This window comes from Bufo bufo, chromosome 1 (genome assembly GCF_905171765.1).
Source record: "Bufo bufo chromosome 1, aBufBuf1.1, whole genome shotgun sequence".
Lineage (NCBI taxonomy): Eukaryota > Metazoa > Chordata > Amphibia > Anura > Bufonidae > Bufo > Bufo bufo.
The window spans coordinates 168,152,217-168,296,395 of NC_053389.1; the positions used below are offsets into that span (position 1 = coordinate 168,152,217).

General features: G+C 45.3%; 1 long non-coding RNA gene across 2 annotated transcripts; it reads right to left on the bottom strand.

Annotated features, from left to right (window-relative positions):
- Window positions 1-48,735: 48,735 nt before the first annotated feature.
- On the bottom strand, window positions 48,736-100,424 carry LOC121000962. Of its 2 annotated transcripts, none has more exons than XR_005778943.1 (3): window positions 100,364-100,424; window positions 100,138-100,220; window positions 48,736-48,868 (listed from the first exon to the last, which is right to left on the bottom strand). It is a non-coding gene; the product is annotated as an uncharacterized LOC121000962 (long non-coding RNA). The 2 variants fall into 2 exon arrangements; XR_005778939.1 differs by having other exon boundaries at window positions 100,358-100,424.
- Window positions 100,425-144,179: the final 43,755 nt, after the last annotated feature.

Here is a 144,179-nt window from a genome sequence, read left to right on the forward strand (position 1 = left end):
GTGGAATATGGCGATGAACCGCACAACAGTTGTGTATAGAGGACAATCCCTAAGCAGACACAACGGGTTTATAGATACAACTCAGGTCATAGAACGGCTGCGTCCTGAGAACCAATCTATAGTCTGTCTACAGGGTCTCCCCAGACAATAATCTGAAAATTATTCTTCGCCATTAGCTCGTCCCTATCATAGCCCATAGTCATGCTGAATAGAGTTAAAGTGACGCACCCACAGAAAGAAATAAAAGGATGAAAGATCCCTCAGTGACGAGTCCAACAATGGCGCACACACAAACTGAGCGGGAAAGAATCTATTCTTGTTCCATGTCCCAGGGCGGTGGGGTCTGTGCCCCCTCCTATGACAGGCGCACAATGCATCCCACCCAGACACAGATCACAGACACCCCACCAGGCTGAGAGAAAAGGCTCCTCTCTGCCCAGACAATTAGACCAGTTGAAAGGACGTTTGTTAGCGCCCTCACCAGCCAGCACGTGCCTCCCCAACAGCTCTTGCCGAAGTTAATTAAATAACATGCTTGGCCTAATTACACCCCCCTCCCCCTTCCCCGTGTCAAACACAGCATTTATCGCACTTTGTGAAGGCCTGGCTCCTAGGAAACTACAAGGATCCCCAGAGACAGATAAAACCCTGTCCGCCTGATAAAAGTGGCTGTGCACATGACACATCACATCATGGCGCACTAGTGGCTATAGTGTGGCATGCGCCATTCTTCAAGAGGATTTGGACCGAGCTAGGCCAGGAGGTTCTGCTTTCTGCACAAAAAAGTTCTATATCGCAAACTCTGCTAAATATCATCCCAGAAATTGTGAAAATTAATGGACCATAAAAAAGGAAGGGCTTGACAGACATGGTGTTCAGAAAATGGTCTAAAAGACTTAAGTAGGGGAAACTACACTGCCGAACAAACTACATAAAACACTATCCAATAAAATTCAAGGGTTCTGGGGTTCCTAATCTGCAAATTCTATGCAAACAAAAGGCATATGCTGGAACTGCGTCACCAAGCAAGCCTCCAGTGTGAACAGATCCCTGGGCAGGAACACACAGAATTGGGGTTGCTGACCAATAGAATATCAATTTCCTGTTCAGGTCTCATTAGCCTTGGATCTCGTCAGGTAATAGGGTGACTAATCAGACATAATGAATACAAAGTAATGAATTTCAGGATGGCCTCATGCACACGACAGTTGTTTTTTGCGTCCGCAAATTGTGTGTCCGCTAAAAAAACGGATGCGGCATCCGTTTTTTTTTGGAGGATCCGTTTTTTCCCCACAGATCCCTTGTAATAAATGCCTATCCTTGTCCGCAAATGTGAAAAAAGTAGGACATGCACTATTTTTTTTGCTGAAGGGAAACACGGACAACAGACGCGGAGCACAAACGGATGAACTATCAGCATTTTTTTGCTGACCCCTTGAAATGAATGGGTCCCCATCCTATCCGCAAAAAAAAAAACGGAACGGAGGCCGAGAAAAACAACTGTCGTGTGCATGAGGCCGATGTGATTAGGAAAACAACTGACATCTCACTGGTACCCACAGAAGGCTTATGGAGCCCGAGAATCCCACAGATAATGGCTAAAAAGCATTTAATAAAACTCTTGGTGACGATTATTTTACGGTGTAAATGTATTTACCTTGTGCGTCAGGACGTATCCGTCTTGCTCCGGACCACATCGCAGACAGAAATACGTTGCTTGCAGCATTATTCTGTCCACGATGGGAGCGCAACCAAACGGAACGGAATGCTTTCTGGTGCACTCGGTTTCGTTCAGTTTTGTCCCCATTCACAATGAATAGGGACAAAACTGAAGCGTTTTTATCCACTATTGAGATCCTATGACGGATCTCAATAGCGGAAAGGGAAAGCGCAAGTGTGAAAGTAGCTTAGCATTGCCAAGACGGATCCGTCATGAATTCCATTGAAAGTCAATGGGGGACGGATCCGTTTTCTATTATGTCCGTTTTCTGCATCCCACATCACACGCTGCGGTTTGTTCTCCGGTATGAGGATGCAACCAAACGGAACGGAATGAATTTTGGAGCATTCCGTTCTGTTCAGTTACGTTTTGTCCCCATTTACAATGAATGGGGACAAAACGAAAACTTTTTTTTTTCCGGTATTGAGACTCTATGACGGATCTCAATACGGGAAAACACTAGTGTGAAAGTAGCCTTAGTGATGCTGCGTCTGGTTATGTGATTTAGATCTTTTTACTAATTTCCATTTTTATGCTGTGCTCCCACAAATTGGCAGTAAAATGCATTGAGCGGACACCTGAGTTAAGGCTACATGCACAAGAATAGGACATGTTCTATTATTTTTGCGGGGCTACGGACATACTGATGCGGACAGCACACTGTGTGCTGTCCGCATTTTTTGCGGACCCATTGAAATGAATGGGTCCACATCCTATCCGCAAAAAAAACTGAACGGAGACGGAAACAAACAACGTTCGTGTGCATGAGGCCTAAAGAAGAGTCCTCTCAATGCATTTTACTGGTGGTTTGTGGGAGCATGGTGTCAGAACGCAAGGGAGTATAAAGATAAAAATCACATAAGCAGACTCAGCATCACTTACACTATTCACCGCTTAGGCTACTTTCACACTGGCGTTTTGGCTTTCCGTTTGTGAGATCCATTCAGGTATCTCACAAGCGGTCCAAAACGGATCAGTTTTGCCCTAATGCATTCTGAATGGAAAAGGATCCACTCAGAATGTATCAGTTTGTATCCGTTCAGTCTCGATTCTGCTTTGGAGGCGGACACCGAAACCCTGCTTGGAGAGTTTTGGTGTCCGTCTTGACGAAACTGAGCCAAACGGATCCGTTCTGACACACAATGTAAGTCAATGGGGACAAATCCGTTTTTTATGTCACAATAGAAAACGGAACCGTCCTCCATTGACTTTCAATAGTGTTCAAGACGGATCCGTCTTGGCTATGTTAAAGATAATACAAACTGATCTGTTCTGAACAGATGCAGACATTTGTATTATCTGAACCGATCCGTCTGTATTATCTGACGGATCTGCACGAAACGCGAGTGTGAAAGTAGCTTTACTCTAGTTTGGGGGGGGGGTTCGGAGCTGACAGATTGGCTTTAAGGCCCCCTGCATCGCACATAAGAGCTAGTGTAGATTTATGTGCATTTCTGCAGCAATTTCACAATTTATAACTGCAGATTTTGGTGCAGATTAGATGCAGTTTTGTCGCAGATCTCTCCCTTCATCGGAAAACAGTGAAATCCGCAGCTAAAGCCACAAACATAATTGACTTGCTGAGGATTTGGAATTCTACACTGCAGGTCAATTTCTGCATGGAAAACATCCACAAAATATACATAAGATTTGTGTCATCTCATAAACTTTGCTGTGCTGCAGTTTTTCCACATGGGAATCCGCACAAAAAAAAATCCACAACGTTCGCAGGTAGCCTAAAGTGTTTTCCAGTTTGCATAATGAAAGCGACGGAATGAGGCGCAGCCATAATGGAGTGCGGATTGACTTAGGGGGAAGACCGTAGGACAGTAAAGGGTTAATGTTTGTTGGGGTAGGGGTTGGTCTAAGGGAGGAAGGGGAGGACGTGCAGTTTGGCGGGCAGTATATGTAGGTTGGAGGAGGGGCGTCAGTCAGTGGCTAGTATAGTGGAAGCGCGTTTGCAGTGTCAAGATGTCGTCGCTGGAAGATTTATTGGAGGCGGTTAGGGCGGCTGTACAGGTACATGGTGCGGCACGTTTACAAGAAACCATGCAGTCAGTCTGCGACTGTTGAGGCGGTGCGTCCCGGCCGGGCTAGGCGCTCTGTTCCCCCTGAACGCCTGAGCCCTGAGACAACTCCGAGATTGCGTCGGCGAATGTGGAGCCCTATCAGGAACCCTCCGCTGCAGCCTGCGATGCCTGTGGCTGACCCGGCTCGCAGGCGCAGCGGGAGGACGGCGAGGAGAGATGGCAGGCCGGCGGGAAAGGGATGGTCTGGTGCGGGTCCCGTCTCCCGGCCTATGAGAGGAAGAAGGCAGGCGCGCGCGGCTGTCTCCCCGCGGGAGGCTTTGCGGGAGGGACGAGTCGGGTCTGTCTTACCTGCGGGCGGCGGCGGTGTTGCTGCGGCCGGGTCGCTTCACGGCCTGGGCCTCCTGGACGACGGTGTGAGGAGTTTGCCTGCGTTGCGGTCAGTCTCTTCTAATCGGCGACGTCATCATGGTGGGCCTGAGGCGCGGAGCGATGGTGCTGGAAGGGGAAGTGCGTCGCGACCCCTGGCGGTGGGTCGGCGACATGGCGCCTTATCAGGAGCTGCGGTGGTGGATGAGCCCCCTGAACTGCTGCATGAGACCACGGCTCACAGTGCCGGTGCTGTGGAGCCTGCTCTACTGGGAGTCGCCGGGATGAGAGGTGTGCGGCCAGGTGTGAGGGCCTCTTCTTCACAAGGGGCTGCGGATGTTGGCCCTTTGCAACCGGAGTCAGAAGAGGAGTTGTTGCAGTTGGAGGAAGGCGAAGTGGATCCAGGAGAAGAGTCTGCGGCTGGCGGTATGGACGACGCTGGGCCATCTGGAAGTGACGTCTCGTTTGTGGTACCAGAAGGGAGGTCTGCGGCTGCCGGCGACATCGTCCGGGGACGGCCAGGTGAGAGATCGGCGTGTCAAATGCCTGTTGGGGGGGTTGGGAATTCAGTGTTACATAGTGGGGGGGGGGGGTTCTGAGGCTTTGGTGAGGGATGTATTGTCGGGTATGCTCGCTTTGTTATCACGGTTGGGCCCGGGTACTGTGGGGAATCCGGCGGCTGTGTGGTCTCCTGCTACGGATTTGGCGCTGGTTCCAGGGGCGGCGCAGGGTTTACTGAGAGAGAGAGTGGGGTTGCGGTGGCCGGTGGCCAGGCCTGTGGTTCTGGGCGGGGAGCTGGAGAAAAAGGTGATGTGGTGGATGGTGTTAGGTTGGCGGATTCAGCAAAGGGTGAGATTTACGTATGTTTTGAGGGGCCGCTGGGGGCTCATTTGAAGCAGGAGGTCAGGGAGAAGATATGGAAAGATGAATATGTGGAGATCTTCTCGTTGCTACCTTTGGAAAAATTTAATTTGGATAGGGGTAAGCTGGATGAAAGTAAGAAGGAGGAGGAAGAAAGGAGGAGGTTTAGGTTGATTCCGCGCACTTTTCAGAATTGGTTGCAGGCCTTTGCAATTTTTGCCAGCGTCATTGGGGAAAAGACTCCAGAGCACTGCTCGGCTCTTTTCTGTTATATGGATGCTATTGGGGAGGCTCATCGGACATATGGGGGTGTGGCTTGGCTAAGGTACGATGAGCAGTTCCGGCAGCGGAAGGCGGTCAGGCCTAGCATTCGTTGGGGCCATAAGGATATTGGTCTGTGGATGCGGTTGATGGCGGCACCTCGAGGTGGGGGGTCTCAGCCCTTTCGTGGAGCGGCCGGGGGTGTCTCGGCTGCAGAGGCTCAGGTTGGGGGCAGAAAGGGTTATTCAATGAAGGACATTGCCGGTTCTTGTCCGACTGCAGGTTTAAGCATGAGTGCTCCGGTTGCGGAGGTTCCCATAGCCTGTCCCGGTGCTTCCGGAGGGGGAAGGGTAAGGGATCCGAGGTTATGCAAAAGAGGGGTGACACCGGTGAGGGTGGAAGAGATGGAGCCGTATTTAAGGATGTACCCAAATAGGGAGGCGGCTCGGTTGTTGTTGGAGGGGTTTAACGCGGGGTTTGTTATCCCGTGTAGTTTGGTTGGGACGCGGGTTGCTTCCCGGAATTTGACTTCAGCTTTGCGCTACCCTGATGTGGTAAGGGATAAAATTGTGAAGGAGGTTGCGGCTGGCAGAGTTGTAGGCCCCTTTTCAGAGTGTCCTTTGCCGGATTTATGGGTATCTCCATTGGGTTTGGTTCCTAAGAAGGAGCCCAATAAGTTCAGGCTCATTCATCATTTGTCTTATCCGCTTGGTGGGTCTGTGAATGATGGGATAGCGGACGAGTTATGCTCAGTGTCATACACGTCTTTTGATGAGGCAATGCGTTGGGTACGGCGTTTCGGGCAGGGCGCTCTGCTGGCTAAGACTGATATTGAGGCTGCGTTTCGATTGTTGCCCATTCACCCTGACAGTTTGCATTTGCTTGGTTTTCAGTGGGAGGGTTGTTTTTATGTTGATTGTTGTTTGCCTATGGGGTGCGCAATCTCGTGCTCTTTGTTTGAGTCGTTTAGTTGTTTTTTAGAATGGGTGGTGAAACAGGAGGCGGGGTGGAGCTCGGTCTTGCACTACCTGGATGATTTTTTGTTTCTTGGTCCTGCTGGATCTAGGGTGTGCGCGGTGTTGCTGCATACGATGGAAAGGGTTGCGGCGCGTTTTGGAATACCGTTGGCGGCGGACAAGACGGAAGGCCCGGCCACGGTCATTAAGTTTTTAGGTATTGAGATTGACAGTTTTTTCTATGGCTGTCGTTTGCCCGAGGATAAGGTGCTTGATCTCTTGCAGGAGGTTGTATTTTTAAGGAAGGATAGGAAGGTGCAACTTAAGCGGGTTCAATCGGTTTTGGGAAAATTGAATTTTGCTTGTCGCATCTTGCCAATGGGGCGGGTTTTTTGCCGTCGCTTGGCTTTAGCCACTGCTGGCATTACTGCGCCTTTTCATTATTTACGGTTGCCGGGGGCTGTGAAGGATGATTTGGTGGTGTGGGAGAATTTTTTGTTGGATTATAATGGTAGGTCGGTGTGGATGGAAGCGGTGGTTAGTAATGTGGACTTGGAGTTGTTTTCGGATGCGTCTGGTTCGTGTGGATATGGTGTTTTTTGTAGGGGTCAATGGAGTGCAGGGGGTTGGCCGGCTGAATGGAGGCAGGCTGGTTTCCTTTCAAACTTGGTGTTGTTGGAACTTTTTCCTATTGTTTTGGCCACTGAGTTGTGGGGGGACTGGCTGAGGAATCGGCGGGTGCGTTTTTACTGCGATAACATGGGAGTTGTGCAAGCAATTAACAGTCAGTCGGCTAATTCACCGCCTGTGTTGAATTTGCTGAGGTACTTGGTGCTGAGGGGTTTGCGATTGAATGCTTGTTTTGTTGCGGAGCATGTCCCGGGAGTGGATAACTCATTGGCCGATTCCCTTTCTCGTTTTCAGTGGGAGCGTTTCCGCGGCTTGGCGCCGGGTCCCGAAATTCGGGGGTTGCCCTGTCCTCAGTGGCTCTGGAGCGTGGCCTTGGGGTGTCAGCGGGCCTGATTAGGCGGTCACTTAGTAACGGTACGTGGGCTGCTTACTCTTCTGTGTGGTCTTTGTGGGAGGAATTGATTGAGCAAGTGGGGGGTTGTAGCTCGCTGGAGGATTTTCGAACGTTATTGGTCTTTTGGTTAGGAACGTTTTATGCTGCAGGTTTATCTTTTTCAGTGGCGTCAAAGAGGTTAGCGGCTGTCGCCTTTTGGTTGCGGTTGCGAGGCATGGCCGATGTGTCTAAGTGTTTTATGGTACGGCAGGCGTTGAAGGGATACCGCCGTTGCGGGGTACGGAGGGACAATCGCAGGCCGGTTTCATTTGCGGTGTTGCAGAAGTTATGGGCAGAGGCGGGATCGGTGTGTATGTCGGCATTTGAAGTGTGTTTGTTTAGGGCGGCTTTTTCTCTGGCATTTTTTGGAGTGTTTCGCATCTCAGAGTTGGTGGCAGCGAGTCGCACGAGCACTGGGGGGTTGTTATGGGAAGATGTTGGTTTGGTGGATGGTGTTTTGCGGTGTTGCATTCGCAGGTCAAAGACGGACCAGGAGGGTAAAGGGGTTGTTTTATGGTTGAGGCCGTTGGGAGGGTCAGTGCTTTGTCCTGTGCGTTGCGTGGAGGATTTCTTGGAGGTGCGGCCGAGTGGGAAGGGGACGTTGTTGATTCATCAGGATGGGTCGCGGTTGTCTCGTTTCCAATTTGTCGCTGTTTTCAGGAAGTGCTTATTGGCTGCTGGTTTGCCCGCTATGGAATACGCATCCCACTCTTTTCGGATAGGGGCCGCGACAGAGGCGGCTAGGTGGGGCCTAGGTGAGGAGGTCATTCGGCGTATAGGACGCTGGGAGTCGGATTGTTTTCGGTCATATATCCGGCCCCATTTGTTGTGAATGTCTGGTTAAGGGCTTTGAAGGGGTGGGATGTTGCTAAAGTATCTGACAATTTTGGATGTGGTTTTAATTGTGTTTGTTTTGTTGCAGGGTCGGCGCCTTGTTTGGCTTGGATTTTCGGGCACTCGTATGTTCATTGGGGGGCCTTGCGTGTGGACGTCAGGCGGAACGGACGCCAGTTGGGTTTTTCGGCGGAAGACATGCGGATTAGGTGGATTGGTTTGCGGGGGCTTCTTTGGGGGGAGAGTTTTGCCGGAGATTTATTTGAATGTTCAGTTGGATCGTCCGCCGGACGTGTTGGTTCTTCATGTCGGCGGAAATGATTTGGGGGTCCGTCGGTCCCGGGATGTGATACGGGATATTAAGCTGGATGTGTTGCGTTTGCTGGCGGATTTTCCTGAAATTTTGCTGGTTTGGTCGGAGGTGGTGGCGAGGAGTAGTTGGAGGTTTGCCAGGTCTGTGGAGCGGATTAACAAGGCGCGGGCGAAATTTAATAAGGAGGTGGGGCGCTTTGTTCGCAGGCAAGGTGGGATAGTGGTGCGCCATCGGGAATTGGAGGCGGCGTCGCCTCAGTTCTTGAGAGATGATGGAGTGCACCTTAATGATGTTGGTATTGACATGTGGGCTTTGAGCATTCAGGAGGGTTTGGAGACGGCCCTGAGGGTTTGGCGGGACGCCCACAGGTGAGGTGTCACCGGTGGTCTTCTCGTGGCTGATTGTTATGGGATCCTGGGGGAGCGATTCAATGGTTAAGAGATGCGGGACATGTTGGAGCCTGCATCTCATGTGGTTTCTGAATGCCGAGGATGGGGGCTCCTGTTTGGGCTAAAAGGCCTACAGGAGGAGATACTTGGTTACTTCAAGCAGTTGGTGCTCTTGGGTCGGTGAGTGCGGCCGAGGGTAAGCTTGAAGTACAAGGTGAGACGGTTAAGGAAGATGGCGCTGGTTTGGGTTGCCCTCCAGGATCCTTTTGTTACTGTGCAGTGGGTCATAACGTTGAAGGTTGTGTTAATGTGTCGGTTGTTATTATTATTGTTATTATTTATTATTATTATATGTGGATAATAAAGTTCGGCCATCACGGTCAATTTCTCCAAAACAAGACGGTGTCGGTGTGGTTTATTGAAGGGGCAGGTTAGTGGTACAGACGGAGGAGATTCTTCCATCCTATTAAGTCAACATCATTTACAATAGTCATTTATAAAGGTAACTGTAATATATTTCTATTACCTTTATTGCTCCTATCTACTGTTATGGGCTGTGGTCACATGACCTGATGTTATGTCCATGGGCGTGTCAATGTTAGGGGAGTGTCTATATAAATAGCTGGGTGCTAAGCATGTATTAGACAGGCAGATCAGCAAGCGCTAGCTAGTTAGGGGAGGAGACCGCTCAGGCATGAGATTCAGCCGGTTGTTAAAATTACAGCCGGATCGGAGAACCGTGTTCCTGGCTGAATCCCGATCCGGTGCTCTGGCGGCAGGGCAGCGGGAGAAAGTGCTCATCTCCCCACATTAATCTGTATCGCTGTCTTCAGGACAGCGATACAGTTGAACGCTGCAGCAGGGCAAGGGAGAGGTGTCTCCCTTCCCTTTTCCTCTGATAGGCTGCAGGCACTAGGCCTGCAGCCTATCAGAGGCCGGGGCAAGCGGCGTGTCCACCTGAGACAGGCATTGTACTGTGCGGGGCACAGGCCGGAAGAGGCCTACATCGCTGCCAGCGTGGAGCTAAGTATAACTGTTTTTATTCTTTTCTGTGGCGCACTATGGGGGCATCAACTGAGGGCATTACTGGCACATCATGGGGGACACTATGGGGGCATCTACTAGGGCCCATTACTGGTACATCATGGGGGACACTAGCCAAATATTAAGGAAAAGAGTCAGTATGCAGGGAAAGTCACAGCCAGGATTTCCTGAGACGTTGAGACTCATTATTTTCCATGATGTGAACTTGCACTAAAGATTTGATAAAATACTTTGTACCCCATTAGTGGACATGACCATCACTGTAATAACATGAAGCTATAGGAAGTTATTGATTATGTCTGTGAGGACACTTAGTGTATAAGCACGGAGCACGGCTCATCTCCAGAGACCCCAAGATTTATACCAGGGCTTTCAGACTAATGGAGTCCTGGCCTACTGGATATAATGTATGTCAATATAATGTAAAACACAAACATTGTAACTGCCTAAGAAGATTACCAGATGATGTCATCATGCACAACAGGAGTGACATCACTGCCCAGGTCATCCTCACTTGAAACAAAATACACCCACTTAAAACCATATTCAATAGGTGTCTACTTCTTTGTCGCCTTCTGCCATTCTCTTCTGTATTTCATCACATGCACAACACAAGCTACAACATCTCAGTACTTAAATTTGTCTGCATCATCAGTGACTTTACAGAGGATTGGGGGGGGGGGGGGGCATAGAAAAATGAGGCGCTTTCAGGGTTTGAAAAATATTCATGATGTGCACCAGTACTAGGCATAGTGTTGTGGGTAATCTGATGACTTTTTGGCAGTGATGCCCTCCGTGATGTGGCATGCATTGACATACTCAGTAGTGGTGTGGCCTACACTTACACATGGGTCAGCAGGCACAAAATAACGGCAACTGGCTGCCAAGCGGCGCTGTGTGTGTGATGCTCGATGAGACTCCCTCAATGTGAACTGCAACCCGCCAAGAATCACGATTTTTACATTCCTGGGGAACTGAGCCAGGATCTTGTCTAAAGTAAAGCGCGGAGGCTGCTGTCTGAGGTGTGACAGCTGCTCCTGTGCAGGTATTTCTAGCTTCATACTTGAGGTTCTTCATCAATATTAATACAGATCCCTCCACTGGAGCAACAACAAAAATGTCTGCACGGTGGTGGCCAAGAGGAACGTCCAAACACTCCAGAACACAGATTATGTCTGATGACAGCTGAGGGGGTGCTACACTTACACAGCAGTTAGAAATAAGGAAGGGTGATGGGCAAGGATCATTTGTATGACTGATCGATATACACGCCTGCTCATATCTAATCTGTATGGGCAGCTTCAGGCCATCCTACTACTACTCCTGCTCCCACCCGCAGTATATAAAATATGATATAATGTCATTTATCTAACATATCCAGAGAAGACACAGTCGGCACTCCGTGTGTCAGAGATGCGGTGCGCACGTCCAGGGTAAAACCTCACGTACTTGCACAAAAAGGACCGGCATTCGCTGAAGTAGAATAATTATTCAAAATTGAATGGTCACATACAGAAGGCAAGTGACGCGTTTCAGCTACTATGAGCTTTTTTTTTTATTTTAAAAGGCTGATAGTAGCCGAAACGCGTCACTTGCCTTCTGTATGTGACCATTCAATTTTGAATAATCATTCTACTTCAGCGAGTGCCGGTCCTTTATGTGCATTTATCTAACATATGTCTGGACGCTCTATGTTCTTACATCCACCCATATAAGTTATATTTTTAGGGTTTCTAGTTCAGGGATGGATCTATAACATCATACTAAAGTGTTGTCATTGTCACGTTGCCCCCACTTAGGATGGGTTCGCACTTGCATTAGGGCATTCCTTTATAGGTTCCGTTTGTGACGGACTATAACAGAATTCCCGGACAGAATGCAAGAGGACTTTGTTTTCCGTCCGGCATAACGGAAACCCCTGTGCTGCCCATAGACTTCTATTATGACGGATCAAAACTGAATGCCTCTTAAAGGCTTCCTTTTGCATTCCGTCTGGCAATGCAGTTATATTCCGTTACAAATGGAACCTATAACGGAATGCCCTAATGCAAGTGCGAACCCACCCTTACTGGTAAAGGCTGCAACCACTTCACATGTAACAAACAAAAAAAAGACAAGTTAGGGTGGGTTCAGTAACTTTTTGTTGCCGTTTCCTGCACTTTTTCACTATAAGTGCATTTTTTGTAGTAAAAACACCAGCTTCTTATGTTAGATGAAGGTCTATGTGTAATATAAAGCGCAGGACACACAAGCGTTTTTTTTCCCCACAGTTTTTGCTCATTAGGTGAATTTTTTTGTCTTTCTTGCCCCTTATTAAAGGCGCAGCATGCTGGAGATCTGGGCGTTTTTTGGGGGTTTGATTTTTTTTATTCTGACATCTCCTTTTTTACAGGGGGAAACACAAGGAAAACACTATTGGGAAAATATACTGTTTACAAAAAATGCCCCAAAAATGCAGGTGGGCAAAGAAAAACACATGAGGTTATTCTTGTGTCTTTAAAGCCCTAAAAAAAAGGCCAGACAAAATTTGTGTGTAGGGGCCCTTACAGCAAAGGGCCCTTAACACTGCCTGATGATCGATGATCTGCCTATGTATAGTTGCCACCGATTACCCACAACGCCCATTCATTGGGTAATTGGATCTTTTATGTGATCCCCTAAATCATAATTTGTTGGCAGCAGATCGTGCTCTCTAAGGGGCCATTCACACGTCCGTGAATGTCTCCACACCCGTTCCGCAATCCTGCGGAAGGGGTGCGGACCCATTCATTCTCTATGGGGCCGGAAAAGATGCGGACAGCACACAGTGTGCTATCCGCATTTCCGGAGCGCGCCCCCGATCTTCTGGTCTGCGGCTCCGGAATAAAATAGAACATGTCCTATTCTTATCCGCAGTTGCGGACAAGAATAGGCAGTTCTATGGGGGTGCCAGCCGGGTGTATTGCGGATCCACAATACACTACGGACTTGTGACTGGACCCTAAACAGCACCCTGCAGCCAGTAAACAATGATTCAGCATGGGGACGAGTGATGGCATTAGTGATCGCTCCTCCCCATAGTTTGGAGGACATCGCTGCATGTAATAGCAATGGCCTCCTCCACTGACAAGCAAGAGATTGTCGGGAAGGAATGCTTCTTTCCCGAAAATCGCTTGCTACATCAGGCCATGTAAAAGGGCCTTAACAAAGTATCAGATGAGATGGAGAGGACTTCCAATAGTGCCCCCCACACACCCCACCCCCGCTGACAGATGGGAGTTCGTGTTACAATTTTCTTTACAGAATATGTGGGCAGTAATAAGATAAATGAATGTCACAGTGAAAGCTTCACCCAGTTCCAGTCTTATCAGACCCCTGATACTAACTACTCCCTAGTATAGCTTGTTTCTAGATTCTGGGGAAAAAAAACAGGATAAAACGTAGTTGCATTGGTATATGGTATATGCGAGATCTGTAACAGAGGAATGGAACAGTGGCGTAGGGATCACCATAGCAACCATAGCAGTGGCTATGGGGCCCTACGCCACTGGGGGCCCGTCCATTCATTTTTTTTTTAACACAGACACTACACACAGGCAGCCAGGAGGTGGCGTAACTACCGGGGAAGCAGCTGCTTCGGGGCCCGACAGTTTATTTTCAAGTTAGTTAAATATCGATGTCATAATGTTCAGGGCCCCCTTCACAGCAGCGGTCTTAATGTTCAGGCCCCCTCGCTAATGTGATCTAATCTTACTGTATTCTAAAGTCTCCTGATGTGTCTGGGATTCAAACCCACAACCTCCAATGTATCAGTGTATCAGAGGCAAAGCATTTACCCTCACAACCATAAAGGAGGCAGTGCAACTGATTGAAAAAATTTGACACTTCTACTGTTATAGCTGGCTAAGTGTACATCTATACACATGACTGCTGCCCCAACACACCCAGCACTGCTATATCTCTATATGACAGCTATCCCAGCACACTCAGCTCTGCTATATCTCTATATATGAGCAGCTGTCATGTGTATAGATGTACACTTAGCCAGCTATAACAGTAGAAGTCTCATAATTTTTCAGTCAGCAGCAAGGCAGCTTTTATGGTCTAGTGGTTAGATGCTTTGCCTCTAAAACAAAAGGTCGTGGGTTCGAATCCCAGCAGAAACCTTGTCTGAAATACAAGCACTGACTCCATATATGGACATACAGGGCGGGACACAGGAAGAGGCTGCATCGCATCGCTGACATGGAGGTAAGTAGAAGTGTTTATTATTATTTTTTTAATACCCGACTGTTACTGCCATGGGGGGAGCGGGGGGTACTTGATACTGGCACATGGGGGGAGGGGGGTTGGTACCTGACCTGATACTGGCACATGGGGGGGGGGGGGGGGTTGGCACCTGATACTGACTGGCACATGGGGGGGGGGAGGCACCAGATACTGTGGATGGCACTGTTTAGGGGAGGGGGATCTGTGTATGGCACTATTTAGGGGAGGGGGAATCTGTTGATGGCACTATTTAGGGGAGGGGTATCTGTGGATGGCACTGTTTAGGGGAGGGGGGATCTGTGGATGGCACTGTTTAGGGGAGGGGGATCTGTGGATGGCACTGTTTAGGGGAGAGGGATCTGTGGATGGCACTGTTTAGGGGAGAGGGATCTGTGGATGGCACTATTTAGGGGAGGGGGATCTGTGGATGGCACTATTTAGGGGAGGGGGATCTGTGGATGGCACTGTTTAGGGGAGAGGGATCTGTGGATGGCACTATTTAGGGGAGGGGGATCTGTGGATGGCACTATTTAGAGGAGAGGGATCTGTGGATGGCACTATTTAGGGGAGGGGGATCTGTGGATGGCACTATTTAGGGGAGGGGGATCTGTGGACGGCACTATTTAGGGGAGGGGGATCTGTGGACGGCACTATTTAGGGGAGGGGGATCTGTGGACGGCACTGTTTAGGGGAGGGGGATCTGTGGATGGCACTGTTTAGGGGAGGGGGATCTGTGGATGGCACTGTTTAGGGGAGGGGGATCTGTGGATGGCACTGTTTAGGGGAGGGGGGATCTGTGGATGGCACTGTTTAGGGGAGAGGGATCTGTGGATGGCACTATTTAGGGGAGGGGGATCTGTGGATGGCACTATTTAGGGGAGGGGGATCTGTGGATGGCACTATTTAGGGGAGAGGGATCTGTGGATGGCACTATTTAGGGGAGGGGGATCTGTGGATGGCACTATTTAGGGGAGGGGGATCTGTGGATGGCACTATTTAGGGGAGGGGGATCTGTGGATGGCACTATTTAGGGGAGGGGGATCTGGGGACGGCACTGTTTAGGGGAGAGGGATCTGTGGATGGCACTGTTTAGGGGAGGGGGATCTGTGTATGGCACTGTTTAGGGGAGGGGGGATCTGTTGATGGCACTGTTTAGGGGAGGAGGATCTGTGGATGGCACTGTTTAGGGGAGAGGGATCTGTGGATGGCACTATTTAGGGGAGGGGATCTGTGGATGGCACTATTTAGGGGAGGGGGATCTGTGGATGGCACTATTTAGGGGAGGGGGATCTGTGGATGGCACTATTTAGGGGAGGGGGATCTGTGGATGGCACTATTTAGGGGAGGGGGATCTGTGGATGGCACGGGGGGGGGGGGGGGCCCATACATTTTTTTTGCTATGGGGCCATGCATTTCTAGCTACGCCCCTGGAATGGAAGATGCACCATATAGCTTTATGGGTGATTACAGCTCATGTATAGAACCTCTCTAACTTGATGTAAGGCATAGATGCAGCTCCAAATAGACGAGAGGCTGTCTCCTGGTGATCCTGCCGACCACTGCCACTATTTAAATTGGTCCTCGTAATGCAGCTGAATGGCTTTTACATGGAAATTCTAATATTCTCTTTATTGCATTTATCCCTCCATCTCTTTAATGCTGTCGTCATGGAAATAATGTGCTTGCTCTGTGATTTGCATGGTAGCATCAACACGCTTAGGCCTCAAGCACACGACCGTTGTTTTATTCCGTGTCCGTTGTTCCGTTTTTCGTGATTTTCTGTGGACCCATTGACTTATAATGGGTCCGTTGAAAACTCGGCTAATGCACCGTTTGTCATCCGCGTCCGTGATCCGTGGTTCCAGTCCGTCAAAAAAATATAACCTGTCCTATTTTTTTCACGGAAAACGGTTCGCGGACCCATTCAAGTCAATGGGACCGTGAAAAAACGTGGAGGCACACAAGATTGTCATCCGCGTCCGTTTTTTTCCTATCATTTGCATGGCAAACTTGACTTAGATTTTTTTTTACTTTCCTTCATGTCTGGTGATCCTCCAAAAATAAAGGAAGGCACACGGAAACAAAAACGGAAACGGATCACGGAACAACGGAACCCCATTTTGCGGAACGGAACACAACAACGGTCGTGTGCATGAGGCCTAAGGCTGCAGTGTTCATACAGATTAGATAGTTGTCAGCCAAATGCTTAATTCACCAACTGCTATCACTCCCGACCCTACCATACACATGCATGCTCGGCTAGACTGAGCATGCATTGTGTCCTGAATGCGGAGAGGAGTAAGTGTAGTGCCCTGGAGCAAGGGTACTTTGGAGTCTGCACATTTGTGGTCATTTGCACCTATTGCTGATGCTGTTACGCAAAGCCATCAGCTCAGTACTTTGCTGCACTTTAAAGGGTTAACTTGCACTGTCATTTATGCCATTGTTTGCACTGTTGAATTGCATTGTGTATGATATATCCTGTTCATTTCCCCTGTTATTGCATTGTATTTGCACTGAATTGTGGAAAGGGTTAATGCACAGCCATGTCACACTAAGAGACTTTGGGAATTTCCAGCATGTGCACTGAGAAGCTAGTCATTTTCCACTGCTATGATAAGAGACTAAGCCAAATTGAGTTTTGGAGGAAAAGCCATTCACAGTCAACTTCTTTTAAATTATTTTATTTTGATGGAGAATTTTATGTTTAAAGGGATCCTGTCATGTGGATATTTGATTATAATCTAACTAATTATATACAATTATTAACTACTAAAAAGTACCTTAGATGTATTCACTTACTGGTGTGACAGATGGTTACCTCATAATATACACACAAAGATGCCACATGCCGCATGCTAATGAGCTGATTGGAGTGCGGCGTGATGTCATTGAGTCCAGCGTATATTTAATTCAGAGATATAGCCAATCCCCTGCCCACCTGCTGCTGATTCATATGGAAAATAACTGTCATTCAGCAGCAGGTGGGCGGAGAGAGTCAGGAGCTCATGAATATTCAGGACTCATCATTATCAGCTGGAGCTTTTCAATACAAGATGTTGGCAGATTGACTGGGTCAATTAAAGAAAGTGACCCAGCATTTTGCTAAGAGAATCAGTCACTTATTTATGTTGCCTTTAGTTAGGACACCATAAAACTGGTGACAGGTTCCCTTTAACACAGAAACAGCAATAATAGTCCACTGTATAGTGGTACAATTTAGAGATTATCTATAGATATTACAGACATTAAGGCCCCTTGCAGACGAGCGAGTATTCCGCGCAGGTGCAATGCGTGATGCGAGCGCATTGCGCCCGCACAGAATCTGGACCTATTCATTTCAATGGGTCTGTGTACATGAACATTGGTTTAGACGCATCACTTGTGCGCTGCGTGAAAATCGCAGCATGTTCTATGTACTGCGTTTTTCACCCATAGAAGTGAACGTGCGGATGCAATGCGATTTTCACTGATGGTTGCTAAGAGATGTTGTTTGTAAACATTCAGTTTTTTATCACGCGCGTTCAAAACGCATTAAATTGCATTGCACCCGCGCAATAAAAACTGAACAACTGAACGCGATCACTGAACTGAATGAACTTGCTTGCGAAATCACGCGTTTTTCACTGAACGCATCCGCAGCGCATCCAGACCTAATCCGCTCACGCTCGTCTGCAAGGGGCCTAAGGGTTAGGGAAGAAGCGAAAGGAAAAAGGAAGGAAGGGGAAGCAGAATAGTTAGGCATCAGAGATCACAGTGAACTTCTGATCATCTAGTTTAGCATTGTCAGACTGTTGTTTACAAATGAAAACTGCAACATTGTCTCTGTTAGGCTGTGCTTCTTCAGCTTCAACCCTCACACTAGATGTAGAGCAGTCAGAGCCAATGTTCCCCCTAAGCCTTGGCAGCTGCTGAGCAGGGTCGGCTCAGAGCTGGGCACAGCACCATCAAAGGTGGGCGATAGGAAAACCTAAGATAATTGTCACATTAAAGAGCATACAGTTTAACCCCTGCACCATCTCGTACAATACAGTATAATCCCTGCACCATGCTGTGTAATATATAGTATAATCCCTACACCATGCTGAACAGAATACATTATAATCCCTGCACCATGCCGTACAATATATAGTATAGTTCATACACCATGCTATACAATATACAGTATAACCCCTACACCATGCTGTGTAATGTACATTATCATCCCTGCACCATGCTGTGTAATATACAGTATAATCCCTACACCATGCTGTACAGAATACATTATAATCCCTGCACCATGCCGTACAATATATAGTATAGTTCATACACCATGCTATACATTATAATCCCTGCACTATGCCGTACAGTATACATTATAATCTATACACCATGCCGTACAATATATAACATAACCCCACAGTGTAGGTGTTATACTGTATATTGAACGGCATGGTATATAGATTACAATGTATATTGTATAGCATGGTGCAGGGATTATAATGTATACTGTACAACAAATGTATGGAGGCTACACCATGCCGGACAATATAACCCCTGTGAGATAGATAGATAGATAGATAGATAGATAGATAGATAGATTATACTCCAGAGCTGCACTCACTGTTCATCCCCTGGTTATTCAGTGTCTGCACAGTTTGCTCTTGTGATTTGCATTTTGAGAACAGTTTATATAGTATGTTGATGTGGAGAAAACTGACTACTCCCTCTGTCTAAGAAGAGGAACATAGGTGGACATAGACTTTAACTTACAGGTATGTTACAGTAATCCTTTACTCAGCGACACAGGGTCGCCTATCAATGAAGCTTTGTTAAGGAAGTGTCAGGAAAGTGTCGCGTTGTTACATTGTTGCTTTGCACCTTATTTCTACGACTCTTGGGACGTACAAAATTAGAAACTAAATTGCAGGAATAATACCAATAAACAGCTGGTAAAATAATGTTCTCGCTCATTTCTACCATTCAGAGCCTCGAAGCCATAGATTATTAGTACAAGATTATAACTGTCATAAATCTGGGCCTGACAGTGCCCCTCTGGGGTTAAAAGGGTTAAACCCCCATGGGTCATGCACACATTTCCCACAGTTTATATAACCCCGTTCCCAGCTCCCCCCTCGCACCCTGTTCCAAAGAGGAATCTGCCCTAGCGACCGTGAGGCGGAAACTAAAAATATCTCTTGGTTTATAAACACATCTTAATGAGAGCAGAGACGGCCAAGCTGGGGAGAGGCAGAAGGCTGCGCTCCACCGATAAGATCACGCTCATACTGCAGAGGGGTGAGGGGTCTCTGCCTCTGATACCAGGCCAGGACCTAAATGAACATGGGCTACATGAGGAGAGGAGGTCCATGCATCAGGCAGTGACTCCCACTGTGCTCCATTAAACCTAAAGAAACACCAGGAGACCATAAACCACACTCTGGCCCCATGGAATTCTACTATAAAACTCTGCTTTATGTTCTGTGAAAAAAGACCCCCCCCCCCCTCTCTATTTTATTTCAGGATCTGTAGACTTCCCACTATCATAACCTCGGCCCCCATGAACGGCGCCGACAATAGGATGTAATGACACAGCCAGGTCCTGGGGTTCTGTGTTTTCTCTCCTGGGAAGATCTCTAGCATTTTGGATCTACTCCGAAAGCTGATACGTGGGGAAGGGGCTTTTCAAAATGTGGCATTGATTTTAGGGTGAGCAGCAGATACCATATGGTATGTTCTGCATTCCATACCCTATAAAGGGTTAAGGGCTATCTCATTTGGAGATTTTCTTAGGCCCTTGCCTGGGAAATTTGATGGTAGAGGTGGCAAACCGTACTGCATGTTATGGAATATGGGCAGCATGGTGGCTCAGCAGCCAGAGGCCACATCCATATGGAATGTGCATGAACTCCCTGTAATCGGACGGGTTTCCATCTACACTCTGTAGACAGTACTGTTTCGGTGTTACCGGCCCTCATCAGTACAGAGTAGGGTACTGGTTGGCTGGGTAAGAGGTCGGACATGCAGTTCGGGAGAAAAGAGGGGGAGAACTGTACTCATCAAAGAGACAGTATGGAAAGTTATTTTACAGGAAATAAAGGTATGCTTATGTACTGCTGATGAAAGGCAAGGACCCCGAAACAGTAGGTGATATCAGAGGACCTGGGGGGGGGGGGGAATAAGAGGAATGCACTACAATCTCCAACATGTCCAGGTAGGTGTTATGGGATATCAGAAGATATTTCAGGGAGGGGGTATGAGGAGAGAACTACAACTCCCAGCATGTCCAGGCTGTTATTATGAGATATTACAGGACAATTCAAAGAGGGAGTATAAGAGGAAAGGACTACAACTTCCAGTATTTCCAGGCAGTTACAATGTGATATGAGAGGACAATTCAGAGGGGGAATATACACTCACCTAAAGAATTATTAGGAACACCATACTAATACGGTGTTGGACCCCCTTTTGCCTTCAGAACTGCCTTAATTCTACGTGGCATTGATTCAACAAGATGCTGATAGCATTCTTTAGAAATGTTGGCCCATATTGATAGGATAGCATCTTGCAGTTGATGGAGATTTGAGGGATGCACATCCAGGGCACGAACCTCCCGTTCCACCACATCCCAAAGATGCTCTATTGGGTTGAGATCTGGTGACTGTGGGGGGCATTTTAGTACAGTGAACTCATTGTCATGTTCAAGAAACCAATTTGAAATGATTCGAGCTTTGTGACATGGTGCATTATCCTGCTGGAAGTAGCCATCAGAGGATGGATACATGTTCTCATTCTGTTTACGCCAAATTCGGACTCTACCATTTGAATGTCTCAACAGAAATCGAGACTCATGAGACCAAGCAACTTTTTTCCAGTCTTCAACAGTCCAATTTTGGTGAGCTTGTGCAAATTGTAGCCTCTTTTTCCTATTTGTAGTGGAGATGAGTGGTACCCGGTGGGGTCTTCTGCTGGTGTAGCCCATCCGCCTCAAGGTTGTGCGTGTTGTGGCTTCACAAATGCTTTGCTGCATACCTCGGTTGTAACGAGTGGTTATTTCAATCAACGTTGCTCTTCTATCAGCTTGAATCAGTCGGCCCATTCTCCTCTGACCTCTAGCATCCACAAGGCATTTTTGCCCACAGGACTGCCGCATACTGGATGTTTCTCCCTTTTCACACCATTCTTTGTAAACCCTAGAAATGGTTGTTCGTGAAAATCCCAGTAACTGAGCAGATTGTGAAATACTCAGACCGGCCCGTCTGGCACCAACAACCATGCCACGCTCAAAATTGCTTAAATCACCTTTCTTTCCCATTCTGACATTCAGTTTGGAGTTCAGGAGATTACCTTGACCAGGACCACACCCCTAAATGCATTGAAGCAACTGCCATGTGATTGGTTGACTAGATAATTGCATTAATGAGAAATAGAACAGGTGTTCCTAAAAATTCTTTAGGTGAGTGTAGGTTTCTCAGGCTCACCATTTCTCCACTGATGAACTCCACCCCGCCTGTCACCTGACAGTGACGTCATCACAGGTCCTTACCACTTCTCCTCTGCACTGCTGAACTCCACACCTGCCTGCACTGATCACATGACAGTGACATCATCACAGGTCCTCACCACTTCTCCTCTCCACTGCTAAATTCCGGCCCCTCCTGCATTGATCACATGATAGTCACATCATAACAGGTCCTTCAGCTCCTGCACTGTAGCAGATTATGGACATAGGGTCATCCTAACATATTGCTGAGTTTTCCTGTAGGCTGTTCAGCCATTTTGGGTTATCATAGGCAGGATCGCACCATTACCATCTATTGTAAAGCAGTGTAGTGTCTACTGAGGTCTCGCCCCTTCATCCCCCTAGACTGCTCTGCAAGTTAAGACAACCATTCCTGCTCACATTATAAGGCAGGTTGCTTGCAGCCATTTGAAATCATCCCCAGAGAACCCCTTTAAAATGAGTATTTTAGGAGTCCAGCTACGGAGTTAGAGAGCTGAAGAGCCTGGTGATTTCAGGAGGTAATCTGCGCCTATTAAGATCTTAATTGACAAGCACCTTTAAGTGTAGCTCTTCCCCTGCTGCTGCTGAAATCTCACATTGATCAGTACAATCTGCAGTCTCTGCAGCAAAAGAATATAGTAGATGACTTAGAACCTGTAATTTCACAGTGAACCTGCCTTGCTCTCTGTCACTCCACAGAGTCAGGGAGACTGCAGCTTCTACTAAGCAGTGTGAAATTTCAGCAGCAGGTGAGAAGGTACACTGAAAGGTGCTTGCCAATTACGTTCTAGGTGAGTGGAGATTAAAGGGGTATTCCAGTTTTTACTTTTAAAATGTATTTGTTCAATAGGAAATCATACGTTTTTTTTAATATACATTTATTAAAAATTCTGCATACATACCTTTATTATATCAGGCAGTTGACCCCTTCATACAGTAGAATGGTATAGCCCATGCATCAATCCTGTGTAATCCTGTACTGGCCAAACTGGTGGAATCATGATTTTTATTGTGGTTATTACAGTAACTAAATTAGTGTGTATATTTACATGACTGCCTGTCTGTAGGTGATTTGTAAAAATGGTTGCCTGTCTCTAGGTGATGTAGTCATGTTGTTAATAAAGTTTTGTGTAAAAAAAACACACAGACAAGCATGAACACACTGACAAGCATGATAAGATACTGCTACAGGTAGTAATACTGTACATGTTCTGCTCCTCAATACACTGTTATTCACTTGTTAGATACCTGGGCAGTTAACTGAAAGCCAGGTCACATAATGGCTCACATGACTGATGCTATATTTAGTCCTATCCAGCCGTAGCCATACCATTATTTTTTATTTTTTTTTGTGGGGGGGGAGAGGCTACTGTATGGATATAAGAAAGACAGGCCTGCAAGCAACATTTTAAATGGATGTATATTAGAAAATTGTTCAATATCCCGTTCTCTAAAAAAATAAATGTAATCATTCAAACCAGAATATTTTAATATTAGACGGGAAAACTTTCACAAATGAATATACAGCCACTCTGATGTGGATTTTCAAAGCAAGTACACCAGTCTCATCAGGGTTGAGAGATCTACTAAATAATGTGTAACATCCCAGAGTTATGTTACTAAACTCTTTTACCCCGCTACAACCTGTTAAGTGTATCTGCATTGTCATCCTGTGTAATTTAACATCACATTCTCACAAATGTGCATTTTCTAAGCCTGTTACATGTATTTGCTGTAATTTTCATGTTCACCAGCAGGTGGCAGCAATGTGTTAGCAGGGCCTTAGAACAGTTTAGCATTTCTAGACTGGAATAGTTTATTCTAGTTTAGCTCCCCCCTCTTTGAGCAGAGTGGGCTCGCCCATGTCCTGCCTCGTGGGGAGGAAAGGAAGCTAGAGTGTGTGTGCCAGCCACCCCGGCTAGGGGAAGGCTGTGCTGGTAGGAGCTCCCAGTTCTAGGGATCCCAGACCAGAATCGTGTCTCGGCTGAGACCAAAGATCTTCATCCCCAGTCTGAGCCTTCAGCCTCAGCTGGTTGACAAGCAAGCAGCCATCTCCAGAACTCCAGGACGAACCATTCCCTGTGAGCATAACTGTGAGTAACATCCAGAGACCAGGAGAAACCAAATTCCTCCTCAGCTAGTCAGTCCCATACACAGCAGAAGATAGACAGAGCAGAAGATATAGATTCCTGCCATATTCTCCAGGCACATGATAGGAGCAGAAGAGATATTGATCCCTGCCATACATTGCCAATACCTGCTGGGACAAAAGACTATTGCTGTATCTCATATGGATTAATGCTGCCTCCAGTAAAGAAAAGTTGAATTATATTCCAAGTCTGGATCTCATTTACTGCTACCAAGTTCCTCAATTACTCCTACTAGCAACACACTCATGTATTGCAAGTGAGCCAGGATCCAGGAGTCCAACCGTACCAAGGTAGGAGACACCGTTGACACTACACCTACTACTACACAGAGACATTACCCCACTCTGGCATTCTAACCTGGTATGTGAGTTGCAACACCTTAGAGGGCCCTGAGACTGTACCCTGCGCACGCTGCAATTGGCGTCACAAACAAAAAACATAGACTGTTATACCCATATCCGGACGCAGTGCATATTTTGGCGTCCGCCTAACCATACCACGCCCCGGCTCATTGCAAATGCATGCAGTTTGTATTGGAAAATTTGGTCACAAACCTGCTTTAAAGGGGTTGGCCCATTTCATATCTTGGTGGCATATCGCTAGGATATGCCAACAATGTCCGGTATATGCGGGTTCCATAGGTCGGACCTGCACCTATCTCTAGAATGGGAACTCCCCAAAGCGAATGAGAGCATGCGCAACATGCTCTCCATTCACTTCTATGGAAGTTCTGAAAAGAGCCGTGTGAGCACATTCATCTATTTCCTGAACTCCCATAGAAGTGAATGGAGAGGGCACTGCGCAAGCGCGCCCACCTATCTATTCACCTCCATGGAAATTTGGGAAATAGTTGAGCCAGCGCTCCCACAGAAATGTATGAAGGCCGCGGTAGGTGCAATAGGCGATATGCCACCAAAGTGCAAGACGAACCAACCCCTTTAAAGTCACCAGGCATCAGACCAAAAATTCCAGTTTCTGATGTCTTAAAGGTGCAATGTGTCCTATCCAGGCAGAGCAGTTGGCCTGGCAGGGAAGGAGTTAGGCCGAAGGTCTGTGTGTTTACATTGTGTGTAATAGCAGAGCTGGGTTTTGGCAGGCCGATGTGTGAGTGGAGCGCGCACAGCTGCTCCTACATTGTACCTGTTATGAATGGGAGATGCTGCAGAGCTCAGGGCGTGTGATCTTGTCATGTTACTCTATAGACTGTTAGCAACAGACACATCATTTTCCAGTCATAAAGACCTAGGATTGTGTCAGGCAGTCAGGGGGAGGCTCGTCTATGAGAGATAGTGAGGGAGCTGGAAGAAAACAGGTAGAAAGAGGAAATATACATCAAAACAAGCAGCACACAGGAGAAAAGTCATGGAGCAGTATCTGGGCGCTTCTACTATATGATACGATCCATATGGCATACATCTTTACTCATTTGGGTTCTCGTCATTCTATGACTTTCTGCTAATTCAAAACATACATCTGCTGAAATACTCTGCTGCTCTGGGCCCTGCTCTTTTCACTGATTCCATGACATTCACCCAGGCTGTACATATTCTGCAAAATCACATATTAATTAATCATAAAATGTTCCGAGATCCCTAATCCTTCGCTGCGGTTTCGGAGCCGCACCTGCAGATGTTTTATCCTGTCTCAGGATCATAGTGAGCGGGATCTGCTATTACAGATTGGTCATGTTATAGCCGTGTTCGAGCTCTGTAGGAGTGAATTGGTAGCCTCCAGAACATGCCTCAGTATCCCAGGGTCCGTGCTGCTCTGGGGTCACAGCTGATAAAACACTGTCCTATGAAGAAGCAGCTGACACCACAATCACTATTATTGCTGTGTGTTTATAAAGCACCCACATACTTCCATACAATACAGCAAGACGCTGGGGGGGGGATCACAGGGTGGGATGTGATCATTTTTAATATTCAACTTGCGTGATATGGATCTTCTCTGCTGTGAGGTTTCTGGGGTTGCAATGGGGGATACAGGCAGTCACAGGGTAGTGACATTTCTTCTGTTTGTTTCATACATGGGAAGAACTGTAACATGACAGACGACATCTGGACGCCCCCGTTGGCTGCCCAGCGGCTGTAGAGTTAACACTCCCGGGAGCAGTGGCAGTACACGGGCTCTCTGGCTTGTTTCAGCAAGGGAAGTGTGTGCAGGGCTGATTAGAGGGAAGGCTTCCTCCTTTCCCATAACCTCCAGACCCCCAGTGGCCTGAGTATTTAAAACCGGCTGCCATTTTTTTCCCTTTTTTTTTATGCTGTTTATTTTTGGGGAGGGGAGGAGACAATAGCTGGACGCCGCTCCTCTCCCACTTACTCCATGAAGCTGATTCTCTTCAGTCATGGATCCTTCAGATATTCATGCATGAAGTGTCGGACCAGGATAATTCGCTCAATGTCCACCTGCACTCCTGTGCCCCCTCTGGCCTCACTCATGTTCTACTCCAAACCCAATAAACACAATGGAGGTCATTTACAAAGACCAGCGCATTACACCAGTTTTTTGATTCCCCCCTACGCTGCCAGAGAATGTTCATAAATTATTAGGAGGCTTACGCCTGGAGTGAAAATCTACTATATATACTACTATATAATGTGAGATATTCGGCATCTTTTACCCGTAAAACTGTCTCGAAGTAGCAAGAACAGCGTAAAAACGGTATAAAAACAGGGTCTTGTGGCTTTTTTATGTCAGTTTTATGTTAATAAATGACCCCCAATCTTTCTCCCATATTCTGACATTCCAAAAGTACAATTTGTTTATACAGAAGTAAGCGGGAAGGAGTAGCTAATGAAACCATTTTAAGGTACATATAATGTATAATTTCTATAATTTTTTGGAGGGGGTGTCGTGGAAAAAACTGCAGAAATGAAGCCATAGTTTTTTGGGCTTTGTTTTTACAGCGTTCATAGTTTTTGGGCAGCATAGCATGAAGACAGGCTCACTCTGATATCAGTAAAAACAAGTTTTCCAAAATTTGCACAGGGCAGGGAGTGGCTGGTATGGAGTCGAGCATAGCTGGACCCTGCACACTCATTACAATCTATGCCAGGTAACTGATGTAGGTTACTTATACCTGAAATGTACACCATCTCCAATGATGCCATAGATTTCAGTTCTGGCATATAGACCTGCACAGATGTGGCACAATTATTAATAGGGGTGGGCTAGTGGGGCATCAATTAAGACTGGCATGTAAAGTGCCAATCAGGTGCGTTGCTAGGTTAAAACATTCGAGGCCTGGGCCCCTGATTTTTTGTCCCAGGCCCCGAATATCCTGCCTGCCAGCTAGATACAACTGTATTGCCATCCTCTAGACGGCAATACAATTCAATCTAATGCACTGGAAGAGCTGAAGGACCTGTTATGACATCACAGGTAATGTGACCAGTAAAAAAGGCAGTGGTTAGGAAGGACCTGCAATGATGTCACCATCATGTGACCAGTGCTGGAGAGGATGGCAGTAAAGAGGAGACGAAGCTGTGGTGATGTCTGCTACATGGGGAGAGGTAAGTGAAGGGAGAGGCAGAGCAATGCTGGGAGTTGTGGTTATTTAACTGGGACTGTATGTTAGGGCTGAAGGGAGGGATGTTATTTACATGGAACTTTGTGTTGGGGGTGGCTGGGGGAGTGAGTGATGTTATTTACATGGACTGTATGTTGATGGCAGCTGTGGGAGGGAGTGATGTTATTTAGATTGGACTGAATGTTGGAGGGGCCTGGGTGATGTTATTTACATGGGACTGTATGATGAAGGCAATTGTGGGAGGGGATTATGTTATTTAGGCGGGTTCACATCACCGTTATGGATTCCGTTTTTGTTTCCTGTTATAACATGGTTATAACGGAAAATAATGGAATCCCTAGGACGGAAGTCAAAACGGAAGCCTTTAAGAGGCATTCCGTTTTGCTTTCCGTCATAATAGAAGTCTATGGGAATCATAACGGATCCGTCTGGTTTCTGTTATGCAGAACGGAAAAAAAGTCCTGTCGACCTGTTTTCCATCTTGCATAGCGGGAATCAGACGGATCCATTATGATTCCCATAGACTTCTATTAAGACGGAAAGCAAAATGGAATGCCTCTTAAAGGCTTCCGTTTTGACTTCCGTCTTAGGGATTCCATTATTTTCCGTTATAACCATGTTATAACGGAAAACAAAAACGGAATCCATAACGGTGATGTGAACCCGCCCTTACATGGGGCTGTATGTTGGAGGCGGCTGTGGGAGGGAGCGATGTTATTTTCATGGGACTGTATGTCTGAGGGGGCTGGGGGAGGTATTGATGTTATTTACATGGGTCTGGTTGATGACTGCTGTGGGCGTGAGTGATGTTATTTACATGGGACTGAATGTTGAGGAAGCAATGTTATTTACATGGGACTGTATGTTGAAGGTGGCTGGTGGGGGGAATGATGTTATTTACATGGGATTGAATGTTGAGGGGTGATGTTTACATGGGATTGCATTTTGGAGGCAGCTGGGGAGGGGGTGGTATTATTTACTTGGGACTGTATGTTAAAGGCGGCTGGGGAGGAGGTGATGTTATTTACATAGGATTGTATTTTGGAGGGGGCTGTAGATAGAGAGAGATGTTATTTACATGGGACTGTATATTGGAGGGGACTGGAGAGATGGTGTGATGTTATTTACATAAGACTCTATGGCGTAGTGAGGGAAATAGTGTTATTTACATCATGGGACTATATATTGGAGGGGCTGCGGGGAGCGGAGTGATGTTATTTACATAGGACTGTATGGTGGAGGGAGGAATATAACAACAGGGGGCACTATAAATACTGGGGGCACTGTAGGGGTATTAAAAATCCAGCGGACATTATAGGCAGAGAGGTCTATAGATAACTTTATTACCACTGGAGAAACAATAAAGGCCTTATTTCTAGGGGGGGGGGGGGGGGCGGGGCCTCTGTGAGGGCATTATTAATACCAGAGGGCTCTTCTGTGAATGGGGGCACTCTTGGGGAGCATTATCATGGTAGGGGGCACAGTAGGGGGCAGTATTACTAATGGGGGCATTCCTGGGGAGCATTATCACTGTTGGGGGCACTGTAGGGGGCAGTATTACTAATGAAGGCATTCTAGAAGGGAATTACTATTGGTGGGACTATGAGGAGCACTATTACTATGGGCGCACTCATATTTCTTCAGGATAGTATTTGGGGGTATTGGGGAGCACAGCGAGCAGCAGGATAACACTGTGGGGACTCCAGGTTGGGGGATGACGATAGAAATGTGAGGACACTAAGATGTCTGTGTGTCACACTCTGCAGACACGAGGCGGCTGAAAGAAGTTATACGGACCGAATGGAGAAGATGATGACAGAGAAGATCTACATCGGAGGAGACGCCACCTGGGAGGCCCCGGATGTGAGAGGTATGTGCTGCTGTATAGCAAGTACAGCAAAATGCGGTGTGTGTGTGTGTGAGGGTGCAACTTGGAGAACTGGGCCCCATTCATTGGGGCTTGGGCCCCGGATCTTTTGAGACCCTAGCAATGCCCCTTGTGCCAATCTTAATAAATGTCGTCTACAGTCTATCAAAAAGCTTCAGCTTCAGCTCTCATTATAAAGTAGATAAGCTTTATGTACATAGATAAACTGCAGAGGCTGAATTCAGTACTGAAAGTGGGATTCTTCCTTATGTGTCCATCTACAATTTTAATACTTTGCTTCCATGAAGAGCTTCATATACATATCTCAGCAGAGAATTAACAAGGCTCAGGACCTTGCCCGATGATATTCCATGTCAATGCTATATGGAAGGTAAATTCTTCAACAATAAGAGGTGGCTGAGGAGAAGCATATGGACGCCTTCCAGACAGGTGTCAAAGACTGAACATAAGTTGGTCAGAAGCTTCTCACCTTCTCACGTATCATGCAGTTATACATTATTTTGATAAAAATGCAGTTTTAATTTAGGAGACCATAGGAATGACCATTGGTTCATTATCTCCTTCCCATTCTACTTCTGTTATGATGAACTCAACAATCACCAGTTGGGACTCATCACGATAGCTGGCTGCACCCTAGATCATAGTGCCTGGTGCATAATTATACTAGTCTGGCACATTTGACTCGAGTGCATCAATGATTCGATCTCTGGATGTCACTTTATGCCATTCCCAGTTTATGATTCCCAACTGCTGTATAAGATAAGAAGACGTTGAAGTTCAGCTTCAGCTTGTCTACAACCTGCAACTGAAAAACAGAGAAGGGGTCAATTCCCTCAATTTTTGTAGTCTATTGTGTGGCCCTGTGCCTGAGTGATAGCTGTCAAGGTCGGACTGGCCAACCAGAGTACCAGAGGATCCTCTGGTGGGCCCAGGTTTTGATACCATAGTGGGTCCCAAAGGTTCAGTAGATAATCACTTGCCACTAAGGTCAGACTTTATTAATGATATAGGGGTTGAGCCTCAAGAATATTTTCCTCTGGTTGCCCAAGGAACTCCAGTCAGACATTGACAGCTATGCCTGTATCTATGTGATCAGTGCTGACCAATTCCCCACATCACAACCTGCCACATCTTCAGACGTATCTTCAGCTCCACATCTGTTATATGGCAGATCTGAACTTTAAGTGAACATCTCTGTTGGGCTGAAACTTCTCCTCTCTACAGGCACATTCTACAGCTCCACTATCAAACCATCAACAATATCCCCCAGTTATGATCCATAACCGAACCTGTGTGTGACCCAAAGATACACTCGGGTATAATGGACTCAATCTCACCTTATGATACATGTACACCCCCACAGATACAAATATAATGTATTTATAGCCACTATTTGTCAACTGCTCCTCCATATCTTGGTGACCTCTAACATCACCCTAAAGCTATCAGCATCTCCTGGACTGGTCTTCTAGATGGCCCCATCTCTGGGAGTCGGATCATGTTCTCAGCCCTTCACACATAGACTTGTAAGTTTTCTCCCAAGCTCCTTCACATCACTTTTTTTCCCACCAGCAACCCCCACTCCTGTTCTCCTATTCTCCTCACAGCTGCACTGCTCCCAGATGAAGCCTTTAATGGAGCCTGAAGCCTGCGTCACTTCTAAACACGGCACATCTGGAGAGGGGGCTCAAGCTGAAATGAATGGGCTGCGTGTAGTGTCATCCCAATGGCTGGGAAAAGTCAGTGAGAAAGGAGTGGAGGTGGGGAGAATAAGATCCTTCTACATCAATTTACTCCACTAGCGCTCAAAGGGTCACAGAAAACGAGCTGCACATAAAAATGATTCTGCAGAGGTTTATACAATTCTTAATCGGCTTAGAACGAACAGGAAAATACCTAAGAAATGACATGTAACCGCAGCTGGACGTGGAGAACACAGGCCTGGGCTATGGATCCACAGGTTATATAATATCCACAGGCTATGACTGCTGGACGCAATCTTCTAGGTGATATATAAAACATATGACCCAGAACAGATAGGAAGGATCAGCAGCCAACTGTAATTTGTCCAGTGCATCTCATGAGATCAGGCAACTATATAAAAGATATGCATAGAGAAATTAATTTAATCTAGAAGCCAATAATCCAGAAGTCCAGAGAGCCCAGCACTTGTTTTCAGCACAGCAATATAATGTGACATTTCGCGTGACTAGAAGCAGAAGACCAAGTGACTTTATTATACTATAAATGTTTCTACCCAATAATTGAGAATATCTGGTCCTATTGATGACATATTTAAAAAATATATATATGTATATTGAAGGCTGAACGGGAAGCTGCAAGGGATTAAAGCTAACATTTCAATAAGATCTGTCTAATCTTTAACCTGACACCTTGAGATAAATAGCACTATGTTTGGTGCATTCTCCAGCTATCTTCATCTATGGCCACCTTAAATGTGGTTGCTCTGCCTTAGGTTTCATGCACACATCCATATTTTTGCAGATCCATTCCACAAATTATAGAATGGATGAGACAAGAATATCAAAATGTGAAATGCACATGAAAGGTATCCATATTTTGCGGATCCAATCGAGTGCATGTAGCCTTAGGCTAGGTCCACACCTGAGCGTTTTACAGCGCGTTCCTACGCGCTGTAAAACGCTCAACAGGCAAAAAACAATGTTTCCCTATGGGCATGGTTCTCACCTGAGCGTTTTACAGAGTGTACGAACGCGCTGTAAAACGCCCTACGCCCCAAGAAGTACTGGAGCTTCTTTGGGGCGTATTGTCACGCGTATTGTGGCAGTTTTTCATTGGATGCCTCTGTGGTTAATCACACAAACGCGCGTACTACGCGCTTCTCCAAAATACAAAAACTCCCCAAAATACGCCTCAAAAACGCTCGATAAAAACGCCTGTAAAAATCGCTTATCGAATACACTCAGGTGTGAACCCAGCCTTAGAGTGCGTTCAGATCTTGCTGTTAAGTTGTGATTGAAACGACATAGGCAAAACCAGTTTTTAATCATACCTCAACGTCTAAACCCCCTTTTCCTGCTAGGCCTGGGCTACATGGAGACTTTTTGTGGCACTACCAACAGATTTTAGGCCTCGTTACATTTCCATGTTTCACAGACGTGTGCTAGGTGCATTTTCCACTGTCAGCACACGTACCCATTAATTTTAATGTGTTGGTTCACACATCAGTGGTTTTTCACTGTGGGTCAGTGCAAAAATCACGGAGACATGCCCTATTTTGGTCAGTGATGCGGGCCGAACATGCCCATTGAAGTCTATGGGTCCGTGAAAAACTTAGGGTGGCCAGATGTCCGGTTTTAGGCCAGACAGTCCGGTTTTCTGGCTCCCTGTCCTCCGTCCGGCCCCTTTCAGTAGCTCACGCTCAGACAGTAGCACTGCGCTGTCTGAGTGTGAGCTGCAGCAACTGACTGAGGCTTCTCTCGCCCCCAGTCAGTCACTAGAGACCCCAGACATGGCTCCCTGTGGCTCACTGTGGGGGAGACGAGCACCCTGGCTGCCCCCAGCTCACCTTCCCCTCAGAAACGTCTTTGCTGTCCTCTCCCCGTTTTTTTCCTGCCTGTGATCGGCGTGTGGCTTCACAGAGCCAGGGCGTGGCTTATTCATTTGGGGCCGTGGCCGGTGAGGTCCGGCTTTCTGGGGTGAAGCCAGTGGCCACCCGAAAAAAACTACTGACCTAACATGGATGGCATTCGTGTTCTGTAAGTGTTTCATGGACCATTAGTAGGAAATTCTCTGGAAATTAATTTTAAGTTGAGCATTGTCTGTGGAATATGGATAACACACGGAGAGCAAAAACCGGACACACAGACCAAACTCAGATTTTCCATGGACATCAGACAGACACAGAAATGTGAACGAGGTCTTAGCTGTTGAGTGACAGCTGCGGTCCACAAGATTTCTTGCAACTCAGTGGATGGTTTCGAACTTTTGCTGCGGCTTGGGCTGCAAAAAGCCTCTGTGTAGATCTACCCTTAGGCCTCATGCACACGGCTGCCTGGTCTGGGGCCTGCAAACAGAAGGTTCCGCAATATACGGGCACCAGCCGTGTGCTCACCGCATAACGGATCACAGACCCATTCAAGTGGAATGGGTCTGGATCTGTCGCGGCAGCCGCACAGATGTTGCCTGTGCTCTGGGGACTGCAAATTGCGGCGTGCATGAGGCCTTATGGTCTAGTTCCACTAATAGCCTGGTGGTAATTCTCTAATGTTGCCTCGGCCATTACATGGAGTTTTGTGACTTGCCCCAGTTTCACTTCTGTAACATCTCACCCTGCTCGTCAGGACCCTGAACTACTCATCCTGTTTTCTTGGTATTTTATCATAGTAAAAGACGATGCTGTGAAGTCATGAATGGGACACAAAGCCTGTGTGTATGAAGCCAGAGATGACCCACTTTGAGTCGCCCCAGGCCTTTGCCTCCCCAGAGCTAAATTGATTCATAACCAGTCTTAATGAACACACAGAACGGCCCCATTCATATCAGGGCCGGGAGCCACTGCTTATACTGCAACAGGCAGAGCTGAGGGGGCTGGGCGCTGCACATTACACTAGAAAGAGGGAGAAGAATGGAGACTCTCAGAGATGGAGATGTGTGTCTTGTGAAGTCATGTGCAGCTGCATGAGAATCTATAAGGAATTGTCTGCTCTGTCATGTTAACTCCTATGGAGCTGAGGCTCTCAGATCGTCCCTGGCTCCCCCGAAGCTATTCCTGAAGATGCTCCACCAGGGGTTAACCACAAGCCTCCAGGACTCTTTCTAAAGAAGCTGCAGCTCAAGCTGCTGTTATATAGAAGCATATAAAGGTTTATGGGGTATCTCTTCATTCTCATTGCCTGAATGAATCCTTGATTTGAAAATATCAAGTGCAAAAATGATAGAATAGACTATCTCAATACTCCTCCATAATACAGGTCACCTGGATGACGACTGAAAACTGTAAAAGTGCAATAAATACTGTAGCTTATGGGTAAATAAGAATAAACATAATTTTGTGGTTACAGACAGGCATATCTATATCCAGTGCCCCACAGGACCACTGCAAAGGGTTACTTACTACCAAAAGGATTAGTTTGTATGTTCTCCCCGTGTTTGCATGGGTTTCCTCCGGGTTCTCCGGTTTCCTCCCACACACCAAAGACATACTGATAGGGACCTTAGATTGTGAGCCCCATTGGGGACAGCTGGATGCTAATGTCTGTAAAGCGCTGAGGAATATAGCAGCGCTATATAAATGTGTAAAATAAGTAAAAAGTACTTTTTTCTTTATGAGTTATGTATACCTAGAAGCAATGTATAAGCAATATATGGTTAATACTGGCAGACCTGGTTAGGTTGCCAGGGTGATGGACTGGGCCCACCCCTGGCTAATTAGAGGCTACAGACTTTACTGACATGTGCTAGCTCCCGTAGACTAGGCCAAAGTACAGAGAACTTTTATCTCTGCGACTACAGCTGCCAAAGAAGCAACTTTATCGTCAGAGTATCCATGAAGGAATGATGCGGATCCATCTCACAAATGTATTGCAATATCCGGAAAAACGGATCCGCGCAGACCGCAAAACCGGTTCAGTTTTTCAGGAACACTTAGGGCCGGCATTAATGCATTTCAATGTAAAATAATACCGGATCCGGCATTCCGGCAAGTATTCCGGAATTTTGGATGGAGAAAATACTGCAGCATGCTGCGGTATTTTCTCCATCCAAAAACCGTACAGTGACTGAACTGAAGACATCCTGATGCATCCTGAACGGATTGCTCTCCATTCAGAATGCATTAGGATAAAACTGATCATTTTTTTCCGGTATTGAGCCCCTAGGACGGAACTCAATACCGGAAAAGAAAAACGCTAGTGTGAAAGTACCCTATCTTTGTTGCTGCCCATTCACAGCTATTGGGAGGAGACTATACCGTTCTATACTTTGGAACTGTGTCTTTTGTTGCTATATGTACTATTACTCCCATCATCAGTTCAGTAAAGAAAGACTATTTATTACAATTAACAGGCCTGGTTATTGACTCCACCATCCGTCTATAGACCGCTGCATCTAACTTCTTGACTTGCACCCTGCCATGGGTATATTGGTCCCTGGGAAAGCAAAGTAATAACCAATATGCCTGACATTATACCTCCTGCAGGGGTAGTCACTGAACTGTCCTAGCATCTAACCCAGTAAGGTAGCTGGACATCTTTCACTTCTGGATCACTGTATAACCAGACTAGGAGAGGTCACACAAATTCTTGAGGGGGTAACTCCGATCATTTGGGAAAGCTGAGTGCATCTCCTCTAGAATCTGTGCTGTCAGCTATGAAAAGAGATGTAACAAAGAACAGTCCATATAAAATCTAATACAATTCAACAGCAATCTGCTTACACAAAACACATGATCACAAAATATATAAACTAATGATATACTCCCTATATAAATGGATGTGAGGTTCTTAGCAAATACATTTTGATCTAACTTATTAGTGTCCATCCACCACGGTGACTTCTCTTGGATAGGAACCTATGCTAAATGCTACCTTTTCTGGTGCCATCGGCCTCCAATGAATTCAGGGCAAGCAGATTGCTGTTGCATTGTATTTGATTTAGCATTTCTGGCCACGGTGACCCGCACCTGTGTCTGAGGATGTGCTGACTAACTTTTGTCTTTATAGTATGCACTTGGAGGTGTGATTATCTCCAGTTTAGTCATGCACTCCTTACTAAAACATCTTTCCCGGGATGATTTTAATAAGTGTAGTAGGGGGCCCCATGCACATGAACGTATTCGCTTTGCAGTCTGGAAATCACAGATCTGAAAAATACAGATCTGGCCTGTGTTGCATTCACGTTTTTGGGGGACCGATTTGCAACGTGCCAGTCCGCAGGGGTAGAACACGTGAGGTTCACGGTGGGCCGGAATGTACATACAGTTCATCGGTTGCTCACGGTTTAGCAGACGCCTCCCGGGGCCAGCAGTGCAGTGAAGGGGAGAACACCACTGGATTCTCCGGGGCACACTCGCTTACAGGGGACACCGGCCAGGTGGTAATCGAGGTGTCCTTGATGGTGAATGGGTGCTGAGTGCTTGTGCGGCTGGGCCCCTGGTTTAGGTTTTGTCGTGACGCCCGCACCTTGATGGTGCAAAATGTTGAGAGTGGTAGTGGTATGGAGTTAGAAGAATGAGTAAGGTTTAAATCCAACTGGGAACTTTACTATAACCAGGTTCTTGATAACAGTTTACATCCAGTTATTAAACAGTCTCTGATACAAGTTGGATGTGATGAATCCTAGTAACAGGCTGTGTTGGTAGTAACGTGTCAGGCTAGGTTAGTTAGTTATGTACTCACTGATCTTCAGCTCTTTGCCTTGCTTTAGTCTCAGTTGAGGTAGTTCAAATCCTCGTCTTCTACACACAAGTGATGCAACAGAAATCGTATCTGTCCTTAGAATAATGGTGAGGCTGCCAGAAGCTAATAAGTCCTTTACCTAGATACAAAGGCGCCTAGAGCCCAGAACAATAGCTTTGTCCTTCCTTTGTCTTTGTCCAACAATAAACTTGACCAAGATTCACTTGCTACTCCAGAAGAGTGAATGGTAGAATGGAGACTTTTCTTCTGACCCTGCCTTCCTGGCTTAGTTCTGAGATACAACTATGGCTCCTCTGGGCCGTGGAGAAAGAGCTTGGGAGGAGAGTAGACCTCTCCTACCACCTCCACACTCCTGCACTCAACCACTACATCTTCCCAACTCCCCTAGCTAGGCCTAAACTGTCCTATATATACTGTGGTGCTATCCCCATCTAGTGGTGGATGTATGTAGTGCACCTGACAGCCTGGAAAAAAGGGATTTCACACAGTAGTACAATGCAGCATGAAATTACAGAAGATGACAGTTAGTGAAAGCTAGTGGGACGCTGCACATTGACTTTAATGGGTCTGCAGTCCGCATCCGTATGTCCATTCCACAAAAAGATAGACTATGTCCACAAACTGTGGAGCACGGCTCCATTTAAAATAACGGGTCTCCAAATAAAATGCAGACAGCACACATCCTTATTTTGCAGATTCATGATTTGCATACCTCAAAATGTATACGGTTGTGTGCATGGAGCCTAATACTGGAACCTGATCTCTGGTACCAGGAAGGGTAGCATACAGAGTGGGTCCAGTATATTCTACGGGTGGAATCTGCTTGCCCTGAATTCATTGGAGGCCGGTTGACACCAGAAAGGTAGCAATTAGCATAGATTCCCATCCAAGAAACGCCACCTTGCTGTGGTGGATGGGCACAAATAATTTTGATCAAAATGTATTTGCTAAAAACCTCATCCTAATTTATACAGTTATTATAGCATTAGTTTATATTTTGTGGTCATGTATTTTGTGTAAGCAGATTGCTGTTGCATTGTATTTGATTTAGTATTTTCAGCCATGGCGACGTGCACCTTCGTCTTAGGATCTGCTGATTAACTTTTGTTTTTGTCCTTAAAGAATCATCCATATAAAATATTGGCAAAAAAAAAGAAATCAGGGCATGCTGGAAGTTATAGCTGCACACTTGTTGGAGAGACACAAGTTGCAGCTATCAGGGCATGCTGGCATTAGTAGTATCACAGGCATTGGAGAGATGCGGCTTGCAGCTGTCATGGCATGCTGGCAGTAGTAGCATCATAACCATTGGACACTGGAGAGCTGCAGGTTGTGACTGGCAAAGCATGCTGGAAAACAGACGAAACCCACATTTAACATGTTTCACCTGTAAAAACTGCAGCTGTTCTTTTCCAATGCAGCCCCTAAAGTGGCTTTTACTGCACCTCAAACACTAAGGAAGCTCTTAGAAAGCTCAGACCCTCCAGCAACTGCAGCAAGATGCTGCTTGTAAAATCATCTCCATATTTCCCACTGCTAAAGGAAGAGCAGGGAGATCTGGAAAACTCAGAGAAGGAATTGTCCGAGTTATAAATAGGATAAAAGGAAAAGAAAAAATTCCGGGTATTTGGCAGGAGCCTCAATGAATGACTGTGAGTGAGTGTGGAGCGTATGAATGAGCATGACTAGCTCCCATGTCCTGTGTGTCAGTGTGTGACTAAATAGTATTTGCGTGTTAGGCCCAGGGGGTGGGATCCCGCTGCTGATCAGAAGACGCCCATTACATGAAGAACGTGGGGTATGTACGAGGGTGTGCAGCGACTGTAGCCGTTGCTACAGTCTTCTTTCTTCTTCTTGCAGGACCTGCAAAAGTACCTGCACTGACGTCATCGCGCTCACCGCGATGGGTGACTAAAATAATCACAGGGCTCAGTGGTGAACTAGCAAAACCATTAACAGATTTATTTAACCAATCACTGGCAACAGGAGTCGTCCCAGAAGATTGGATATTAGCAAATGTTGTGCCCATTCGAAAGAAAGGTAGTAGGGAGGAATCGGGCAACTATAGGTTAGTAAGCCTGACATCAATAGTGGGGAAATTAATGGAAACCATACTTAAGGAGAGGATTGTGGAACATCTAAAATCCCATGGATTGAAAGATGAAAAACAGCATGGGTTTACTTCAGGGAGATCATGTCAAACTAATCTTATTGATTTTTTTGATTGGGTGACTAAAATAATAGATGGCGGAGGTGCAGTAGACATCGCTTATCTAGACTTTAGTAAGGCTTTTGATACTGTCCCACACAGAAGGCTTATCAATAAATTGCAGTCTTTGGGCTTGGACTCCCATATTGTTGAATGGATTAGGCAGTGGCTGAGGGACAGACAACAGAGGGTTGTAGTCAATGGAGTATATTCAGACCAAGGTCTTGTTACCAGTGGGGTACCTCAGGGATCTGTTCTGGGACCCATATTGTTTAATATCTTTATCAGCAAAATTGCAGAAGGCCTCGATGGTAAGGTGTGTCTTTTTGGTGATGACACAAAGATTTGTAACAGGGTTGATGTTCCTGGAGGGATACACCAAATGGAAAAGGATTTAGGAAAACTAGAGGAATGGTCAAAAATCTGGCAACTAAAATTCAATGTTGATAAGTGCAAGATAATGCACCTGGCGCATAAAAACCCAAGAGCGGAATATAAAATCAGTGATACAGTCCTAACCTCAGTATCTGAGGAAAGGGATTTAGGGGTCATTATTTCAGAAGACTTAAAGGTAGGCAGACAATGTCATAGAGCAGCAGGAAATGCTAGCAGAATGCTTGTGTGTATAAGGAGAGGCATTACCAGTAGAAAGAGGGAGGTGCTCATGCCGCTCTACAGAGCACTAGTGAGACCTCATTTGGAGTATTGTGCGCAGTACTGGAGACCATATCTCCAGAAGGATATTGATACTTTGGAGAGAGTTCAGAGAAGAGCTACTAAACTAGTACATGGATTGCAGGATAAAACTTACCAGGAGAGATTAAAGGACCTTAATATGTATAGCTTGTAAGAAAGACGAGACAGAGGGGATATGATAGAAACTTTTAAATACATAAAGGGAATCAACACGGTAAAAGAGGAGAGAATATTTAAAAGAAGAAAAACTGCTACAAGAGGAGGTTTAAAAGTAATATCAGGAAGTATTACTTTACTGAGAGAGTAGTGGATGCATGGAATAGCCTTCCTGCAGAAGTGGTAGCTGCAAATACAGTGAAGGAGTTTAAGCATGCATGGGATAGGCATAAGGCCATCCTTCATATAAGATAGGGCCAGGGGCTATCCATAGTATTCAGTATATTGGGCAGACTAGATGGGCCAAATGGTTCTTATCTGCCGACACATTCTATGTTTCTATGTCCTTGGGGCCACGTACATGTGTGTTTTTTATGGATCAGTTTTTCCATTCCCCAAACATGCCCTATTCTGGTTCGTTTTGCAGATGAGAATAGCTCTTTCTATTGACAGGAGTGAGAAAAATGCGGAATGCACATGGAAGTTAACCATATTTGATGTATCAGTTGTTTGCGAACCAAAATATGGACATAACGGTATGGGTGAGGCCTTACAGTGATATCACATATGCAGCAGTGGTTGCGGTAAACGGTTTATAGTTGGGTATCGGTTTGAGGCTGATGTTGGATCTGCTGATCTGCTGACTGTGAAGCTACTGGTGCAGTTGAGTTTTATGCAGTTGTCGGGCCTGAAGTTACTGCTAGGTGTTGTCACAAAGACAAGCTGTAGAAACGCTGCTCAGACAGTGAGAGGTTCAGCAACCGTCATGCGCTGTGAAGTAGAAATATGAGTAAAAATGAAATCTGCTTTGACAGCGGGAGGACTGACTCACTGACCACAAGTTATGGTGAGCATGACAACTCACTACACAGACAATAACTCCCAGCATGTTACCGCATGGAGCTCCATCCACTGTACCAAAGTAAGGATGGATATGAAAACATGGAGACCCCCACCCCCCGATTCCTGATTGTAGTGTCTACAGGGGGTGATAATATTCAGTGCACACAGCATTATTATCTTCAGACCTGTATATAGAGTGTATCTAGAGTGTATTGAAAATAATGGGTCTGCAAATAAAATGTGGACAGCACACAGACCGCATCCTTATTTTGCGGATCCATGATTTGTGGACCTCAAAATGGATATGGTCGTGTGCATGGGGACTAACACTGGAACCTGCTCTCCTATATTCATTGGATGCCTGCTGGCACCAGCAGGGGCGGCCTGGCCATATATCCTACAGAGAAATTTCCCAGTGGGCCAATGCCTAAACCCTCCTCATGACCTCTGCATTCCTCCCAACCGTCCCGGATCTGGTGGGACAGTTCCGGATTGCAGTGGCTTTCCTGCTGTCCCAGTCCGGGGGAGGTATGTCCCGCTCTCTTCCATAGAAAGCAGAGACAGTTGCCTGTAATGATGATGCAGAGAGCCGGCATCGGCTCCCTGATTCATTATTCCTTTCCCCTGCCGGCTCTCCACACCTCTGGTCTGTGAGGGGAACGGGGCCGGCCGGCAGTCAGCCTCGGCTCTGCCTCCTTCACAGACTAGAGCAGCCGATGTCCTGCTGCTGCTCCTGAAGAAGGTGAGTATGTGGTGTTTATTTTTTTAACTTTCTGTGAAGGGCACATAACAGGGCATATTACTTGGGGCACATAGGGCATATTACTGCGGGCACATAACAGGGCATATTATTGGGGGCACAACTGGGCATTTTACTGCAGGCACATCACAGGGCATATTACTGGGGGCACATAACAGGGCATATTACTGCCGGCACATAACAGGGCATATTATTGGGGGCACAGCTTAGCATATTACTGGGGGCACATAACTGACATATTACTGGGGGCACAGCGGGCATAATTCCATGAGGGGGCACATAACTGGGCATATTACTGGGGGCGCAGCTGGGCATAATTCCGTAAGGGAGCACAATTTGGGCATAAATACTGTGTGGTGGCATGAAGGGGGAATAACTACTTTGTGGGGGCATTAAGGGGACTGGTTGGGATTAGGTGCATAGTTATGTTTTGGGCGGAGTTAGAGGCGTTGCCTAGTGCTTAAAAAATTTGCCGTGGCGCACTTTGCGCTGCACAATGTCTCCCTCTTTGTTTGTTTAAAAAGTTGGGTGGTATGCCTCTGGCCGGGTACATAACAATCTGATGCTCTCAGCATTAATTAATGTAGGAGCATCAGGTACTTATGCACCTGGCCAGTAACCGCAGGTGCCCTCCTGGATTCAACTGTATCACCATCCTCGGAATGGTGATAGGGCAATACTTTATGCTGCACTGTCATCTTTGGTTTTTCTGCGGCGGTATTTTGTGTTTCACTTCTGTGTTGCTGGCCCTGTCTACTTTTGTTATCTCTGCCTACTTGTGGCTTGTTTTTGGCCCTGCCTACTTGTGTTGCCCCGCCTTCTGTCAATTTGCAATCACCTACAACTTTGAGTAACTTTTTAAAGGGCCGCTTTGAGTTCCCAGTCCGCCCCTGCTTTTCCCGAGCGGAACATCCTGCCGGATCAGTTTCACGAAAGTGTGAAGAAAGCAGTGGCAGATTGGCCATAAACCTTACAGGGAAATTCTCTGGTAGGCCAATGCCCAGGGGGCCGCCCAAGTCCTCCTCTCTGCTACTGGCTGGGTACATAATGAGCTCTCAACAGTAATTAACGCTGTAAGAATCAGGTACTCATGTACCTAGCCAGTTACCACACATGCCCTTCTGAATTCAGCTGCTGTGGCCCACATCTCACCTCCTAAGCCCTTTCTCCATATCTTAATCAGAGGTAAGTGGAAGACAGAAAATGGCAGCTATTGATGGCCGCAAAAAAAGGGGGTTAGTCAGCACATCCCAATGCGCAGGTGCACTCTACCATGGCTGAAAACATAGAGAAAAAAAGACAATGCAACAGCCCTCTGCAAACTAGATAAAGTACAATAATGCCATAGTCACAAAAAATATTATAGTGCTAATGCATTAGCACTACAATACTTTTTGTGACTATGGCATTATTGTACTTTATCTGGTTTGCAGAGTGCTGTTGCATTGTCTTTTTTTCTCTAAGCTATTGATGGCCACCACAGAGGCACAGCTTTTGGAGAAATATATTGTGCTGCACTGTGGTATATGGTTCTGATGGGATGGTATTTTGTTCCATGCTGACCCCACCTTTTTGTGTCCACCCCATCCCCCTACAACATGGGGCCACTTTTAAGTTTTTTTTTTCCAGGGCCACTTTAAGTTTCCAGTCTGCCCTTGGAAACAAGCCTTACTTGCAGTAGGGTGGGGGAGGGGAGCTATTTTGGGTCTACAGTATATTCTCTGAAGGAAAGATAATCCTACCTAGAAATTCTATAAAGCTACAGTAAATGACTGGATGTACTGGACATTTCCTCCCGAAGTCCTAATTTCTGCATTCAACTCTTCCAGCCTAAAAGAGGAGGACTAGCCATAGACACTACAGAAAAGTTTCCACGTGGGCTGATGCCCAGGGGGCCAGGTGCCTTCCTGAATTCAGCTGTATCACCATCCTTATGATGGTGATAAAGATGAATACTGCGGCGAGGGTTAATGCGAGCATTTTGTGCTGCACTGTGGTATTTGGTTCTGCTGGGGCAGTATTTTGTGCTACACTACGGTATTGCTGGCCCTGCCTATGTCTGTTGTCCCTGCCTAATTAAGGTGGCCCTATCTACTTGTGTTGCCCTACTCTACGCTCTGAAAAGAGCAATCCAGGTTACTAAAATTACTTCCCCTGTCCCAGCTGAATAGCATATCCACCTTAACCATTCCTCCCTACATTTCCCACCCATAGTTGGGACCATCAAGGAGGAGGATATGCAGCCAATCGGCAAATGATGCTGGTCTGAAGCCTGCTAAACCAAAGGGATAGATTATGTACAAGGCCAGCCATTCATCAACAGAGGCTCCTCCAGCCCATGATTAAGCCAACTGGAATGTGTTGTATATACCTAGAGTAGGAGACTGGTTGTCCTAGGGATCTAAACAATATCACAGAATAAAATGCAACACTACAATGGTAAATGCAATTGACAATATATGGCTAAACCCTCTCACTGATATTAAAATGATACTTTCGCCAATATATTCTTATATCAAGAACATATATTCTTATATCAAGAACATATATTCTTATATCAAGAACATATCATAAATTGTCCATACGGCATAGGTAGGTTAGCGTTAGGTCCCGTGCCATTTTGAGATACCTTGACGGGGTGCGCAGTCTCCAGTTTGTTCTTGATAAAAGAATATATTGGCGAAAGTCTCATTTTAATATCAGCGAGAGGGTTTAGCCATATATTGTCAACTGCATTTACCATTGTAGTGCACCATTTTTCAGTAATGTCCTAGGGATCTACAAGCGTCTTCCCCAAAAACTCGCTTCATAACTGGGTTTATGATAAATCTTAGGAGCTATCAATACATCTTAATAGCAGCTAAGGGCTAATGTGGTCCAAAATTCAGAGTACACCCTAGACCAGGGATGCCCAACCTGCGGCCCTCCAGCTGTTGCAAAACTACAACTCCCATCATGCCCTAATAGCTGTAGACTGTCCAGGCATGATGGAACTTGTAGTTCTGCAACAGTTGGAGGGCCATAGCTTGGACATTCCTGCCCTAGACCCTTCTCCCTGATGCTTCTACAAACGTGCTGTGTGAACTTGGTATCGGCACTCTTGTTATCGTGATAATACATCTGTTCATTTGTATGCTCTCCTAAGTACTGTATAATGTACCTTACACCAATAAAGGCTACATCTTTGTTTAATCATAGGTAGCATTCACATACTACAGAAATGTATCTCTTATTTGAATTGCGTAATTTAGTGACATGTAATTTTTCTTAGAAAAAAAGAATATCCTGTGTTTTTACAATCTGATGATTTTATAGCAGTCATATAAAGGATATCAGTCATATATAACTCAGTCCTACACTTTTATTGCAGTTATAAAATATGTTTCTAGATAATCTCACCAATTTCAGTCACCAGCAGGAAAGGTGTGGTAATAGGATCCAGATCACATGGTCAAGAGATTTTAGATTTTGCTAAAAATAACCATACATATTACCTGCATGCTGAAAGCAGTAATTCCCATATACTTGCACGCACATGAAGAGAACCCCAACATATATGATGCCCCCACATGTGTCATGCACCTTAGGTTGTGAGATGGATGTTGTTATCTACCTGGAGCTCTTAATGAACAATATTATGGCGTTTCCCATCCTTACATATACAGTTGCAAGAAAAAGTATGTGAACCCTTTGGAATGATATGGATTTCTGCACAAATTGGTCATAAAATGTGATCTGATCTTCATCTAAGTCGCAACAATAGACAATCACAGTCTGCTTAAACTAATAACACACAAAAAATTAAATGTTACCATGTTTTTATTGAACACACCATGTAAACATTCACAGTGCAGGTGGAAAAAGTATGTGAACCCCTAGACTAATGACATCTCCAAAAGCTAATTGGAGTGAGGTGTCAGCCAACTGGAGTCCAATCAATGAGATGAGATTTGAGGTGTTGGTTACAGCTGCCCTGCCCTATAAAAAACACACACCAGTTCTGGGTTTGCTTTTCACAAGAAGCATTGCCTGATGTGAATGATGCCTCGCACAAAAGAGCTCTCAGAAGACCTACGATTAAGAATTGTTGCCTTGCATAAAGCTAGAAAAGGTTATAAAAGTATCTCCAAAAGCCTTGCTGTTCATCAGTCCACGGTAAGACAAATTGTCTATAAATGGAGAAAGTTCAGCACTGCTCAGCACCTAGGAGTGGCCGTCCTGTAAAGATGACTGCAAGAGCACAGCGCAGACTGCTCAATGAGGTGAAGAAGAATCCTAGAGTGTCAGCTAAAGACTTACAAAAGTCTCTGGCATATGCTAACATCCCTGTTAGCTAATCTACGATACGTAAAACACTAAACAAGAATGGATTTCATGGGAGGATACCACAGAGGAAGTCACTTCTGTAAAAAAAAAAACATTGCTGCACGTTTACAGTTTGCACAAGAGCACCTGGATGTTCCACAGCAGTACTGGCAAAATATTTTGTGGACAGATGAAACCAAAGTTGAGTTGTTTGGAAGAAACACACAACACTATGTGTGGAGAAAAAGAGGCACAGCACACCAACATCAAAACCTCATCCCAACTGTGAAGTATGGTGGTGGGGGCATCATGGTTTGGGGCTGCTTTGCTGCATCAGGGCCTGGATGGATTGCTATCATCGAAGGAAAAATTTATTTTATCAAGACATTTTGCAGGAAAACTTAAGGCCATCTGTCCACCAGCTGAAGCTCAACAGAAGATGGGTGTTGCAACAGGACAACGACCCAAAGCATAGAAGTAAATCAAGAACAGAATGGCTTAAACAGAAGAAAATACGCCTTCTGGAGTGGCCCAGTCAGAGTCCTGACCTCAACCCGATTGAGATGCTGTGGCATGACCTCAAGAAAGCGATTCACACCAGACATCCCAAGAATATTGCTGAACTGAAACAGTTCTGTAAAGAGGAATGGTCAAGAATTGCTCCTGACCGTTGTGCACGTCTGATCTGCAACTACAGGAAACGTTTGGTTGAAGTTATTGCTGCCAAAGGAGGTTAAACCAGTTATTAAATCCAAGGGTTCACATACCTTTTCCACCTGCACTGTGAATGTTTACATGGTGTGTTCAATAAAAACATGGTAACATTTAATAATTTGTGTGTTATTAGTTTAAGCAGACTGTGATTGTCTATTGTTGTGACTTAGATGAAGATCAGATCACTGCCTACCGGATCCGGAAATCCGTATGCAAACGGATATAATTTGTAGACAGATCAGGATACGGATCCGTCTGACAAATGCATTAAATTTCCTGATCCGTCTCTCCGGTGTCATCTGGAAAAACGGATCCGGTATTTACTTTTTTCGCATTTTTAAAGGTCTCCGCATGCGCAGACCAGGAAGCCGGATCAGTTTTGCCAGAACACTAGGTACCGGATCCGGCTTTCCATTCAGAATGCATTAGGATAAAGGATAAAGCGTTTTTTTCCGGTATTGAGCCCCTAGGACGGAACTCAATACCGGAAAAGAATAATGCTTGTGTGAAAGTACCCTAGCACAGTATTTTGTGCTGCAATATGGGATTTCTGACCCCGCTTGTCTACTTATGCTGACCCTATTTGCTTGTGTTGACCCACCTTCTGTCAATTCAGACCCTCCTACAACAATGGGACCACTTTTAGTTTTTTTTTGCCAGGGACTCTTTAAGTTCCCAGTCTGTCCTTGGGCAGCAGGAAAGGTATGGCGTGTGGAATCTGCTTGCCCTGAATTGCACCAAAAAAGGTAGCATTTAGCATAGGTTCCCATCCAAGAGACGTCACCTTGCTGTCGTGGATGGACACAAATAAGAACCTCACATTCATTTATATAATGAGTATAGCATTAGTTTATATATTTTGTTGTCATGTATTTTGTGTAGCAGATTGCTGTTGTATTGTGTGTGATTTTGTATTTTCAGCCATGGCGATGCACACCTTTGTCTAAGGGTACATTCACGTGACTGTGCCATGTTTTGCGGTCCAAAAATTGCAGGGCCGGTGCTATATATAAAATGCCTATTCTTGTCCGCGAAAAATGCCTATTCTTATATTTTTTGTTGGGCCGCGGAATGGAACTACGGATGCGGACAGCACATTGTGTGCTGTCCACATCTTTTGCGGCCCCATTGAAATGAATGGGTCCGCACCCGTTCCGCAAAATTGTGGAATGGATGCGGACCCATTCATACAGTCGTGTGAATAAGCCCTTAGAATGTGCTGATTGACTTTTGTTTTTGTCTTTATAGAACCATCCATATAACATATTTAATAATATTTAATAACATTTACAATTATTGAAATTATATCAAATATAAGAATCTGACAATCATTATTTTTAGGGTTGTCACCAGAGGCATAACAAGGACCCATTGGTTTTCCTAATGCTCAGGGATAATGCACACAGTGATATCACTATGGTGGGATAACGTGCACAGTGAAGTTACAGCATAGGAATAATGTGCACAATGATGTCACAGTACAGCAATAAGGCTCACAGTGATGTCACAATAGTATGATAAAACGTAGGGTGATGGTGATGTTACAGCACAGAAATAATGCAAAAACTAATGCACTCTTCCATTGTATATATACATCATTAACTGCACGTGTCTTAGTGGAGATGGGCCCCTTTTGTTATTGGGGCCCCATAGCACCTGGTAGTTACGCCCATTGTTGTCAGGCATTTATAGATGGAACATTTAAGAAGAGATATTATACCCTCTACATGATTTATTAATATCCAGGGACTATTCGCAGGGATCGAGGCTGTGATAACTCCCCCTTCATTTTCATGAATATGATTAGAGATGAGCGAAGTTGTGTGAAAATTTGATTCGGCTGCTTTGCCGAATTTCACAAAGAAATTCGCTTCGTGACAACTTACTTCGTCACGAAGGTCATTTCTTTGTATGTAACGAGCCCAATGACGGGGAATGGCGATTGCGCCACCCCCCGTCATTAAACCCCTTAGATGCCGCGTTTTAAGATCACGGCATCTAAGATAAAAAATTAGGACGTCTAGGGTTAATCAGTTTAAAATAAATGTTCACTTTATCCATTTGATCACAAAGAGCCCACCCCGCTATCTTGATTGAAGACACCATGCGAAATCTCACACGGTGATGTGATGATGTCATCACACTGGCTAGTGTGGTGACGTCATACGCCACCGCGCATGAGATTTCGAGCGATATCTTCAATCAAGATGGCTGCAGCGGGCTCTTCGTGAGTATGTTTAGTCTGGTTATTTTTACTGCCATTTCAGGGAAAATCGATTAGTTTCCTAAAATTCGGATTGAAAACTAGTTTCGGATACTTCGATTCGCTCAACACTAAATATGATTGTCACCATGAGCTGAGCTGCATTGTCTCTCCGTAAGTATCCATCTGTGGCACAGTGAACAATGCCAGCTGTGAAACAAAACACCAGAACTGCAGCTGCTGTAAGAAGACGACTAAACTCCAACGGCTCTCAGTCTACAGTGAACCGTCCACTGCACATACGTACAATATACCTGCTATGTCTGCACCACATGGAACCTCCTGGTTCATTGGGTTCTTCCACAAGGGATGACTCCACTTATGCTCATTCTCATGAACTGGAAATCCATATGAGATGTAAGAATCCTGGAAACTGGAATTCTGAAAATATAGAATAAAAGAAAAACTGTAATTAAAGGGTAAGGGTCCAGGGGCCACACTACAAGACACACTAAGGGGCCACATGTGTGGACATTCATTGTGGTCAATCGTCTCTTCTGCCATTCTGCACCTGTATCACCTGCTCCAGAGCTGCACTCACTATTCCACTGGTGGAGTCACTATGTACATACATTACATTATCTTTCCTGTACTGATTCTGAGACACAGCCTTATCATATTCCAGACTTGCACTCACTATTCTGCTGATCGAGTCACCATGAACATCCTTTACAATACTTATCTTTTACAGATCCTAATTCACAGCCTGTATTATACTCCAGAGCTGCACTCAATATTCTGCTGGCAATGGCACGGTCTACATATATTACATTACTTATCCTACAGGGATCCTGAGTTACATCCTGTATCACACTCCAGAGCTGCACTCACTGTTCTGCTGGTGCTGGTTATTATTGGAAACCATCAGCAAGCTGTTAACAGAAAGCACTTAAAGGGGTTATGCAGGCAGTTTATATTGATGACCTATCCTCAGAATAGGTCATCAATATCTGATCAGCCGTTTGAAGAGAAGGCGGCGCTCCATGCAAGCGTTACTTTCTCTTTATTACACTTCCCGTCATCTCTGAAGGCTCGACAGTGCGTTGTAATTACAAGTACTCATTCCATTCAAGTGAATGGAGCAAGTACTTGTAATTACACTGCGCCACCGCTACAGGGGAGACAACCCGTAGTGTAATGAAGAGGAAGCAGCTCTCACATGGAGTGCCGCCACCTCTTCAAACAACTGGTTGGAGGGGGTGCTGGGTGTTGGACCCCCGTCTATTGGATATTGATGACCTATGCTGAGGATAGGTCATCAATATAAACTGCTTGCACGACCCCTTTAACAGATTATCTTCTCCAATAATGCAGAGGAGGGTTGTTGGATGGCCGGCAGCCATTGTTTTCTACATCAGATAACAGTGTCTGTTGTAAATGTTGTATTCATAAGTCGGCACTCCGGTGGTGGTGAATAGCGGTGCTCGAGAGGCACTCCGTATATATGTGAAGTAAAGCCCGGCCCTCACTTCTGTTTGCAATTATGGCGTTCTTTATCGTCACATTGTATAATATGTGATGCGTTTCCGCTGAGGAAGGCTTTCATTAGCCGAAACGCGTCACATATTATGCAGTGTGACAATAAAGAACGCCATAATTGCAAACAGAAGCGAGTGCCGGTCTTTACTTCAGTGTCTGTTGTAAAGACATCACTTTCCAGAATCAAGGTTGGACTGGCCCACCGGCACCAGAGTATCAGAAGAGCCTCCGGTGGGCCCAGGCTCCAATACCATAGTGGGCACCAGAGATCCAGTAAAAAAAAAAAAAAAAAAAAGCCAGTCACTTGTCACTAGTCTATTTCTTTGATTAACAGCCTGTTGGACTTTATTGATGATAGGAGTTGGGCATCCAGAATGATTTCTATTGGTGGGCATAAGGAACCCCAGTCAGACACTGCTCAGAATGCAAATCACCAGAACAAGCTCTGTGCAGACACTGAACATGCAGGAATTAGTTCATTCATATTTTAGTCTTTAGTCAGCTTTCAATTCAAATGAAGCATTATTGTCCCAGGAAGCCACAATATACTCGGCGAGTGAATTGCTCAGCCTGCAGGGACCAGACATGACTACAGAACAGTACTCATTTCATTCCAGTACTCAGTGCATGTCTACTATTGTTACATTGGGCTCCCTCACACTTGTGGTTAGGAGCCGGTGTGCAGCCATGAAGCTTTCATCAGCAAAGAACAATTCACACAACACAAGAAAGGCAGTTTCCTGTTGTTCTGCAGGTGCACAGACGTCTGATCTGAACAGTTTCTGTTTGCTTGATAAATGTAAAGATTCTTTAGGTTACTGTAAAGTAGGCCACAGTGAGAGGCAGGAAACAGTCAGTACATTTCTTTATATTAAATGACTGTTACATAGCTGTGAAGCTGATGGGTCTGAAACCCTCCCCCCACCCCCCTTCCAATGTCGGTGATTATGTCCTGCGCTATAGAATCGATATCTAATATATAAAGCTGAGTGTATGTGTGTGTGTATTTATGTATGTCCGCTAAAGGAATCCTCGCATTTACAATCATGAAATTTGGCACACAGGGACATCAGGTGTCCGGTAAGGTTTTAGACCGGGTATCAGCTTTTTAGCAAGTACCGTTCCTGAGATTTTCCCAAAAAAAATGCATTAGCGAATGGAAGCCTGGTCACATGACCCTTATCAGCCAATAGAAGCTCGCAGGCCCTTAGTCTCCACATGCACACAGTTTTACACCAGGTTTCCATAACAACTCAGCCATTTTTCTTAACTGCTGTAGGTCAGCTTTAAAGGGGCAGGGCACTGTGGATGACACTGTTAAGGGAGCGGAGTGCTGTGGAGGTCACAGTTCAGAGGCAGGCAGGGTGGCCATTCAGACCACCCTCAAAAGACGGACTTAAAATCCCCGCCCCCAGGTTCCTCTAAACCACGCCCCAACTCTATTAGGCCACGCCCTCTCCCACAGCCAACGGGGATTGAAAAAAATGAAGGTAAAAATCAACTTCTGTGAGCTGCAGGGGTGGGAGGGAGGGTGACCTTCGTCCTGCAGCTCACCCTCAGACAGCACTGTGCTGCTGTCTCAGAGTAAGCTGTTCAAAAGGACATCCCTGTGTCCGTCCAGGCCCTGCGGCGGACAGAGGACAGGGAGTCTGAAAGCCGGACTGTCCTGCCTAAAACCAGACCTCTGGCCACCCTAGGAGCAGGCTGCTGTGGAGGTCACAGTCAGGGCCGGCTCCAGGTTCATGTGGGCCCTTGGGCGATAAATCCCAGTGGGCCCCCATGAGGCATTTTTTTACATTGACATGTCCCCCTGTGGCTCCTACACGGTATAATGACCCCCAGTGGCCCCTATACAGTATAATGACTACTAGTGGCCCTTCACACAGTATAATGAACCCCCAATTCCCCCCCACTGTATAATGACCACCTGTGGCGCTGCATTCAGAATAATAACCCCCAGTCGCCCCCATTTAGAATAATGACCCCCAGTAGCCCCCACACTGGGGGAATACTGTATGGAGGGGGCTCTGGGGGTATTTATACTGAATGGGGGGTCATTGGTGATTATTACTAAATGGGGGACACTGGGGGTCATTATACTATGTAAAGGGCCCTCACAGTATAATGACCCCACAGTGGCCCTCCATTCAGAATAATGACCCCCAGTCGCCCCCACACTGGGGGTTATACTGTATGGAGGGGGCACGAGGGGTTATTATATTTAATGGGGGCTCTGGTGGTCATTATGCTAAATGGAGGGTCAATGGGGATCATTATACTAAATGGGGGGCACTGGGAGTCATTATACTGTGTAAGGGACCCTCACAGTGTGATGAATGACCCCCCAGTGGCCCCCTCACATACCTATCATTGCAGGGGAGCTGGTGGTCCTGTCATTCACTAACCGCAGCTCCCAGCTCCCCACATGAACCTGGAGCCGGCCCTGAATGACCCCCAGTAGCCCCCACACGGGGGGAATACTGTATGGAGGGGGCTCTGGGGGTCATTATACTGAATGGAGGGTCATTGGTGATCATTATACTAAATGGGGGACACTGGGGGTCATTATACAATGTAAAGGGCCCTCACAGTATAATGACCCCACAGTGACCCTCCATTCAGAATAATGACCCCCAGTCGCCCCCACACTGGGGGTTATACTGTATGGAGGGGGCACGAGGGGTTATTATATTTAATGGGGGATCTGGTGGTCATTATGCTAAATGGAGGGTCAATGGTGATCATTATACTAAATGGGGGGCACTGGGAGTCATTATACTGTGTAAGGGACCCTCACAGTGTGATGAATGACCCCCCAGTGGCCCCCTCACATACCTATCATTGCAGGGGAGCTGGTGGTCCTGTCATTCACTAACCGCAGCTCCCTGCGCTCCTTCTCTCCTCCGGCCCGCTGCAGCAGCGAGCCAGGCCTGGAGGAGAGAAGGAGATGTGCAGTGATGTAGCTAGAACTGACTGGGCCCCACAGCGAAATTTAGTACGCCCCCCTCCCCCCCAATGTGTGTTCACATTACGTTTTTCCTATCGGTTTGATGTATACACATGTGCTGCACTCCACGTTTTTGTATCCTGCAGAGTCAAGTAAAAAATGCATACGTTAACGTATATGTTTTTTTACCATGGAACTGTATGGTGAACGGACGCCACTGTACGGCATCAGTCTGAGGCATCTGTCAATGCATACATTTTCAGTATGCATTAAATGGATGGCAAAAATGTGATGTGAACCCAGCCCTAGTGTCAGAATAAGCACCAGTACACAGCGGAGCAGCATGGAGGAGAGGGGAGGCCGCCATGTACTGACAGAGCGCTGCCTGGTCCTGGTGGTCAGGGATGAGGACTGTGCTTCCCAAGGATCATTTTCTACTGGAAAATACAGGGCACAGTATAATACACTAGAATCTATATAATATAAAGATATTAGCCCCACCCCCCGAATAATCATACGATTAGGGGGTCATTTATTATATAGAAATACGTCTATATTAGGCGTATTTTTGACACAGATGTGGCGCAAAGGTCCTTAACACCGCAATCTGTATCTTTTCCCGCTCATGCCAGGTCTAAAAAAAGTGGTGTGGGCAGAAAGGGATACAGTTATGGCCATCCAGTTATTGGATACCACCGCCATATAGTGATAACACCGCCATATAGTGATAACACCGCCATATAGTGATAACACCGCCATACAAGGATAAAACCACCATACAGTGACCGGATAAAAGGGTATAAGAGGGCATAGTACAGGGAATGACTATGGGCACTGCACAGAGTGTGGTAAGAGGGCACAATGCAGGGTATAAAGGGGCACAGTACGGGGTGAGGGGCACAGTCACATGACCCTGTGATGTTAGAAGGTCCTTATGGTGAATGCGGTTCAGATGCCACCATAATGAGAGGCAGAGGAGTGAGACAGGGGCCCGGGGCCCTGGATGGACAGGAGGGGTGGACACAGCAAGTAGGTTGAAGGGGCTCTGAGGGGGATTCATACAAGTAGTGGCAGGAGGTCTGTGCAGGGCAGCAATAGGAGATAGGAGGGTGGGACAGGAGCCCTGGATACATGAGGGAGGAAAGGAGACAGCAGGGGCTCCATAAGGGTGATATAGGACAGGATATGGGGGGGGGGGGGGGCAGGTGTCATGGAGGCAATCAGCTTAATAAAACAGTAACACAACTAAATAGAATGAAGCAGCAGTGTCCCCCCCTTTCCTTCTGTCCCACAGAGAAGAGACAGTCACACAGTGCAGACTCACTCACAGACTGTGTTCACACTTCTCTGCTCCAGCTCCAGCCGTGCGGTCTCTCTCCAGTCTCCTCAGGCAGCGAGTGTCCTGTGTAGAGGGGGCGTGTCCTGTGTAGAGGGGGCGTGTTCTGAGTCTCTGCAGCTCAGAGGGCCCACCAGAGGGGTACTGCGTATGTGAAATGACAGCAGTGAGAGCTCCCATCTGTATTGATGGAAGTGCTCATAGCAGCTCAGTGGGCCCCCCCAGGAGCATTGGGCCCCGGCACTTGCCCGGGGATGCCGGGTTATGACGCCGGCCCTGGTCACAGTTAAGGGGACGGTCCGCAATGGAGGTCAGTGTTAAGGGGCAGATTGCTGTAGAGGCCACTGTTAAGGGGACAGGGTACTGTGGAGGTCACTAATAAAGGGGCGGCCGCTGTGGAGGTCACTGTTAAGGGGGCGGGATGCTGTAGAAGTCACTGTTAAAGGGGCGGGCTGCTGTGGAGGTGATTGTTAAGGGGGCAGGATGCTGTGGAGGTCACTGTTAAAGGTGCGGGCACTGTGGAGGTACCTGTTAAGGGGGCAGGGAACAGTGGAGGTCACAGTTAATGGGGCAGTCCGCTATTGAGGTCAGTGTTAAGGGGCGGGGTCCTGTAGAGGTCACTGTTAAGGGGGCGGGGTGTTGTGGAGGTCACTGTTAAGGGGCGGGTTATTGTGGAAATCACTGTTAATGAGACGGGGTACTGTGGATGTCACTAATAAAGGGGCGGCCACTGTGGAGGTCACTGTGAAATGGGAGGGCGCTGTGGATGTTACTGTTGAGGGGGCAGGCCGCTGTGGAGGTCGCTGTTAAAGGGGCGGGGTACTGTAGATGTCACTGTTATAGTGGATACTGTCAATATCTTTTAACGACACACACAAACATTAAATGAAATAGATTAAATATACCCGTGCAAAGCCGGGTCCTTCTGCTAGTATCACATAAAAAGTTTTCATAGGTATAGCTGTGTATGGCTTTTGATGTCATTATGCATACTTCCCAACTTTTAAAAAGTCCAAAGAGGGACATTATCAGCATACGACCCAACTTTTTGGCCAGTCAAAGAATAAACTTATGGCTCATTGTGTAAAAGAGCCAATCACTGGCTGAGATAGGTCATGGCTGCAGCTAGTGATTGGCTGAGCAGCATTCCCAGCCATGTCAAGACAGTAGTCTCCAACATACATATTAGGGTCCATTCACATGTCCGCAAAAGGGTCCGCACTCGTTCCGCAATTTTGCGGAACGGGTGCAGACCCATTCATTCTCTATAGGCCCGGACGTGAAGCAGAGAGCACACTATGTGCTCTCCGCTTCCGCATTTGTGGAGCGCGGCCCCTGCACTTCCGGGTTTCGGCCCCGAACTTCCGGTCCGCAGCTCTGCAAAAGATAGAACATGTCCTATTCTTGTCCGCAGCTGCGGACAATAATAGGCATTTCTATAGGGGGTGCCGGCCGGGTGTGTTGCGGATCCGCAATTTGCGGGTCCGCAACACACCACGGACGTGTGAATGGACCCTTAGTAGACATCTTAGTATCCAAATTTGCTCCAAAATTTAAAAATAATAATAATAAGTTGAGGTGTAATCTACAGGTAGCAACTAGACAGATGGTTTCTGGATCATTTTAGTAAGTTTATTATTGTATTGTGTATTACCCAGGTCAAAAAGAGGGACATTTGAGTAATGAGGAGGTACAGAGGGACTCGGGTTAAAAAGAGGGATGTCGCTTCAAAAGAGGGACACTTCGGAGCCATGCACTAAATATAGTCCACGTCAGCGGCCTGAAGAAGCGCAGTCTTGTGCGAAACGGCTGTCGCCTCTGTGCATGCTTGATGACCGTCCGCCCCTGTATGCCCTGACAGGCATCTTACCTGTATACCGGATGAAATAAAGGAATCCTGCTGGGTGAATGCCGCCTATTATCTTCTCCTATCTTGTGGAATTTGTTGCTATTTGCTTTTTTGGCGTTGCACCACCTGTTTGGCAGCTCTATTTGATTACGTTTGTACCTCCGCACCTGTGTTGCTCGTAAAGGCTGGCAGGATTGACCAGGGGATTCAGGTTGTGCCGCCCAGCTTCTCTTTACCTTGCATAGTCCATCTGAAGCTTTAACCTTGGTCAGCAAATTTCTGAATGTATTGGGGGTAATTTATCATAGACCGGCCTTTTACGATAGTCTATGATAGCCCCTGGGATGCCGAAGGATGTGCCTATGCAGTACCCTAGAGCAGGGGTACTTTGGAGTATGGACGTTTGTAGACATTTGCCCCAATTGCTGTTATTCAAAACCATCAACTCACTACTATATTATGCATTGAAGGGTTAACTTGCACTATTAAATATGCAGTTGTTTACACTTATACTGTTTATATTTTTGAACTGTATTTTATATATTTATTGCAATATATCTTGTACATTTGCACTGCACTATGGAACGGGATAATGCACAGCCAGCTAATACTGAGAAACTTTGGGACTTCCAGCCTCTGCACTGAGAAGCTGTCAATTTTCCACAGTTACCACAAGGGACTATGCAGAGCTGAAGTTTGTAGGGAAAAAAACAGTTTAGCTCTGTCAGATGGTTGTTTATGTCTGGAAACTGTTTCGTCATTTCTGTTAGGATCCATTCACACGTCCGCAATTTTTTTCCAGATCTGTTGCGGATTTTGCGGACCCATTCATATTCAATGGGGCCGGAACGGATGCTATGTGCTGTCCACATCCACATTTCCGTATCCGCAATTCCGTCCCCGAAAAAAAATAGAACATGTCATATTCTTGTCCGCAACTGCGGACAAGAAAAGGCATTTTCTATTATAGTGCTGGCGGTGTGCGGTCCGCGAAATACAGAACGCACACTGCTAGTGTCCGTGTTTTGCGGATCCGCAAAAAACACCTACGGTTGTGTGAATGGACCCTTAGACTGTGCTTTCCAGCTTCACCCCTTCTACTAGAACAGGAGTGGGGAACATTTTTGCTGCTGAGGGCCATTTGGATATTTGTAACATTGTTCGTGGTCGATCCAAAATTCCAGCGCACTATATTCTCAGGGATAACAGAAATACGTCAACTGAGGGTTAATACACTTTTACACTCCAAGGAATAAATTTGTGTAGCTACTTGCTGGACAAATATCACTTTTATATGCTTACAATTCACCAAACTGGTTTGGCACTAACAGACAGAAACTGTGCTTCAATGAAAAAAAAAACGGAGCGCTTTATTCTTGCAACCAGTGAGCCCAACACATTTTTCATTATTTATGCCAGTTTTCTGAGCTGACGTAGATTTCTGTTTAGGTGCTCAGACTGCCAGAGGATGCGTGTGCCTTGTCATAAATTAGTCACATCCTCCAGGAGCGCAGGGGATGTCATAGACAGGTGTAAAACACTGGTCTATGATAAATAACACCAAATCTATTAGAATGTTGCAACACTTTTTATTACGCGTCACTCAAAAAACTATTAATACATATTATTGAAGCTGAGCCGTAGCAGCAGCTCATTGGCCTCAGTCACAAGGACTCCACCACGTGGAAAGGTCTAAAAACTCCCAGTAATATGACAGCATCAAAATACAACATGTACTACACAAGGATCTTTCAACACCTCCAGTAAGAGAAAAATAAAGGATGAAATAGGTTACATTAATATGTCCATTACATGTCCACCGAAGTGTGCCAAAGGTATCTGGGGGCTTCTTATAATCCCCTCCTAATGAAACATGTCCCCTATGCCAAACTACATGTTTATGAGAGAATCAGAGTGGATAGCTACCAGGTAATCAATTGCACAACCCACAGCTATCTTTATTTCTATGCCCAGACCACGTCCCTAGCATCATTACCAGGCACAGGGGTTGACCTCCAGGAGACATGGCATCGGACTGGCCCACCAAAGTACCAAAGGATCCTCAGTGAACCCAAGATTTCATACTATAGTGGGCCCCAAAGTTTTTACATTAAAACCTATTAGACTTAATCAATGATGTAGGGGTTGAGTCCAAGGAACCCCAGTCTTACACTGATCAAGGACATCCATAACTGCACACAGAATAAACTGTAAAGCTACACATGACAGAGTGAGGAGCATTATTGTCATGCCCCGCCCTGACTATGTGCGGAGGTCGGCCAGAATAGCAGCACGAGTTTAGTGTTTTGTTTTGGAGCCGTGCTGGATCCGCCTCTCATCAGGTGCACTGGGTGGGGTCATGAGTTTAAATAGCACTCCACCCCAGTGCTCTGAGCGGATTGTAGGAATCACTTTGGTCTTGGAAGCTAGGAAGGAAGGTTGTCTGTTCCAGCTCAGAAAGATAAGTGTGGTTTCAAGTTTGATTGTTTTGTGTCATCTCTCCCATCCAGGTTCTGTGCGAACAGGCTGCTCCTATTTCCCCTCTTCACCATCTCAGGGAATTTAAGGTGTTTAAACCCAGGCACGGGGACACATCATACCTACCACAAAGGTCTGCATGTGGGCTGAGCAGTGCAGGGAGAGAGGTCAGAGATTAGCTAGGAGGTGACCCTTCCCCTGCCTCTCGCCTAGAGCCTGGTTGGTGGTTTATCTGTTAGTCTGAGTGCACGTCCGCCGTGACAATTATCTGCTACTTCAAACACTACTGAGACACGTGCAGTCATCAGGAACCAAGAGAGGGCTCAAAGGGAAACTTGATTTCTGCTTCCTGTAACCTGCCCTGTGCAGTCATTTACTTATCTTGCTGTCACTGATGTGATGATATATGATGCAAAGACTCAATGAGTACATAGCTAATCCACAGAAAACGGTAACTGATATCATCTATATATCACTTAAGGTACCTTTACACGAGTAGATGATTGGTACGATTGAGCGACGCACAAGTCATTTCTTGGTTTAGTGAATGTCTCAACAATGACCCTTTAGACGCGCCATTTATCGCTCACAAAATCGTAATTTCCATAGCATATTCCATAGGCAGATAGTTGCATTTACACAAAACGATAACTTGAGTGGCTTGCTTAAACACACCCTCGTCTGTAATCGTGTGTGCAGTGAACAAATCCTGTTTACATGTATGAAATCGTTAATGTCCAACGACGATTTTTGTGCCCACACAAACAAACCAACGAGAAATCTACTGACTGCCGGTTGTCTCACCATCATTCATTGCTTTTACACTGCTCGATAATCATGCAGTTTCACTTGATTTAACAATAATTTACACGATAATCGGCTCGTGTAAAGGTACCTTTACCGTGTATAGCCATATAAATTAAGAAAAAGCTCAGCACCTGATGATCCACACATTGTAATTTAGTTCATAACAGTGATAAATCTTCATATCTCCAGGTATATTAGCTGATGCAAAACAGCAAGATGCTGTAAACATGGCCTGCTAATTCCCTCCAAGGTTTAAGACTGATGAGCTGTCCTCAGTATAGGTCATCAGTATAGGATCAGTACGTGAATGGAACTGAGCTCCGCCTTAGCCATGTGACCGACCAACGTGATGTCACTGGCCTAGGAAGAGGCCGTGGTACTCACAAAATGATATGGTCTCTTCAAACAGCTGATAGGCGTGGGTGCTGGGAGCAGGACCCCCACCGATCTGATACCGATGACCTACTCTAAGGATTTTAATAAGGCTACTTTCACACTAGCGTTCGGAGCGGGTCCGTCTGATGTTTCATCAGACGGATCCGCTCCTATAATGCAGACGTTTGCATCCGTTCAGAATGGATCAGTCTGCATTATAACTTAGAAAAATTTCTAAGTGTGAAAGTAGCCTGAACGGATCCGTCCAGACTTTACATTGAAAGTCAATGGGGGGCGGATCCGTTTGAAGATTGAGCCATATAGTGTCATCTTCAAACGGATCCGTCCCCATTGACTTACATTGTAAGTCTGGATGGATCCGCTTGCCTCCGCTGCAAGCAGCGTTCAGGTGTCCGCCTGCTGAGCGGAGCGGAGGCTGAACGCCGCCAGACTGATGCATTCTGAGCGGATCCGCGTCCACTCAGAATGCATTAGGGCTGGACGGATGCGTTCGGGGCCGCTTGTGAGCCCCTTCAAACGGAGCTCACGAGCGGACACCCGAACGCAGGTGTGAAAGTAGCCTAATCAGTACTAAATACTCAGACAACCCCTTTAACTGAAAGCATACTCACTGTGCGGATAATCCTTTAAAAGGGTTGTTTGGAGTTTTGGATAGCAGCATGCTCTAACTGTTAAAAAAAAGTCATACCTCAACTGCTCCCCACCACACCATTCCGGCTCCTTGGCTCCCTTCAGTCTCCCTGGCTGCATCAGCCTCAGATCAGACCCCCCCCCCCCCCCCCAACCTCCATCATTCTTAGATCAGACCCCTCAGCCTCCATCAGCCTCAGATCAGACCCCCAATCAGCCTCAGATTAGAGCACATCGACCGCTGATCGTACCCAATCAGCCTCAGATTGGACGTTAAAAAAATAAAAATAAACTCACCTAACTTGCTCTGGACATCACTGCAGATCCGGGACTCACTGCTCCTCACACCACTTCCTCCGGGCCACACTGCACTGTGACCTGAAGTCGCATACCAAGTTCTGCTATGGGGCTTCATATTGGCCGTTACTATCGTTCAAACATTTTTTCCCCTGGTGAAGGATAAATAATTTTTTCATGAACATTCTTGTCAACTCATCGGAAAAATTATCCTTCTTAGTAAATTCCGCCTGATGAATGATTGTATTGGTGGAAATTGCCCATTTTGATCAACTTCAGACTACAGGTGAAACTCGAAAAATTTGAATATCATGCAAAGTTCATTTATTTCAGTAATGCAACTTAAAAGGTGAAACTAATATATGAGATAGACTTATTACATGCAAAGTGAGATATTTCAAGCCTTTATTTGTTATAATTTGGATGATTATGGCTTACAGTTTATGAAACCCCAAAGTCACAATTTTGAGGTACCCTTTGCTCAGGGGGTATGGATTCATTAGCTGACTAGAGTGTGACACTTTGAGCCCAGAATATTGAACCCTTTCACAACATTCTAATTTTACGCTGCATTAATGCAATTCCTTTTAATTTGCATTACTGAAATAAATAGACTTTTGCACGATATTCAAATTTTTCGAGTTTCACCTGTATTGTGTATGGGTTCCCTAAATGGGTATCACAGTTAGTTCAAATTATCCAGTGGTTGGGGATAACTGTTATATTGATGGAAGTCCAAATACTGGGTCACGAGAGGAGAGAGACCCGCTTCCCCCATTTGAATGGAGCGATGGTTTAGCATACACAACACTGCTCCATTTAAAGTCTATGGGACTGCCGGAGATAGCCAAGTGCTGTACTTAGCTATGTCCGGCAGTCCAATAGATATATATGAAGCAGTGGTATGCAGGTTTGATCATTATTTCATCCAAACAGAGGATATGAACCCTCCATTCTTGTGATCAGTAGCGGACCCAGCAGTAACAGCCCCATCGATGGCTAGGATAGGAGATAACTTGTTTTTACTGGAAGCATTTATCCCTCTGGAAGTACCTTCCTCACTAGAGAATATCAGACTGTGCAGGAGTCTTTCTGAAGTTGCAATCTTCCACTTGTGGTTAATGACTTTATATAATAAATGGAATTTGCCTGTTGAAATGAGGCCAAGGAATGGCAATGAGACAGATTGTGTACATCATCACTGCTTAAGTGCACTAAGCAGGGGACCAAAAATGTTGAGCAAGAGTCCCAGTGAGCTGTTCCTCCACTTGGGAATAGTGCCAGGACCTATAAAGAGCAGGCGGCTGTGTCGAGCCAAAGTCAAACAACAGAGAAACAAAGAATCCTAACAATGAACTGCAAAGAATTAGAACAATGTAAGGATTTAATAAACAGGGAGAGAAAAGAGTCGTGTGGAAGACAGTAGGGGTCAAGGGGACAAATAAACTTTCATGGAAACAATGGCATCTTATAAGTAATGAAAAAATGTGAAGGAAACAGAACAATCGACTAAAATTAGGAAGGAGAACCGAGCTCCAGGGATCAGCAGAAAATGCAGAGCAGAGAATCACAGACAGAAATCAAGGGCTCCAACTGTGATGGATCAGGAACTTTTTGGGGATTAATTTGTATTAGTAATGTATTAGTCCTTATGGATGACATATTTTACATATGCAATAAGTGTAAATACAATGAAAAGTAGACCTGTTCAGTATAGCAATAAGCCTGGCACTCATTCTCTCTGGTGACCCCAATGTCCTATAGTCCCACACTGGAAGGCATACCAGCATTTCAGTAAGTTGTCAGGATTTCTGTTTGCTACTTGGGTGCACATTGATGGATTATTCCATGATAATGGTTCCTACAGAGTAAAATCCTATAATATGTCTCTAATTACCAGACCGAAGACATTGGAGCCAGACTGAAAAAATACACTAAAATATTATTTATTTTTTACCCCCAAATTTGGATGTTCACTCCTCACCTTTTCTTTAAGCCTAAAAACTTAAGTATTTTGACAATCTGATTAAAAGTGTTCCACTGAACTGCTGGTCCATACACATCTTTACACATGTCAATACAGGTCTATGGAGAGGGGAGTAGGGGGTAGTGAGCAGCAGCATGAGTGAGACAGGACTCAAAGAGAGACACTAAAGGGACTGCACAGCTACATAGGAGATTTATATCTCTGCATAAATGCTAAATTCACAACCAATACAGGTCAGTACTTCTCTGTAATGTCCTCCATGAGATTCTACTCTACATTCTGCATGCAGTTAATGGTACTTAATCTCCACCCAACATTTCTGAGAGATCTGCAAACTTGATGTTCAGCATGTACAGAGGAAAACTTCTAAAAATGCCAGATAAAAGTCATATAGCATACCACCCAACTTTTTGGCCAGTCAAAGTGGGACACTTACAGCTCATTGTGTAAAAGATCCAATCACTTCCTGAGGCAGGTAACATAGTAACATAGTTTATAAGGCCGAAAAAAGACATTTGTCCATCCAGTTCGGCCTGTTATCCTGCAAGTTGATCCAGAGGAAGGCAAAAAAAAAACTGTCAGGTAGAATCCGAACTTTCCCCACTTAAGGGGGAAAAAATTCCTTCCCCTTTTCCATGTCAGTGTTACCCAGTGTTTTACCATTTAGTATGTACAGGTGACTTGCATTATTCCTTCCCATGTGCATAACATTACATTTGTCAGTGCTAAACCTCATCTGCCACTTATCTGCCCAAGCCTCCAATCTATCCATTATAAATCATACCCAAAACCTATAACCAGCTACTCAATACCTTAAACAATACAAAAAATACACGTGGACACATTAAATGGGTGGAATAAATAAGGCCACGGCCACTTTATTAAAGATTAGCTTAAATTTAATTACGGTAATAATAAATCATCATAAAATAAATTACCAATGAATTAACTCATCATCAATATCTTATTAACAAACCAATCATTAGACCAGCCATAAGATTGGCCTAAACTACTGACTCAACTCGTCCGCTCACCTTATCAGTGAGCGACTTTTACCCTCCTTCTAACAAAGCGGCCGTGACAGAAAACGAAATAAAAAAGGGGAAGGGCGGGTGGGGAAGTCAAACTCCTCTTTTTATCACTCCAACCTGGTCCCAGCCCCAAAACTTCCACCCAATCCCGAACCTGTTACTGGGTATCCCTACACAATTCTGCCCAGCAACCAATCCCATAGGTCCCTTCCTGACCCAATCACTGACCTCACCTACTTTGCCCAGTGATCTTCCTATTTTTAGCCATAAACCTTATCTTCTTGGCGGGAAAATTCCCGCCAAAAACTCCTAAGCAAAACCTCTGGGATGATTATAATCCCATGAGGATCCCTCCATATTTAATTTTCGGGATCCCAACATTTTCTCCCAGTCCGAGCATTCTCATTTTATATACTAATCTTTTATGCGGTACAGTGTCAAATGCTTTGGAGATGTCCAGATATACGACATCCATTGATTCGCTGCTGTCAAGTCTAGATCTTACCTCCTCATAGAAACTGATTAATTTAGTTTGACATGACCGATCCCTCATGAAGCCATGCTGATATGGCGTTATTTGCTTATTTTCATTGAGGTACTCCAAGATAGCATCTCTTAGAAAACCTTCAAACAGTTTACCTACGTCAGATGTTAAAGTTACCGGCCTATAGTTTCTGGGCTCTGTTTTTGAAACCTTTTTGAATATTGGCACCACATTTGCTATGCGCCAATCCGCCAAGGTCATGGCCATTTCCTGCCATGTTGAGAAAGAAGCATCAGGCACCTGTTATTGTCATAACTGCAGCACCAGAGTATCGGTAAGGTGGGTATAAGTTCAGCAATTTTTTTTATACAGCAAGTGCATCCCCTTTGTGGAATACCCCCCGTGGTGTACACACAATCCATGGGGCCCCTGTGCGAAAATGATCTATGGGGCCCCCTCCCCGTCGCCCCCTCCCCCCCCCCAACCTGCCTCCAAGCCACCCCCACTACCTCCCCTACTAGTGTTGTAACTATAGTGTAATGGGCCACAGTGCAAAATTTTTTACAAAGAACCAGCAGATTTTCTTACTAAGGGATCTTTCCGTGCGGGTAATCCGCTGCGTGAATGAGTGCCAAGCCCCGCTCCGGACAGCAGAGACACGGAGCAGTAACATGATTGACTGTGATCTTTTTACTACAAAATCACGGTGACAACTTTATGTCTCTGTGATTTTGTAGTAAAAAGATCACAGAGAGGCACAGAGCATTACCAATCATGTTAATGCTCCGTGTCTCTGCTGTCCGAAATGGGGCTTGGGTGTCTTTCACGCAGTGGATTACCCGCACGGGATCCGCTCCTGTTAAAGAGCCCTAAGCCCAATGCATGGCTACACTCACCCAGTCCTAATAAAATCTGGTCCTACCTCATCCAGGGTGTCGCTGGTATCGGCGTGATGTCCGCTGGATCCAGAACAAGGTCCCTGTGGGGAGAAAAAAAGAATAATCACATAAGGAAGGGATGGTGACTGCCCCTGTGAAATCACCAGCAGGGGCCGCTGTGCTGGCCTGTAAGACTGAGCCATGCCAATGTATAGCAGGGTAATCTAGGACATTTCCCTTAAGTGCAACCACACAGTACTAATGCCCACCTTGTGGCCCCTCACAGTAGTTATGCCCACCTTTGTTCCTGTCACAGTAATTATACCCAGATATGTGCCCCCTCATAGTAGTTATGCCAAATATGTGTCCCCTTACAGTAGTTATGCCCAGATATGTGCCCCCTCAAAGTGGTTATGCCAGATTATGTGTCCCCTCACAGTAGTAATGCCAGATTATGTGTCCCCTCACAGTAAAAATGCCAGATTATGTGCCCCCTCACAGTAGTAATGCCAGACTATGTGCCCCTCACCTAGTATAGCCAGATTATGTGCCCCTCACAGTAGTAATGCCAGATTATGTGCCCCTCACAGTAGTAATGCCAGATTATGTGCCCCTCACAGTAGTTATGGCAGATTATGTGCCCCTTCACAGTATTTATGCCCAGTTATGTGCCCCCTCAAAGTAGATATGCCCAGATATGTGCCCCCTCAGAGTGGTTATGCCAGATTATGTGCCCCTCACATTAGATATGCCCACATATGTGCCCCTCACATTGGGTATGCCAGATTACATACCCCGTCACAGTAGTTATGCCTTCATATGTGCCCCCTCATAGTTATGCCTTTATATGTGCCCCCACTACAGTAGTTATGACGCATTAGGTGCCCCCCTCAAATTAGTTATGGCAGATTAGGTGCCCCTCAGTAGAGATGCCAACTTTTGTGCCCCCTCATTCTAGTTGTGCCCATCAAACCCCCCCTTCCCCTGCCCCCCTGCCCCCAGTCTGCAGCGTTAGAAAAAAAAAAAATACACATACTTACCTTCTTCCCTGATGAGAGGAGGCAGATTGCCGGGCTTTCAGGTCTCCTCCCACAGCCAGCAGCGCGATCTGGGGCCAGCAGGTGGAGCTCCTGAGCTCTGAAGATCAGTGAAGCAGGGAGCAGAGAGGTTTCCCTGCTTCACTATGGAAACGGAACTTCCTGGCCGGGTGTGTGTGAGACATGGAGCGCTCTGATGGGGCCCGAAATTGCCACTGTACTTCATGCCGGGCCCCATCAGAGCGCTCCATTACATGTGAGTACAGCGGGGGCCCTGCCAGCGGCCTGGGGGGGGTCCACAGGCGGCCGGGCCCCCTGGAGTGCCGGGCCCAGTCGCAACTGCGACCCCTGCGACCCTGGTATGTACGCCACTGAATACCCCTTTAAATATTAGCACAAACATCATTTAATATAGACATTTTAAGGTCCAAATTTTCCCAAATAATGAAAAAATAATAATAAAAAAATAAATTATATATATATATATATATATATATATATATATATGTTGAGGTGTAATGTACAGATAGGAGCCAGACAGATTGTTTTTGGATCAGTTTAGTAAGTTTATTATTGTACATTTATTATCTAGGTTGGAAAGAGGGACAGAGGAACTTGGGTCAAAAAGAGGGACTGTCCCTCCAAAAGGGAGGTATGATATAGTGGCCAGAAATAGACCTAGCATTACAGAGAAAATAAACTTTGATCCTGTAGGCAAATGAGTTTGTAAGTTCCCCAAGGGTGGTCCCAAGCCCAGTAAATTATCCAGCTCTTGTCTAGTAAACCTTCTCCAATTCCTCCGCTTTGGTAATGACTGGTGGCTGCATTACAGTTTAAGACACTGAAATGTCTCAATGCATGTGCAGTATGTCTTGCTTCCACTCTGGTAGCATATCTGGTTGTACAGCATATGAATGTAGCGCATGCTTGGTACATCACTGAAGCCATTGCTCACAGCAGAAAGAGTTGTGCACATGCCCGAGAACACAGAAGCAGGATTTCAGTGCCTCATTCAGTGATGTAGCACAATGTTGGAGATGTCAGTCCACACCAAGGCAGAGGTGTTGAGTTGGATTGACGAAAGTCAGAACTGCCGACTTGGGACCTCCCTTGTGGAACTTGCAGACTCATTTGCATATGATATCAGCCATATGCTGGGGCCACCACAATATATTTGCACATGTTTCAGTATTGGTTTAATGGCCATAAAGCATCTGACAGACTCCCTTTAACTTATTCCATTTCTCGTATCTATCCCTTACTTCATATAGACTGTAACTTCCTATGGGCAGTGCCTCTCCTATAAAGTATCTACAGTAGACATTCTTCCCATTACTCTTGGATCAGATCAAGGTCAGAGATTTCCATTCCCCTATATTGTGATGAAGTAGAAATGTGACAAATGCTTTAGTTACAATTTCCTTATCAGAAATATGATAAATATGATTATTGCGATAAGTGTTATAATGATTTCCTAATGATGTGTCTCAGTACAGGGTAGGAGAACACTGTGTAGAACATACTCACAACCCATCTTGGCAATAGAGTCCATCCTGCCTCCCCCACCTCTGTTACCAGTGTTATATGCCATAACGTAATGAAGCACTGAGGAGAAGGGATTTTCTGTGACTCTTTGGGATATTTATTAGGTTTGGTCAGACAGGAGGTGGGTTGACCATGAGGTTATGCCTCACATAAGTGGTAATCATCTATTCAACAAAAGTATTGGCTAGGTAGACTGACACAACCCAGGGCTGGACAGAAGGTACAATGTATTTCCTGATTCACTTAGCAAAAATATAATTAAATTACACAATGGCCAGGAAAGGGGAACAGCGAAACAGTACAGGAAAGATGAGGAATCTGCACTGGAGAGTCCGTGATTACACCATGGACAAGAAACAAACAATTCTGCCATGTTTTTATTGTTTCAGAAGAAGGATATGTACAGTCTGATGCATCCCTATCCAGTGGGAAGGAGGGTGCAGTTCAAAAATAATTAAAATCGTGCTATCCTCCCTCCCAACTTTAAAGGCGTTCTCCGGGAATTGAGAAAAGGAATACTTAAATATTACTTTACTATAAATATATTCCCAAATACCTTTCATAAACCCTTTGAGGACCAAGGGACGTATTTGTCCCATGTTTTTAATTGCCTGTATCATCTAATTAAGAACTTAAAATACTTTTTTTTTTTTGTTTGAGTCAAAATATAAGTTCTTATCAACAAATGGATCTAGCTTTTTGGCAGTTATTTCATGAAATGGCTTCGTTACAGTAACTGAAGTGTACGAACTTCAGTTGCTGTAACAAAAACAAATTTGCTTCTTTTGGCCTTCCATTAAAAGTAACCTAAATAGTCACATTTGTCCCGTGTAATAACTCCTCCCCCAAAAATGACACAAGTGTGGAAATGGTTTTATTTATTGTTCAAATACATTCTTAAATGGAAAAAAATATAATTATTTTTATATTGATGACGGTAATCTTATGGTCCTCAAAGGGTTTTTAATTATAATGGCTCATTTTGTCTAGGGAGCAATCATTCGGATAAAAAAAAAAGGGCTGCAATTCTATTAGTAGAAACAAAACCGGTCCTAATCAAACAGGAGGGCAAGTTACTTCAGAACATGAAGCTAAAGAGCTTCCTCATCCTCCTCTCCTACTTGTCAGAATTATGAACCTGAATACAGCTGAATCTCTGTAAGAATGGTGTTCATGAGGAGACATGAAATACAGAGAGGATGGACAGGACAGGCTAGGATAATGTGGGGCTGCTGCTCATTATCCGAATCCCCACCTGCTCTCTGTACTTTATGTCTCCTCATGAACTCCATTCCTACAGAGATTCAGCTAAAGATCATATTAAACTGTATTCAGGATCATAGTCCCTGACAAGTAGGAGAGGAGGATGAGGCAGCTCTTTAGCTCATTGCTATAAAGTATCTTGTCTTGTTATGTGATCAGGACAGTTTTTGTGTGTACTAATATGAAGGTGGCAATTTTATTTCTCCTGATGATTGCTCCCCAGACAAAACAGCCATTATAACTAATGAAAGGCATTCGTGAATATATTTATAATAATATAATATTTAAGTATTTTCATTTTCTTAATTCCTGTAGAACCCCTTTAACCCCTCCAGGACCTTGGACGAGAATCCTCGTCCTAAAAGACCGGTACTTTGCGCCCCAGGACGAGCCTTCTGCAGCATGGATCCGGCTGTTACTGACAGTTAGATCCTTGCTGCATCCACCAACATCGGTGATAATGCTGATGCCAGTGGATTAACCCCTCATATGCCGCAGTCAGTGATGACCGCAGCATATGTGAGGTTTGCGCTCCCTCTCCTTAGCCATCGGGTCCCCGCGTTGCAGTGGCGGGGACCCGATGGTTGGCATGGCAGCCCCAAGCCATTCCAAGGCCTGGCGGGGCCCGGCTTGTACGGAGGCCTATAAGGCCCAGGCTGGGTCTCTTAGGCAAACTATCAGTTTATTACACTGTGTAATAGACTGATAGTCAATGCAGTACAATACAGATGTATTGTGCTGCATTGAAACAGACCCTGTAATGTTGAAGTCCCATAGGTGGACAAAGATAAAAAAAATAATAAAACTGAAAAGTGTTTTTAACAATAAAAAAAAGTTTCAATTAACAAAAAAAGCCCCTTTCCCATAAAAAGTGTGAGAGAGTGACTGGAAAAGTAGTAGAGAATCGTTATATTTCCCCTAGGTTTCTTTCGTATACCATGTACTATGCTACAGGAGGTGGATATCTCAACTAGGAAACCTGGGTGAGATATCAGAAATCCAGGAAAAGATGGTCTGCTTTAGCAAAGCATAGTTTGCTGAGGACTTTGGTAAATTGTGTTGTCGGGCCTGGATTTCAATGGAATGAGGATGCAGGTTGGTAGCGGGGCTCCTCATTCCCTTCCTGTCCAGAACAGGTTTCATATAGAGCTCTCAGCCAGGTGATGGAGCTCAGCTCATTTCTGGGCTATAAAGGTTTGCACTATGAGCATGTCTGGGTGGGGACTGGTTGAACTGACTGGCTTTCACCATTGCTGCTGAAGTCTGTGCAAACAACAAAAAGGACACTGTGAGTTTATTTTGAATTGTGTCGTGTGGCTGGTAGTAGGCCGCCCGTATAGGAAGGGTGATTTTATGTTTAGTTAGTGCTCAGCCGAGCAGGAATTTATTTTGTATCTTTGCCTGAATGTAAAGGCCTTATATTTTGTTTGTGGATGAGAATAAAGAAAACAGGCAAACCCCTGTGTGAACTGTGCCATTGTGTCACTGTCTCTGACTGCTGTGCCTACTACTATTGAGCTGATCCCCACATATGGTGGAGGATGCGGGCAAACAGTTTGGACAAGCCATTCTTCAACAGCAACAGCTGATTTTGCAGCAGCAGCAAACCTTTGCACAGGCTGACAAACGACAGCACCAGGCACAGGCCAGGCAGGATGATATGAATCGCCAATTAATGGAGAAAATGGCGGTGCTGAGTGAGGCAATGGCGGCTTTGCGACTTACCGGTGAAAATGCTGCCGTGTCAGGAAGCCGGGGAGCGTTGCCAACAGCACGGGCTGCGGTACAAAGTTCACTCCAAAAGATGACACCCACAGATGATGTGGAAGCCTATCTCATGGTCTTTGAGAGAGTAGCAGAGCGTGAAAAGTTACCAGTCGACCAGTGGGCGGATGTGGTGGCGCCTTTCTTAACTGGGGAACCGCAGAAGGCCTACTACGATTTGGGTGAGCCAGAGGCGAAAAATTATGCAAAACTTAAGGGTGAGATACTTGCTCGACTTGGAGTAAACATGCATGTGCGTGCAGGCCGTGTGCACAACTGGACTTTCTCTGAGAGCTTGCCACCCCGTTCACAGATGCACGATCTGATCCATCTTGTGAGGAAATGGCTGCAGCCTGAGGAAAGTACCCCAGGTCAAATTGTAGAAAAAGTTGTCCTGGATAAGTTCATCAGGTCAGTACCCCCCCAAGATCCAGCGCTGGGTTGGACAAGGAGGACCTACAACTGCTGACCAATTGGTGAGTCTCGTGGAGCAGTACAGTGCAACAGAGGACCTACTCCAAGCATCTTCCAGGTATGCCAGCCCCAGGGACAGCAGGTCACCGAAGTCTACTGGTAAGACTGTACCAATTGCTAGAGACATGAGAAATGCTTTAAGCGGAGATGGCTCAAAGGGGGAGCCAGCTGTGCCACGTTCCGCTGGGACCTGGAGGTCCAGGCCAGGGTCCCAAAATGGGGAACAGTGCCGTGTACAGTGCTGGCGGTGTCATGAATTTGGACATGTGGTTGCTAATTGCCCCCTCACAACTGAGCCAATGGACTGCAATATGTCCAGACGTATTTCTCTGTTTGCACAACCCGTGTATTCTGCAGAAACTGTGTCTAAGTTAGAACCTCAAATGTGTACTGTGTCCATAGGAGGTTGTACAGCTGAGGCGCTGTTGGACTCTGGGAGCTTGGTGACCTTGGTACACGGCTCTCTGGTAAACCCTGGGACATACAGTGGACATACTGTTGGGGTACTGTGCATACATGGAGAAACCAGAGAGTACCCAACTGCTCGGGTCACAATAGAAACTCCATGTGGTGTATCATGTCATGAAGTGGGTGTGGTTAAATCACTAATGCATAGTGTGATACTGGGAAGAGACTTTTCCCTATTCTGGGACTTATGGCAGAGCAGAAATGTAACCTGTGGAGAAAATCTGATAATGTGTGTACTGAGGTTACCCCTGAACCCTATGACCCCGATTCTGAGGTTCCCACAGTAGGGGTGACCACTGACGAAGTTGATAATTTTCCTCTAGCCGTTCTAGCTGGTGATACTGAAGATGTGGGGGGGGGGGGGGGGTTCCTGATATGCCTAATTTAGAGGTGTCTCGTGACAATTTTGGGACTGCTCAGCTCAGAGACCCCACTTTGACACGATCAAGGGAAAATGTGAAGGTGTTGAATGGTGTACCACAGTATCCAGGTGCTGATGGTGAGTTTCCCCATATGGCTGTTAACCAGGATCTATTATACCGGGTAGATAAAATACGTGGGGTAATTGTTGAGCAACTGGTGGTGCCCCAACCGTATCGCAGACTGGTATTGGATCTAGCACACAAGCATGTGCTAGGAGGTCATCTTGGGTCTGAAAAGACCAGAGAACGCATCCTCCAGCGTTTTTTTGGCCAGGGATTTTTTCTGAAGTACAGAGGTTTTGTGAATTCTGCCCAGAGTGTCAACTAACCTCTCCTGTGTCACATTTTAGAAGTCCTTTGGTACCCTTGCCCATTATAGAAGTACCATTTGAAAGGGTGGCCATGGATTTGGTAGGCCCTGTTGTAAAATCTGCACGGGGACATCAACATATACTTGTAGTGCTAGATTACGCCACACGCTATCCTGAGGCAGTGCCTTTACGAAACACCTCTGCTAAGCTTATTGCCAAGGAGCTTTTTACATGTTTTCTCGCACAGGCATACCAAAGGAGATCCTTACGGATCAGGGGACTCCTTTCATGTCCAAGGTCACTAAAGAAATGTGTAAGCTCTTGAAGATTAAACACCTGCGTACTTCCGTATATCACCCTCAAACTGATGGCCTAGTTGAAAGATTTAACAAGACACTGAAGGGCATGTTAAAAAAAGTGGTTAGCAGGGATGGAAAGGACTGGGATTGTTTATTACCTTATTTGATGTTTGCAGTTCGGGAAGTACCGCAGTCCTCAACAGGTTTCTCCCCATTTGAGCTCTTATATGGCAGACACCCACGTGGTCTCCTTGACATTGCTAAGGAAACTTGGGAACAGGAACCCACCCCTTACCGAAGTGTAATAGAGCATATTGCTCTTATGCAAGACAGAATAGCTGCTGTCATGCCCATCGTCAAAGAACACTTAGAGCAGGCTCAAGAGGCACAAAGTTGTGTCTACAACCGGTCAGCTAAAGTTAGAACCTTTAACCCCGGTGACCGAGTGTTGGTGCTAGTGCCCACTGTAGAAAGTAAATTCCTGGCTAAGTGGCAAGGGCCATACGAGGTAATAGAAAAAGTGGGAGAGGTAAATTATAAAGTTTACCAGCCTGGTAAAAGAAAGCCTGAACAGTTGTATCATATAAATTTGCTCAAACCCTGGAAGGACAGAGAGACTCTGTCAGCAGTGAGTTCCCCTGGCAGTGTTGCCCCAGATTTATCGGCAAATAGGATAAACAACCCTTGTAATAATACTGTAGGTGTGCATATTTCAGAGTCCTTGTCCAAGTTTCAAATGCAGGAGACAAAAGAATTTGTCTCAAGAAACACTGATGTGTTCTCAGATTTGCCTGGGTGCACTTCAGTTATCAAACATGACATAATAACTGAGCCGCATGTACGAGTTCACTTGAAACCATATAGGGTACCTGAAGCTCGGAGACAAGCTATATCTGAAGAAGTAAAAAAGATGTTAGAACTTGGGGTGATTGAAGAGTCGCAAAGTGAGTGGTCCAATCCCATAGTCCTAATCCCAAAGCCAGATGGTACAGTGAGGTTCTGTAATGACTTCCGAAAATTAAATGAAGTGTCAAAGTTTGACGCATACCCAATGCCAAGAGTAGATGAATTAATTGAGAGACTTGGCCATGCAAGGTATTTCTCTACCCTTGACCTAACCAAGGGGTACTGGCAAGTGCCCCTTACTGACAGTGCTAAAGAAAAAACAGCTTTTGTCGTTCCAGAAGGCCTTTTTCAGTATGTCACCATGCCCTTCGGGTTACATGGGGCACCAAATACCTTCCAAAGGTTAATGGATGTCATCCTCAAACCTCATCGTAGATATGCCTCTGCTTATCTAGATGATATCATCATTTTTAGTGATGACTGGGAAAGTCATTTACCAAAAGTGCAGGCGGTGTTGGATTCCCTCTGGGCAGCCGGGTTAACAGCAAACCCTAAGAAGTGTGCTTTAGGTCTTGAGGAAGCACGTTATCTAGTGTATATAATTGGGAGAGGTGTAATAAAACCTCAAGTGAATAAGGTAGAAGCCATCCAAGATTGGCCCCGACACATAACCAAAAAGCAAGTGAGAGCCTTTTTGGGAATTGTGGGGTATTACCGTTGGTTTATCCCAAACTTTGCTAGTGTAGCAGTACCCTTGACAGACCTCACCAAGGGAAGTAAGTCGGCCATGGTAAAATGGAGCACAGAAGCTGAGAGTGCATTTCAGGAGTTAAAGTCTGCCCTTTGTAGACAACCAGTGTTGATGACCCCAGATTTCAAAAAGGTGTTTACTGTACAGACGGATGCCTCTGATGTTGGTTTAGGGGCAGTCCTGTCACAGGAGGTTGGGGGAGAAGAACACCCCGTGACATACCTGAGTAGAAAACTTACACCTGCAGAGAAAAATTATAGTATTGTTGAACGGGAATGTCTGGCAATTAAATGGGCTCTAGAGACTCTAAGATATTACTTGTTGGGTCGACAGTTCAGGTTGGTGACAGATCATTCCCCCCTTACATGGATGAGTCAGGCCAAGGAGAAAAACGCGAGAGTCACAAGGTGGTTTCTGACTTTACAAAACTTTAAATTTTTGGTTGAGCACAGGTCAGGCAAACTGCAAGGGAATGCCGATGCCCTGTCCAGAACACACTGTTTGGTGAGTAAAAGTGTTCGGCCCCACAGGTTCGAACAAAGGAGGAGGGTATGTGAGAGAGTGACTGGAAAAGTAGTAGAGAATCGTTATATTTCCCCTAGGTTTCTTTCGTATACCATGTACTATGCTACAGGAGGTGGATATCTCAACTAGGAAACCTGGGTGAGATATCAGAAATCCAGGAAAAGATGGTCTGCTTTAGCAAAGCATAGTTTGCTGAGGACTTTGGTAAATTGTGTTGTCGGGCCTGGATTTCAATGGAATGAGGATGCAGGTTGGTAGCGGGGCTCCTCATTCTCTTCCTGTCCAGAACAGGTTTCATATAGAGCTCTCAGCAAGGTGATGGAGCTCAGCTCATTTCTGGGCTATAAAGGTTTGCACTATGAGCATGTCTGGGTGGGGACTGGTTGAACTGACTGGCTTTCACCATTGCTGCTGAAGTCTGTGCAAACAACAAAAAGGACACTGTGAGTTTATTTTGAATTGTGTCGTGTGGCTGGTAGTAGGCCGCCCGTATAGGAAGGGTGATTTTATGTTTAGTTAGTGCTCAGACGAGCAGGAATTTATTTTGTATCTTTGCCTGAATGTAAAGGCCTTATATTTTGTTTGTGGACGAGAATAAAGAAAACAGGCAAACCCCTGTGTGAACTGTGCCATTGTGTCACTGTCTCTAATTGCTGTGCCTACTACTATTGAGCTGATCCCCACAAAAGAGACATATATTATTGCTAAGTTCTGGAAGAGACGAGATATACCTACTAAATTAGAGCTGTTCAATAGTATAGCGGAGGTCAGAAGAATGGAATATTTGACAGCGGGCATTAATAATACAGTAGACAAATTTAATAAGATTTGGCAACCCTGGGATTCTTTCTTTGATATGAACAACTAAAAGCCTTTTCCCCATTTTTCTTTTGTCTCCCCTCTTGTGTCTTGTCTTGTCTCTCATTTGTTTTCTCAAACCATTCAAATTTTTATAATAGAGTAAGTGATCCATTATCCCGGTTTTCGGGATTTCTCAAGATTAGCTGTTATTTGACTGAGAATGATTAGAGCTGCACATTGGTGCTGTAATTGTGTTGTCAATTCTGTTGTTTCTCTCACTTGGATTATCTGAAAGTCTATTGATCACACGAGAAACTGTATATGTATACTTTTATTATTGTACTTATTCTAATAAAAAGACAATTATACAAAAAAAGAGACATATAAAATTGAAAAAAATAGAATAGATAAATAAAAAACAGACCTATTAGGTATCACCGCGTGCGTAACAACCTGCTCAATAAAAATATCACATGATCCACCCCATCTGGTCAACTCCGTAACAAAAAATTATAAAAACTGCTAAAAAAAAAAGCAATTTGTTGTCACCTTTCATCACAAAAAGTACCCAAAAATAATACCAATCAAACCGTCATCTCATCCCACAAAAAATAATACCCTAACTAAGACAATTGCCCAAAAAATAAAAAAAAGATATGGCTTTCAGAAAATAAGGACACCAAAACATAATTTTTTTGTTTCAAAAATTATTTTTTTGTTTAAAATCAAAATATATTTTAAAAAACATCGCCGCATACGTAACAACCTGCTATATAAAAATATCACATGAGCTAACCTGTCTGGTGAACACCGTAAAAAAATAAAAATATAAACAGTGTAAAAAAAGCAATTTTTTGTCACCTTAGATCACAAAAAGTGTAATAGCAAGCGATCAAAAAGTCATATGCACCCCAATATAGTGCCAATCAAACTGTTATCTCATCCTGCAAAAATGATACCCTACGTAAGACAATTGCCCAAAATATAATGGCTCTTAGACTTTGGAGACACTGAAACATGATTTTATTATATTTTTTCAAAAATATTATTGTGAAACTAAAATAAATAAAAAAAGTATATATATTAGATATTACCGCGTCCGTAACGACTTGATCTATAAAAATATCACATGACCTAACCCCTCAGATGAGCATCATAAAAAAAAATATAAAAACGGTGTAAAAAAAGCCTTTTTTTGTCACCTTACATCACAAAAAGTGTAATGCCAAGCGATCAAAAAGCACCCTAAAATCATACCAATCAAACCATCATCTCATCCCGCAAAAAATGAAACCCTACCTAAGACAGTCGCCGAAAAAAAATATATAATATGGCTCTCATATGGAGACACTAAAATATGAATTCTTTTGTTTAAATAATGCTGTTATTGTGTAAAACTTAAAAAATTTATAAAAAAGTATACATATTAGGCATTGCCGCATCCATAAGAACCTGTTGTATAAAAATATCACATGAACTAACCCCTCAGATGAACACCGTAAAAAAAAATAATAATAAAGTGTGACAAAAAAGCTATTTTTTGGTCACCTTACATCACAAAAAGTGTAATAGCAAGAGATCAAAAAGTCATATGTACCCTAAAATAGTACCAATCAAACTGCCATCTCATAGCAAACAAAATGAGCCCCTACATAAGATATTCGCCCAAAAAATAAAAAAACTGTGGCTTTCAGAATATAGACACACTAAAAAATATTTTTATTAAAATTGGTATTGTATTGTAATTTTTGGGGTATTGTCGCGTCCGTAACAACCTGCTCTATAAAAATACCGCATGATCAAATGTACACTGTAAATAACAAAAAATAAAAACGGTGCCAAAACAGCATTTTTTTTTTATCTTGCCTCACAAAAAGTGTAATATAGAACAACCAAAAATCATACAGTATGTACCCTAAAATAGTACCAACAAAACTGCCGCCTTATCCCCTAGGGGTCATTTTTTGGGGGAGTTTCTACTCTAGGGGTGCATCAGGGGGGTCTTCAAATGTGACATGGCAGCTTAAAATTATCCCAGTGAAATCTGCTTTCCAAAAACCATATGGCGTTCCTTTCCTTCTGCACAATGCCGTGTGCCCGTACAGCAGTTTACGACCACATATGGGGTGTTTCTGTAAAGTACAGAATCAGGGCCATAAATATTGAGCTTTGTTTGGCTGTTAACCCTTGCTTTGTTACTGGAAAAAGTGGATTAAAATGGAAAATCTGCCAAAAAAGTGATATTCTGAGATTTCATCTCCATTTTCCATTAATTCTTGTGGAACACCTGAAGAGTTAACAAAGTTTGTGAAAAAAAGTTTGTAAAATCAGTTTTGAATTTCTTGAGGGGTGTAGTTTCTAAAATGGGGTCACTTTTTTGGAGTTTCTACTCTAGGGGTGCATCATGGGGTCTTCAAATGTGACATGGCAGCTTAAAATGATCCCAGTGAAGGGGGGGGCATGGCCAGCAACCAAGATGGCTGGATGCAGCTAATGGGAGCTCCGTGGCCAAAGCTACATATCGGGACAAATCCTGAAGATATCAGCATTTAACAGGCAATAGCCCCACTAGCAGCTGGTGAGCTCCACCCAACAGAGAGCACACCGAGGTTGCGCCGCACGCTGCACCGGGAGTGCAGAGGAAGGAGAAGCGCGATCCACCTGTGAAGCGGAACAGAGCAGTACAGGAGCGCTCCGGAACTGGTGAGAGGCGAAGGGGAGCATAGGGAGGCAGCGGGCGAAGCAAAGCCAGCGAAGGAATAAGGGTTTTTCCGCCAGTCAGCCATATTGGCTGCGCACATGCAGCAAGCTGTGAAGGCAGGAAAATAATGCACTACAGGCAATTAAGTCAGTGGGGGGTACAACAACCCTCTTCCATATTTCTGTGCAAAATATTCAATAGAATTGCAGACTGTCAGATAACTGACACAGCTTATTGCCCTCCTTACTGAAATTTAAAACAAACCTAGAGGGAGAAAGATCTTTCAGAACTACTGTACAAAGAAATACAGTGCTTCCAAGACCCTACATCTCATATTGCCAGTCCACAGATATTCCGATATAACAATTGGGCAGCAAAAATCATAGAGCACTGCTGAAAAATTGTGTGAATTTGCCAGACAACCTGACGAAGGAACGCGATCACCATTACCACAGAGAAATGTTCACACTAGGGCAAGTACAGCATCGGATTTAACAATAACCGCTCAAGTCCTGGAGGCTATAATAGCGTGTAAGACATCTCTCACAGGGAAAATAGAAGTCAAAATTGACCTGGGGTTATTACGCCAAGACCTGCATAACCTGCGGGAGCGAGTTCAGCACACGGAAGAGAGTATATCATGCATAAAAGATGTTACTGCTACGGTTCCATGGTCCATATATGATCTAAATACCAAAGCAGAGACTTGGAAACAAAAAGCAGACGACCTAGAAAACAGGCTCCGCAGAAATAACATCAGAAAAATCGGATTGCCAGAAAGAGCTGAAGGTCGCACACCTGACGAGTTCATAGAAAAATGGATAAAGGAGCTCTTTCCAGATGCAGACGGCAAGAAATCAAGTATGATGGTGCGAGAGTATCCATCTTTCCAGTCTTTTCCATAGAACTGCAGAAACAACGTGCCACATTTATGGATGTAAAGAGGCGTCTGAGAGAAATAAACATCCCGTACTCCATGGGCTATCCAGCAAAGCTCAGAGTGGTGGACGGAGACAGAGTGGTCTTCTTTACATTTCCTGAAGAAGTCATGGTATGCAGTGGCGCACCTACAGGGGGGGTCCAGCGGGTCTGGACCCCCCTAGAACAACCAGACATTTTTTTTTTTTATCCCTCAGGGCCGCACCGCCGATCACCACAGGCGGCACGGCCCTGGATTTAATTGCGGCAGCGGCGGTGGTGGCGGCTGGCAGTAGGAGATGAGCGCTTCCATTGTGGAAGCGCTCATCTCCATATCCATCTGTATCGCTGTCCTCAGGACAGCGATACAGATGCCTGTGCTGCAGCAGGGGAGGGAGAGGCGTGTCCCTCCCCTGTTCTTCTGATAGGCCGCAGGCACTAATGCCGGGCAGCACACAGCAGGGACACAGGCCGGAAGAGCCTGCATCCCATCGCTGCTGATGGAGGTAAGTATCAGTGTTTTCAATTTTTTTTTCTTTTTTTTTTTTTTGGAGAGAGGGGGGGAGCTGGCACTATGGGGGCATCTGACAATTCTTACAGCCCAATTTTTTTTGGGGGTGGCACTCTGGGGGCATTTCTTACTGGCACATTATGAGGGGGGCCACCATGAGGCTTTTTTTTTATTGACACATTATGGGAGGCACTATAGGAGAAAACGGCACTATGGGGCATCTGGTGGCACTATAGGGGCATTATTTGGGGGCACTATGGGGGAAGTGGGGGTTCTAAAGGGGACTTTTTTTCTTATTGGCACATTATGGGGGGCATTATGGCATCTGGTGGCACTAAGGGGGCATTTTTTACTGGCACATTATGGGAGGGCACCATGCAGGAGAGGAGCACTATGGGGGCATCTGGGGGGTATAAAGGGGCTTTTTTTTATTGACACATTATGGGGGGCACTATAGGGGAGAACGGCACTATGGGGCATTATTTGGGGGCACTATGGGGGCATTATTTGGGGGCACTATGGGGAAGTGGGGGCTCTAAAGGGGCCTTTTTTCTTATTGGCACATTATGGGGGGCATTATGGCATCTGGTGGCACTAAGGGGGCATTTTTTACTGGCACTATAGGGGAGAGCGGCACTATGGGGCATTATTTGGGGGCACTATGGGGGAGTGGAGCACTATTGGGGCATATGGTGGCACTTAGAAGGGGCATTTTTTACTGGCATATTATGGGGGACACTATGGGAAAGGGCAAGAGGAGCACTATGAGGGCATTTACTGGGGCACTATATAGGGGTATTTTATACTGGCATACATTATGGGGACATTAGCTCAACTGGGGGCACTAAGCGGGGGTATTTCATGTACTGTCATATTATAGGGAGAATTATTACTACTAGGGGGTATTAGCTTTACTACTACTGGGGGTCTATGAGGAACATGATTACTAGTATGGGTACTATAGGGGCATTATTACTACTATGTGTCCTCTGGCAGAGAATTATTTCTATTGGTGGGATTTTGGGGAGCACTGTTACTTTGGGGGGCACCCTGGCACAGTATCAGCTTAGCACAATCATTTTTGGGGGACATTATCTTTATACTATTAGTGTCTGGGCGCAGTTATTTTTTAGAGCACTGTGTGCCAATAATTGTTGAAGGCGGTACTATCTGTGTGGTAGTAGTATTTCCAGGGGGACTTTCTCTGCAGTATAGTATTGGGGGTGGCAGGAAAGGGTGTTCAGAAGATGTGAAGATGATGGAAATGTGGGAAACTAATGTCTGTTTGTTAATCTCTGCAGAGACGGGAGATGGCTAAAAAATCATCATGGCGGTCTGGTCTGAATGGAGAAGATAAAGAAAGAGAATGTCTACAACAAAGGTGACATCACTGGATGTAAGAGGTATGGGGCGCTATGTAGGAGAGGAGATGCTCCGGCTCCTCCCCCTGCCATTTGCAGAAGGAGGATTCAGAGCTGGGTGAGGATGGCCAAAGGGGGCAGCAGGCCACGGGCGGGTGACAGATGGTGGGGGGAACCACAGGCCTTGAGCAGGATCTGGGGAGGGAGGAGAGCGGAGAGCGGAGGAGCTTCCTGGCTGTAGCTTGTTGTATAAGCAGGCAGTGCAGCCAGGACAGACCCTCCCCTCTCCATATGATATGTAGAGACAGGCCTCAACTATAGAATTTCAGCTGTACAGTGTTTGTTGGGCGAGGCCTATTATATGTAGGAGGGGCTTTTAATAATGGGCGGGACTAAAAAATGCGCCGCATTGTTCCGTTCCTGCAGAGCTTTTAGAAATGGCCAAGTAAAAGAATCAGCGCAACACACTACAGACACCCCCCCCCCCCCCCGCACTACACATGCCACATTTTGTTGCCTTTCGGACCCCCCCTAGACAAAATTCCTGGGTGCTCCCCTGATGGTATGGCTGGCCTTAAAGGGACACTGACAGGCCCAATAAGCATATTTAGCTATATATATGACTGCACAGCTCTTCTAATGTGCATTAAAATCGTATAAGTATACCCCCTGTCCACCTTATAAATACAGTAAACTCAAGTTTTATAACCTGATAGAATCGTCTTCTTTCTGCCCAAGGGGCGGCGTTTCAGCTTGACTTCTGCCCAGCCAGCCGCCCCCAACCGCCGTTTTGAAGCGCCGCCCAGCTCATCAATATTCACTTCGCTGGGCGGCTTCTGCTGTCCCCGATGTCTTTGAGAGCAGCGCATGCCCAATGCAAAGCTATGGGCATCGGAGTCCATTTCATCTTCAGCGCATGCGCCCGGCACCCTCACTGGCCGGGATCACATCGCGCCTGCGTCCCCTCTGCTTCTTAGAGGCCGCTTCAGCCTCTGCGTTCTGCGCCTGCGCCGGGCACTCTGCTTCAGAGCGCTGCTCTCAAAGACATCGGGGACAGCAGAAGCCGCCCAGCGAAGTGAATATTGATGAGCTGGGCGGCGCTTCAAAACGGCGGTTGGGGGCAGCTGGCTGGGCAGAAGTCAAGCTGAAACGCCGCCCCTTGGGCAGAAAGAAGACGATTCTATCAGGTTATAAAACTTGAGTTTACTGTATTTATAAGGTGGACAGGGGGTATACTTATACGATTCTAATGCACATTAGAAGACCTGTGCAGTCATATATATATAGCTAAATATGCTTATTGGGCCTGTCAGTGTCCCTTTAAGGAGAAGATCCCCCAGCCACTGAGACTCCCGCAATTCCTAGGGACTAGTCATGAACTGATGGCAACGAACTGGTTCGGTTTACTTAATACAGTTGCAAGAAAAAGTATGTGAACCCTTTGGAATGATATGGATGTCTGCACAAATTGGTCATAAAATGTGATCTGATCTTCATCTAAGTCACAACAATAGACAATCACAGTCTGCTTAAACTAATAACACATAAAGAATTAAATGTTACCATGTTTTTATTGAACACACCATGTAAACATTCACAGTGCAGGTGGAAAAAGTATGTGAACCTACACACCAGTTCTTGGATTTAATAACTGGTTGAACCTCCTTTGGCAGCAATACCTTCAACCAAACGTTTCCTGTAGTTGAAGATCAGACGTGCACAACGGTCAGGAGTAGTTCTTGACCATTCCTCTTTACAGAACTGTTTCAGTTCAGCAATATTCTTGGGATGTCTGGTGTGAATCGCTTTCTTGAGGTCATGCCACAGCATCTCAATCGGGTTGAGGTCAGGACTCTGACTGGGACACTCCAGAAGGTGTATTCTCTTCTGTTTAAGCCATTCTGTTGTTGATTTACTTCTATGCTTTGGGTCGTTTGTCCTGTTGCAACACCCATCTTCTGTTCAGCTTCAGCTGGTGGACAGATGGCCTTAAGTTCTCCTTCAAAATGTCTTGATAAACTTGGGAATTAATTTTTCCTTCGATGATAGCAATCCGTCCAGGCCCTGACGCAGCAAAGCAGCCCCAAACCATGATGCCCCCACCACCATACTTCAAAGTTGGGATGAGGTTTTGATGTTGGTGTGCTGTGCCTCTTTTTCTCCACACATAGTGTTGTGTGTTTCTTCCAAACAACTCAACTTTGGTTTCATCTGTCCACAGAATATTTTGCCAGTACTCCTGTGGAACATCCAGGTGCTCTTGTGCAAACTGTAAACGTGCAGCAATGTTTTTTTTTTGACAGCACTGGCTTCCTCTGTGGTATCCTCCCATGAAATCCATTCTTGTTTAGTGTTTTACGTATCGTAGATTCACTAACAGGAATGTTAGCATATGCCAGAGACTTTTGTAAGTCTTTAGCTGACACTCTAGGATTCTTCTTCACCTCATTGAGCAGTCTGCGCTGTGCTCTTGCAGTCATCTTTACAGGACGGTTACTCCTAGGGAGAGTAGCAGCAGTGCTGAACTTTCTCCATTTATAGACAATTTGTCTTACCGTGGACTGATGAACAGCAAGGCTTTTAGAGATACTTTTATAACCCTTTCCAGCTTTATGCAAGTCAACAATTCTTAATCGTAGGTCTTCTGAGAGCTCTTTTGTGCAAGGCATCATTCACTTCAGGTAATGCTTCTTGTGAAAAGCAAACCCAGAACTGGTGTGTGTTTTTTATAGGGCAGGGCAGCTGTAACCAACACCTCCAATCTCATCTCATTGATTGGACTCCAGTTGGCTGACACCTCATTCCAATTAGCTCTTGGAGATGTCATTAGTCTAGGGGTTCACATACTTTTTTCACCTGCACTGTGAATGTTTACATGATGTGTTCAATAAAAACATGGTAACATTTAATTCTTTGTGTGTTATTAGTTTAAGCAGACTGTGATTGTCTATTGTTGTGACTTAGATGAAGATCAGATCACATTTTATGACCAATTTGTGCAGAAATCCATATCATTCCAAAGGGTTCACATACTTTTTCTTGCAACTGTATATCCTAGATGGTTACATGATTATATCTAGTTCCATGTTAGATAAATCTATGGGGGCGTTAATTTCTATACCTAATTAGTAGGGATGTCCCGATACCGATACCAATATCGGTATCGGGACCGATACCGGGCATTTGCACGAGTACATGTACTCGTGCAAATGTCCCCGATACCGCTGCCGATACCTGTGCGCCGCTTCTATGTGTCCGTCCGCAGCCCCTGCATCTCCCACAGCTAACAGCTTCACAGGCAGCAGCAGGCAGTGTAATTGGAGCCTAGAGTGGAAGCTAGCTCCGCCCCGCCCCTCCCCGCCCCTCCCCGCCCTCCAACCAATCAGAGGCAACCAGCACTGACTCACAGCACAGGGAGCGTAGTGCAGAGACTCAGAGAATCGTCTGAGAGTTTATTAGTTAAAAGAATCCAATGAGTCACAGACCGTGTCACCGAGTCCCTGCCAGACTTCCTGCTCTGCGGCTCCCTGTAAGTCCGTCTGGGGGAAGGGGGGGCATTATTAGCATAGCATGTAGTGGAGCTGTGTGTGTACAGGGTGCATGTAGCAGAGCAGGAAGTCTGGGGTGACACAGTCTCTGACTCATTCGATTCGTTTTAACTAATAAACTCTCAGACGATTCTCTGAGTCCCTGCAATAACTACAATTACATCACAGTCTGCTCCACTGCATTCACTGCAGCAGAGCTGTGTTTGCCAGGAGCGAGTCCCTCTAAAAGTGATAGTGTCTGTCTTCTATGGCCCTGGTCCTTCCCTTCCTGCTTGCAAGCTGCACATTGATCTCTAAAAGCAGGCATTAGGGCAAGAAGAAATATACATTACTGTACGATGGCCACAAGACTATTATACTGAGGAGGGGGGGCTTCAAAAATTGTCCTGACTCCTTACAGTAGCGTCTCCTTGTGGCTGCCCCCATACAGTATAACGTCTCCTTGTGGCTGCCCCCATACAGTATAACGTCTCCTTGTGGCCGCCCCCCATACAGTATAACGTCTCCTTGTGGCTGCCCCCATACAGTATAACGTCTCCTTGTGGCTGCCCCCATACAGTATAACGTCTCCTTGTGGCTGCCCCCATACAGTATAACGTCTCCTTGTGGCTGCCCCCATACAGTATAACGTCTCCTTGTGGCTGCCCCCCATACAGTGTAACGTCTCCTTGTGGCTGCCCCCATACAGTATAACGTCTCCTTGTTGCTGCCCCCATACAGTATAACGTCTCCTTGTGGCTGCCCCCATACAGTATAACGTCTCCTTGTGGCTGCCCCCATACAGTGTAACGTCTCCTTGTGGCTGCCCCCATACAGTATAATGTCTCCTTGTGGCTGCCCCCATACAGTATAACGTCTCCTTGTAGCCCGCCCCCATACAGTATAACGTCTCCTTGTGGCTGCCCCCATACAGTATAACGTCTCCTTGTGGCTGCCCCCATACAGTGTAACGTCTCCTTGTGGCTGCCCCCATACAGTATAATGTCTCCTTGTGGCTGCCCCCATACAGTATAACGTCTCCTTGTGGCTGCCCCCATACAGTATAATGTCTCCTTGTGGCTGCCCCCATACAGTATAATGTCTCCTTGTGGCTGCCCCCATACAGTATAATGTCTCCTTGTGGCTGCCCCCATACAGTATAACGTCTCCTTGTGGCTGCCCCCATACAGTATAATGTCTCCTTGTGGCTGCCCCCATACAGTATAACGTCTCCTTGTGGCTGCCCCCATACAGTATAACGTCTCCTTGTGGCTGCCCCCGTACAGTATAACGTCTCCTTGTGGCTGCCCCCCATACAGTATAACGTCTCCTTGTGGCTGCCCCCCATACAGTATAACGTCTCCTTGTGGCTGCCCCCATACAGTATAACGTCTCTTTGTGGCCCCCATACAGTATAATGTCTCTTTGTGGCTGTCCCCATACAGTATAACGTCTCCTTGTGGCTGTCCCCATACAGTATAACGTCTCCTTGTGGCTGTCCCCATACAGTATAATGTCTCCTTGTAGCTGCCCCCATACAGTATAACGTCTCCTTGTGGCTGCCCCCATACAGTATAACGTCTCCTTGTGGCTGCCCCCATACAGTATAACGTCTCCTTGTGGCTGTCCCCATACAGTATAACGTCTCCTTGTGGCTGTCCCCATACAGTATAATGTCTCCTTGTAGCTGCCCCCATACAGTATAACGTCTCCTTGTGGCTGCCCCCATACAGTATAATGTCTCCTTGTGGCTGCCCCATACAGTATAACGTCTCCTTGTAGCTGCCCCCCATACAGTATAACGTCTCCTTGTAGCTGCCCCCCATACAGTATAACGTCTCCTTGTAGCTGCCCCCATACAGTATAACGTCTCCTTGTGGCTGCCCCCATACAGTATAACGTCTCCTTGGAATGTTATAGTTCTGTTTTTGGGCTTTTTGGTTGGTCAGTGGTCAGAAAATACATGTGTGTATATTTTATTGTTAAAATTAGTATCGGTAATTGGTATCGGTGAGTACTTAAATAAAAGTATCGGTACTCGTACTCAGTCTTAAAAAAATGGTATCGGGACATCCCTACTAATTAGTTAAATGGATATGCCATTATTGTATCCACAGCCCACATGCTTCTGCCAATAGTTACCATAGGCGGAGGCATCCCGGTCTCACTGGCCTAAATTTTGGAGTGAGACGTCACTCCGGAGCTATCACTACATGCGAATTTAGCATACTGTTACAGTTTTGTTTGAATTTAAAACAACAATGTTTCATTGGTTAGATGCAGTTATTCCTGTAGTAATGTTGTATACAATTACAACCCTTGCGCCGAGCTTCACATCTGACAACCCATTTCTGCCTTTGAGTCCATGGCCGAGCTAACAATCTTATCATGGAATGTCACGGGATTAGGTACACCACAAAAAAGATCTATGGTGCTGGCCTCTATTAGGAATTCTGGAAATCCTGTGTCTTCAGGAGACACATCTAACTACTACCACCTCTAAAGTTTTACAGAAACCCTGGGTCCAGTGGGCCGCACATTCTCATCACACCTTTTCTTCACGAGGGGTGTCACTATTAATTCACAAATAACTACGCTGGGAGGTAAAAGACTTGGCCGTTGATTCAGAAGGCAGATATGTCTTTGTCCACTCTCTAATTGACAATGTACAATATACATTATTAGGTATCTATAACCCCCCTCCTGGATCTATGCAAATATTACATTTAGCAGCTACCTTTGCAGCCACTTACCCACATTCTAGAGTAATCTGCATGGGCGGTTTAAATATGATGATGGATCCCTTGTTAGACTGCTTTATGGATACAATAGACCCAATCAGCCCCTCACAACTCAACAGATTATTGACTGAGATCAGGTGGTTTGACTTTTGGAGGACCAAACATCCCAGAGATAGTGTGTACTCCTGCTATAGCGGTGGGCATAACTCCCTAACCCGAATAAACAACGTACTAGGCAATGAGTTAGCATTATTAAATCTCCGCTCCATATCATACTTACCTAGGGGGATATCAGGTTATTCACCAATGCAGGCACTCTAATACGGGATACTCCCTTTTCTGAAAAGTTTCAAGATTTGCTTCTTAACTTCTAAGGCTACTTTCACACTGGCAATTTGAATTCTGTTTGTGAAATCCGTTTCAGGGATCTCACAAACGGTTCAAAACTGATCAGTTGAGCCCCAATGCATTCTGAATGGATAAGGATCCGTTCAGAATGCATCAGTTTGGCTCCGTTCCGCCTCCATTCCAGATGCGGACACCAAAACGCTGCTTGCAGCGTTTTGGTGTCCGCCTGACGATGCGGAGCCAAACGGATCCGTCCTGACTTACAATGTAAGTCAATGGGGACGGATCCGTTTTCACTGACACAATATTTTGCAATTGAAAACGGATCCGTCCCCCATTGACTTTCAATGTAAGTCAAGACGGATCCATTTTGACTTAGACTTTTTTTTAAAAAGAATAATGTAAACGGATCCATTCTGAACAGATACAAGCGTTTGCATTATAGGTGCAGATACGTCTGTGCAGATATCAGACGGATCCCCACCTAACACAGGTGTGAAAGTAGCCTAAGCCTTCTAACGTCCCCAAAAAAATAAAAGGGCATTCACAAAATGATCCAAACATGAAGTAGACATATGGGGAATGTAAAGTAATAACTATTTTTAAAGGTATTACTATCTATTATAAAAGTAGAGAAATTGAAATGTGCTAATTTTTTTAAAATTTTTTGGTAAATTTTGTATTTTTTTTATAAATAAAAATGTCATTTTTTGACTCAATTTTACTACTGTCAGTGAAGTACAATATGTGACGAGAAAACAATCTCAGAATGGCCTGGATAAGTAAAAGAGTTTTAAAGTTATTACCACATAAAGTGACACATGTAAGATTTGCTAAAAATGGCCTGGTCCTTAAGGTGAAAAATGGCTTGGTCCTTTAAGGTGTTAATGACTCGGACATACTGCAGTTGGGACACGGCCATCTATTGGTTCTAACAACTTAATATGAGCCCTCTGTGGCTGGCACTGCCATGCTGTAATTTGTCATGAGGTGGCTATGATCCAAGTGCGTACCCTTACTTTTAATGGTTGTTTAATTTTTTTTGTAGCAGTAATGCTGGGTGATATTAATGATCAAGGCTATTTGCAAAGCTGCCTTATTTTTTTATTTGTGATGTGCAAATGAAGACTTCTTCACAGAGACTTCTGCTACCAACCCCTCATCAAATGTAATTAGCTTATCCCTAAACACGCTCCATGGTATTTTCCTGAGATTAAGAAACTGCTATTGGGAATCTTTTTCATAATCTCCTAATATTCCCTGATGAGACTGAAGTGGGATTTGTAGGTATTGTTCAGGTTATGGGGTGGTTAGCACCCTCTCATCCAGTCCTGGTGTCAGTTCAGGGAATGGTGAATGGTCTAAAAAGTCCCTTCACAGTTTTCCTCTTTCTACACTTCATTAACTGGAATTTTATAGTTAATGTTTTCCCAGATATATTTATGGAAAAATGCATCATCTGACAATCACATGGCTTGAACTTCACAAGTTTGTTACTGCAGACTATTGTTCTCCAGAGACTGGCACGCTGAACAGGGAAAGCTCTGTGAAGACTTGGAAAATGCAGGGACTATTGGGAGATTTTAACAATGAAGCCTGCAGAATAGTAAGTACACATCTGGAGTATAGAGTACTCCAGACCTGGTGGTATCTGCAAACGTTTATTATGTATCGTTGTGTATTTTCATGTATAGGCTGTTTATTCCAGCAGAGGCGGGAATGGTTGGCAGGAACAGGGTTAACCACACTGTTTCTCCCCTCTTGGTAGTAATGGGCTGGTCCTACTTCTAGAAAGGGGAGTTCCAATACAGAGAGTGAAGGGAGAAGAAGCACATGCCTGAGCTCCTACTTCTAGGAACCCTATCCAATTCTCATATGAGACCATCACTCGAGAGAGACCATAAGAATACAGAACACTGCTTTCAGAAAGCATCAGGGTGCCAAGACAGCAGAGTGACCAGAAAAATTACAGAATTACAGACACTGCTGCAGATGAGAGAAACGGCTCAAACACCCATGACCAAGAACAACCACCAGGCCAGACTAACATAAAGCCTTTATCACAGTGGACACCTATATTCACAAGTGCCTGTAAGTGCCATTAAATTTCCATACAACCAACGACCATACCTCCTCATCTGGTGCCAGACACTGCACTTTGTACTTAATATTGCTGGATGAGCTACAAGTTACATTTGCACTAAGTAAAGGGAGGCTTATATGTTTACTTCTGGTCTGATCCTTCAAACCATTATCATACTGTACAGATACCCAAATAGCAACGGCCTGAGGGAGTACACTGTGACACAACACTTCCTCAGTGCCACTATCACTCCCATCCTCTGGACCAGCTCCTCCGGGGCTTGCTGCAAGTATAATACAGAATGTAACTCAGGATTGGTACAGTATAAGTAACGTATGTACGTAGTGGCTCCACCAGCAGACTACTGAGTGCAGCTCAGGAATATCATACAGGATGTAAATCAGGATCAGTATAAGTAATGTAATATATTTATATAGTGACCCCACCAGCAGAATAGTGAGAGCTGTTCTGGAGTATAATACAGGCTGTAACTCAGGATCAGTACAGGAAGTAATGTAATGCATGTACACAGTGATTCCGCAAGCAGAATAGTGAGTGCAGCTCTGGAGTATAATACAGGATGTAACTCAGGATTAGTATAGGATCAAATTAATGTACAGTGACGTATGTACACAGTGAATCCACCAGCAGCATAGTGAATGAGTCTTTGGAATATAATAAAAGCTATATCTCAGGATCAGTACAAGAATTAAAGGGGTTGTCCGGGTTCAGAGCTGAACCCGGACATCCGTCCATTTTCACCCCGGGAGCCCCCCTGACATGAGCATCAGAGCAGTTCATGCTCCGATGCTCTCCTTTGCACTGCGCTAAATTGTGCAGGGCAAAGGCATTTTTTGGAGATCCGGTGACGTACCGGGGCTCTCCATGGGGCTGCCAGGAATCCCGGTGACGTCACCGGCACTGATGGGCGGGATTTAGCTCTCCCCTAGCCGGTAAAACGGCTAGGGCAGAGCTAAAGCCCGCCCCTCAGAGCCGGTGACGTCACCAAACACACTGCCGGGCGGAAGTTACCGCCCGGCAGTGTGTTATTAAAAACAAAAGAGCCCGTGCCCTGCGCGATTTAGCATCGGAGCATGAGATGCTAGCCTCAGGGGGGCTGTCTGGGTGAAAATAAGGGTATGTCCGGGTTCAGCTCTGAACCCGGACAACCCCTTTAATGTATGGTATGTACACAGTCACCATCATAGTCTATTTGAACATTAATGTAATCTGTAAAGTGGTGTTCAATGGACATGGACTTTAAAAATAGCAGTAGTTACAGACAGCAATTTTTTCAATTTTTCTTATTATTTCTGGCTTGGGAGGTCTTGTTCTGTTGTGATCAGCAGACAACATTTACACCCTATAACTTCATTGCAGCTAATGACCTAATTCAGCATCTGTAATATCCTGCACTCATTAATATCTCACCACATCACTACTATATAATGAACATTATTACTTATGGGATTTTTAACATTTCCTCAAAGCTCAACAGCTGCAAATAAAAAGCCAGCTCTTATTAGATCATGACTTTATAGCGCTGACTCTTAGGGACAGGCGCTACAGATGCTGCAGGACCACCGCTGCCAATAGTGCAGTGACCCAGTAGATCACTGCTAAAAAGTTGATTTACTGTGAAAAGGACTAACATCTACCATTAAAAGTTAACGTATTTTCACGACTGTGTTATGTAATTCCAAGAGCTGATACAGGAACACAGCTTAGTTATTGTGCTGTATTCAGAAGGAGGAAGGCTGGATCTGCCCCCTCTGAGCTGTGTAGTCTGATTGCATCAGCCAGAGAATCTTGTCTAGGCAGCCAAAGTGTGCATGTGCCTGTGCAGTGTGAGGCTTATGAGGCTTACTACAAGAGGTTCTCCATCGCTACATGCCGAGGACAACTGCCAGACCACTGAGAGAAAGAAGCAAAGACTCTATAGGCTGTTTAGGACCACAAGTGACTGTGCGTGATAGCAAAGGTAATGCTCATTTATGGCTTTGGACTTTGCTGCTTGAGTAAAGTGTTAATTGTGATGGATTTTAAGACAGATTAGTTCCCCTTTGGAGAACCCTACTGTCGGAACTGTAGTGCATATTGTAAATGTGCACCCCTTTGATCAACTTCGGAAGCTGTCTGGATACAATAGAGAGACTATACAGCCTGTTCTCCCATATACAGCCCTGGAAAGATTGTGTGTGTGTATTTGGAGAGAATGATCTTATCCCCACAAGTGGTATTTGCCAAGGATACCTCAGTAAAGCTTGTTACTTTACACTAGTCTCCTCCTTGCCTTGCACCAGACACCTGCACAGCAGCCACCATTGCAATTCCTGCACCATGTAGGAGCCCTGCCTTGCACCCATATACCTAACATAAGGGGCACTCCACCTAACACCAGGCAGGAGCCCCAATACCAGGTTGTGCCCAGAGGAAGAAAGAGTGCACCTTCCATTCACTGCTCCTTGTCCCAGGGAGCATTAGATTGAGGACAGCCACCATGAACCACTACTACTCCAATCAGTGCCACAGCTATCACTCCCTTACTCCTCCTGGCACTTTCCCCTGCGGGCTGCCTGCTGCAGTAGCACCCTTATGTGGTGTAAATATAACAAGTAATAATTTGTAGCAAAGTGTATTAGTACCTCTTTGATACCTTCACTTGCTTGAGGCTCAGTATAAATCCTACTTCCCACTTCAGTGTTCAGTCAGTGATTTCCATCAGTGATTGTTATCCAAAACCAGGAATGAAGCCTACACAGAGAAAGGTATAATAGAAAGATTTGCGCCTGTTCTGTGCTTTTGACCCGTACCCGATTTTGGCTTACAATTACTGATGGAAATCACCAGCAAAACACTGACGCGTGAATGTGGCCTAAGTTGTCAAGTGGTTTTCTCAGGTCTGTGGAATTTATCTATAAACACGGAAAAGAGACTTAGGCTCTGATGACTCATTTACAGGATCTGTGATGGATCTGATACATCAGTTATGATCAGTAACCCCCCAATTTTTTCCAACTTAACACAAAAGTATAATAAACATAATAGGTCCATGGTCTGGCCTCACGTATTCATTTCTTCTTGTTTTACTATGTCATTGCCTCATGATATCAGACCTATGAAATGTGCTGTTTTATATTAATTTATTGTCAGGTTGTCACTGGAAGGTCTTCGGCTCAGCTCTAAATATGAGTGCCTGGATTAATCAGTGTTAAACCACCCTAAGTATTTTCACTTTGATTGGTCATCCAAACGATTTGCGGACATGCAGCCAAATACAACAAGGCCAATAATGTGGCAGGCGGTGGTCTATTTTTATACTGCTCCAAACTTCAATAGTTCATACGAATACACCATGCCAAAAAAAGCTTTGTGTTCAGGCTCGGAGCAGGGGGCCATGTACACATCACTGCCAAGGCTCCTCTGCTGCACCAAAGTACATATGGAGGGACACTACACAACAGCAGACATGAACAAGGAGGAACGCTGCACAAAGGAGCCTTAGAGAAGCCAGGGCCTGATAGAAGGTCAACTGGAAAGGGCCCAAAGGGAAGACAATTTCAAGAATAGATGAACAAAAGAGCTATGACTTATTTTTGAATACTAAGGAAGTTAACAAAATGTTAAGGGGGTTCATTGAGATAAAATTCAATCATTAATATAATGTATCATTCAGCTACTATGAGCCATGCATATATGGGGAAGTCAGGTGAGACAGCAGTCGAGCTTCCAGCTGGCAAGTATCACATGTGTATGGCAAGCCTTACGTTTGGGAGGTTTCCAGACCCATGTCCTCCTAGATGTCACTTACCAGGATCACTCGAGGTAATGTTACTTCAACGTTATAAAAATAAAGCAGCTTCAAAAGAGCCAACAATTTTTTCTACAATAGACCCTCATAGTGTTCCTGGTATCTAGAGCTTTTTTCATTAGAGGCTCAACTGGTCTCAGTGGTAAAGGACATGGTAATCTAGCTGATCCTGAACTCATCCAGTCTAGAAGCTAGAATTTTCATACAGCAGGCTGTGCAGATAGTGAAATCTAAGGATTGGCACATTCAGACTCACACAATCAGACTGCTATCAGTCAAGATAGACTGACACATGGCCAGGACAGTTCCCTTGTGTTTGAAGACTTTTAGGTCCAACATGATCCAGCATAACATGTGCATACCCCTTTTCTACCTATGACTAATATGTTTTACTTTAATTCCTCACCAGTTTCCACATTCACTTGCTGTCAGTGAATGAGCACACTGAAGATTCTGAGGTTAAAAACCCCAGCTGATCAGGGCCGGTTCTAGGTGAAATGGGGCCTTGGGGCGAAAAACAATAAGGCCCCCCCCCACATGACACTTGCTGACTTTAACGTCTCCCCCCCATCACTACAGAAATACAGCGCCCCATACCTCTTACATCCAGTGATGTCTCCTTTGATGTAGATGTTCTCTGTCCTCATCTTCTCCTTTCAGACCTTCAGACAAGACCACCATTTTGTCGCCATTTTCCGTCTCTGCAGTTTGACAAAAAAATAAAAAAATCTTAGCTTACTTTTCCATCATCCTCCCATCTTCTGGACAAATCATCCTACTACCCCCAATACTGTGCCACTGTGCTCCCCAATACTATACTGCAGAAACAGATAATACTAGTACCACACAGAGCCCCCCATATAAAATACCCCTTCTTTGTGGCATCAGTAGAAGCCCCCATAGTGCCCAATAATAATGTGCCAGTAGTGCCTATCTTCCACCCACCATGTGCCAGTAACAAGTGCCTCTCTTCCCCCCCATGTGCCAGTAACAAGTGCCTCTCCACGCCCCCATGTGCCAGTAACAAGTGCCTCTCCATGCCCCCCATATGCCAGTAACAAGTTCCAACCCCCCCATATGCCAGTAACAAGTGCCAACCACCCCTTGTGCCAGTAACAAGTGCCAACCCCCCCATGTGCCAGTATCAAGTGCCACCCTCCATGTGCCAGTATCAAGTGCCAACCCCCCCATGTGCCAGTATCAAGTGCCAAACCCCTCCATGTGCCAGTAACAAGTGCCAACCCCCCCATGTGCCAGTATCAAGTGCCAACCCCCCATGTGCCAGTATCAAGTGCCAAACCCCCCCATGTGCCAGTATCAAGTGCCAAACCCCCCATGTGCCAGTATCAAGTGCCAACCCCCCCATGTGCAAGTATCAAGTGCCAACCCCCCATGTGCCATTATCAAGTGCCAACCCCCATGTGCCAGTATCAAGTGCCAAACCCCATGTGCCAGTTTCAAGTGCCAAACCCTCCCCCATGTGCCAGTATCAAGTGCCAAACCCTCCCCCATGTGCCAGTATCAAGTGCCAACCCCCCCAGGTGCCAGTAGTGCCTAACTTCCACCCACCATGTGCCAGTAACAAGTACCTCTCTCCCCCCCCATGTGCCAGTAACAAGTGCCTCTCCATGCCCCCATGTGCCAGTAACAAGTGCCTCTCCATGCCCCCCATATGCCAGTAACAAGTGCCAAACCCCCCCATATGCCAGTAACAAGTGCCAACCCCCCCTTGTGCCAGTAACAAGTGCCAACCCCCCATGTGCCAGTATCAAGTGCCAAACCCTCCTCCATGTGCCAGTATCAAGTGCCACCCTCCATGTGCCAGTATCAAGTGCCAACCCCCCCATGTGCCAGTATCAAGTGCCAAACCCCCCCATGTGCCAGTATCAAGTGCCAACCCCTCCATGTGCCAGTATCAAGTGCCAACCCCCCCATGTGCCAGTATCAAGTGCCAAACCCCCCCATGTGCCAGTATCAAGTGCCAACCCCCCATGTGCAAGTATCAAGTGCCAACCCCCCATGTGCCATTATCAAGTGCCAACCCCCCATGTGCCAGTATCAAGTGCCAAACCCCATGTGCCAGTATCAAGTGCCAAACCCTCCCCCATGTGCCAGTATCAAGTGCCAACCCCCCCCCCCCCAGGTGCCAGTAGTGCCTAACTTCCACCCACCATGTGCCAGTAACAAGTGCCTCTCTCCCCCCCATGTGCCAGTAACAAGTGCCTCTCCATGCCCCCATGTGCCAGTAACAAGTGCCTCTCCATGCCCCCCATATGCCAGTAACAAGTGCCAAACCCCCCCATATGCCAGTATCAAGTGCCAACCCCCCCTTGTGCCAGTAACAAGTGCCAACCCCCCATGTGCCAGTATCAAGTGCCAAACCCTCCCCCATGTGCCAGTATCAAGTGCCACCCTCCATGTGCCAGTATCAAGTGCCAACCCCCCCATGTGCCAGTATCAAGTGCCAAACCCCCCCATGTGCCAGTATCAAGTGCCAACCCCTCCATGTGCCAGTATCAAGTGCCAACCCCCCTATGTGCCAGTATCAAGTGCCAAACCCCCCCATGTGCCAGTATCAAGTGCCAACCCCCCATGTGCAAGTATCAAGTGCCAACCCCCCATGTGCCATTATCAAGTGCCAACCACCCATGTGCCAGTATCAAGTGCCAAACCCCATGTGCCAGTATCAAGTGCCAAACCCTCCCCCATGTGCCAGTATCAAGTGCCAACCCCCCCATGTGCCAGTATTAAGTGCCAACCCCCCCCCCCAGGTGCCAGTATCAAGTGCCAAACCCCCCCACCCACACCCCATGTGCCAGTATCAAGGGCCTCCCGCTCCCCCCATGTGGCAGTAACAGATAGTCTGTTATTTAAAAATAAAATAAACACTTATGCTTACCTCCATCACACAGCGATGCGATGCAGGCCTCTTCCGGCCTGTGTCCCACGCTATACGGCTCAGGTGGCACGATGACGTCATCGAGCCGCCTGCATCAGCCTCTGTTAGGCTGCCGGCACAAGGCCCGCAGCTTATCAGAGGAACAGGGAAGGGAGACGCGTCTCCCTCCCCTGCCCCACAGCACAGCAATCTGTATCGCTGTCCTGAGGATGGCGATACAGATGACTATGGAGGTGAGCGCTTCCACAATGGAAGCGTTCATCTCCCTGTGACCTGCCGGTGTCGGGTGGTGGGCTTGGGGGCCCCTAAGGACTCGGGGGCCTGGGGGCAATTGCCCCCCTTGCCTATATGGAAGCGCCGGCCCTGCAGCTGATAACACACACATGATTGGCCAAACCAAGAATTTATGTGTATGTTGGAGTCAGGAGAGATGGTTGATCTTTTGGCCGACAGCTATCGACAACTTTAATACAGAAAATACCAAAAATGGCTTCATATAATCAGTCTGAACTCTTTCTGCCCACAAACCATTATTACGATAACTTAGATGAACAGGCTATACGGTTAATAAACACAAATCTCTGATATCTTATTCTGATTAGAGAAAAGGCCACTATTTGTGGGAATAGGCAGCAGCACACAACAAAAGGGACATGTCCCACTCAGGACATCAGAATCTAGATGTACCCCTATATGTATTCGCATGGTGCTGCTCACAGAAGCCCAGGATTCAGCTCAACAAAATAGAAGTAATTTCATGAACATTCAATAGAGATACTATATAATATCAGCGTCTGCAACACCCAACCACAATAATAATGACAACCTATAGTCACATCTCAAAAAGAAGACTTTCAGCCTGTAATACACCAACACGCCGTGCACATGTTCATACCAAAGAAAGGCAGTCTAACCCTGAGGAGCAGTGCCCCCTCCTGTAACACAGGTGTAATGCATACCCTTACCGAATCACTTGTAAATGCATACAAATGATAGAAAAACAAGACATCTATACATTTCACTGATTCTCCAGTCATTTCCGAGAAAAACATTTAAACTAACAATCCAAGAAGCAGAGCACTGAGTGGGGATGAAAACCAGTGCATTAGAAAATGTTGGCATGAATAAAAACTGAAGGACTGTAGCCTGTCCTCCACAGTAGAGAAGTCACAAGCCCCACCCATGAGGGGCCCAATGCCTGGCACATACCAGTCATGTTTAATGTCTGCACCCAATGTGCAGAATGTAAGCAGCACTATAGTAATAGACGTATTAATAAAGCAACTGATTCAGGCCATCACACCTATCATCCTAGGTCCAGAGGTCCCTTATTTGCTAACACTGCCTATGAAGCTGCCTATAGTGAGAGGAAGGTTTACACTACTAATAAGGATAGTGGACAGAACAAATTAAAAGTCTAAAAGTAGCTATAAAAGTTTCCTCCTTAGTAGGTGTACAATTGCTACAATAAACTACATGCCTTTGCTGACTACATAATACTACTATACTACTGCTATAATACTACTTTGTGGCTACATAATACAACTCTCATAGACACCAACTGGATACATTTAGAAAAGTCAGATGACAAGAAGGAAATTTTATGTACAGTACATTGGCTTTTGAGTCTAGGATAAACCAATGGTGTAAATTACTCATTTAAAATGAGGATTTGTGATTTTGCGTTTACAGGATGATGTGACCAGAATAGCTTGAAGCTCCTAAGCCATAACCCATCGACATACATTGTTTCTCCTAGTTGTATATTAGCATTGATCCTGCACATGTTTCAATGATGTGTTGCAATTTTTATAAACTTTTCTCTATCCAGGTACTGTGAAATAGGGAAAAGTGGGCGTTTATGACAAGGTTCACACATAGTGACAGCATCACATTTATTTGTGTTTTTTCTTCCTTTTGCAAAAACTGGTACAAAATTCAAAAAGAAAAAACAGTAAATAATTTTCCTTTTAAGATCTGAACCCAACTGGAAGCCACATCCACTGTGTGTGGAAGCAGCCCACGTCACTCTGTCACCACCCAAAATGTTTGCAATTTGCAATGGCATCCATCTATATTACATACTGTACAGAAAAAATTATATCCTTTATTAACATAGTGAGGCAGAGTCAGAAACATGATCATTACTGTATAATTGACATACATCCACCTATTTACAGTGTAGGTTCAGTTATATAGTTTATAACCAGTGTGCATACATTGCATTAATTATCCTGTACTGATCCTGAGTTACATCCTGTATTATACTCCAGAGCTGTACTCACTATTCTGCTGGTGGAGTCACTGTGTACATACACTACTTATCCTGTACTGATACCGAGTTACCGTACATCCTGTATTATACTCCAGAGCTGCACTCATTATTCCGCTAGTGAAGTCACTGTGTACATACATTATTTATTCTGTACTGATCCTGAGTTATATCCTGTATTATACTCCAGAGCTGCACTCACTATTCTTCTGGATGTGAATGGAAACAGTAAGCAAGCTTGTGGACAGACACACCTACCCCTACAGATAAAGAAAAGCAGTCTGTGTTTCCCTGAAATTGTTGTGCAGGGCTCTCACAGAAACCGAACAAGTAAAGAATTCTATAATTCAGTTTTTAATTAAGCCTGCAGAATTGTGACTGTAGCTTTGGAATTTATTGTAGGCCATCAGTGAGGATCAGTAGATGATCATTAATGATTGCCAACATTCTTCAGATTAATTCTATATGTAAAATTTTAAGGGAGTTTTTCACCATGAAATTCCTTTATTTACAGGGCCAGGGTCCGGCATAATCATCTCGCCTGCCCTGCCAATCAAGAAGAAGAGGGAGCGACTGGCAAAGGAAGCAGGAAGACTAGGTTGCACAGAGATGCTTGGACCTGCCCTCAGTGCACTTAACTGCTCATTTGCATATGGATTAAAAGTATATATTTTTTTCTCCAGAATGAAGCAAAGGATTGCTAAGTGAAAGGTATCATTATATACAGCTCAGTTAGCCATACAAAGCATTGTGCCTGTGAATTTAACTGTGAATTTACTAGCGGACAGGCCCTTTAAGGCTACGGCTACACTGCAACTTTGTAGCGTTACTGATTGATTTTAACCATCCAGCCACAGTTAAAATCACCAAGGAGCGCTACAAAATTGTGCAGTGTAGTATAGGCCTAAGGCCTCTCGGTTTCCCTTTTCTGAAATTACATGACCACCATTAGGAGTCGCAGCCTAAGGCTAGGTCTACACGACGACATTTGTCGCACGACATTTAGTTGCGCCAATATCGCGCGAAAAATTTTATAATGGCAGTCTATGGTGTCGCACTGCAACATGCGAGATGGATTTTTCTGCGACTGTCGCGTCGCAGTCGCAGCATGTCGCATGTTGCAGTGCGACACCATAGACTACCATTATAAAAATTGACACGCGACATTGGTGCAACTAAATGTCGCGCGACAAATGTTGCAGTGTAGTTGTGCCCTATCTGTAGCGCGATAAATGTTGTCGTGTAGACCTAGCCTTAGTCGTACTACAGGTGAATAAACTTTGTGCAGTAATAACAGGATGACTCTCACCTGCATGGCTGCTGTTTAGACTTTCTTATAGCAATCTAATAGTTTTACACAGTTTTGAACTTACCACAACTCCAGGAGGCAGGAGCTGGAACACGGCAGAGCCATCAGCAGCCGAGGAGCTCAAGTAATAAGTCATGGCTGGATCACCTGTAGTCAAACAAACCCCATGAGAACCAGTCACAGATGCACAGAAAACCAGACATGCAATCCAGAAAGAACAGACACAAAGAAAGTTCATCAGTCATAAACACTGTGCCCCCCACATTCATCCCCCGCTGACTTACACAGACCTAGGATGGAGCCCGCTATGGAAGATATCTCAGTCAGGGAGACAGTGACACTCGATTCCCACATCGACTCAACAGCAGAGAGGAAATGCTATTAGACCTGAAGAGGTTTCCTTCCTTCCTCAGTGTCTGACTCGCCTTCTCTCTCCTAAAAAACAGAGGGGATGAGGCGCAGAGAAAACATACTTCCAGTATCCAAGAAATAGCCAACATGATGGGGGCTGTGGTTCACCAAACCAATTCATGGGAATTTTCTGGGCCTGTAAAAATGTTACAAATATTTTCATACACAAAAGAACCAATGGCGTTTATAAATCTGTGGATACGGCTGGAGATATTAGAGATGAAGTTATGTTCCTGTCCCCTAATTGCACAGAAAGATATTACAATCATCCTCTCTCAGCAGAGTAAAATGACGGATACTATCAAACAATACTTGAATTTGTGTCGGTCAAGAGGGGGAATTTTTAGGATATGAGTGACAGCTACTCCATCATCGTAAAAAGGAAATGTTTGTGCTGCAATATTCAAAGAAGTGGCGGACTGGCCATAGACTCTATAGGGAAATTTCCCAGTGGGCCGATGCACTCAACATTAATTAATGCTCGGAGCATCAGGTACTTACAGTATGTTCTTGGCTTGTAGCCACAGGTCCCCTTCCTGAATTTTACTGTATTGCAGTCGCTGGTAGTATTTTGTGCTGCACTGTGATATTTGATTCTGCTGGGGCGGTGGTTTGTGCTGCACTGTGATATTTGATTCTGCTGGGGCGGTGGTTTGTGCTGCACTGTGATATTTGATTCTGCTGGGGAGGTGTTTTGTGCTGCACTGTGATATTTGATTCTGCTGGGGCGGTGGTTTGTGCTGCACTGTGATATTTGATTCTGCTGGGGCGGTGGTTTGTGCTGCACTGTGATATTTGATTCTGCTGGGGAGGTGTTTTGTGCTGCACTGTGATATTTGATTCTGCTGGGGCAGTATTTTGTGCTGCACTGTGATATTTGATTCTGCTGGGGTGGTGGTTTGTGCTGCACTGTGATATTTGATTCTGCTGGGGCAGTATTTTGTGCTGCACTGTGATATTTGATTCTGCTGGGGAGGTGTTTTGTGCTGCACTGTGATATTTGATTCTGCTGGGGTGGTGTTTTGTGCTGCACTGTAATATTTGATTTTGCTGGGGTGGTGTTTTGTGCTGCACTGTAATATTTGATTTTGCTGGGGTGGTGTTTTGTGCTGCACTGTGATATTTGATTCTGCTGGGGCGGTGTTTTGTGCTGCACTGTGATATTTGATTCTGCTGGGGCGGTGTTTTGTACTGCACTGTGATATTTGATTCTGCTGGGGTGGTGTTTTGTGCTGCACTGTGATATTTGATTCTGCTGGGGTGGTGTTTTGTGCTGCACTGTGATATTTGATTCTGCTGGGGTGGTGTTTTGTGCTGCACTGTGATATTTGATTCTGCTGGGGTGGTGTTTTGTGCTGCACTGTAATATTTGATTCTGCTGGGGCGGTGTTTTGTGCTGCACTGTGATATTTGATTCTGCTGGGGCGGTGTTTTGTGCTGCACTGTGATATTTGATTCTGCTGGGGTGGTGTTTTGTGCTGCACTGTAATATTTGATTCTGCTGGGGCGGTGTTTTGTGCTGCACTGTGATATTTGATTCTGCTGGGGTGGTGTTTTGTGCTGCACTGTGATATTTGATTCTGCTGGGGTGGTGTTTCGTGCTGCACTGTGATATTTGAGTCTGCTGGGGTGGTGTTTCGTGCTGCACTGTGATATTTGATTCTGCTGGGGCAGTGTTTTGTGCTGCAATGTGATAATTGGTTCTGCTGGAGAGATTTTTTTTGCTACACTGTGAAATTTGGTTCTGCTAAGGGTGGTATTTTGTGCTGCACTGTGATAGTTGGTTCTGCTGGGACAGTATTTTGTGCTGCACTGTGATATTTGGTCCTGCTGGGTTGGTATTTTGTGCTGCACTGTGATATTTGGTTCTGGTGGGACAGTATTTTGTGCTGCACAACAGTATTGCTGGCCCCCCTACTTCTGTTGTCCCTGCCTACTTGTGCTGTCCCAGCCTAATTGTATTTCCCCACCCCCTTTCAATTTGGACCCACCTACACGTGGCCATTTTTTTCCCTTTTTGTCGCTTTAAGTTCCCAATTCATCCCTGATCAAAGACACATTGCTATAAATATTAATGTTAAAGGGATTATCTATAAGGAGAAAAACATGGCTGATTTCTTCCAAAAAGAGCAGTGCACCTGTGTCCATGAGTTGCAATATCACAAACAAGCTGTGGACAGGTGTGGTGCTGTTTCTGGAAAGAAAACAGCCATGTTTTTCTAATCCTGGACAACCCCTTTAATAAATAATTCTCTTGTTTTTACATGCAGTTTCTCCCCTCATTGAGGTCAATGTAAAAACACATTGAGGCGCATTTAGATAGACCGCCATTTTCACAGCGGTCTTTGTTTACCACCGACACTGAAGAAAGTTTAGGCGGCACTACACCCCTATAGATCGCTGGTGAGTAATTTCAAACAAGGTCCTCTGTGTATGCCGGGTATATACTATGCAAGATGACGGTGGTGCCTGCTCGAGCAAGTCCCAGTGTAATCGAATCCTAGCACAAAGAAGTGTGCTGCCAGAGGATTAGCCTAATTTATCACGAGGCGTGCATCTGATCATAAATTTTCTAATCCTCTGGCAGCCATGCACCTGGCAGAAAACCTACCCCAGCTCCAGGCTGGCATACTTTTTCACAAGCATATATGCCTGTTTTTTCACCAGTTTTTTCACCAGCATCTACGCCTGTTTCACAGCCCTCGACTCGTGCAACTTCATTTTGTCGCACTGCCTTTCAAAAAAGGGACTTTTACATCAAAAGGTGGCATAAAATTATTTGTAAATAATCCCCATTGGGGCCTAAAAGCCTTCAGTGTTAAGACAGTTCATCAATATCATATCGGTGGAGGGCTGACTCCTGGCACCCCCGCCGATCAGCTGTTTGATGGGGCCACAGTGCTCATGCAAGTGCTGCGTCCTGCACACGTCTACTGTGTGCTGTAAGTACAACTGTTTGTTCCATTCAAGTGAAAGAGAACTGAAACTGTAATTATGCTGCACCAGCTCTACGAACCAGACAGTGTGCAGAAAACATGGAAGAGGCCAGCGGAGGTCTAAATGTGGTGTGAACACACCCTTAATGCAGTTTGTAAAAATCTACATGATGCACAAACTATTCACATGTATGGACCAGTCTTACCAATTTCTGCACCAAATATTCCGCATGCGAACATGGCCTTATAAATGAGTAGACTTTGCGCAGCTAGGATGGAATGCTCAGTGCTCAGTGTTAGTGGCCGTTGTGTTCTTTTTCTCATTCAATAAGTGGACATTGTATAAAGAGGCTGAGTCCAGATAAAAGCCAGGCCAGCGGCTGATGTGGAGGGGCAAAGGCAACTGGTGCTCTTGTGTATACACAGGGTTACCTGCCGGGTTGATTGCTTTTCACTGTATATTTTCTCATCATTGCTTATTTAAACAAGGAAACTGTCTTGTAGATTTATGGTGTAATTGAGATTGGAGCCTTCTGTCCATTCATAAATGACTGCAGACCAGTACTGCCACCAAGAAACCCAGTGCTGGACTGGTAACCCTGGAGTGTTAAAGGGGTTCTCCGGGAATTAAGAAAATGGAAATACCTAAATCTTACTTTATTATAAATATATTCCCAAATACCTTTCATTAGTTATAATGGCTCGTTTTGTCTGGGGAGCAATCATTAGGAAAAATAAAATGGCTGCCATCCTATTAGTACACACAAAACCTGTCCTAATCACACAGCAGGACAAGTTACTTCACAACACTGAGCTAAAGAGCTGCCTCATCCTCCTCTCTGCTCTGTTTGTCAGGAATTATGATAATGAACACAGTTTAATATGATCTATGTCTGATGAATGTCTGTGGGAATGGAGTTCATGAGGAGACGTAAACACAGAGAGGAGGGACAGGACAGACCATGATGATGTGGGGCTGTGGTTGTGACGGCTGTGTCATGGTCTGGTATTGTGGACCATGACACTTTTGTCGTGCATGCTTGTTGCTGGTGGCAACATGTTGTTTTTGCATGTTTTGACACTTCCCCTTTAAGTTGTGTGTCCCTTCCCATCCTGGTGTGCACAGGGTTAAGGTGTATTTGCTAGGTGTGGTGGGTGTGACCTCAGGCCTCCTTATATGTTGGGGTGGTGGAACCTGAGGTCAGTTTTATTTTGCTTGTCAGTCTGTGTAGGAGCTCTGCTCCCTGGCTGTATGTTTTAGTCTGTGTGAGCCACCCTTATTTGTTATATTCTTTCCCTTGCTCTGTCTGTGTGTCCCCTCCAGCGTGTTTCTGTTTTCCCTATCCCACCTGGTGTATGTTGTTATGGTGTGGGCCTTGTTTGGAGGTTATTGTGTTGTGGTGTGTTTCCTCCGAAAGGGGGTTGCTTTCCCGGAGGGGTTTAAGCAAACATCTAGACAGTGCGTTTCCGGTTCATCTCATCGGTGGCCAGGGCTGCCATCAGAAATTTAAGGGCCCCTTACACAGCTCAAGGTCTGCCCCCCCCCCCGTAGGCGAAAGCTAATTTTGCCGCCCCCTTGACTCAGCCCATTGACCACACCCTTTAACCCGCCCCTTTTTGTCGGCCACCTATTTAATGATTGTTTCATGCAACATTTTACTTTTTATTTTTTAAGTTTTATATATTCTAGATATTCTTGGTGGTCATCTGTGCCTCAAAACATTACATGGCCCCCTACACTACATTACATTATTGACAACTGTAAGTTTTTACCTTGACTGGTGGTGGCCTAGGTGTGTTTATCAGCAGGTCTGCTCCAGTCACTGTTATGGGGGGATCTGTGGATGACACTGTTATGGGGGATCTGTGGATGACACTGTTATGGGAGATCTGTGGATGACACACTGTTATGGGGAATATGTGGATGACACACTGTTATGGGGGATCTGTGGATGACACTGTTATGGGGGATCTGTGGATGACACACTGTTATGGGGGATCTGTAGATGACACACTGTTATGGGGGATCTGTGGATGACACACTGTTATGGGGGATCTGTCGATGACACTGTTATGGGGGATTTGTCGATGACACACTGTTTTGGGGGATCTGTCGATGACACACTGTTATGGGGGATCTGTGGATGACACACTGTTATGGGGGATCTGTGGATGGCACTGTTATGGAGGGGGATCTGTGGATGGCACTGTTATGGAGGGGGATCTGTGGATGGCACTGTTATGGAGGGGGATCTGTGGATGTAGCATCTTATGCTATATGTGTCATCCACAGATCCACTCCATGACAATGTCATCCACAGATCCCCCTCCATAACAGTGTTCTGTGGATGACACTATTATGGGGGGATCTGTGGATGACACTATTATGGGGGGGATCTGTGGATGACACTTATGGGGGATCTGTGGATGACACTTATGGAGGGGATCTGTGAATGCCACTGTTATGGAGGGGATCTGTGGATGGCACTGTAATGGGGGATCTGTGGATGGCACTGTTACGGAGGGGGATCTGTGTATGACACATACTGTATATAGCATCTTATGCTATGTGTCATCCACAGATCCCCCTCCATAACAGTGTCATCCACAGATCCCCCCATAAGTGTCATCCACAGATCCCCCTCCCCATAACAGTGCACAGATCCTCCCCATAAGTGTCATCCACAGACCCCACCCCATAACAGTGTCATCCACGGATCCCCCTCCCTATAACAGTGCCATCATCCATAGATCCCCCTCCCCGCCGCTCACAGTAGTATACATTTATAAACTGTAATCGGTATCCTGCAGGCTGCAGACAGTAACTTTAACTTTAAATCAGCGCTCATCTCTTTACTACCTTACATTCAGCTCCCTCCAGTAACAGGCAGTGCGGGCGGCAGCGCTCACTCACTGATGTCACACGCCGCCTAGTGGGAGGAGCAGGCGCGTGGCGTCAGTGAGTGAGCGCCGCCCGCACTGCCTGCTGTTACCAGAGCTGAGTCAGTGTAAGATAGTAAAGAGATAAGCGCTGATTTTAAAGTTAACACACTGACAGAAAAAAAAATATATGGCTCGGGACCGGCCTGGCACCTTACTGGGGTATCGGCTTTACTCCCCTGATGGCGGCCCTGTCGGCGGCAGGTAAGTTTTGGTAACCTAGGTTGTCTGTTGCCTTTTGTTACTTACCTGTCGTTCGGCTGTGAACCCTGTCTTGTTGATGGCCAGCTGCTGGGCTTCTGGAGACACCATGCATCCGTTGTGTAGGATGAATGGGTGGTCTCTGCCCTGTCTTCAGGCTTAGGGCATAGCAGGGATACCTAGGGTTCTAGGTTGGTGAGCATGAGCCCCCTTACCTTCTGAGGCGGCTCATGCATTAAGAGTTTTGGGAGATCTTCAGGGTTGCGTTAGGAGGTGACCTGCTCCCTGTTCTCTGCTATCCGGCATAGCAGCGACTCACTCCCCGCCATGACACTGGTATTGGAGACTGCATGCAAGTGCTGCTGCTCCACATCCTCACCCTCGTCTCTGTACTTCATGTCTCCTCATGAGCTCCATTCATACAGAGATTCAGCTGAAGATCTTATCAGCTGTATTCAGGATCATAATCCCTAACAAGCAGAGCAGACGAGGAGGATGAGGCAGCTCTTTACCCCCGTGTCCTGAAGTAACTTCTCCTTCATATGTGATTAGGACAGGTTTTGTGTGTACTAATAGGACGGCTGCTATTTTATTTCACCTAATGATTGCTCAAGAGACTAAACAAGCCATTATAACTAGTGAAAGGTATTTAGGAATATGTTTATAATAAAGTAATATATAAGTATTTTTATTTTCTTAATTCCCAGAGAACCCCTTTAAGAAGCCTCCAGATACTGGATACCTGTATACAGAATGGTCAATGGCTGTATGGTGCAGGAATAAATGAGCCCAAAGAATCACCAACCTCCCTCCAAGGTCCTGGTGCAGGTTAAATGGGTCCTAAATGTATGAATAGGTGAAATGTCAGAAGTATATCACCAGTAGCCCCAGCAATGTGGCATGACTAAGGGAAAACGGCAGGACCAGTGGGAGGTTAGGGGTTTTAGGATAGGTCATCAGTATCTGATCGGTGGGGGTTCGACACCCAAGACCCCCACCGCTCAACTGGCGCTCACAGTAGCGATGTAGCCTTCACCCTGCACACCAAGCACAGCGCCGCCCATTTAATAGTGGCTGTGCTTGGTATCGCAGCTCACCACCATTCACTTTAATGGGGTTGGGCGCAATACCAAGCACAGACACTATACAATGTATGGCGCTGTGCTTGGTAAGCATGGAGAAGGCTGTGGTGCTGCTGCCTTCTCAAACAGCTGATTGGTGGGAGTCCCACGAGTCGGACCCCCACCGATTAGATACTGATGACCTCTCCTGAAACCCCTAACCTCCCCACTTCTGCACTGGTCCTGCTGTTTGCCCTTAGTCATGCCACATTGCTGGGGCTACTGGTGATATACTTCTGACATGTCACCTATTCATATGTTTAGGAACCGCTTAACAGGCACCAGACCTTGGAGGGAGGCTAGAGATTCTTAAAATCACGGAAAACCTACTACTTCTGACGACATCATCAAATGTTTTTGTTTTTTGCTAAGGAAACATCAAGGTGAGGCAGTAAATTAGTATCATTTTAGATACTATGCATTATTTGCTTTATACTCTAGTCACATCCAGAGTAGCACAATTTTGCAGCTTGCACTGGAAAATATATTGCACATTTCACTTTTAGACACGTGGCCTAACAATGTATTACATCAGCTCCCCCTCTCTGGAAACTAGAATCCAGACAAATTCTGATTTGGATGTGACTGGAGAAGACTACAACCCATAATCCATACAAGACAAGTCCTGCAAAGTAGTCACAAAGTTAGAGTTGGAGTCTTCCCCTAAGGAGTTCCCTGCAGCGTGATGGATGTCTTGTAACTAAATGTACAGAGATAAAGATGACTCCTCTCAGTCCAGAGCCTGGTAATTAGTAATGACAGTGCCCATGATTCGCTCCTGTCACAAGCCATCAGCCACATGTCAGAATCTCAGATATCTCTGCACAGAGTACAGAACAGGCTCCAGATGTCCAGCTGCTGAACCTACCCCTAACCCTGAGCCACCAGAGACCCTCCATGTCACAGTGTGACGACAGCAGAGTAAGGCTGGTGTCACACACAGTTTTGTTTTTTTCTTGTGCACTTTTTTGGTTGTTTTTTTTGCTGTTTTTTTAAGCACACTATATGGGCAAATATGCCTAAAAAACACAGACCAAGGCAGACCCTAATGAACAGTAAAGACTAAGGGGAAGAATTATCAAAACTGGTGTAAAAGAAAACTGGCTTAGTTGCCTGTAGCAACCAATCAGATCCCACCTTTTATTATTATTATTATTATTATTATTATTATTATTTATTATTAAAGGGATTGTGTCACCTCTTTTTACCCTATAGAGATGCGGACATGCACGGCTAGCTCGCCGCTAGCATGTCTGCAATATACCTGTCGCATATCTCTGGGTGGTTTTATTTAGGGGAAAAAAATGATTTTATATATATGTAAATCAGCCTGGTAAGGAGCCCCAGGGGCTGTACTAACCGTTCTGGAGCCCAGCCACGTCCCCCTGTGAAGGAGCCCAGCACCGCCTGTATCCACAAATCTCCTCCTTGCTCATGAAGTCAGATCGCCGCAATGTCGCGATGCGCGAGCTCAGTGACGGCATAGTGTTCCTTCCCTGTGCTGGTATCAGCCTCATGGAAGGAACTGCGCATGCGTGAGCTCGTGTATCACAAGATTACGGCGATCATTCCATGGGCTAATGCACACAAACTTATTTTCTTTCCGTGTCTGTTCCGTGTTTTTTTTGCGGACCATATGCTTAAACATTCATTTTAATGGGCCCACAAAAAAAAACGGAAGTTACTCCATGTGCATTCCATTTCCGTATGTCTGTTCTGCAAGAAAAATTAGAACAATTCCTATTATTGTCCGCATTACGGACAAGGATAGGACTGTTCTATTAGGGGCCAGCTGTTCCGTTCTGCAAAATACGGAATGCACACGGACATCATCCGTATTTTTTTCCGGATCTGTTTTTTGCGGACTTTAAAATACATACAGTCGTGTGCATGAGCCCTTATATACATAAGACACCAGTCTTGATATCCCCTGCACCGCCGGAGGTTGTGCTTATTTTATTACGCACGCCTCCTCATAAATTAAGTGCATCCTCCGGCAGTCCATGCACCGAGAATGAAATGTATGCCAGAAAATGATGACTAATGATGCCCCCTTTTTGGAAAGTGGCATTTGTGCATAATGGAATTTGAAAAGTCGTAAACCTGGGGTTTACCCATTTTCTGGCATATGGGAATGATAAATCTTCCCCAAAGTTTATCAGAATGTTCGGTCTTCAAATAAGAATAATTATTTATCAGCAATGCTCTAAAGTGTGAGGGGTTATGGACATGCATGAAGATGTCCATCAATGGACTGTGGAGCTGCTGACAGGTGGTCACATCCTGCCTGTCAGCTCCTCTCTGCATCTCTTAGACCCTTGTGATGTATTATCGGCCCTTATCTCTCCATTGTGTATTGCAGCCCTGGGATGTGCTCTGTGTCGGCCATTCTATCTGTGCGTCTGGGGTGCTGTCAGGAAGTGAGCCCCATTGTGCTTAGCGCATTGATGGTCCCTATGAATACACCGCCTGGCGGTATGCATCTCTCCTCCGTCTTCCCCACCTTTTCCTGCCTCTCTGAGCGTCATCACTGCCCCAAGCCACTAGTGCAAAGGAAAATAAACTCATATTAAGTCTCTTTTGTGCCTCTCTGCTCAGACAGCCGGACCCCCTGAATGCTCGGAAGCCCCGTCTGTCTAAAAATAGAAGCCTTTAACTTCGCCTTAGATCCTTGTGGCAGATTCAGGGCAACATCTGCTGACTGACTTCCTCCATCGAGAGTTTTTTGGCCTCTGTATCAAAGGCAGAAGGAACAATAGTCCAAAACTCACATCGAATCTGCACCTTCCTGCGAAAAGATTAACCCCTTCCATAGCACGATGACAAACCCCCTGCCCCACACCACGCACCGCCCTCCCCCCACATACAGGAGACTGAGGCCTAGTACAGTGCATGGCTCATCTGGCGCCTATCGTCTGATGTGTAACAAGATATGGCCACTTATAGCTCTTTGTAGATGTTACCACAGGGTCTGTGGTAACTTCTATCCATCTGTCCCCTGAGAGCAGATATGTAACATACGCATTCTGTGCTGTGAGGGAACAAATGATGTTTAATTGCGTAACTTTATTACTTTTCCCCGAGTCACAGGATTTGTACATTAGAGTTTAAATAAGAAAAAAGGGGTTAAATAAGAAAAAAGGGGTTAAAAGGATTTTCCAAGACTTTAATACAGATGACCTATCCTCTGATCAGTGGGGGTGCAACACCCAGGATCCCCGCCGATCAGCTTTGAGCACTGGCAATCCTGTGAGCTCCACGGCTCGCCGCTTAGGGTACTTTCATATTAGCGGCAGGGGAGTCCGGCAGGTGAACAGCATGTCGGATCCGTCCTGCCACTAGTTCACGTGTGCCCCTGACTTCCGCTCCGTCCCCATTGACTATAATGGGGGCGTAGTTCCGGCGGCAGCATGGCAGCGCACGACGAGAGGCAGCTGGACTAAAAGTACGACATGCAGTACTTTTAGTCCGGCAGCCTCTTGCCGCGCTGCCGCCGGAACTCCGCCCCCGCCCCCATTATAGTCAATAGGGACGGAGTGGCAGTCCAGGGGCACCCGCCGGAACAGCCTGCCAGACTCCCCTGCCGCTAGTGTGAAACTAGCCTTACCAAGCACAGCACCGTACATTGCATAGCGAGTGTGCTTGGTATTGCGCTCAGCCCCATGGTAACACAAGTCTCATTCCTCCATATATATATATATAATAAATAAAAACACTGGGCAACCATTTGACATGAAGACTGGTCGCATTATTTAGAGTTACCATATAATTAAAATACCAAACACATCAAATAATTTAATAAATATTAAAACCAAGTTAAGACCACAAGCTGGGCGACAACACCCCAACAATCCCCCGTCGCCGGATGTTTTGATCTGTACGGCTGGGCGATGCAGCAGCAGCCATGCAGGGATGAGGAGCAACGAGGGTGCCAGGGAGATTGGTAAGTATAACCTATATGAGGTGCCTGGTCATTCAAGGGGGGTTCATTATAGGGGTAGGATAACCCCTTTAAGAAAAAAGGGGAGGGAGGGTGGGCGAGGTCGGGCAATCTGACAGCTGATACCTCTCTCTGCCGCACTTATAAGAAGACATTTTCCTGCCGCTGCCACCATTCTGCCAATTAAATTTCAATGATCTTCCTGCCAGGACAGCTGACCTTGTGATGACCCACAGGTACCTCATACCTGAAATAGAAATAAAGACAGACAAGGGGGGGTGTGGGGGGTTAGAAAACAGCAGAACCAACCTTACAGCATTAACCCTAAAGGGACTGTGTTACCATGTGTCCCCAAAACTGAGATGCTCTGGGGGGTCCTTAAAGAGAACCTGTCACCGGGATTTTGGGTATAGCGCTGAGGACATGGGTTGCTAGATGGCCGCTAGCGCATACGCAATATCCAGTCCCCATAGCTCTGTGTGCTTTTATTGTGTATAAAAACCGATTTGATACATATGCAAATTAACCTGAGATGAGTCAGAGCTTGAAAATATGACTCTTCTCTGGTCACACAACAGAAGATATGACTCTTTTATGTTAATTTGCATATGTATCAAATAGTTTTTTACACAATAAAAGCACACAGAGCTATGGGGACTGGGTATTGCGGAGGTGCTAGCGGCCATCTAGCAACCCATGTCCTCAGCTCTATACCCAAACTCCTGGTGACAGGTTCCCTTTAACATTTACTTCTATGGGGCTGAGCTGCGTCTAGACCAGGGGTGCACAACGTTTCCTGGTTGGGGGCCACATTGCCAGACTGAACCAATGACGAGGGCTGAAATTTAAAGGTATATTAACAACTGAAATATTGTACTTATGGCATATTGAACACACATTATATACCATTAATGTCTAGTTACACTTCCAGGACTCCCATCTAATGGGAGAAATACATGAAAAATATATGTGAGCAGCCACAAGACATAGGCATACATGTCTGTTACCAGATGGTTGGGGGCCGCACAGAATGGTATCAAGGGCCTCAGGTTGTGCACCCCTGGTCTAGACCATGTGACCGATGAAGTTGCCGTCACTGGCCTAGGAAAAGCTGTGAGAAGGCCGCAACGTTACTACAAGTGCCAATGCCTTCTCAAACAGCTGATCAGCGGAGGTCCAGGGTGTCAGACCCCCACCGACCAGATACTGATGACCTATCCAGAGGATAAGTCTTCAGTATTAAAGTCTCAGAAAGCCCTTTTAAGGCCTCTGTGGCGAAACCAACCTCGCCACTGGGTTTTGGAGAGGACTGGCTGCTGGCCTCTTGCCCCTGGATTATGGGCCATATACTAACTTTTAAACCCCTGAACCGATTCAAGTGAATTTTGGATAGGTTTGTCCCCAAGTTATACTGTTTAAATTGATGTTAGATATATGTATGGCCAATGTAAACTCACAAAGTTGTAACAATTTATAATAAGTGTAACTTGTCAGCTTGGGAGGAAATGCTGGGTGTGTTTCTATTGTGCCATTGTCCCATTGTGTGTTTAAAGGGTGATGTCTGTCCTATTCTCTGCACATGTGTATTGGTGACTTCTCTTTGTCTTGAGAGATAATTGGATTACGCCTCGGGTGTCTCGAGGGCAGAGAGGAGGAAACCATGATGCATTGTGGGGATGTGTTGTGTCTGTGTGTCCTAAGTGCTGTTTATCTGTCCTATGTCACAGTCTTCATTCTGGTCCCCTAGGGGCGTGTACACCAGATTGGCTGTACTTACATTGTATGTGTTGTAAATTACTGATTGGTTGCATTTCAAACCCCTGTGGGCAGTACTATGTTTGTGGTTTATGAATAAAAGAGGCTGTACGTGAAGTACAGTCAGACCACTGTTTGACCCTCAACACGGAGCCTTGTCTCGTTATTGGGGGGATTCACTGTATGCTGTTAGAGGACCGATTGCCAGGATTGTATGCTTTTCCTGTTCGTCTGCTAGCAGCTATTCGTGAGGTTCCAGTTTGGAGTGCTACTTTGAATCCAGTTCGGGAGGTTGGTGTCCTGCAGTAGCTGTGCCTGTCTCTCAGAAAGGGGCTTATCGCCTAAACGGATTTTAACCCCTTGTCTGCTGAAACGGGCCGTTACAGCCTCCCTAATCTTTATCCCTACAAAGCCCTACAGTAGGGATCAGCAACCTCCTGCACACCAGCTGCATACCTCCCAACCATCCTGGATCCGGCGGGACAGTCCTGGATTTCCATGGCTGTCCCGCTGTCCCAGTATTGGGGAGGTATGTCCCGCTTTCTGGCAGCTGTCCCTGCATCCATAGGAAGCAGAGACAGTTGCCATAATGAAGCACAGAGCCGTCGTCCTGCTGGCTCTCGACACCTCTGGTCTGTGCGGGGGGTAGGGCCGGCCGGCAGTTAGCCTCGGCTCCTCCTCCTTCACAGACTAGAACAGCCGATATGGGCATATCACTGGGGGCACAATGTGGGCATATTACTGGGGGCACAATGTGGGCATATTACTGGGGGCACAATGTGGGCATATTATTGAGGGCACAATGTTGGCATATTATTGAGGGCACAATGTGGGCATATTACTGGGGGCACAATGTGGGCATATTACTGGGGACACAGCTGGGCATAATTCTGTGAAGGAGGCACAATGTGGGCATAAATACTGTGCAGTGGCATTAAGGGGGAATAATTAGCATTAAGAAGACTGGGTGGGATTAGGTGTATAGTTATGTTTTGGGCAGAGTTAGAGGCGTGGCCTAGTGCAGAAAATATTTGCCTCGGTGCGCAAAGCGCAGCGCACAATGTGTCCCCCTTTGTTCGTTTACAAAGTTGGGAGGTATGCAGCTGTTCTGAAACTACAACTCCCAGAATGATCCATTCACTTCTATGGGAGTCACAAGAACAGCCAAGCAAGTGTACGAGCTGGGAGTTGTAGTTTCACAGCAGCTGGAGTGCCGAAGGCTGCTGACCTGCTCTGGAGCCACGTTTTTGCTAAATGGCAACTTCTCTGCTTTTATGCTACGATTGATAAATTTCTCACCCTAACTGTTTCCACTCACTAACAGCAAGCAGAGATCCTGCCCTGGAAGCTGCATAGAGGCAGTCGTTTGTTGTCAGATCCCTCAGAGATGTGCAGGGGGGGTTGGGCATTATTCTGATTCTTCCACCAGCAGCAGATTTTTAGCTGCTTTGGATCAAGTCTTGTAGCAGAATTCCATAATGTGTCATTTACAACATCCCAGATAAATAGGGGTCATTGCTTCTCCCGCAGGTTCATAGCCCCCATTTTCCCTCCCCTCATACTTCTGGCCCGCATTCCACACTTTATGACAGAAGAACATGTGGATGGGAACATGTAATGCTGACAGACAGAATGTGACCCATGGAGGGGGCAATGTGCTCCTCGGGGACACAGAGGAAGAGAAACATCTGGGTGTGATCTGCAGATGGGCCTCCTCAGATGACGCTCCAGCCTAGCTCAGGTTTGGGATGCTCCTGTATCATTTGCATGTCATGTTTGGCAGTAATAGAAAACATGACTCAACCCCCCCCCCCCCCCCCCCCCCCCTTCCATTTGAACCCTAAATCCCTGGGTTGGCTTCTGTCCAGATGATAAATGATCTTCTGCAGGTTGCACTGTATCTGGGGAAGATTAACCCCTTCATGTGCATGGACTGTTGCCTCTGCTACTGATTCTTTCTTCTCTTCTGCAGCCATGTAAAGGTTATACAGTTTGACCCTAGAAAGGATCCTGTTTCCCTCTTGGCCTGCCGTTCATGACTGGAGCAAACATGAAAATGAAAGACTGAAGCGATTTCCCTTTCATTTCATGTCAGGGGGAGCTGTGGTATGACCTTTTGGAGCAGAGGACTTCCAGCAGCCATGCCAGACTCTTATGATGAGCGGTGCCATTCCTACAGGTCTCCAAGGGGCTAATGTCCAAGCCTTCTCCTAGTTCAGAGCCTGGTGCGCTCACATAGTCCACGAGTGATACATCTGTAAGCTAAAGATCAGAGGCAGAGGAGTACCAATAACCGGTGCACCTATGATACAATTATCTGCAACAGGAACCACATCTGGTTTCTCTGATTTTGAGCAAGTGTTAATGGACCAGAATGCCGAGTAGTTCTGCTATGTGGAATTGTAAGGTCCATGACAGTGAAGGCAGTGACATGTAATGTCAGGAGCCAATGCCCCATACAAGTAATATTGGATAGAAATAGAGTACAGCTCTGAAGTATAATACAGGATGTAACTTAGGATCAGTATAAGTAATGTATGCACACAGTGACTCAGTTTTTACTGCAATTGCGTTCCGATGTTCAGTTTTTATTGCGCGGGTGCAATGCCTTTTGCACGCGCGTGATAAAAAACTGACTGTGATACCCAGACCCGAACACGGACTTCTTCACTGAAGTTCGGGTTTGGGTTAGGTGTTGTGTAGATTTTATTATTTTCCCTTATAACATGGTTATAAGAGAAAATAATAGCATTCTTAATACAGAATGCTTTCTAAAATGTGGCTTTAGGGGTTAAAAAATGTTTATTTTTTTACTCACTTCATCCTGTTGTTTGCGCAGCCGCCATCATCTTCTTTCAGGACCTGCCAAAGGACCTTTGATGACGTAATTGTGCTCATCACGTTGTGAGCGTGGTGACATCAGCGCAGGTCCTGCTGAATGAAGATAGAAGATTTCTATCTTCATTCAGCAGGACCTGCGCTGACGTCACCGCCCTCACCATGTGGTAAGTGCGATTACGTCATCAAAGGTCCTTTGCCAGGTCCTGAAAGAAGAAGAAAGAAGATGATGCCGGCTGCGTGAACAACAGGATGAAGTGAGTATTTTTTTTTTCTTTTTTAACCCCTAAAGCCACATTTTAGTAAGCATTCTGTATTAAGAATGATATTAGTTTCCCTTATAACCAAGTTATAAGGGAAAATAATACAGTAAATTGACTTTTATCAATTTACTTACATCATCTCCTAGCAACCATGCATGAAAATCGCACCGCATCCGCACTTGCTTGCGGATGCTTGCGATTTTCACGCAGACCCATTCATTTCTATGGGGCCTGCGTTGCGTGAAAAACGCAGAATATAGAACATGCTGAGATTTTCACGCAACGCACAAGTGAAAATCACCGCTCATCTGAACAGCCTTATTGAAGTGAATGGGTCCGGATTCCGTGCGGGTGCAATGCGTTTACCTCACGCATTGCCCCCGCACGGAATTCTCGCCCGTGTGAAAGGGGCCTAATAAAGAACATGACTCAAGATCAGTACAGGATATGTAATATAATGCATGTACAAAGTGACTCCACCAGCAGAATAGTGAGTACAGCTCTGGAGTATAATACAAGTGAGGTGGTGACTCAGGATTGGTAATATGATGTAGTTACAAAGTGTCTGTTGTTTACAGAGATTCATTCAGATTGGTGTATGTTTTAGAAATAAAATGGCCAAGTGTAAACACTTTCAACACGGTCTATAAAAGTGGGTGATCACTCTCCACAGGTAATTATCAGGTCGGTGCAGAGTTTCAGTATCAGAGCAGTGTTAGAATTTGAGGATCTGTACCTTGTGTTCTTGGTAACTCATACAACGGGGGTCATTTACGAAGGCAACTTTTTTTTCCCCTAAAAAAAGCCGCAAGATCCCATTCTGAGCCTAAGCCTTATCGTAAATTAGCTTTCTCCTCCAGTAAGTGGTTATCCATGTTCTATAATGCCCCTTGTATGCCCGGGACCCTCAAAAATGTTGTACTTACCTCACTCCCTGGCACCCGCATTGCTTCTTATACCAGCACGGCCGCCGCTGCATCTCCCTGTTGCTGCCAATAGCAGGCCGCAATGGGAACGAGCCTTCCTAGCGTCACTCACGATGCAAGGGAGACTTGTCCGCGTCGTGCTATCCTCGCCAGACACCAAAAACGACGGATGTTTTCATCCACCCGACGGGGAGATTCAACGACGGTTGTGCCCGACGCGGGCGTATTGGGGGGGGGGGGCATTATAGAACTTGTATAACCCCTTTAAAACGCCGGGCTTTGTAAATGACCCCCATTGTGAATGATTAAAAGCACAAACAAGAAATGACTGAGAAAACCAACTTTTGTGTCATGAGCTGTGCCGATTACACAAACCACTTTGATGAGTGAATAAACCTTTGGTGGAGGTGAATCCAGGCCACCCAGAGCACAGGAAAATAAATAGGAGGAGCGAGGCCGGCCGCGCAGTGCCGCAGCTTATTTGTAGAAGAATTAGCCCTGCTCAGAGCAGACACTGGAGCTCCTCATATACTCAGCACTGACCAAACGCCTCTGATTATACCCAAATGTCAATCATCAATAACTGTGAATGCAGGCAAATCATACAGAACAGCAAATGATATATGGGAGCCCGGCCATCTGCATCACGTGCATCGTGTAATCTTGTCACCAGACAAACCTCTTTATACCATATATATTAGGGAATCTTCCTTGTAACGTGGGCTGTCAGCGGGTCGGCTTCATAGCTCAGAGAGGAGCTGCTTTGTCTGTTTGTATCCAGATTACTGGCTGCTTTTCCATATATTTTTGTTTCTATTTCTCACAATGTTCAAGATCTCTGCTTCCGGTCAGTGAATGGGGACACTCTTGTTTACTTTCAGATGCCAAAAACCCGTACAGAGAAAATACTTCTCACAGCTGAGCATTATATAATATATCCAGTATAGACAATCCTTTCAATCTGGACACCAGACTGATACATATTAACTTCACTGATACATTGTAACGACCTAAAATGTGTTTAGCTTATAGAGGATTGTCTAGACTTAGATGCAACCCTCAGCTGTGAGATGTAGGAAGGTCAGGACAGATTCCCAGCCTCTGGATGTAATTTCCATCCACTGACCACAAGCAGTGTTCTTAAAATGATGAAGAATAAGTGTATAAGAAAGTTGCAGAACTTTTCATCATACAACAGTTAAAGGGGTTGTCTTATATCAGTCATTGGTGGCATATCGCTAGGATATGTCACCAATGTCAGACAGATGTGTGTCCCAAAATTAAAAGAGAGTAGCTGCACAGGATTGGCCGCCCTCCATTCATTTCTTTGGGACTTCCGAAAATAGCCGAACTCACTTGCTCGGCTATTTTTGGGAACTCCCATACAAATTAAAAGAGAGCATGCTGCGCATGCGCGGTTTGCAATCCTTTACTTCGAGGACCCCGCTGTCTAGATAGGAGTGGGTCCCAGAGGTGGGACCCGCACCTATCTGACATTGGTGGCATACTGTATCTTGGCAACATGCCACCAATGTCTGAGAAAACCCCTTTAATATTTATTTGCATACAAATGGTGAATTCAATTGACAGTAAAAAAAAAAAAAAAAAAAAGCATGTTAATTTATCAAAATTGTCTAAAAAGAAAAAAACTAGCCATGTTGCCTATAGCTACTGATCATAGTGCAGCTTACATTTCTTAAGCTGCTCTGGAAAAATGCATGCTCTGCTGTGACTGGCCAGTTTTAATTTTAGATAAATCTGCTCCATTGGCAAATACTGTATCTTTTAGACTCTGTAATATTTCAGGCACCCTTTGCTAGACGTCATTCACACATAGCTTACAGACCCAACAACATTACAACTAAGTTTTCAGTCTTCAATCGCTATGACACAGACAATTTCTCATGTTCTTGATCATGACCGCTATGTTCAGTATGCCGCAAATTTGGTTCACAATACGTCAGATTTGCAGCAACATGCTAGCATGCACACTCTATTGGCTCATGCAGACTGCCATATTTTTGGTCCACATCCGATCCACATTTTTTGCGGATCGGATGCAGACCCACTCATCTCAATGAGGCTGCACACTGTACGCATCCGCACGTTCGTTCTGCGGTCCCGCAAAAAAATTTAAATAAATTGAACATGTCCTATTCTTGTCTGTTTTGTGGACACGAGTAGGACGTTTCTATTGAAGTGGAAAAGAAAATGGCAGCATGCACATGGCTGGGATCCGTGTTTCCGTGATCCTTGATTTGCGGACCACAAAACACTTACGGCCGTGTGCATGAGCCCTAAAACGTATGTGATTTTTGAAGGATATTGACGAGTTCTTAAACGGATGGGGTCGGTGTGCAGTCCTTTTTACTTGCAGATCCATTCACTAGAATGAGTGAGTCTTGTGGGAGATGGATGGTGCATGTGGACCATCGCACAGGTGAATTAGTCCTTTGACTACAATGGGTCAGTGTCCACTCTATGTGGTGTCTATTGTACACGTGTACAGCACCTGGATGTGAACATCACCCGCCTGAATTAGTCTTTTACAATTGGACTTTGATACATTGTATCTGAATGGCACAAACTATTTCAAATAACTGTATCTATTTCTGATATCAACATCATCAACATTGCATGATAACACCACGAAACAAAAAAAAAAACTTTTCGTCTGCTACTGGGCAAAAACCATTTGTCCTATACTAAATCGAGTGTGCCGATTACAAATCCGAAGTCAGAATTGTTGTAACACGTCACAAAATTTTTCTAAGCCTAAGTATGCCTAAATGAATTAAGCACTTGGAAAGCATTGAATAATTTTGAACAGAACGAGTTTTACTCCAACAGTTACCTGATCTACATCAAAGTTTGCGTAGTAAACAGTGTATGAGAATGTCATGGAATAATAAAATTTCAAAAAGTCGAATTTTTCAATTTAAAAGTCTTACTTGAGCAAGGCCCAGTACTGTTAAAAGGGCTTCAGGCATCTGCTTTTGCGTTTGTGAACGGTCATATTTTCCCATTGCAAAAACCAGCAGTAGTTCCCCATCATGTTGGGATTCCAGCGGCCTTGATACCTGTTCTTTATTGTAGAAATATCTTTATCGAACTGCTCTCCATGTTCGTCACTTACGTGTCCCAAATTGGGTGGGAAAAAGTCAAGCATGTTGTCTACTAATTCAGCATAGTTTGCAGATCGTCTGTTCCCAAGGAAGTTCTGCACTACTAGCACAAATGCATCCCAAGCTGCAAGACGCACTCGCTTTGTCAGATTCTTGCGCTGATCATAAGTAGTGTATTTGCCACATATGTAGCAGAAATTGTCTGGATCGTTAACACATTTGCCTTTATCCATCTTAAGTTTCAAAACTGATAGCACTATAACAGATCACTTTATCAAAATCTGTCCAGCTTGCCTTATATACTTACTGCTGACATCAGCCTGAGTGCGTCCGGACAGGTCTGGACATGTCCATTGGAATATCCCTAATATAATGCATTAATATTATAACTGAATAGGCTTTGCATGTATAACTTTAAGGACCTCCGCCGTACATGTACGGCGGAAGTCCGGTCCCCAAACATGGGGCCCACTCGCACGTGCAGCGGGCGCTATAGCCACCGGGTTTCTGCCATTTTAAATAGCAGAGACCCGCGGCACATGTATGCAATCAGCCATAATGCTGAACGCATACATTTTCCCTTTCAGATGCCGTGGTCAAATGTGACCACGGCATCTGTGCAGTCCGGAAGCAGAAGACGCGCACTTCTGCTCCGGTAACAGTGTTCCCCGGCTGAGATCGGGGAACCTGTTACATTGATCTAATAGGCTGAAGCCTCAAGCAGGCTTCGGTGCCTATTAGATGACTATACCAATACAGGCCACTAGGTGGCATCATTGTATTGGTATAGTGCAGGAATGCTCAACCTGAGGCCCTCCAGCTGTTGTAAAACTACAACTCCCATCATGCACGGCTGTAGGCTGATAGCTGTAGGCTTTACGGGCATGCTGGGAGTTGTAGTTTTGCAACAGCTGGAGGGCTGCAGGTTGAGCATCCCTGGTATAGTGCAAATTAAGTTCTCAATGGTGTCTATATAGACATCAATGAACACAATAGGTAATCTAATAATTTCCAGTTATTGTCACCCAAGGTGACTTAAAAAAAGTTAAAAAAAAAGTTTTTGCAAATATGTGAAAATGCCCATACTATTAAAATATAACAGTATTAATGGAATACGGCAAATGGTGTAACGGGGGGGAACAACGGCCAATTTGCCATTTTTTGTCACTTCAACTACCAATAATTTTTTTTAGAAAAAGTGATCAAAAAGTCACACACACTTTCAATTGGTATCACTGAAAAGAACAGATCATCCCGCAAAAATTGAGCCCTCACACAGCCCTGTACACATAACTACAAAAAAGTTAATAAAAATAATATGGTTATAAAAATAAAATAAAAATTCCTCAAAGCTTTTTTTTGTTTCAGTTTTAAAACGCAAGAAAAATGATACAAGTGTGGTATCGTTGTAACCGTACTGACCTGGAGAATGAAGATAACAGGTCAATTTTACCTCATAGTGTACAGTGTAAACAACCTAAAAATAAAAACCTTTATCAGAATTGCCTTTTTTCCCAATCCTACCCCATTTGGAATTTTTTCCCCGCTTCCTACTACACGGTATGCAACCGTAAATGGTGCCATTAAAAAGTACAACTTGTGCTGCAAAAAATAAGCCCTCATAAGGCTATGTGAATGGAAAAATATAAAAGTTAGGACTATAGGAAGTCGGGGAGTGAAAAACGAAAACGCAAAAATGGAAAATCCCAGGGTCCTTAAGGGGTTAAAATCTAGATGTGTCAGGCAAATTCCGAGTTCATATTTGGAATCAGCGCGCTCATTTTAGTATAAATCACATGTTTTTCTCTCAGTGTATCATTGTTGCGCGGTGTAATCGGTCTGATGACGTAACATAAGCTCTTGTTACATATATAACTGTTAATCTCGTGGATGTATCGCAGTTTCTTGTGTGACCCCCGCTCTCTCCTCCGCAGGTCCACTAGTTCCTCTTCTCCCCATACTTCCTCTGTCTCTATCTTTCTAACATCTCCTGTTTTCCTTCTGTTATTTTTAGACTCCTGAAAACTCTGATGCCAAAGAATCTGTGTGTAGAGATTTCTCGCAGGAAGCAGGCGGCTCCTCCAAGAGATCTTGAAATACATAGCCCATTATCAGTGGTGAAGAACCAGAGGACCTTATCTAATTGCGTTTGCATGACCCAGGCTCATTATGCATTCAGGAAGGCAATCCATTTTTGCATGGCTTAGATAAGCATATATGTGCTTCTATGACTCACAGCTCATGAGAACCTTCAAATTACATAAACTACAAGGAGAAAGAGGTGGAGAAAATTCACACATTTTACTACTTTATGCACAAATAAAAGACACTATAAAGCACTATAAAACTACAAACACAATCAGTTATGGATATATTATCACTGGTCACGTCTGGATGATTATATAGTCATAAGCTAAGGGACCACGAAGCCAAGAAAGTTTCTGCCTTATATATTACCTCTGTTACAACTGTATTACAGGATCAGGCCAGGGGTAACGTCTGTGAGGTATTCATATTATTATTTCCTGTGTCCTATGTCTTACCCCCCACAACATGGACAACATCTCCATATCCAGACAGTCAAGAAAATACAATCATCTAAGTTCCTCCATCAATGCCCATTTTCTATGTAATCTACTGCACACAGGGCATTTTCCTGAATTAATAAATGTCCAATGACACAAATGACCAGAAAATTTGACGGTAGGAGAGAAGTGAATTGAGATTCCCACCGGTTATGGTCATGATGCCCTGTAATACACCTTTGGTGCTTGTAAATTTCCTCAACTTGGAGTCTCTGACAACTAATTCCCAAGTAGTTCTACAGGATTTAACGGTGGTCAATGACGTCTGGCTGCATTACCAAATACTGTGGTGAGCTAAATCTGGGGATCAATGGAGATCTCAATGGAGGGAACTCCAGCCATATTGTCCTTTGGCAAGTCAATGACACATGTCCAAAGAGAACTAAATGTGTCATTCCCTTTAATAGTACAACCCCTTGTGGATCTTGCCTCAAAGTTGGCGGCTTTGCATCTATCTGGACTTGATAGAGGAAGCTGCATCAATTATGATATGTGTGGCATTTCCCTGCTCCCCTTTTTCTTATTTACTTATGGGACTTGCCGCATTTTACTGCTTTAGAGGTATCATGGCCTTTCACATTATGCTATTTGATTTGCGTTTATTTTTTTGATTGCATATCCTACTTTTTTTTGCATGTGCCTAATTCTTTTGATACTGTATTTATTTAATGTATCTGTTCACACTTTCATGCATGGCTTTTTCCTAATAGTAGGGCGGTTTTATCATGGCCAGAGATCATTTTACACAGAGAGTTGTCCTGTGTTATTTAATTATCAATATCAATAAATGTTTAGATTTTTTTTTAGAGTTCTTTTGTAGTTGATGTGCAGTTACAGTAACTCACAAAAGTAAGTACACCCCTCACATTTTTGTAAATATTTTATTATATCTTTTCATGGGACAACACTGAAGATATGACACTTTGATACAATGTAGAGTAGTTAGCGTACAGCTTGTAAAGTTGGTGTGCCCTCAAAATAGCCACAGTGCATGAACGCTGGCAGGGAACAATTGATATGTGGCAATACAGACAGCCACATTGTGTGTGCACCTAGTGAATTGAGCAGAAAACTGCCAAGTAGTGTTGCGCAGACTTATAATAAACAGTGTGGCTGCCTGATCGCCAATTTGTGATAAGTCCTAACTGTTCCCAGTGGCCACTGTGGATGGTGACAGATGGACATGAGTCTGTTCCATATAACACAATGTGTTAATAACATCCATAAACACACAGATAAATAAAGCACCCACTCAGTCCTCCCAGCAATTCCAAGACTATAAGTGACATATTGCCAGTCCCTGATAGTTTTAATTGTTCATGATCTGTCGTCTGTAGGTTTAATTTTAAAGGTACAATTAAAGAATTAGTTTTATATACATTAAACTTTTTTGTTGGGACCCCTAAAGGGATTTTTTGGTCTGGATGACCTTTTGTAAAATAACTCAAAATAACGCAACACAGCGATTAATGCCTAAACTGCTGGCAACAAAAGTGAGTACAGCCCTAAGTTAAAATGGCCAAATTGCGCCCACAGTGTCAATATTTTGTGTGCCCACCATTATTTTCCAGTGCTGCCTTAACTCTCTTGGGCATGGAGCTTGACAGGTTACCACTGGTATCCTCTTCCACTCTCCCATGACAATATCGCGGAGCTGGTGAATAATAGAGACCCTGCGCTCCTCCACCTTCCATTTGAGGATGCCTCACAGATGTTCAGGTCTGGAGACTTGCTTAGCACCTTTACCCTCTTCTTTTTTTAGCAAGACAGTGGTCGTCTTGGAGGTGTGTTTGGGGTCGTTATCATGTTGGAATACTCCCCTGCGGCCCAGTTTCCTAAGGGAAGGGATCATGCTCTGCTTTAGTATGTCACAGTACATGTTGGCATTCATGGATCCTTCAATGAACTGTAGCTTTCCACAGCCGGCACCATGCTTGACTGTAGGCAAGACACACTTGTCTTTGTACCCCTCACCAGGTTGCTGCCACACACGCTTGACACCATTTAGACCCAATAAGTTTATCTTGGTCTCATCAGACCAAAGGACATGGTTCCAGTAATCCATGTCCTTAGTCTGCTTGTCTTCTTTGCAGGCTTTCTTGTGCATCATCTTTAGAAGAGGCTTCCTTCTGGGATGTCAGCCATGCAGACCAGTTTGATACTGTGTTCAGTGTATGAACTTAGCACTGACAGGCTGACCCCCCACTCCTGTAACCGCTGCAGCAATGCTGGCAGTACTCATACATCTATTATACATCATACATCTATTTTGAAAAGACAACCTCTGGATATGACGCTGAGCTCGTGCACTCAACTTCTTTGGTCGACCATGGCGAGGCCTGTTCTGAGTGGAACCTTGTTAAACCGCTGTATGGTCTTGGCCAACGTGCCACAGCTCAGTTTCAGGGTGTTATAGCCTAGGCCATCTTTATGTAGAGCAACAATTCTTTTTTTCAGATCCTCAGAGAGCTCTTTGCCATGAGGTGCCATGTTGAACTTCCAGTGACCAGTATGAGAGAGTGTGAGAGCAATAACACCAAATTTAGCACACCTGCTCCCCATTCACACCTGAGACCTTGTAACACTAACGAGTGACATGACACCAGGGAGGAAAAATGGCTAATTGGGCATAATTTGGCTATTTTCACTTAGGGGTGTATTCACTCTTGTTGCCAGCGGTTTAGACATTAATGGCTGTGTGTTGAGTTATTTTGAGGGCACACCAAATTGACAGTTATACAAGCTGTACACTGACTACTTTACATTGGATCAAAGTGTCATATCTCTAGTGTTGTCCCATGAAAAGATATAATAAAATATTTCCAAAAATGGGAGGGGGGACTGACTTTTGTGAGATACTGTATATATGCCTGGTTTCTTTGTTTTGCATGATCTATCTGATCTTGAAGCAATAACCAGACCAGAGCGCAATACTCTGCTTCCTTACTTTCTCCACACCCCCATCCCATTTGTTATCAAGGAGCAACCACTGAGATCTTTCTCAATGGACAGTTGTGTAAGAAGGAAGCAGCAGACATCTACATGTTGGGTGTTTAGCCATATGTCTTTTATCTTAATCCCAGAAAACCAGTTCGGCTGGGTTCAGATCAGAGCTTCAGTTTCCATTGTTCTGTTCCCTTATGTGAGCAGAACAGCAATAATAACGGCAGCACAGGCATCAAATGGCATTAACGAACTGCGCCTGATGGACTATATTGACTATAATGGGATACATCAGGTTTCCATTGGAAGACCTGCCATTTTATCAGACAAAATAGAGCAGTATGCTGTACTGTTTTGTCCCATACTTTTAATGGAATCTGTGATGGAGGCCCCTCATAGATTCTCCATCACAGATGTGAACATAGCCTACTGGTGACTTCTTGCCTCAGTTAGGTTTCCTGACTCTGTATTGTATTTTCCGACCTACCTTCCCTTCTCCAGTATTAGGGTGACACAAATATTAAAATGGCAATTTTTATTGGCAGTTCAAAACTAAAAATTTGTTTTGGCTAAGATTACACTAATTCCATATAGACTGTGATCAATGGCACCTGAGAGGGAAATGTGACGTGGCAACTACTGACAACTACCAACCCAGCCTTCAGATAACCAATAATATAACCACAGGCACAGCAGGCGATAATGAGTGCTCGTGATGATAAGTAGTATGAGAGCGGCTGCAGAGCAGTTACAGTACACCAAATATAATTTCGGTAGTCAGGAGAATTAATTGGACTGGGTCTATTTATTGGAATTTCGAAAGAGGATTTCGAACAGAATCCGCATCAAGAATGGATAGGGCACTTGTTATTCCCACCTGAACGATTTTTAAAATCACATGCACAAAAAACAACAACTTATGAATTAACATTCAGACTCCCAATTGAAATCGATTGGGAAGTTCTGCGTGCATTTCTGGAGAGGATTTTTAGCGCAGAATTTGCTGTGAAAATGCTCTAACCTAAGGGTTAGGCCTCCTGCACATGAACGTGTGCGCCCTGTGGCCGTGGGGCAGCCACAGCGGATCGCGGACCCATTTACTTTAATGGGTCCGCGATCAGGCCGTTCCGCAAAAAGATAGGACATGTTCTATCTTTTTGCGGAACGTAAATACGGGACAAAACCTCATGGAAGCACTCTGTAGTGCTTCCGTAGGGTTCCGTTCCGTGCTTCCGTTCCGCACCATTCCGCATCTCCGGATTTGCGGACCCATTGAATTGAATGGGTCCGCATTCGTGATGCAGAATGCACACGGAACAGTGCCCGTGTATTGCGGACCGGAAAATGCGGTCGGCAATACGACAACGTGACACCTACGGTCATGTGCAGGAGGCCTTATGAGTATAATTTAGTATTGATGGGGCTAGTGCCATCAGTCTGATAGGAAGAGCAGACCATACAACCCGCCCCTCCTGAGTCCTGCCCCTACACACATGTTTCTATAATGCTATTTGTGGTGTTCATACATTCCACATCCACACCTCTCCTGTACACAGAACATTCACAGAAATGGGTTAAAAATTATTCCCAGAAAATCAACATGCTAAAAAAAAAAAGGAATTTAGGGAGTTCACATCTCAAGAAGCAAAATAATGTTTTCTCAGATAAAGGCTTCCTGGGCTGCATCCAGTTATTTAAGAAAATGCCAAAAAGGAAATTGTAATTACACAAACCAAGACACATTAATGCCTTCGGGCTGGGATGAAGAAATATTCTTGAGTGAAAATTTAAGAGACTGAGGAGACTCTTACTCTTGGAGACTGAACTCAGGAAGGATGGTGAGGACACTTTTAAAGAAGAACCAGGAAGCTTTAAGTCCCCTGTGAGACCCCCAAAAATGTTTAAAAGTAAAAAAATATCTTTCCTAGTTACTCTTGCAGTCATCTTGCCCCCTCCTCACAGTGATGCCAATCTAATTTTCCTCTTTTTCGTTCTGGACAGCTTATCCCAAAATCACAAATAGATGTTTTTATGAACAAACTGGAAAAACAAAATAAATTTTAAAGATTATAAGTAAAATATGTATATACAGTCGTGGCCAAAAGTTTTGAGAATGACAAAAATATTCGTTTTCACAAAGTTTGCTGATAAACTGCTTTTAGATCTTTGTTTCAGTTGTTTCTGTGATGTAGTGAAATATAATTACACGCACTTCATACGTTTCAAAGGCTTTTATCGACAATTACATGACATTTATGCAAAGAGTCAGTATTTGCAGTGTTGGCCCTTCTTTTTCAGCACCTCTGCAATTCGACTGGGCATGCTCTCAATCAACTTCTGGGCCAATTCCTGACTGATAGAAACCCATTCTTTCATAATCACTTCTTGGAGTTTGTCAGAATTAGTGGGTTTTTGTTTGTCCACCCGCCGCTTGAGGATTGACCACAAGTTCTCAAAGGGATTAAGATCTGGGGAGTTTCCAGGCCATGGACCCAAAATGTCAACGTTTTGGTCCCCGAGCCACTTAGTTATCACTTTTGCCTTATGGCACGGTGCTCCATCGTGCTGGAAAATGCATTGTTCTTCAACAAACTTTGAGGATTGTTGGAAGAAGTTGCTGTTGGAGGGTGTTTTGGTACCATTCTTTATTCATGGCTGTGTTTTTGGGCAAAATTGTGAGTGAGCCCACTCCCTTGGATGAGAAGCAACCCCACACATGAATGGTCTCAGGATGCTTTACTGTTGGCATGACACAGGACAGATGGTAGCGCTCACCTTTTCTTCTCCGGACAAGCCTTTTTCCAGATGCCCCAAACAATCGGAAAGAGGCTTCATCGGAGAATATGACTTTGCCCCAGTCCTCAGCAGTCCATTCACCATACTTTCTGCAGAAGATCAATCTGTCCCTGATGTTGTTTTTGGAGAGAAGTGGCTTCTTTGCTGCCCTTCTTGACACCATGCCATCTTCCAAAAGTCTTCGCCTCACTGTGCGTGCAGATGCGCTCACACCTGCCTGCTGCCATTCCTGAGCAAGCTCTACACTGGTGGCACTCTGATCCCGCAGCTGAATCCTCTTTAGGAGACGATCCTGGCGCTTGCTGGACTTTCTTGGACGCCCTGAAGCCTTCTTAACAAGAATTGAACCTCTTTCCTTGAAGTTCTTGATGATCCTATAAATTGTTGATTGAGGTGCAATCTTAGTAGTCACAATATCCTTGCCTATGAAGCTATTTTTATGCAACGCAATGATGGCTGCACGCGTTTCTTTGCAGGTCACCATGGTTAACAATGGAAGAACAATGATTTCAAGGATCACCCTCCTTTTAACATGTCAAGTCTGCCATTTTAACCCAATCAGCCTGACATAATGATCTCCAGCCTTGTGCTCGTCAACATTCTCACCTGAGTTAACAAGACGATTACTGAAATGATCTCAGCAGGTCCTTTAATGACAGCAATGAAATGCAGTGGAAAGTTTTTTTTGGGGATTAAGTTAATTTTCATGGCAAAGAAGGACTATGCAATTCATCTGATCACTCTTCATACCATTCTGGAGTATATGCAAATTGCTATTATAAAAACTTAAGCAGCAACTTTTCCAATTTCCAAATATTTATGTAATTCTCAAAACTTTTGGCCACAACTGTACACTACTCACAAAAAGTTATGGATATTTGGCTTTTGGGTGAAATTTATGGAAGGGCATTTAAGAGAAGCATGCAATGGTGATTTCCTCATCTCAAACAATTTATTGAAATATTGAAACAAAAACCAATATAAGTGGTGGGTATACCACCACAAAAAATGTCAATGTCTCAATAACTTGTCATGTGGCCTTGAGCATCAATTACAGCTTGACAACGATGTCTCCTGCTGTTCACAAGTTGACTTATTGTCTGCTGAGGCATGGCATCCCACTCTTCTTGAAGGGCGGCCCTCAGGTCATTGAGTTTCTGGGGTACAGAGTTACGAGGCTCTACACGGCAACTCAGCTGATCCCATAGGTTTTCCATGGGATTCAGGTCTGGAGAAAGTTTAGGTCACTCCATTTGAGGTACCCCAGTCTCCAGCAGCCATTAACTAATGATGCGACCTCGATGAGTTAGCGCATTGTTGTCCATGAAGATGAAATTAGGTCTGTGTTTTTCATGCAGAGGCACAATGACTGAATTAATGATGTTATTCATGTAGTATGGGCTTGTCACTGTACCACTGGCTTGTCACCAAGTCTTGTCTGGTGACAACAGTGGCTGATGCATAGCACTCTCCTTGACGTCTCCAACATCGTTGCCAGCCTTCATTTCTGCTCAGCATGAATCGACTTTCATCAGCCCAGCACTGAGGCCCATTGGTCTCTCGTCCAGTGTGGATGCTACGTGGCCCATGCAAGACCTGTGGTCAGGTATAGGGTTGAGAAAACCTGGACTGTAAAGTTTTTGGACCCCGGACCCGAACCCGAACTTTTTTGTAAAAGTTCGAGTTCGGTGTTCGGCGAGTTAATGGTGCTTTTTGAAAGGCTGTCAACAAGCGTTTAACTCATGTGCCCTTAGAAGCCATCACAGCCATGCCTACTAACAGCATGGCTGTGATTGGCCAGTGCAGCATGTGACCCAGCCTCTATATAAGTTGGAGTAAAGTAGCGCTGCACTTCACTCTGCTCTTACTAGTGTAGGGATAGGATGCTACTGCTGCGAGGGAGAGAAAAGGAAAGAATCTGTTATTAGAAGTGCTTGTTAACTCTGCCATCTACAGCGATTTTGTTTTGTGGGTGCAGTGCACCATTTTCTTTACCCTGCCTTGAGCCCAGTGACACAGAAAAATAACTTTTATCCGTCTGTTAGTTAGGTGGGCGTTGGCGGCCATTTTGTGCAAGTTCAGTGCACCAGCACATATGTGCATTTGTGACAGTCAAATACAAGGTTTAAATACTGCAGTTATATTCAGGGTTTAAAAAAAACACAAATTTTTGGCAAAATAATACATTTTGGGTCCTTTGCTGAATTTGTGGCAGTCAAATACAAACTTTAAATACTGCAGTTATATTCTGGGTTTAAAAAAACACCCATTTTTTGCAAGACCCTACATCTGGGGCCTTTGCTGCATTTGTCACAGTGAAATACAAGCCTTAAATATTGCAATTATATTCTGGGTTTAAAAAAAACACCCATTTTTTGCAAGACTCTATATCTGGGGCCTTTGCTGCATTTGTCACAGTGAAATACAAGATTTAAATACTGCAATTATATTATCGGTTTAAAAAAATACCAATTTTTTGCAAGACCCTACATCTGGGGCCTTTGCTGCATTTGTCACAGTGAAATACAAGCTTTAAATACTGCAGTTATATTCAGGGTTTGAAGAAAAACACCCATTTTGTGCAAGAACTACTTTTGGGGCCTTTGCTGCATTTCTGACAGTCCAATACAAGCCTTAAATACTGCAGTTATATTCTGGGTTTAAAAAAACACCCATTTTGAGCAAGACCCTACATCTGGGGCCTTTGCTGCATTTTTCACAGTCAAATACAACCAGTCAATACTGCAGTTAGATTGTTGGTTGACAAATTAAAAAAAATTGTGACCGTGAAGTAATTGTATAAAATTCGCCTGTCACACTGTTGTGTGACCTCAATAAATTTTTCCTCTTAATGACACCGGCACTGCCTTACTCTCAGTGAACTTAATTGTTGACTATTGGCGGTTACATTGTCGCCTGACATAAACCATCTGTTAGTTTGGTGGGTGAAGGCAAAGAATGAGGAGAGCATCAAATAAGGGACGTGGTCCCGGTCGTGGTGCTGCTGATGGAGCTCCTGTTGCAGGGAGAGGATGTGGTCGATCTGTGCCAACTACACGCACAAGTGAAACACCTTCCTCAGGTGCGAGTAGGCGAAAGAACCTTCAGCGTTATTTGGTAGGGCCGAATGCGGCTCTACGAATGGTGAGGCCAGAACAAGTACAGACGATAGTAGTTTGGGTGGCTGACAGTGCCTCCAGTTCCTTCACATTGTCTCCCACCTAGTCTGCTGAAAGATCAGAGTTGGCACCCGCAGCCCATGGCCATCAGTCTTTCACCTCACCCCCTTGCAAATCAGCCAAGTCTCTTCTGCTCTTTGATGACTCTGCTAGAAGTGTTTCCCAGGGGCATCCACATAGCCCTGCCCCAGAAGTGGAAGAGATAGAGTGCACCAATGCCCAACCACTTATGTTTCAGGATGAGGACATGGGAGGACCACCGCAGCACGTCTCGGATGATGACGAAACACAGGTGCCAACTCCTGTGGCTTTCTGCAGTGTGCAGACCGACAAGGAGGGCAGGGGTGAAGACTGGGTGGAAGATGATGTGGGGGACGATGAGGTCCTCGACCCCACATGGAATCAAGGTCATGCGAGTGACCTGTGTAGTTCGCACAGAGCCACCAGCACAGCAGAAGAGGGAGCAGGGTGCAAAAGCGGAGCGGCCGTCCCCTAAGCATGCTACTGCCCACCGCACCAAGGGACCGAGCACACCAAAGCCAGCTCCAAGAAGTTCCCTGGCGTGGCAGTTCTTCAGACAATGTGCTGACGACAAGACACGAGTGGTTTGCACGCTGTGCAATCAGCTCCTGAAGCGAGGCATAAACGTTCTAAACCTGAGCACCACCTGCATGACCAGGCATCTAAGTGCAAAGCACGAGCTGCAGTGGAGTAGACACCTCAAAAACAAAGAAAGGTCTCTGGCTCCTCCTGCTTCCTCTTCTGCTGCAGTCTCGGCCTCTTCACCCCCCTCTGGAGTGACAGTGGCACCTGCCATCCTGCAAACAGAAGATCTGCCAGCAACGCCACCACCTGGGTCACCAAGTGTAGTGGCCTCACGGACTAAGCGTGGGCACTACACGAGGGTCAATTGGGGTGTGCGTGACTTCTCTTCACTTGGTACAGGAGTGTCATTTCCAATTGTGCATATTTTATGTAAATTGTAAAGTATTGTTTTTGTATTGTGCAATGTTTCCCTGTTATAGGCATTATCAGGCCTAGTCCCTGTAGTTAGTCAGCCCAGACGCTAGAGGGAGCTAGAGTACCCCTAGTATAAGTAGTCAGGTCCCAGACAGGGAAAGAGGTTGAAGGTCAGGAGTCTGAAAAGACAAGCTGGAAGGCACCAGTCAGGGCCTTCTCCTGACATGCAACTAGACAGTCCAGGCTTCTAGTTGCCACCAGGAGACTAGTAGAGGGATCCTAGTCTACCTCCTGATCCAGAGAGCCATGGTTAGCTCAGATGATCTAACTCAGGGGAAGAGGTTGCCTCCTGGGAGCAACCCTGTAGTTACCACAGAGTCGAGCAGAGCCAACAGGTCCAGTTGATACAAGTAAGCTGAAGGGCAGAGAGAATAGAGGTATGGAGCAAGAATGAGCACCTAAGGAGGATTATTTACCAAGGATAAAAGCCTACAATAAGGTATCTGGGCCTTGGGATTAAAGCCAGACAGGAGTTCGAAAGGAACAGTGTACACTAATCTCCGAGGAGTCTGTACAGCCTGATTCTGCGCATGTGGATGTTTACCCTCTGTGTATCTTGCCTAACCACCATATACCTGCCATAATTGTGAAACCTGCTTGTGAAGTGTATTTGACATGTGGAACTGAGTTGCCATCTAACTGTACAGAGTGGAATTTACTACAGTAAAGCAAAGTTTGGTTCACCCTGCCATCTGTGTTCCTTGCTTATTAAGACCTTCCACCGGTGTGCCACCGTTACCGGCACTGGCGTCACAAACCTTAGAGGGACCTTGCCCCAGGCACATAAAACACCTGCAACATCCAGGGCACCTCAACCAACATCAGGCTTTGTCCCTAAATACAGAGTGTGCCCCAGAGGACTTTTGTGCCAGCCTCTCCTTCACTGCTGTATGCCTGCCCAAGGGTTTCCATATATAAATGTGAGTGACCCTCGCTTGCCATTGACCGTGACCTCACAATCGCATTACCCTGCAGGTCTGGCGTACCGCACAAGCATCTCCACAATGTCCCATGGAAGCGTTCAGCTGTCTATCTCCCAAACACTGGAGCGAAAGAGGAAGTACCCCCCTACCCACCCGCGATCCCTGGCCCTGAATGCCAGCATTTCAAAATTACTGGCCTTTGAAATGCTGTCATTCTGTCTGGTGGAGACGGAGAGTTTTATTATTATTTTTTTAAATATTTTTAATAAGTTTTTCATTGATAACAAGGAAAGGTAACATATACCAAGGTACAGGGCATGCAAGCCCAAGAAGTGCACAGTGAGTACATAGTGAATACATGAGACATAATAATGCAGCAGTGTTGAGGATGTACAGTACAAGAATGGAGATGAAACTATACATGTTTACTGGCTGAAGACATTTGGACGGATAAGTGGAAGTTTGAAGCCAAAATCTAGGGAGCAAGAGGCGAGCTGCTGTCAACATCTGTTTGAAGATGTGGGTTATGTGTGCATGATGTTCTTCAGAGGGAATAGACAAAAGGGCCAATTGTGGGGACGGTTGAATGGAGGTAAGGCACACCTTGTTGGCAAAAGAGAATATCTCGGACCACCACCTGGAAATTAGAGGGCAGGACCACCAAATGTGGAGGAAGGTTCCCCTCTCCCCGAAGCATCTCCAGCATGTGTCAGAGGCAGACACTGAAAAAAGTGATGTCTTGTCTGGTGTGTTGTACCAGCGGGTGAGGATTTTGTATCCGTTCTCTTGGATCCGGACACAACGGGAAGCCTTGTGGGGGGATTCAAGAAGCTTGTGGAGGGAGGTGAAAGGTATTATAATGTTCATGTCTAAGTACCATTGTTTTATAAACGATGGCTTAGCTGGGGGGGAATCGTAATCTGCTGTAAAGTCGTGAGATAAGCTTTCTAGGGGGGATGGGTTGGGATATTATTGACTCAAGCCAAACAAGGGGACGATGGAGGTCGCCCATAGGGACGTGTTGCTTTATGTAGGACCTAAGGTATGAGATTGAGATGAGGTCGCACGGGTGCGGATTAAGTGGTGTTCATGGCCTCCAGTTCCATCAAGTCTCCTGATGGGCCCGTTAGTAATGTCAAGGAAGTCAGTGAAGATTTTAACCCCTGAGAAGTTGACGCTCTCAGTGTGAGGGGAGCTGTGCCCAAGATGTCCTTTACTGTTAGTAATCGAGAAGGGAAGGGGATGGAACAATGAGATGTGGAGAGCCATTTCCAAGCATCCAGGGTGGCTTTAATGATTGGGTAGTGGGTAAGAGGGATAGGCGGGACACTTTGGTGGCCCAGCAGAAAAGCCCTGATGGGTCTGTCTAGGATGTCAAGTTCTATATCCACTCCAGAGCACTGTGAAGAAGGGCATAGCCATGATACCGCTTGGGAGAGGAGTATAGCTTTGCCATATAAATCCGGGTTCGGAAGGCCTGTGCCCCCTGCTTGTTGCGGCTTTGTAAGAAGGGATATTGAGAGTCTCGCTTTCCTCCCATTCCAAACAAAGGACCTGAACTTTCTTTGTAACGAGGTTACGAAAAAAAATAAAAATAAAAACTCTCCTTCTCCACCAGATAGAATGACATGATATACCCCTGCTCTACCTAGTAGACAGGGAAATAAATTTCACAAATTTGTCTGTTACATTGTCGGTGAAATTCACCAATTTTTGGCGGTGATATACCCCTGCTCTACCTAGTAGACATGGAAATACATTTCACTAATTTGTCTGTTACATTGTTGGGTGAAATTCACCAATTTTTGGCTGTGATATACCCCTGCTCTACCTAGTGGACAGGGAAATACATTTTACTAATTTGTCTGTTACATTGTTGGGTGAAATTCCTAAATTTTTGGCTGTGATATACCCTTGCTCTACATAGTGGAAAGGGAAATACATTTCACTAATTTGTCTGTTACATTGTCGGGTGAAATTCACGAATTTTTGGCTGTGATATACCCCTGCTCTACCTAGTGGATAGGGAAATACATTTCACTAATTCGTCTGTTACAATGTTGGGTGACATTCACCAATTTTTGGCTGTGATATACCCCTGCTCTACCTACTGGACAAGGAAATACGTTTCACTAATTAGTCTGTTACATTGTTGGGTGACAAATGCTCATCTTTTGAGCTAGAAAGTACATTTGCGGCCTACACTGCATTTTGGACAGTACGAATAGTGAGGCCAGTGTCACGAGGGTATCTAGAACCACGCCTGACTCCGTTATACCCGGGGTCAGGAAGTCGCAGCGGTTGGCTGCGCGCTCTACATAAGATAGGGCTGTTTCCTTTTGGTAGCTTTCTGGGTTTGCTTTGCAAACCCTTTTGGCTCACTCAGGGATCCGTAGCTCCTTCTCCTCAGCTGTTCCTTGTCCAGCACTCCCAACCTCCTTATATTCCCCTCTCACACTTCTCTGGTTGCCAGATATAGAGCTTCCTGCCTGGACATCTATTCTGACCCTCTGGAGCTGTGTTGCTGCGTTCTCTGGTTGTTGGTCCAGAACGCTACCCTCCGGATCCCTGTTGGACCTTTGTGGTCTGCTGTGGTCGCCCACCTGGGTGTATGTGTTTGTCTGTATTGTCTGTCCTCTCCCTGGTGTTTCCCTCTTAGTGTCGGTGGTGCGGACTAGCGATCCCACCGGCCCGTTCACTATCTAGGGCTCATTTTAGGGAAAGCCAGGGTTTAGGCACGTGATCGCCGCACGAGTGAGGAACCCGTCTAGGGACGTCAGGGCAGTCAGGTGCCAGCCGCAAGGTGAGTCAGGGGTCACCACCTTTCCCTCTCCCTTGGGCAGGGCTTTCCCTTTTCCCTCCCTGTGCGTGTCGCCGGTCATTACAGCCAGAACAAGTACAGACTATAGTAGATTGGGGGGCTGACAGTGCCTACAGTTCCTTCGCATTGTCTCCCACCCAGTTCCCTGTTGAAAGATCAGAGTTGGCACCTACAGCCCATGGCCATCTGTATTTCAACTCACCTTGCAAATCAGGCAAGCAGTCTGAGCCCCAAGTCATGCAGCGATCTGTTATGCTTTTTGATGACTCTGCTGGCAGGGTTTCCGCGGGTTATCCACATAGGCCTGCACCAGAAGTGGAAGAGATTGAGTGCACTGATACCCAACCACTTATGTTTCAGGATGAGGACATGGGAAGACCACCGCAGCACGTCTCTAATGATGACAAAACACAGGTGCCAACTGCTACGGCTTTCTGCAGTCTGCAGACCGACAAGGAGGGCAGGGGTAAAGAGTGGGTGGAAGATGATGTGGAGGATGATGAGGTACTAGACCGCACATGGAATCAAGGTCATGCGAGTGACCTGTCTAGTTTGGAGGAAGAGGCGGTGGTCGCACAGAGGCACCAGCACAGCAAAACAGGGAGCAGGGTGCAAAAGTGTCTGTTACATTCTTGGGTGACATTTTACAATTTTTGCTGTGAATAAACCCCTGCTCTGCAAAGGTGACAGGGACCTAAATTTCAAAAAATCGTCTGTTACATTGTCAGGTGACATTTTACCAATTTTGCCATATAAAAACTAACTGACATAGAAATCAATATATTGCAGAAAGGCCTTTCCTTTGTACCAACCACAACCTTCAATACATTTACATGGATTAAGGACCTTAATCTGTTTTGTAGGAGACTGAAGTGGCACAAGTTCTATCAAAATAGCAATAGACAAACATGTATGGACTTGGGCATTAATCCTGAAGACTTCCCAGACCTTCAGATTTTGATGGACCTCTGGGAAGAGGGAGTAAGAGAACCAGGCGATGGCCCCTTTACTGATTTGCACCCAATTAGTACCAAGTTGCCCCCACTGATGGATTCTGAATACATTGACATTTTCCTGCGACTGGTGAGTACTGACCTGGAACAGTTAAATGTCAGGAGGTCCAGAGAGTACAATCTTTCTCGAGGTGAACTTACAAGCCTCAGACAACTTGAATCTGATAACACCATCGTTATTAAACCATCCAATAAAGGAGGCAATTTGGTAGTCTTGGATCATGTAAAATATCTGAGAATATGCTTGGACCTATTGAAGGACTCAAATAGCTATAGTGTTTTGTCTGGTGATCCCTCCGCAACTTTTCTTTCTCAACTGAAGATGATTCTTCAACTGGGCCTTGAACAAAAGGTTATCAATAAGTCTGAATACCAATTTCTGTTTCCAAAAAATCCTCAATTGGCGACTTTCTATAGTCTACCGAAAGTTCATAAAGGGCTAAATCCCTTAAAGGGTCGCCCAATCGTGTCAGGGATAGACTCACTTACTCATCACTGTGGAATCTATCTCGACAAAGTACTCAGAGAATTTGTATCTTGTTTACCATCACATACAAGAGATACCATGGATTTTCTACTGAAAATTGAAACTATATAGCTTGATCCACACTGCTATCTCCCCAAGTATAGACGTGGAATCACTCTATACCTCTATACCACACGATAAAGTCCTAGCAGCAACAGCACACTTTTTGAGATCAAGAGGTACCCAGTTTCAGAGTCATAATCAGTTTAATATGAGTCTCCTTGAGTATACCCTTACTCATAATTACTTTCTATATAACGGGTCCTTTTACCATCAGTTCAGGGGGACGGCGATGGGCAGCCCTTGTGCCCTGACCTACGCCAACCTCCTCCTGGGCTGGTGGGAAGACAAGTATGTGTTCCCCGACCGGACTGTTTGGTGGGGCGACATGGTTGTCTTCTGGACCCGTTATATAAATTACATCTTCTTGATTTGGAACGACAGCCGAGAGAAGTTCCATAGCTTTGTTTTGGCCCTTAATGACAATGACGTGGGGCTAAGGTTCACAAGCGTGATTGAGTCTGATTGCATCACTTTTCTTGAAGTGAAGGTGAGGCTGATAGACGGCAATCTCACCACCACAGTTTTCCGTAAGCCAACTGCCACGAATAATATCCTGCATTAGAGCAGCTACCATCCTCCTGCAGTGAAAAAAGATATCCCTAAAGGACAATATTTGCGCATACGCAGGAATTGCTCCAATAGGGAAAACTTCTATAAAGAATCCAAAAAATTGAAAAATAGGCTAACGCAAAGAGGCTATCCTCAATCCATTCTGAGGGAGGCATTTCACATGGCCGAAAACAGCAAGAGGGGGGATCTTTTGATACCCAGATCAAAAAACAAGAATGATGCAAATCTGATCTGTCTGATTTCTACTTATGATATAGCCAATAGAGAGGTTCTGGCCATTCTGCGAACTTATTGGCCAATCCTGACTATGGATAAAGATCTCTCGAAGGCCATCTCTCCCTTCCCACAAGTTACATACCGTAAGGGGAGGAGTCTAAAAGATAGACTTGTACATAGTCACTATTTGGGGGTAAAAAAAAGAAGGCACTTGGCTTGACAGGCAACCAAAAGGGATTTTTAAATGCGGGACATGTAAGGCCTGCAAACACATCAATCCAACCAAAACGGTAACCTGTTCAATGACTGAATATGTACATACTCTAAGTGATTTCATTAACTGCAAAACTAAAGGGGTCATATATACACTCACCTAAAGAATTATTAGGAACACCATACTAATACGGTGTTGGACCCCCTTTTGCCTTCAGAACTGCCTTAATTCTACGTGGCATTGATTCAATAAGGTGCTGATAGCATTCTTTAGAAATGTTGGCCCATATTGATAGGATAGCATCTTGCAGTTGATGGAGATTTGAGGGATGCACATCCAGGGCACGAAGCTGGCGTTCCACCACATCCCAAAGATGCTCTATTGGGTTGAGATCTGGTGACTGTGGGGGCCATTTTAGTACAGTGAACTCATTGTCATGTTCAAGAAACCAATTTGAAATTATTCGAGCTTTGTGACATGGTGCACTATCCTGCTGGAAGTAGCCATCAGAGGATGGGTACATGGTGGTCATGAAGGGATGGACATGGTCAGAAACAATGCTCAGGTAGCCTGTGGCATTTAAACGATGCCCAATTGGCACTAAGGGGCCTAAAGTGTGCCCAGAAAACATCCCCCACACCATTACACCACCACCACCAGCCTGCACAGTGGTAACAAGGCATGATGGATACATGTTCTCATTCTGTTTACGCCAAATAAATTTGGACTCTACCATTTGAATGTCTCAACAGAAATCGAGACTCATCAGACCAGGCAACATTTTTCCAGTCTTCAACAGTCCAATTTTGGTGAGCTCGTGCAAATTGTAGCCTCTTTTTCCTATTTGTAGTGGAGATGAGTGGTACCCGGTGGGGTCTTCTGCTGTTGTAGCCCATCCGCCTCAAGGTTGTGCGTGTTGTGGCTTCACAAATGCTTTGCTGCATACCTCGGTTGTAACGAGTGGTTATTTCAGTCAACGTTGCTCTTCTATCAGCTTGAATCAGTTGGTCCATTCTCCTCTGACCTCTAGCATCCACAAGGCATTTTTGCCCACAGGACTGCCGCATACTGGATGTTTTTCCCTTTTCACACCATTCTTTGTAAACCCTAGAAATGGTTGTGCATGAAAATCCCAGTAACTGAGCAGATTGTGAAATACTCAGACCGTGGCACCAACAACCATGCCACGCTCAAAATTGTTTAAATCACCTTTCTTTCCCATTCTGACATTCAGTTTGGAGTTCAGGAGATTGTCTTGACTAGGACCACCCCCCTAAATGCATTGAAGCAACTGCCATGTGATTGGTTGACTAGATAATTGCATTAATGAGAAATAGAACAGGTGTTCCTAATAATTCTTTAGGTGAGTGTATATGCCAGTGCACTTGTCCGAAAGACTATATAGGAAAAACGTATAGGGAGCTGTATATTTGTGACAGAATATATTAACTAAGCTTTATTGTGTATCTTTCTATCCATTATATATTTATCAGTATATCAAGGTTACCTTTATAAATGATAATAATTATATACATCTCTGGATCTTCCACCTGTTGCACTTCTATAAGGGCTTCAAGGGCTGTAAAGGATGCATGTGCGATCTATCTTTAGCCTCATGCGCTCCAATTTGCGCTCCAGAGACCGTAAGTTACGCAAACACTTCCGGTTTTACCTGTATGCGTTCCATCATGCGTGCCATGTACCGGAAGTGACGAGTCGCAACTATGCCATGCGCTCCATTAACCGGAAATGCATAATACCGGCGTCCGGAAGTGTTAGACGATATCAGTGCTTAAATACTGAGCACTGGCATCTACAGACCGGCCACATCAGCTCCCCTCTAACATCTGTGAAGTTAGACAGTGGGTCCCTCCTTATCAGTAAGTATATGAAACAGAAACCCTGTGGACATTGGTTTAGCAGTCCTTATATCAATCATTATTTTACAGGCTATCAACTGACAGGACTCAGTATCATCATATACTTTCCACTGACTGTATACAAGAGCTAAGTATCATTTCTTTATTTATCTTGTGTATCCTTTTTTTGCCCTACAAATTTGGGTTTGTCTACCACCCCCTGATGATCTGCCAGGCACAGGTGAAACGCGTCGGGATTTACATGTATTCATCTTAAGTATCCACCATCTAAGTAGGGTTATTATAGGTTGACTATAGCCATAGGTACGGGGACAGGGTGTCTCTACCATCTGAGGATATCCCTGGGCTTAGGGCCTAGATTTTTAGGGACACCCAGGAGAGTTACTCCCTTCTCTCTAAATACTCCCTATCACCTGTCCTCGGATATAAATACCTAATCACCTGTATGATTATACAAACCGGATTCCAAAAAAGTTGGGACACTAAACAAATTGTGAATAAAAACTGAATGCAATGATGTGGAGATGGCAAATGTCAATATTTTATTTGTAATAGAACGTAGATGACAGATCAAATGTTTAATCCGAGTAAATGTATCATTTTAAAGGAAAAATACGTTGATTCCAATTTTCACAGTGTCAACAAATCCCCAAAAAGTTGGGACAAGTAGCAATAAGAGGCTGGAAAAAGTAAATTTGAGCATAACGAAGAGCTGGAAAACCAATTAACACTAATTAGGTCAATTGGCAACATGATTGGGTATAAAAAGAGCTTCTCAGAGTGGCAGTGTCTCTCAGAAGCCAAGATGGGTAGACGATCACCAATTCCCACAATGTTGCGCAGAAAGATAGTGGAGCAATATCAGAAAGGTGTTACCCAGCGAAAAATTGCAAAGACTTTGCATCTATCATCATCAACTGTGCATAACATCATCCGAAGATTCAGAGAATCTGGAACAATCTCTGTGCATAAGGGTTAAGGCTGTAAAACCATACTGGATGCCCGTGATCTCCGGGCCCTTAAACGACACTGCACCACAAACAGGAATGCTACTGTAAAGGAAATCACAGAATGGGCTCAGGAATACTTCCAGAAACCATTGTCAGTGAACACAATCCACCGTGCCATCCGCCGTTGCCAGCTGAAACTCTACAGTGCAAAGAAGAAGCCATTTCTAAGCAAGATCCACAAGCTCAGGCGTTTTCACTGGGCCAGGGATCATTTAAAATGGAGTGTGGTAAAATGGAAGACTGTTCTGTGGTCAGACGAGTCACGATTCGAAGTTCTTTTTGGAAATATGGGACGCCATGTCACCCGGACCAAAGAGGACAAGGACAACCCAAGTTGTTATCAATGCTCAGTTCAGAAGCCTGCATCTCTGATGGTATGGGGTTGCATGAGTGCGTGTGGCATGGGCAGCTTGCATGTCTGGAAAGGCACCATCAATGCAGAAAAATATATTCAGGTTCTAGAACAACATATGCTCCCATCCAGACGTCATCTCTTTCAGGGAAGACCCTGCATTTTTCAACAAGATTGTCACAGTCGTTACCTGTGACTGTGACCTTCCGTCCTTGCTTGTTTGGCGCTCCTCGCTGAAGTTTCGTTCCTGTGTTATTTGTGGTTCTTTATGGGTTAACTCCCCTGTGTACCTATTTGGAGTTAATCCTCTGTCTGCTCCATGGGTGTGGCTTCTCTGCTGCACCCATGGAACCTGTATATAAGGCTGAGGTTCCCTCAGTTCTGTATCAGCTCTCCTGGTGTGTGTTGTCTTGTCCTGCTCCTGTTTGTACTCACTCTCCCATGCTGCTGACCCATGGGATCCGTGTCTGTCTGTGGGTTTCCTACTTGTTCATTCCCGTCCTCTTTGATGTCCTCTTTCCTGTGTTTCTGTTATCTGTTCTGTCAGTTAAGTTTTAGTTACCTTGTGTGTATTCATGTCTCTGTTCAGCAAGTCCTTGCTGCATCTTTCTTTGCAGCAGAGTGCCATGCGCAAGGCCATGCAGTTTACTAATGGTGGAGCAAGTCCTTCTCTGCTCATTGTCACTCCTGTTTCCTTGCTATGTACTCCTGCTTGTGTTATTAGTTGCCCTGATTGTATTTGCCTGTCTGTTATGTATGCCTATGTGCCGTCGGTACCTTCTGGAACCTGTTGTCAATTCGTTCCTGTTGTCACTGTCTAGTTCACGCTCCAGAGTGGACCCTGGCAACTTCCTGCTGCAAAGTCTAACCCTACCATCTGGGGCCCTAATGAATACCAGGAGTTGCTTAGTCACGCCCCTCTGGAGTATTACTAAACAGTGGCGCAGTGGGGGTTTTCTCCCACTGTGCTGACGGTACATAGAGCTCATGTTTTGTCTGTGCTGCCTTCCCTGGTTTTTGTTTGTGCAATAAACTCTTGTGTGTCTGTACCTGATTTCCGTTTGTTTATTGCTTGACGACGCGGTGGTCTCTCGCTGGACCTCCAACTCGTGACGGAATGAACAAGTGAACTTTCACAGAGTTTTTTTTGTTCTGTTTTCTGCTTATCTGTGGTGTGTGTGCATTCTGTATTTCCCTCTTTATGCTGCCTTTAGGTATCGGATTTGGTTGCCTTGGTGTACTGGCTGCAGTGTTTTCCGTGTATGCTGGTTGCCAGGGGCGACGTCCGGTGTAGCCTTTTAGCTTGTAGTTCTGCCTACTGCCGTGTTTTCCTTTATCGGCGCAGGTATCTGTTCCTGGCAGGGCCGTTTCTAGGGGCGGGCCGGGTGCTGTCAGAAGGGGGGCGCCGGCAGCTCCGGTACCTGCGGGCAGCACTACTGACGTCACGCACCTGCTCCTCCCACTAGGCGGCGCAGGCGCGTGACGTACAGTGAGTGAGCGCCGCACTGCCTGCCTGTTACCGCCCGCCCTGAGCCCCTG